This window comes from Convolutriloba macropyga, chromosome 8, assembly GCF_964194025.1.
Source record: "Convolutriloba macropyga chromosome 8, txConMacr16.3, whole genome shotgun sequence".
NCBI lineage: Eukaryota > Metazoa > Xenacoelomorpha > Acoela > Convolutidae > Convolutriloba > Convolutriloba macropyga.
In genome coordinates, this window is record NC_134475.1 from 39,480,205 (window position 1) to 39,622,692 (window position 142,488).

The 142,488-nt window shown below is 36.8% G+C and overlaps 2 protein-coding genes across 3 annotated transcripts; both read left to right on the top strand.

The window, feature by feature from the left end:
• Nucleotides 1-22,669: 22,669 nt before the first annotated feature.
• LOC142344719 (uncharacterized) lies at nt 22,670-24,511 on the top strand. The gene has a single exon (XM_075396594.1). It carries the CDS (start codon nt 22,728-22,730, stop codon nt 23,868-23,870), a length of 1,143 nt encoding a protein of 380 aa, XP_075252709.1. The 5' UTR covers nt 22,670-22,727; the 3' UTR covers nt 23,871-24,511.
• Nucleotides 24,512-44,288: 19,777 nt separating this feature from the next.
• On the top strand, nt 44,289-114,234 carry LOC142344720 (uncharacterized). 2 transcript variants are annotated; one of them, XM_075396595.1, is made up of 6 exons: nt 44,289-45,274; nt 45,936-46,905; nt 47,783-48,139; nt 57,974-61,684; nt 73,834-74,472; nt 111,469-114,234. In XM_075396595.1, the coding sequence occupies exons 2-6, from the start codon at nt 46,714-46,716 to the stop codon at nt 111,502-111,504; spliced, it is 4,935 nt and encodes a 1,644-aa protein (XP_075252710.1). In that variant the 5' UTR covers nt 44,289-45,274; nt 45,936-46,713; the 3' UTR covers nt 111,505-114,234. The 2 variants fall into 2 exon arrangements, with proteins under 2 accessions (XP_075252710.1, XP_075252711.1); XM_075396596.1 differs by lacking the exon at nt 111,469-114,234 and adding an exon at nt 102,050-102,124.
• Nucleotides 114,235-142,488: the final 28,254 nt, after the last annotated feature.

Here is a 142,488-nt window from a genome sequence, read left to right on the forward strand (position 1 = left end):
AGTGGTCGGGATTCCAAGTCAGTGGTCCGTTTGGACTGGTTTTTTGGGAAAAGTTTGTTCCTACAAACGTAATAATTTTTAAAATAGGCGAAAAAACCTAGAATAGGAGGTTGGGTAGAAAAAAACTAGATTATGTGTGCAAACAATCTACAAAATTTTTTAGGAGTCTATTTAGGAGGCAAAATTACGCATCACTGATGCCATCGAAATTGCCAACTAGATCCTAAAAAGCTAACCACTTGCTTACCCACAAGGCTTGTCTCTGATTACATTCTAACTGTGAGTAAAAACAATACATCATCAAAAAACGACGTATTTTGGTCTAGCAGAACAGCTGTAAAATAGGCCTCGAATATTAGAAGATATCATTTCTCTTTTAAAAATCTTACAATTTGTTGCTTTTTTAACTCTGACTAAATTTTGATGTAAAATATCTCATATTTTGTAAAACTTTGAGAAACACAAATTTTTAGGAAGAACAATAATTTCCCGGGCCGAGGTGTCCACCCCTAGTACACCGTTATTAAGCGAGATTAGGGTGTAAAGCCTTTTCCACTCTTAAATAGCAGGGAAAAGAGTGTAAGAGTGTAATTTTAAGAAAATGACACTCCTTTTACACTCTTTACACTCTTTAATCCGCTCTTTTTACACTCTTAAAATTACACTCTTTCGTCCAATTTTTAGAGGGGGAAAGAGTGAAAACTGTAATTTTGAAGCAGTTACACTCTTAGAAATACACCGCAATTTTGAAGAAACTACACTCTTAGAAATACACTACAATTACACTGTTTTGTCCACTTATTTCCTTTTTTTCAACGTCAACGGGTGCATATCTTATCCAGGCTCCGCACAAGGAAAACAAGGAAAAATTTATAGAAAATTGTGAAGAGAAGAGTTAATTTTACTGGACCCAATTATGCCATGGTCCTCCATCAAACTAGAACTGTCTACTGATGCGCGTCGATATGCCCAGATTGCTTTAGGGTGAAATCAAAACAATACTTTTCAGATAAATTTTGCAAAAGAGAAGTCTTATTAAGAGGCAGAGAAGCACATTATAAGTAAACCAATTTGCCAACCTAAACTTAATAAGTAAAACTAATCCCTAACATGTGGTGAGACAAGAAAAACTGTTTCAACAATAATCAAGTCTACCTTAGCTTTGGTTAATTTAGCGTTAAGATTGCACTTACTTTCGCATTTTCTAAACAGTTCAATTCAAAACGAAACTAATAAAAAACTTGTTTCATGATGCTATATTTGTGGGCTTATCAAAGCGTTCGATTTTGTTTCTCAATCGAAGCTCCTCTGAAAACTACATAAACTGAGAATTGTAAGATTTTCGATTCAACCTGTTGTCCTAATAAACTGAGCTAGAAAAAATAGATATTATATTTTTAGTTTAATCAGACAGGAGCAAACTGAATGGTGTCAATAAATTGATATAAATGAATCTTCAGGAAATGATGCTATCAATCATTTATTTTCCCCATTATACCGATGTAATAGGGATTGTTCTCGTACAGAGTTTTCGCCGATAACATTGTTAGCTTCAGAAAACTAATAGAAGTGTCAAAGAAAATGCTTTGAAGTTGGTTTGATTTTCTTTGCTTATGTTTCATGAAGAATCTAACGCCATCTCAACCAGTTATTGCCCCTAGCAATTAGATGTGCTGCAATTATTGGGCCCCGGTTTGTGGTCTAAGAGCAATTCTTCCAACTATAGCTGGTTTATGTCCTAGAATACCTGTAGTTATTTAGCTATTTAATAACTACAATTGTACTAATCTATTTTTTAGGAATCTATATACCGCTGATAGTGCATAAACAAACATCGAAAAATAGTTTATAATGTAGCTTACTTGGCTACAACAAGCAAACATTGGCTTTCTGCTTTAGAGAAATGCGTCTAGACTCAAAAATGCGCAAAACTATCAACACTTGCTATGCAGAAAACCACTTCTGCGTTATCTTCAAGGTTCAAAAGACTTCAAGCATTTTTTTGTAAAGAAATCTAGCTTTAAATTGTTGAGGAAAAGTGATGTAGAGTGGTCTGGTGATGCAGACAGTCAACGACCGGCTAATACTTAACACTAATTAGACTTGGCGCAGGCTTCAGCTGTGGATTTTAGCACACACAAAAAGCATCCAATAGCAATTGGAGGTGAGGACAACAAGACTTGTATCAAACTTTGCCAAATCACACTCAACAACAAGAAGGGCAGGCACAGCAAGTTTCTTATTTAATTCTCCCAAATTTTATTGCAGAATATAATATTGCTAACCTCTCATTTTTCATGAATTTATTAGTTTACTTAGCTAAATATGCTGTGTTCCACCAGCGAAAAATCACAACCAAAAAGTTTTGCGCCCAACTTTATTTGAAGTCATGAAAATAATTTCTCAAAAAACAAGTTGTTGTTGACAGTCATAATCCTTTTTTTTGTACTTTTTCTACTCCCAACTGTTTTGCCTACTCATTCTACATTAAATTAATAAATACTGACGCTGCTGACCTTCACAGTAAACGCAAAGGCATCTAAAAAGCAGGTACTGCGGAGAGATGAGCCTGCACCGCTAGTCAATTGCACAAGTACTGAGAAAACGAAGAACCACAGCGAGCTAAAAGATGCATTAGAGAAGAGCATTGCTGACATCAAGGCAAACGAAAGCATTGTGTGCTGCCACCTTGCACTGATTCTAATGGGACAAGCAATGATGAGAAGAAACACAAGGTGCTGAAGGATGCATGTGAGAAGGAAGTTGCAGACGTCAAATAGAACGAACAGCGTGTGGGGCCATCCTGCACTGACTCTAGATGCAACAAAGATAAGGCTGATGAGACATGACTGGCAGATGACGGCATAGGACAGAAGGAATTAAAATAGTTTGCCAGATCCCAGTCAATGACAAGAGGAGCAATCACAACGAGACAAATTTATAGTTATTATGGAACTACTGTCAAAAATGATGCTGACATTTTCAAAAACTTTTAATAGTATCTAAAGTAAAAAGAAATCATAACCGTTTCCAGGGTAAAAAAAAACCCTACGCAATCAGCTCAATTCTTAATGGGGTGTTAGAGTTTCAATTCAAATTGTAGACTTAAACTTACCAATTTAATCAGAAATAATAAAATTAATTCAAGCACAAAATTTGTGAAAAATGATACATTAAGAAATTGTGCTGAGAATCTATTGTTCGTCAATTTGACGAATCATGATAGCTATTATCAGATTGCGATCATTTGATTTAATTCTTCCCAGCATCGAATTAAAGAAAAGGATACCGTGGAATTGTGAATAAATTCTGAAAAATTTACAAATGTATTCACATTACGATGTCTCTTGTGACTGATTGCTTGCGACTCATTGCAGAAGCTTTGGATAACCCCTCCCGTCCCCACTAAAAATCTTGGTGCTAGGATAAGTCTGTACCTTGACTTGCTTCACTAATAATGTATGTATATATATATATATATATATATATATATATATATATATATATATATATATATATATATATATACATATATATATATATATATATATATATATATATATATATATATGTTTGTATATACAACTGATTTTTAACAATTTTTTCAAACATAAACTCAAATCACCAAATTGATCTGCTAATTAGATCTCTGCTATAATTCTCCAAGTTTCAAATGCAAAATTCTATTTTGTTAATCTCTCCCTTTTCATAAATTTATTAGTTTACTTAGCTAAAAATGCTGTTTGTTCCACCTGCGTAAACTCACAATCAAAAAGTTCTGCGCCCAACTTTTTTAAGTTACAAAAATAATTTCTCAATAAAAATCAAGACGTTGTTAACAGTCAAAATCCTTTTCTTTTTTGTACCTTTTCTAGTCTTAATTGTTTTGCCTGCATATTCTACATTAAATAACAAATAGTGGCGCTGCTGACCTTCACAGTAAACGCAAAGGCATCTAAAAAGCAGGTACTGCGGAAAGATGAGCCTGCACCGCTAGTCAATTGAACAAGTACTGAGAAAACGAAGAACCACAGCGAGCTAAAAGATGCATTAGAGAAGAGCATTGCTGACATCGATGCAAAAGAAAGCATTGTGTGCTGCCATCTTGCACTGATTCTAATGGGACAAGCAATGATGAGAAGAAACACAAAGTGCTGAAGGATGCATGTGAGAAGAGCGCTGCTGACATCAAGGCAAACAATAGCAATGTGTTGTGCCAACTCTGCACAGACTGTAATGGGGCAAACAATGATTAGAAGATTAGCAAGGTGTTTAAGGATGCATGTGAAGAGGAAGTTGCAGACATCAAAGAGAAACGAGACACCGTGTGGTATCATCTTGCACTACCTCTAGAGGCAACAAGGTATTGCTGATGAAACATTACTGGGAGATGACGGCATAGGACAGAAAGATTTTTTCAGACATTGCCAGATCCCAGTCAATGACAATAGGAGACATAACAACGAGACAAAATTTTACGATATTTGAAAAAACGGAAAAGAAAACCAATTCAGTTCACTCCGTTTCTACTGACAAAAATGTAATTGACATTTTCATGAATTCTATAATTGTATCCAAAGTGGAAACAAATCAGAATAGTGTTGATGGGAACAGACACCACGTAATCATTCTAATTTTGAGTGAGCTCTTAGGGTTTTGATTCAAACTATAGTCTTAAACAAGGCTGGAAAAAATAGAAAGAAAACTCAACTTTTCGGTTTACTCAAACAACGACAAATTGATTCAATTCAAAAATTTTTCTTCAACGAAAGGTCAAAAAACTGTGCTTATATTCAGTTGTTGTTCAAGCTGACGTTTCTAAATTGCTATTATTATAGTGAGACTATTTAATGTGAAATCTTCCAGCAATTATTCAAAGGTTATGATACCGTCAGAATTGTGAATAAATTCAAAGAGAATTGAAAAAGAAATGTAAGACCATTTAAAACCCAAAATCAAATCAATAATGAGATCTCTTCTGTAAATCTTTAAACTCTATTGCAATATCTTTTTTCCAATTCTTTTTCTAAAAAAATTATTTGTTGTTTTAGTTAAAAGCGATTATCATTCTACATGCAAAATTCCATTACCGAAAAAAATAATCCATCGGCATTAAGTTTAATCGAAAACCATCTCTCCAATGTGTAACAAACAGTATTTTCTAACGATGTTTGCATGAGTTGATTAAAAATGAACCAGACTTCTTCCATGGGATTCTTCAAGGTCCGTTTCTTTCCAATGCCACAATCGCGAACACGTTGAATTAAATTTGCTGAAAAAAATTCAGATGACGCAGTGTGCACTGTAAGGGAATCTTCAAGATCAATTTGAGTAAACGAAATTAATTCACAAAATTTTTCAACTCACTCTAGAGAGACCCGATAGGAATGATAGACTGGGCTTCCTCTATCTAAACATAAACCTAAATAATGACAGGAAAATTAGCTGTCGTTGGTATCAAAAGTCAATTTATGAGGCAATAATCTTAAATTTCTTATGCTGTGCGCTGTTGCAACATAATAAAAATTGAAAACGAGGGTCTCTGCGTGGGATTTACAATGCAACCATTTATCAAAAATTTTTTTATTTGCTTCCTGACAAATATCAAGAGATCTGAATATAAAACCAGTATACAACTGAGTGGTCATCCAGTTTTGTTAACCGGACTGGAAGAAAAAGACGCATCTCTTCCAATTGAGCCCGCCCTTTGCAGCCTAATTGTAACATTTTTCACTCCCCAACAAAATGCCTCTACAAAAAACAAACTTTTCAACAAAATCATTTCTTGATTATATACCAGGTTTTCTAGACTTCAGATAAATGTCTCACAAAAGTTTCAATTGAATTCATGGACTTGTTTTTCACAAAGGCACACCACAGAAATTCAGCCTTATATTTTTCCGGCATGTGTTTTTGATTTCCAACAAATTTTGTTCTTTGCCTTTCTCCGCATACATTCAACTGTTTGAGTATGGGTCCTATCATCAGGGTCTGCGAAGTGATAGGAGTGATTTTTTGTCTGATGCGAATCAAAATCAATTTCTTTATAAGCAGTCCAGCAATCCCAATACCTAGAAGTTCCAACCTCAATATATTTTTTAGTATATTTCATTAGTGTTGGAGAACTTCAGGTTTTGCCATAACAGAGGAATATCGTTTTATTTTAGCGACATATGCCTCCAAATGCCCACTGTTAAGGCGTTAAGGCAACACACGCCTCTTGTTTAATTTCCAACCAATAAAAATGTTTCTCTCACTTTCTACAGTATACCAGATCCTCAAAACTTTTGCTGTAATTGATTTTGATGAACTTTTTGATTTGTTACCTCATTTCATAGGTTTTTATATTTATATAGAACTACTTAGATTTATATAAAAATCATAGAATTATATAGAATTGTATACAGACCCAAAATTTGCTGACGGTGCCGCTTGACAAAGGCTTCGGTTTCTTTGTGATAAAGGAAAAAAAATCAACGTACAGAAAAGGACTTGAAGATGTGCTAAAACGGGATCAGTTCAAAGAAATCTATGTAGCAGAAGATGAAATTTTGATAAAAACTGAAAAAAATTTGACTCACAACCTGAAACAATTAATGAAGCAGGGGCAAATTAAGGACAGAATTCATCAAGGAGTCAGATCAATTGGTTCACAACCAGTAAGAAATTTTGAAAGGAAAGATACACAAAAAATACGCACCTCTCCGACAAGTTCCTTCAATACCTGGCAGCAATATTGAAAATTTGAACAGATTTCAGGCACCGTTTTTCCAGAAACAACCGGGCGCAAACTTTAAAACCCACACGCAAGATGCTAGAACAACTTTTGAGTTGCTCTCTTTTGAGAAAAACGAGCGGATGCTATCTCTTTACGTAAAAGGTTTGTACACTAACGTGTCGGTTGGAGAGGCTGCACATATTGCAGCAATCAACAGACAGAAGAGCAGGCTGGGGAAAAACGATCAAAAGTCGTGTGGATGATGATATCTGCACAGTTCGTGGTGAAACGTACGAGTACGTAAAAACTGCTAATTGATTTCACAAAAACCGGCAATTTACATTAGAACTAGTGAACATTGAGTTATTTTTTGTGAGCAAAGCAAAAAAAATATCTGTCATTGGAATCCAAAACCAACTGACACAGGAATAACAGTGATTTTTTGCAGCTGTGCATCGCTTCCTCATAGGAAGATTCAAGGACAGTTCACAGGGTCTTTAACGCAACATCTAATTGCTTGGCCGTCGATCAGGCGCTTGAAAAAAAATACATGCTGGTCCAAATATCAACATCCAAATGAATGGTATTCAAAAACATTGAACCAGACCTTAGAAAATTATTAGTTGGCACAAAAATACAACACCGAAAAAGCATAAAAAAAACAAGAATAGATCTCATGATAAACCAAAAATTCGTGCCTCCCCATCCTAAGATAATCTTTCGGTAGAAACCCGAAATGGCACGTGATATATGAAAAAAAAGTAATGGATGCAGATGCAACTATGTTGGTCAGACAAGCCGACATGTTACCACTAGTATATCAGAACATCAAAGGAAGGATTCAAAGGTGGGTCAACCTCTTGTTGAAAGTACTGGCTCCACGAATGACATTAAATGGAAAATTCTGGATCTCTGTGGCACAGTAGAAAAATTAATGACCATCGAAGCTATATACATCAACAAGTTGAAACCGGGATTAAACACACGCGATAAATATAGGGGAGGAAAACTCGCGCTAAAATGTTTGTTCAAATCATAACTCATTTATAACTGGGAAAAGATAAATATAAGCAAAGTTTTTTGTGCATAACAAAAAGAAATTTGTAAAATCCGCACAAGAGGGATATTTAGGGTAAAGGCAAATTCGAAATTACTCTACATGAAAAACAAAAACTTGCCTAATATCGAAAACTTGGTAATAGGAGCGTTTTTAAAGAGATTGATAAATCGTTGTAAATATGAGTTACGTAAATTCAATTTTTAGGATGACGAATGTAAATTTTTTTTCACTTTATCGTTTAACAATTTGTAAAACAGTTTTAACCTGACAATGAACGTAAAATTCGAAAACATTTTTTTTTCAATATTATCAGAACTAATTTTATTTTGACAAATTAGTTTCTTCGACATATATAAATTTGAATAAAAACAAATCTAATTACGTTGCAAATCATTTTATATTTTTGTTCTTCGGTTTGAGTCCATGTGCATATGAACAGCTACATGGAAAACGTTCCGTTTTAGCTAATGAGGTCCATTTTTAATTGAGAAGTCATTTTTATTTTTAGTATTAAAAGAGCATTTATCTGGTTAACAGGGCATTTAGTTCATAATAGTTGACGTTCAAGCCTTAAGCATTCGTTTTCCAGCAGCAGCGACACAGCAACGACCAGAATATTTTTGTTCTCATGAATAATTTAAGTGAATTTTAATTTTGCGTGTGAATCTTGTTTTGTAGTACATCTTGTTTTGCAGTATTAGCTCTATTGTTGTAAAATATTAATAATGGGAATGTTTCATTTTGGATATGTTGATGTTGGCTCTCTGGTGACTGCACACTGCCTCTGGCTCACTGGCTCCATTTGGTTTGCAGATCCTTGCCCACGCCAACTCAACGGGTTGTCTTGCTTCTTCACTTTTGCTATTTTTCAATCATCCTGAAATCCCTTTTCGCATTTTCTTTTCAACTGTTACTTGGTTTGTTTTGATGTGGAGGAGGAGCTAAAAATTCTCACCACAAGAACTACCGTAGACGTGCATGAACTTGGCAATAGTCACATCCGCAATCAAGTACATCTTGGAAGAAAAGACAGGAAGAGCTGTTCATGCATACAGAGGAGCTAATCTGGTAGACATGTACCAAGCTTTGATCTGTTACCACGAACGAAATTTTGACACCGTCGAGGTAATCGCCGACTTTACTTATCATCGCTTTCCCTGTCCTCTTTCACTGTGCATTTGGAATGTTTAATTCAGTTACTTCTATTAGAATGTAATCCTTCAAACTTGATCATACCTAAGACAATCAACACAAGAAGAATCAATTTACTTAACAATGGAACATATAACTTGCAGTTCATAACTATATTTACCCCGGCCCTTTAAAGAATTTCCTAGTCTCCCTTGAGATTAATAATGTTCTCAGATCTCCTGTATTCCGTGAAGTTTCTGTACTTTTTCCTTTTTATAGTAATCACATATTCTCCTATAATCTAATTTTTTGTTCCGTGCACTTCAAATCTCATTCCAATAAACATATCAAAAATTTTCTCCTCAAACTTAAATTTTAGCCCTTTGTAGCCTCCATTCCTCATGTCGACACAATTTCTATGTAGCCAGTGCCAGCAACATCTCAGAGATGGTCGTATATGGTGCAATTCCTGAGGTTATATCCACATTAGTTGTAGTGGTTTGGCTTCCGACCGTGAGTATTAGTATGGTTTCGAATAACGAATCTACACCGCCGTACGCACCGCCGACAAAAAATCAACCCTTGACCCCTCATCTGTTGCTGGCTCTGCAAATTCTGACATCCTCCTATCTATTCAATCCGTTTTTTTCACATTGGATATTTCATCATAAAGTCCCAACAAAGATTTCCAAGAATAAATTTTAAAAAAAATACAACACCAGGCCCCACTGCAAATCACAGTTCTTCATTCTGCACAAGAACAGAGCCGGTTATAAGTTTCTGGATATCTTGAATGAGCTACTTCGGCCCATAGCCGCGAACAAGCAACATGCAGTTTGCCCCTTACGCTGCTTTGACCTTTCCACATCTGATAGTGCCATGCACCAAAAAAGCAGCGACCTTTCTATCCATGAGGCCATTAGCAAACGATTTGAGATGTGGAAACAAGAACAAGTAGATGAGCTGTTTTTTGAAAGCAAAGCACTTCATCTCCGACTACAAAAAGCGTCAAAGAACAACCAGAATTAAGTGCTTCACTTCGACTGCCTCATGCACCTAGGAAAAGTCTTCAACGCTATCCGTCAGCCAGACCCAGATCATAAAAGTGGACTTCCATATCTCGAAGAGTCAATAGTATCATCCACTGTTTTACACATTATCAAATACAAGCAGCCAGCTGCAATTAAAGCCGACCCTGCAGTGAAACTCTATGTCAATAATTCCGACATTTCTTATCATCCTTTCACTCTATGAAAACATAGGCGCAAAAAATTCAAACGAGCAGCATTAAAAACCAATGGCATTCATGGCCTCTCACATTGTCACCGAAAATTTCCCCTCAGTATCTAGTCACTTACAACGCATGTCGTCTCATCGCGCTTGACAGGAACCCCGGTGTCAGACCTAAAGTAACAGGAAAACTTTTGCGGAAAATAATCGGGCAATGTTTTTTTTGGCATGCGTCAAACAAGAACTGGAATTTCTTGGCGGCAATACTCAGCCGCCAAGAATTTGCAGTTCTCAGATCTCCTGTATTCCGTGAAGTTTCTGTACTTTTTCCTTTTTATAGTAATCACATATTCTCCTAAAATCTAATTTTTTGTTCCGTGCACTTCAAATCTCATTCCAATAAACATATCAAAAAATTTCCCCTCAGACTTAAATTTTAGCCCTTTGTAGCCTACATTCCTCATGTCGACACAATCTCTATGTAGCCAGTGCCAGCAACATCTCAGAGATGGTCGTATATGGTGCAATTCCTGAGGTTATATCCACATTAGTTGTAGTGGTTTGGCTTCCGACCGTGAGTATTGGGATGGTTTCGAATGCCGAATCTACACCACCGTACGCACCGCCGATAAAAAAATCAACCCTTGACCCCTCATCTGTTGCTGGCTCTGCAAATTCTGACATGCTCCTATCTATTCAATCCGTTTTTTTTCACATTGGATATTTCATCATAAAGTCCCAACAAAGATTTCCAAGAATAAATTTTAAAAAAAAATACAACACCAGGCCCCACTGCAAATCACAGTTCTTCATTCTGCACAAGAACTGAGCCGGTTATAAGTTTCTGGATATCTTGAATGAGCTACTTCGGCCCATAGCCGCGAACAAGCAACATGCAGTTTGCCCCTTACGCTGCCATGACCTTTCCACATCTGATAGTGCCATGCACCAAAAAAGCAGCGACCTTTCTATCCATGAGGCCATTAGCAAACGATTTGAGATGTGGAAACAAGAACCAGTAGATGAGCTGTTTTTTGAAAGCAAAGCACTTCATCTCCGACCACTAAAAGCGTCAAAGAACAACCAGAATTAGGTGCTTCACTTCGACTGCCTCATGCACATAGGAAAAGTCTTCAGCGCTATCCGTCAGCCAGACCCAGATCATAAAAGTGGACTTCCATCTCTCGAAGAGTCAATAGTATCATCCACTGTTTTACACATACTCAAAAAAAAGCAGCCAGCTGCAATTAAAGCCGACCCTGCAGTGAAACTCTATGTCGATGATTCCGACATTTTTTATCATCCTTTCAATCTATGAAAATATAGGCGCAAAAAATTCAAACAAGCTGCATTAAAAACCAATGGTATTCATGGACTCTCACATTGTCACCAAAAATTTTCCCTCAGTATCTAGTCACTTACAACGCATGTCGTCTAATCGCGCTTGACAGGAACCCCGGTGTCGGACCTAAAGTAACAGGAAAACTTTTGCGGAAAATAATCGGACAATGTTTTCTTAGCATGTGTCAAACAAGAACTGCAAATTCTTGGCGGCAATACTCAGCTCTATTTTTGGCAAAAATGCTGCATAAAGTATACCATCAGAAGTTTGGATCTAGTTTAAATGAACACAAGAACGATGCACTACTACTGATTGATGCTAAAATTGCTTTCAACCAACTGAATAGAAACTTGGCACTTCACAACAGCTCCAAGTAATGCCCTTCACTCACAAACGCTGTGAATAACTCTTACCAGGCAATATTTGACCTGTTTGTCAGGAAAATACAATTTTGTCTCAAGAAGGGAAAACTCAGGGCGATCCCTTTGCTATGGCAATGTACGGCATATCCAGCTTACCCCTAATTAGTTTTGTTCATACCGGCAGCATAGTACAGAAGTGGTATTCGGACGATAGCTCTGCTGCCAGAAAATAAACGGACTTTGGAGTTTTTATCGATTGCTTTGTGTTAGTGGCAGGCCTTATGGATACCTAGTGAACGGTGCCAAATTTCCGTTATTGGTTAAACAGTACAAACTTGAGTTAAAGAGGCGAGAATATTATTTGCCAATACTGATGAAGAATCCTTAAAAGCACGCGTGTTTTATGCTGCCTGGTTGGTGATATTTCATCGTGCTCTAATTTTTCATTTGCTTCCTCGTTAATATGAGTCTATTCGTGAGGAACTCTTAAACAGCTTTCATCATATGCGCAAAAATCACCTCAGAACGTTCACAGCATCATTTTTTCTGCCTAACCAAGGCTTCAAACAGATTCTTGCGTAGCTCAACCACAAAACGCCTGGCTTAACCGATTTCTTGACATTCGTAGAAATAACTCAGATTGAGAAACTTATACTAGCCATAACCTGTCTCGAAACCCCGAACGGAAGCTTTTGGAGCATTTACGCCCTACCTTTGCGCCTGTGTGGGTTGAATATAGCTAACCCGACTGCAAGTACACGCCAAATTTTCGACTCGAATGACCTCTCCAACCCACTAAACAAACTTGACCCTATTCAGGCTGAGCTCGTTCAAAATATTTTTTTATCATCCTTTCAATCTATGAAAAAATAGGCGCAAAAAATTCAAACGAGCTGCATTAAAAACCAATGGTAGACATGGACTCTCACATTGTCACCGAAAATTTCCTCAGTATCTAGTCACTCACAACGCATGTCGTCTAATCGCGCTTGCCAGGAACCCCGGTGTCAGACCTAAAGGAACAGGAAAACTTTTGCGGAAAATAATCGGGCAATGTTTTTTAGCGTGTGTCAAACAAGAACTGCAAATTCTTGGCCGCAAAACTCAGCTGTATGTTTGGCAAAAGTGCTGCATAAAGTATGCCATCACAGTTTGGATCTCGTTTAAGTGAAGACAACAACGATGCACTACTACTGATTGATGCTAAATTTGCTTTCAACCAACTGAATAGAAACTTGGCACTTCAAAACAGCTCCAAGTAATTTCGTTCACTCACAAACGCTGTGAATAACTCTTAACAAGCAACAAATGACCTGTTTGTCAGAAAAATACAATTTTGTCTCAATAAGGGAAAACTCAGGGCGATCCCTTTGCTATGGCAATGTACGGCATATCCAGCTTACCCCTAATTAGGATTGTTCATACCGGCAGCATAGTATAAAAGTGGTATTCAGACGATAGCTCCGGTGCCAGAAAATAAAGGGACTTTGGTTGTTATTATCGATTGCTTTGTTTCAGTGGCAGGCCTTATGGATACCTAGTGAACGGTGCCAAATATCCGTTGGTGGTTAAACAGTACAAACTTGAGTTAAAGTTAAAGAGGCCAGAATAATATTTGTCAATACTGATGAAGAAATCATAAAAAACACACGTGTTTTATGCTCCCTGATTTGTGATATTTCATCGTGCTCTAATTTTGCATTTGCTTCCTCGCGTTAATATCAGTCTATTCGTAAGAAACTCTTGAACAGATTTCGTCAAATGCGCAAAACTCACCTCAAAATGTTCACAGCATCATTTTTACTGCCTAACCAAGGCTTCAAACAGATTCTTGCGTAGCTCAACCACAAAACGCCTGGCTTAACCGATTTCTTGACAGTCGTAGAAATAACTCAGATTGAAAAACTTATACTAGCCATAACCGGTCTCGAAACCCCAAACGGAAGCTTTTGGAGCATTTACGCCCTACCTTTGCGCCTATGTGGGTTGAATATTGCTAACCCGACTGCAAGTACACGCCAAGTTTTCGACTCGAATGACCTCTCCAACCCACTAAACAAACTTGACCCTATCCAGGCTGAGCTCGTCCAAAAAATTTTTTATTATCCTTTCAATCTATGAAAAAATAGGTGCCAAAAATTCAAACGGGCTGCATTAAAAACCAATGGTAGCCTTGGACTCTCACGTTATCACTGAAAACTTCCCCTCAGTATCTAGTCACTTACAACGCATGTCGTCTAATTGCGCTTGACAGGAACCCCGGTGTCAGACCTAAAGGAACAGGAAAACTTTTGCGGAAAATAATCGGGCAAGGTTTTTTAGCGTGTGTCAAACAAGAACAGCAAATTCTTGGCCGCAAAACTCAGCTGTATGTTTGTCAAAAGTGCTGCATAAAGTATGCCATCACAGTTTGGATCTTGTTTAAATGAAGACAACAACGATGCACTACTACTGATTGATGCTAAAATTGCTTTCAACCAACTGAATAGAAACTTGGCACTTCACAACAGCTCCAAGTAATTTCGTTCACTCACAAACGCTGTGAATAACTCTTAACAAGCAACAAATGACCTGTTTGTCAGAAAAATACAATTTTGTCTCAAGAAGGGAAAACTCAGGGCGATCCCTTTGCTATGGCAATGTACGGCATATCCAGTTTACCCCTAATTAGTTTTGTTCATACCGGCAGCATAGTATAAAAGTGGTATTCAGACGATAGCTCCGGTGCCAGAAAATAAAGGGACTTTGGTTGTTATTATCGATTGCTTTGTTTCAGTGGCAGGCCTTATGGATACCTAGTGAACGGTGCCAAATATCCGTTAGTGGTTAAACAGTACAAACCTGAGTTAAAGTTAAAGAGGCCAGAATAATATTTGTCAATACTGATGAAGAAATCATAAAAAACACACGTGTTTTATGCTCCCTGATTTGTGATATTTCATCGTGCTCTAATTTTGCATTTGCTTCCTTGCGTTAATATCAGTCTATTCGTAAGAAACTCTTGAACAGCTTTCATCAAATGCGCAAAACTCACCTCAAAATGTTCACAGCATCATTTTTACTGCCTAACCAAGGCTTCAAACAGGTTCTTGCGTAGCTCAACCACAAAACGCCTGGCTTAACCGATTTCTTGACAGTCGTAGAAATAACTCAGATTGAAAAACTTATACTAGCCATAACCGGTCTCGAAACCCCGAACGGAAGCTTTTGGAGCATTTACGCCCTACCTTTGCGCCTATGTGGGTTGAATATTGCTAACCGACTGCAAGTATACGCCAACTTTTGACTCGAATGACCTCTCCAACCCACTAAACAAACTTGACCCTATCCAGGCCGAGCTCGTCCAAAAAATTTTTTATTATCCCTTCAATCTATGAAAAAATAGGTGCCAAAAATTCAAACGAGCTGCATTAAAAACCAATGGTAGCCTTGGACTCTCACGTTGTCACCAAAAACTTCCCCTCAGTATCTAGTCACTTACAACGCATGTCGTCTAATCGCGCTTGACAGGAACCCCGGTGTCAGACCTAAAGGAACAGGAAAACTTTTGCGGAAAATAATTGGGCAATGTCTTTTAGCGTGTGTCAAACAAGAACTGCAAATTCTTGGCCGCAAAACTCAGCTGTATGTTTGGCAAAAGTTCTGCATAAAGTATGCCATCAGAAGTTTGGATCTCGTTTAAATGAAGACAAGAACGATGCACTACTAGTGATTGATGCTAAAATTGCTTTCAACCAACTGAATAGAAACTTGGCACTTCACAACAGCTCCAAGTAATTTCGTTCACTCACAAACGCTGTGAATAACTCTTAACAAGCAACAAATGACCTGTTTGTCAGAAAAATACAATTTTGTCTCAGGAAGGGAAAACTCAGGGCGATCCCTTTGCTATGGCAATGTACGGCATAGCCAGGTTACCGCTAATTAGTCTTTTTCATGCCGGCAGCATAGTAGAGAAGTGGTATTCAGACGATAGCTCCGCTGCCAGAAAATAAAGGGACTTTGGAGTTTTTATCGATCGCTTTGTGTCACTGGCAGGCTTTATGGATAGAAATAGCGCTAATTAAGGGAGAGAAAACCCAACTAGATACTCTAAAAGAAGCACTGATCAAAACATTTGTCCTCAAATGCTGTCGCTCTTGAGTGGAATAAACTCTGATTTGATTTGAAGATAAAAGCATCTGAAATTTTATTCAGGCGAAAACTCAAAACTTATCTGTTTTGATTTTTTTGCCTTGTTGAGACTTTCAATGGCGCTTAAACCAATGATAATAATGATAATAATAATCAACCGACAAATTACTCCTCGGAACTCTCTTCACAAAATGGCACTTCTAGCTGGCTAATTGCCCTGCCAATCAAAAGTACTCAAAAAATACAATTTTTGCCTGACGGAGATAAATTTTCGAGGTGGACTAGACTCATGATATGCCTGCAAGTTAACGAAAAGGCCAATTTTATGTACAGTTGATAAAGGTTTAACATCACGCATGCCCTCCAATGTGCAAAATGAGGGTACACTTACATTCGTGACTACAAAATCTGAGACACTCTTGCGAGTTCGATGAACAGGGTTTTCTATGATGTCGAAATAGAGCCAAAGCTTCAGTCGCTTCAAACTGAATCTTTTCCTCATAAAACCACAAGGAACGAAAGCGAATGGACTCTGAGAAACTCGAACCTCTTGGATTTTTTTTCGATGTCAACGCTTTCAATGGTCTCGCATCTTCATGTCCGAAAACCACCATAGAAGCCTGCTCATATGACGAACAGATTAAAAAACTAAAATAAGAGACTCTTATTATCGAAGTCGAAAACAGTTCTTTCAATCCTCTAGTTTTTGCCTGCACTGGTGTGCCAAAAAGGTAGCCGAAAGAAACAGCTGACGATACTCAGACGCCATCGACTAAATCCGAATCAAGGTATCTTTGCAATCCTGTGAAGCTGTCTTTTCTTTAAACATGTAAATTACTCAGACTATATTCCTCAGGTTAGAAATCTACATGCTCTAAAATGTTAAATAATTTAATCAGCTTTGTTATTAATATAATAATCTTTAAATTGTGGCTGTTCGTTTTCATAGGTAAAAATAGGATTTTAAGGCTCCTTATTGTCTATTAACGGGTACTTTCTTGTGTTGATCGAGCAAAAACTCGCTTAAAACATTTTTAAAGCAAGTTTTACTGTTAAAATTTAAAATTTCTTTTTGAAGAGAGTAAATTGTTCCATTTTTTATCACTTTTCAAGATTAAGGATTTGTTACTCCACTTCGTTTTTGTTTATTTTTTTTATAATAATTTGATTTTTTCTCTTGTTCTGTCTAACGTTAAGGTGACTAGAAAACATTTTAAAAATTTCGTATGCTTTCAATGTATTCTGTCTGTTTTTAGCTTCATTAGGCTAACTTTTGAGATAAACAATTGGGCTGGTAGGATACGATCCTTAATAAGAAGATCAATGGAGTGGTCAAATTTTTGACGAAGATAACAAACTTTTATTCCCCAGTTAATTTGCCTGTTTCTGCGGTTTATGTTTTTCACTGTAAGAATTTGAATGAATACTCCACTGAAAGAAAGATGAGAGAGTACAAATGATTTGAAAACATCAATTCTTACTTTAAAAGGTGTCTGATTTCTCACAAGATACAAAGAACGAATTGCATTAGCCAATTTGCTTAAAACTGAGTTCAAGTGATTTTCGAAGGTTAGGTTTGAATCAATTTGTACTCCCAGATAACGACATGCATGAGCTGGTTTGATAATTTCGCCTTTCAAAAAAACTCTGGATTCGAATTAGTATGATTTGTAAAGAATAACATCTCTGTTTTATCGGCATTTAAAGTGAGTTTATTCTCTGTCAGGTATTTGTCTGTTTGTTCTAATATTTTCTCAATTTTTTGGGGAATATTTTTATTACGTTTAAATTTGCATATAGTACTGGTGTCATCCGCATATTGAACAACATCATTTTCACCTTCCAGCTTTTCAGAAAAATCGTTGACATATAACAGAAAAATACGAGGTCCTAACACAATTCCTTGTGGAATACCATGATTAATATTTATTTCATCTGATAAGTCCATAGCCAGTTTTACGCATTGTGTTTGATTTTCGAGAAAAAAAATGCGCAGTAAAATTGTTGATTGAGATAGGTTGAAATTTTCAGCTTTCTTGAGAAAGATCACATGTGAAATTGAATTGAAAGCTTTTGCAGGATCTAAGAACACAGCACCTGTGTTGTTGTTATCTTCCATATTTCCTATTATTTTTTCAATAAAACAAAAAACAGCATCAGTAGACGACTTTCGAGATTGGAAACCGAATTGTTTTGTTCAAGAGCGCAAAGATATCCTACTAACCGTTTAAATAAAACCTTTCAAAAACATTTGCGAAAGTTGGTGTTACAGAAATTGGACAATAATTAGATAAAAGAGAAACTCCTTTCTTGAATATTGGTGTGATGTGCGCATCTTTAATGGTCGGAAAAACTTTCTCTTAAATACAATTGTTAAATAAATTCTGAAGATGTGTATATTTTCCGGATTTCAATGCCCAAGCCTTGATGTATCCCGGCCTCGGTGCTTTGTTGTTGTCTAGATTGTCAATAATTTTATACATTTCCCTCAAAGTAAATGGTCTAAAGTTAAACTCTTGAAATTTTCGCTGTATTTTTTTGACGTTCAATGGAACAGTCTGCACTCTGTAGATGCCCATTTCGCTGAAAACTCTGTTAAAAGCGTTACAAATTGATTTTTTGTCTTTCGTTACAAATTAATTTTTGGAGATTTCAATTTATTTAAAAAAATCCTCTGAAAATTGATTTTGTGCTTCTTTTAACTGTCGATTTACAAGGGCGCGATACTTTTTAAATGACAGAATTGATTCAGCACTTTGTGTCAAATTGAAGTCATTGAAATAACGATATTTCGGCAACTAAATGTTGAATTTCTTTTGTCACCAAAAGTTCTTCTGAAGTAGTCTTTTTCATATTGGAAACTAATTTCTTCTCTGTTGGTGCGTTTTTCTCGAGTATTGTCTAAACATTTCTGTTACACTCTGCAAATGTTTCATTGCAGTTTCTTTGTTGAAAAACTGTTCTCCAATCTGCAACAGCCAGATCTCTATTAATTTTTTCATCGACAAAATTTTTTGTATCTCGTGTAAAACAATTATTTTTTTTCTTCTAACAAAAATTTACTCTGAAAAAAAATTACATTATGATCAATATAGAAAGGAGGTAAGCAGACTTTCCAACTAATGATTTGCTCATTAGTTAAAAAACAGTAATCTATCAAACTTCTTTTGCTGTTGCATATGCGTGTAGGAATATCAATGTTAGATAACTGTAATCCTAGTCCCGCCGCAAAATTCTGAAGGCTTTTCTTGCCATTTAAACTCGACAAATCAATGTTATAATCACTAAATAAGAGGATATTTTCTGTAGTTGAGACCGCATTAGAAACCTCTGCACTTAATTCGTCTAAAAAGAAGTCACCCAGTCTTTGATGTGGACAATAGGAGATGTTAATGAGACATTTTTCCGTTAATGAGTTGCCCAGTTCCAGCCACAAATTTTCAAAGAGTTTTGGATCAGCTAACTCAAATGCGTTTAAAACTTATGTTCTTAGGAATCCATACTCCTACACCCCCACCCTTAGCTGCTCTTGTTTGATGCGACCGATTTTTTTGGCAAAAAATTGTGCTCAGCGCTGAGGTTTATATATTCAAGCTTTGTTCTTCGCTCCTCCAAGTTTCAGTTACTATAACAATAGTTTCCGAGTGCAACTGCTGGACCAAGTTTGATATATCTTGATACTTATTTTGTGTGCTGCGAGCGTTGAAGAGTAGAAATTTAATGCCATTTTGAGCGCCAAATGTAGCATCACCCAAAGTGGAAAGTTTTGAAGCATCAAAGGGTCCAGGATTTTTTTCTATGCAACCACAAAGAAGAAAAGAGTTTCTGTTAGGAAAAAGTGAAACACAACGAACAGCCGCAATGAATAGTAAAATCAGCTTTCTCTGGAAATAAATAAGCACATTTTCTAAATAATCATGTTTCTTATTTTCTTGAGTTAAGTAACGTTGCTTAAGGTATACCTGGTCTTTCTCATTTCTCAAAAAAACAGAAAATTAAACCAAACGGTAAAATATCATGTCACAAAAATACTCAACTCAAGCATAGTTCAAATTTGTATGTAATTTCCGAGGTTGAAGTGTTTTCTGTGATGCCGGTAGGTTATGTGTTATATTATAGTGACGTATGTTTCTACAAGATTTTTTATACCGCCATTATTGGGATGCACTCCATCAAAACATATATCATCAATTGATGGCGCATTTGCCTAAACTTCAATTCGTGGCCAAGGATAGGATCCATCAAGCTCCCGGCTTATCGTTTCTAGATGGTCACTGAATTTAGATAATTCCTCGTTGTTTGTTTTCCTTCCATAGCAGCCGTCTTTTACCGGACCAATTTTGCATATAGCAACACAAAGAGGATTGAATTTTTGTATTTATTTGTCGACTGTTTCTTTGAGTTGAGTCGCTGCCTCCTGTCCAGAAACAACTTTTCAATTGAATTATGACCAACATGTACAATTAATGTTTCCGTTTTGGCTCCAGGGGAATAGCAGTCAACTACATTAGAAATGTCTCCTATTAATGAAGATGAATATGAGTTCATTGCAGTGTGCTGAGAAATGTCACGCTGATTTACTTTCCGAAAAGTGCTATCAGATATAACTAATTGCTTGGCAAAACGGGGTACCATTTTTGGTTGATAAATTTTCAGTTGAGGATCAACACGACTGTTGCTTTTTGACGTGTCCTTTCTCTCAAGTAAATTATCAATAACTTTAGATGTTTGTGTTTTAAATTCGATATCTTTTTCCATGCGATCAATAGTTTCTTTTTGATGTCGGACAGTTAGTTTATGCATTTCATAGTTAACAATATCTTTTTCGAGTTTTGTTATTGTTGTTGTTGGGGATTTAGAGTTTTCACTGAGGGGATTTCCGTCCCAGTCGTCGTCTTAGAAAATTGTCCTAGTTTTTCTGCAGATCTGACAGTCACAGCATAGATGCCAGCTAGAGATGTTATTTTCGTCGAATCGCTTGTTTACAAACTTCCACATGAAATTTAAAACTCAATTTTTAAGGCCTTTTTTTGTATTAAATTCAATGTCTTTTTCTATTCGATTTGCTAGTCTGCATGTGCGGAAAAAGAAATCATTTCTAGCCTGTTCAGTTCTGGTTTTTGGGAGCTTGAATAGTTCATTTGTTCTCCCTTTTTCTGAATTTTGTTTCAGCATTGGTAAAAAGCTATCGTCTTCTGTCAATTTCGATAAAAGTAGAATGTCATTTAGTTGCATGAACATTGGTAGTGGTAGTATGTTAAGAGGTCTCAGTTGATTTGGATACGGCATGACTTTTTGTCCAAGGATCCATTCGACTACTTTCTTTTGAAATCTTTCAAGGTGTTGTAGCTCACCTCGAATCGGATTTGTGCATGCAGAGCCATATAAGAGTACTGGCAAAATTAGTGACTTGTAGAGTACGAGCTTGATCTCTTGTCTTACTTGAAGTGCTATGTTTCGTCGAAAAAGGTAGAGTACTTTGTTCGCTTTTTTCAGTCGTTCTTCGATGTGTGTCTTCCACGTCAGGTCATGGGAAACATAGATGCCGAGATCTTTGATGACTTTGGATGACTCTAGTTTAGTGCCCATAAGCTCGTAATTTTGTGTTTGACCTCTTATGCTCAGCTTTGCACATTTGTCCATGGCTAATTTCATTTTGTTTTCGTTTACCCACTGTTCAATACCATTGAAATCGTTTTGAACCTGCCAAAACGTTTTCTTCACTGCAAGAATTTAAGAAAACGTTTTTGTTTCACTAATGTTTACCTCCTTTTTGTTTTACTAATTTTTACTAGACAAAGCTAAATGCAGCTGCTTGATTCAGCTTAGGTCAGTGACCTTCGATATGAATCCAATGTTTACCTTCTGTTTGACGATGCTATGGTCATTTATTTTTGCGGTAAATTTATAAGCTGCTGTGATGTTTCATAGTTGGGGCTCCGTTTTTTATCTTGTTTTGCAACTTTTCCCTTTTTGCAACCCATAAAAAAAATGGCACAAGCTCTCGGGTGTTGCAAGTAATATGGACCCACTATGCTTGCAGGGGTCACAATCCCTTGTTTTTATTGAACTGGCCTGGGATCCTGAATAGCAATTTGTTTTCACAGGTAGGAGGCTTTAATGTATGGTGGATTTCTGAACGTAGGGGGCAAAGTCTTTGAGAAATGTATGTACTCGGATCGTTTCCGTTTATGCCCCCCAAGCTTAGTGGGCGCATATTATTTGCACCCCCTGACTCAAGTGCCAGTTTTTTGTAACGAATTACTATGTAACGGCACGTGCTCTGTAATTGGGGGCGCATAGCGTTCTGGGGGGGGGGGGGCACAAACAGAAAAAATTATGTACTGTTGTATCTACCAACATTTTGTGAAATTTCTTTGCAACCAGCAGGTTTTTGTAAAGAGAGAATCAGTTTGGACTAACAAGCTGAAATTCTTATAGTAGATCTATGATGCGGTTGTCAGTGATTGCAAATCTGAAATTGTAGTTGTTAACAAAAATTTTCCAAAGAATTTAATAGAGAAGCTTTTGCTGAAACCATCTGCACATAGCAAATCGCTTGCGATTGTAACACATGCAGAAACAACGGATCATTGTTTTAATGAAGCCGATAGGGACCAACGATACGAGCTGAAAATTCAGCTCGAGAAATCAATTTTCTGGTCTTCCTGAGATAGCGGATATTTTGCTTCTACGCTACATCTTTGGAGTCAGTCCCGTTATTTCAGAAAAATGGTGTAAATTTGAATAATGAAACGGCGGGCAAGAAAGAATTCCCCTAAGGTGAGTAGACCGGCAAAGCTCCAAAAGAGGGACACGAGCTCCGGCGAGTTAGTAAGTGCTCAATCTTTTCATTCTTGTGATGAGTTTGAATCTCCAAACGGATTTAACCTCGGTATAAAACTTGCCTTTGCCGAGACTGCAATCTTCAGTGACCAAGAGCAAGCGGTAAAAATTCGTGAAGCACTAAGAAATTTTAAACCAATTAAGATTGAAGATGCTAAATTGGGTAAATATGACAGACCTGTCCGTGTTTATGCTGACGGTGTATTTGACGTATTTCATGCTGGTCACGCGCGTGCATTACGTCAAGCAAAGCTTCTATTTCCGCATACATACTTGATTGTCGGAGTATCACCGGATCATGAAGTACATTCGTACAAGGGACAAACAGTTAACACAGAATGGGAAAGATATGAAGCAGTGCGCCATTGTCGATATGTTGATGAAGTAATGAAGGCCTGTCCGTGGTCGATTACAATGGAGTTCCTAGAAGAGATGAAAATTGATTTTGTTGCTCATGATGACTTGCCGTATTCTTGTGGCTCCGGTGGAACCAGTGGGGATATCTACAAATTTGTTAAAGAAGCTGAGCGGTTCGCGGCTACTCAGAGAACAGAAGGAATTTCAACATCAGACCTTATCTCACGTGTTGTTAAAGATTACGATCATTACGTTCGTAGGAACTTGTCGAGAGGATACTCTAGAAAGGATCTTAATGTTGGATTCCTCAAAGAGAAGGAAATAAGGATCAAAGCAAGAATAGAGCGCGCAAATGCCAAAAGCCGTTCATGGGTGTCGTCAGTTGAAACGCGAAGTCAAGAGATGATTCGAAGATGGGAGGACAATGCGAAGGATTTTGTTGGCTCGTTTTTGGACGGATTTAGCTCAGTACAGGCTGCCAAAAACATCTGGAATAAGTCACGAGGAGTATTTGTAGCCGGAATGATCAAATCGCCGGAAAATTCAAGTAGTGAAGATGAAGACGAACAGCCAAGAAGGGTTATGTCACCGGATATATTACCAAGAGGTGCTACTAATGGTCGATCAACCACAATTGTGAGATCACAATCCAATCCCACACCAAGCACGAGGGAGATCAAATATTGTTAATCTTCGTTAATAAATTTATTAGTGGTGATACAAGCTTGCGAGAAGTTTCTAGTAAAGTTATGTACTGGTGTATTGTATTAGTTCAAAAAAGATAACCGGAGCAGGTTGTAATTTTTCATTGAATCGTGATCAGTTTAGCAGTAGTAATAAAATATATTAATGTAGATTTTCCTCCAAATTGTTTTGTTTGTATTCTTCCTCTACCTGTAATATTGTTTAAATATTTTGTTAGTTGCTACTGCCTGAACACTCCATGAGGATATTGTTAGCTTGTATCACTGCTTGTATAAATATATTTTAGGGCTTCCTTGAATGTAATTATTTACACCTTTTATCAGAACGTTGCCTGATTGGGTGAAGAAATTGTACGTATCTGATTCATATCGAACCAAAGTACTGTTGTATAGTCTAGAATGGGACCCTCGTTTACTGTGTGTTGTTAATTACCAGATGTGGTATGTATTATACATATTCATGTTTTTTGTCGTAGCCAAGGTATTTTTGTGTATCATGGTGAGTAGCATCTGCGAGTTGTATTTTAATATTTTAGCATTAGCATTGTGAATTAATTGTCATCAAATTATTTGTGCAGTAACAAAGTTACTTATTTTACTGATGATTTAATAAAAATTGGAATTTTATCGTTGTTCTACCTGATAACTGATCACTTCCTTTGATAAATTTCCCAAACGGCGAACGCTTTAGATGATATGAAGTTTATAGAGTAATTACAGTGAATAAAAGGCTTTTTTTACCTGTGATAACTTTAACAGTTGATGTTGATCGCAGATAAATTCGTGATTAATTAAAGGCTCTCACGCTTAAAACAGTTGTGTTCTGTTGATCCACAAAAATTGAAAAACTATGAGGCGCTGAACACCTTTGAAACATGCAGAAATGTTAAAGTTAATAAAATGAAAAACAAGGAAATTGATGAATATCTAAAATTCAGATAACAATTTTGATTTGACAAAAAAAATTTAATGAATGTTGATATTTTTCTTGAAAGATTGAAATATTGGAGGGAGATGATATGACAATGTTTATCGTGATAATCTAAAAAGTCTGATTAATTTTTGTGTGAGAGATTCAGTATAAATTTAACCAGAAGAAAATGTTCAGCTAAGTAGGGACAATTATTTTGCTCCGCCTGTATATCGAAAAGAAAATTCTGGATGTTCACTGGATTCTTTTGTGAAGATAAACATATATTTGAGCTTCTATTATAAAAAACGTTTTATAAACTTATGATGATTGTTTTTAATCAACCGTTAGGTTTTTAATTTCTGTTGATTGAAGCTATAATCCAATCTAATAATTTTCTAGAATCGAGTCAGAAGAATAAAAGAAAGAATTTATTTCTTTGATTGATGCTACAATGATATAAGTGAAGAACATCAACAAATAACATTAGAATCTTGTATCAAAGGAGACCCTCCTTAGGTGTAAACACCTTTCATTGAGGGAAAGTGCTTCAGAATCTTGGCTCTTCGCTTTATTAGCTAATTTGATTCTGGGCTAGTTGAAATTTGTGTCCACTATTCCTGCTCATGTATAAGGCTCATGCCTAGAAGGTAATTTAATAATTTTGACCGATGGTATCCTGCTGAGTGTCTTAATTTTTGTAGATTTTACATGAGGTACCTCAGACCCAAGCTCACGCTTCTTGTGTTTGCAGACTGCGTATCTTAAACAATAAACAACTCGCAACCAAGATCAGCGAAAAACGCGGAGAGCCGTACGCCGACACTATAAGCTACATCCGAACGAAAATCAGCTTCGCACTTCTGAGGAGCTGCGTTCTCTGCTTGAGGGGATGTCGTGCCCTCAAGCCTCGTGTTCTCAGTGAGACTTCGATTAGCGCCGTCGTGGAGGAGGGAAGGCTGCACTGAGTGTTTGGCTGCTTATCCTTTTTCATTTGCTTATTCCTTGATGTTCCATTTTTATTTTAATCCTTCCATTCTATTTCCCTATGTGTGCTATATATATATATATATATATATATAGGTGCTTTCCTCTCCACTTGTTATTTATTTTTGTGACTGGGCCGTCTTTACACTGTCTGGAGGGGAACAGCTTGGAGTGCAGCATCCGGATACTAAGTGCTACTCATCATGCCCTATTTCTCGACCTACATCCATCGATGCCGGATGGTGTACACGGCCCTTTATTGTTTTTTTTTAAGAATTTTCTTAAACAATAAATAGGGAATTCAGAATACCAGTTTGGCCACGTTTGGTAATTTCTTGTGAACAAAACTGCAATAGTTGAACTTTAAGCCTATTGTAAAAATTTGATGCTCCAATCAGCCTATTTAAATCACCGGTGAGCTAGTTTCCGTTTGAAAAGCATAATTATCATCAATTTTTGGGCATGTTGAAAATAGGTAGTAATTGAGTTTTTGATGTGCAGTCATACGCAGAAGACCATATGAAATAATACGTCTAAAATAAGACTTGTAATACCAAATGAGAAACATTTTTGATGCCATTTGACGCAATCTTATTAAAACGGAGATATGTTTTGATACTGCTGGCAATACATTTTGTACATGATGCACAAAGCTAGCTTAAAATCAATGGCTACAACCAGAAAAATAACAGTGACTGCCTTTCTAATGTTTTATAGTCCAATATTGCATGGTGGTACGGTAACCCTTTTTTTAAAGCTCGCGTTCTTTCGATGTTCAAAGCGCGACCATTTGTTTTCATTGACATTATGAACGGGTTCATTATTCAAATCGAAATTTTCGTTTCTACCGATTGATTGCAAGTAGTTTGTATCATCTGCGAAAAGAGAAAATTCAAAGAGCAACGAAATACATCAAAAATTATTTATTAAAATTGTAAACAACAGTATTCCTATAATTAAAACCTGTGAAACGCCAAGCCCAAAACTGGAAGGAGTCTTATTTATGTTTTTTGAACATACTGCTACCTATTATTTTAATTAGACTTGAACCCTCCATATGCAATCCCCAGAACCCCACAACGATCTAGGGGACTCACTTAATGACTCGAATGAAATCCGAAATACTCGGGATACAGAATTGTTTATATATCAACAAGAGACGACCCGATCATGTACTGCTCCTTCTAAGACTTTGCTAACTGAAAATTATAAAGAAATTGACCGGTAATTGTTAACGTTGGTTTTTCTTTTTGTATAGGGGAAGAACTCGTGAGATCTGAAAAAAAACTAAATTCAGTGATTCATTACAAAGCTCGTAATCATGTTGGAATGGATGATCAATAGGGAGTCTTATTATGTCTTTAAATTTGTCATTAAAGCATGGACAATATCGGGTTCATCTGTATTTGTTTGATATGAACAATCAGTCAAGAGTATTTGTTTCCTGTTTTTGTTGACCACAAAGGTTAAGTTCTTAAATGCCGCAAAAGATTTTTTAAAGTACTCTTAAAATAGTTTTTTTTTCGCTAGCTGATTGCTGTGAATGAAATATTGCGTTTTGTTTCCTACAATGTTTTGTCATGAAGGCTTCTAATTTTCAAAAAAGCTTGTATAGTTCCTGCTTTTTTTATATTGTTCTCAACTTAGTTGGTTTTTCACTTTGTAGAAGCTTGTACACTTTTTGTGCAAGTATGCGCCGTATAAAGATTTGCAGGAAGTTACCGAACTTATTGTCCAGGTTCTGTTCATTATTAAACTCATAAAATTTGTTGATAAAATGTAGATAGTAAACGAGTGCTTCATAATTTTTCCAAAAATGTATAAATTTTACTACTCGTTTGCTTGAGATCTTTGTAATTTTCGATTAAAAAATTGGGGGGGATAATTGGTAATTCACAACTTTTTAACACCAGCTCGTGTTGTTTGATATATACTATTGTGTACAATATGATCAATAAGGGTTGATGTACTGAAGGTTTCTCGAGTAGGTTCTTTCTCTTGGGAGAAAACAAAACTTTATGATGTTCAAATATTCAGATATGTTGAATTATATGATGAATTATTAAGGTTGAATTATAACTAAGAAGATCAAGGTTCATGTCACCAACAACGAAGCACCGACTGTTAGGTTCACTTACTTTTTTTTTAGAAAAATCTCAAACATAACATAAAAATAGTTGCTCTCTGTTTGGAATAATTTATGCAAGCAACAAAAATCTTGAGTCTCCCTTCAGCCATGCTTCACTTGAGCAGATTGCACATAGTTTATCTGAACTTAAAATTTCCGAAACGTCTATAGAGAAAAAAAATTGATAAAAAATGAAATGTTATAAATCAAATTTACTCATGCTTTAGTTCGATCTGCTCTTATTTATGTTGATTCTCGTACTGAGTTGGTCAAATAGTTGTACTGAGCAGGCCTTAAGAGCAAAATTGAAATAAGTGATCTTCTCAAAAACTTGGACTATCACCAGAGCATTAACAACGAGTCACGGGATTTTTATCATGCAAACTACGCAATCCAGGTCTTCATTGCTTAAAAAAATGGCAGCTTAGATAACGGGCACTCTCAGAGAAATAAGAAACAAGTATAAAAACAAGTTTCTATGCAATGAAAGACAGTAAAAGAGAAGTGAATGTAGCATTTGCAACCTTATGTTTCAAATCGAAGTGGCCCTTATGTGTGGGCTGTGCTATTGTGCGGCTACTTAGTTATAAAAAAAAGCTTTGTCAATTGTCGTGTTGAGGAAACTAAAAAACTGAAACGGGAAAGGACGGAGAGATTCGTTTCGCAAGTCGTTTAGCATTTGCCAGTGTTTTAGCCCCGCTTATCTTAATTTTTGGCCTAATTGTGTACCAAATGAAGCCGGGATAGGAAACTTAGTTTAATGAAGAGTCATGCTTTGTAATTTGAAACTTAAGTCAGTCTAAAATATAACAGAATTTTATACCAGTGATGTTAAGTTTTTTGTCATTTCACTAGAATAAAAAAATTGAACTCGTCAAAACGTTTGAATCACAATTTCTTATTAGATAATTTTCATCATTTAACACAAATTCAGCCTTTGAGCTGTAGAAGCAGTCTTCTTCTTGGCATGTTATCAGATGGTCTTACAAACTCGAGGAAAGACTAGTCATTAAACAAGCTAGCAGGACAAGTCCTGAAACACAATCCTAACAATTGAATAAAATAAAGGTCTCGCTCAGACTACAGACTAATTAGAACAGATTTTGTTTCTGAAAGTTAGCTTCCTGAATTGTCATAGATATTTTTGGATGTTTTTGTACTCAAGTACAAAATTTCAAAATTGGCTACTTTTGTCATTGATTTAGTTAAATAAACAGTTTGGCGATTCCTTTGGCTCTATTTATAATTTAGTTTTGGTGACTTTAATCCAAGTTTTTCCCTATTTATATTGTTCGCGATTCTTTGCATCAACAATTGTTGTTTTTTTTTGATAATGGAGGTTTTCCATAATAACTTGCTTTAACATCATTGTTCCGACCCCACTTGTGGGGGAAGGAACTAAATACTCAAATGGGTTTTTTTGTTCAGACAATTTTGGCCCATCGATATATTCTTCGTAGAGAAATGTTAGCGGTATCATCAAAAAGCTGATCCGGCTTAGAATTCGAAATTAAAACGATTTTTTTGAATTTCGTTTTTTTCGAGGAGTTATCGAGGTTTAAATTTTTGTGTGAACACGTGATATTTGGCATGATTTTGTTCACTTTTAGGGGAATTTTCGTTCAAATTGAGATTTTTTCTATAAAAATTGTAATTTTAAATTACATTTCACGCCACAAATTGAATCAATTTTGTGCTACTGATAGACGAAAGGCGATAAAAAAGACTAGTTCTGGTCGCATAGGGAAATTTACTATAAAAAATATCGAATTCTAATTGAGAGCTCCTTTTTTAGACAGCGTTTGATATTTTTGTTTTTTTAAGTCACCTAGAAGCTAGTCATGTTTCATATCGAGAGTTCGTTAATGACAATCCTCATATACAGTCAATTGAAGCCCAATGAACAAAAAATTCAGGGAATCGGTGATGTTTTTGCTTCGAATCTGAGTTTTTAGAATTTTAATTGAAATTTAGATTCTTTTTTAGGTTTTACCAAATTCTTGGAGTTCTATGGCATCAACAAGTTGACTATTAGTATAATAGGGTTCGTAATGAGCATTAAGTGAACCTATCTAGTCCTTTAGATGGATTCTTTAGACTTCAAAATATATTTTCGGAAATTTTCAACATTAACCAATCCTAAAATTTTTTTCGTGAACTGTATGCCAGTCTCAGTAAATACAGGACCCCTTTACTTCCCACTGCAAACAAAAATTAAGCTGTCTAGCATTTTTATCTTCTAACTATTGTTCATTTGACTTCAATGCCACACGATTTCAAAAAAAATCTCAAAGTTTTTGATTTTTTCGTATTATTAGTTCCTTTTGAAATCCTATCACACTATCTTAAATTGATAGCTCCCCTTGGCTTAGATGAGACGTTCAATGAATCATAGATAGAGTTTTCAGGTGAAAAACTTATGGTTTAAATGGCCTCGACACTTTCTTCTTGCACTTTTTCTACTGAATTTTTTTGAACATTAACCAATCGTAAGCTTATTTTCGTGAATTGTAAGTCAGTGTCAGTAATTTCATGAATCTCTTCCGTTCTACTTGAACCAAAATTTATCTAGTCAGTGGTTTTATCTTCTAACTATTTGTTTTCTGATTTCGATGCACGGGTTTTCATAATTTTTTTTTCGTTATTTTGGTTCCTCTTGAAATCTTATAACATTATTTTAATATTGATAGCTCCCATAGGCTTAGAGAAGACGTTCAATGGATCATATAAAATATTTTCAGAGAAAAGCAAAGCTTATGGTTTAAATGGCCCGACACTTCTCGAACTTTTTTTACAGAGTTTTTGGATTTTTCCTGTGTTTGTTGTTGTTTTCATAGTCAGTGACATGTTTTAATATCTTATTGACGATTTATGGATGAGGTCCCACCGAGGCTTAACTTAGCGTATTTAATTGGCTCCGTTGAAGTATATTGAAATTAATGGCGTTGGTGCTACTGCATTTCTCATAAATTTCGTGATTTTAACGTATTTGTTCATATTTGTTAATTTACGAAGTTAAATTGTTAAAAAAGAATAATGCCAATGCTGTTAAGGAATTAATTGAAAATAAAAAAGTTTTTGCTGAAAATTTCATATTTTAATGGCTTTTCGCTGGATACTTGTCTCGCTCAATTTTTTTGAATTTGCTGTTTTCGCCTGTTTTTTTATAATATTTTTGTGTCCGTAAAATGCTGACCGATTTCATATGCTTGAAAGTATGTTTTGAATGAATGATGATACCCGAAGCAGTCAGTTTATAGCGAATAGTCATAAACTTTATGATATCATACATTTTATAAGTTTATTCAAAATTTTCAGTTTGGTTCAACTTATTATTTAATTCTCATCATTGAAAGGTCCCATTCAATTCCTTGGATTGAAAAAATACCATGTTTAAACGTCTTAACTGATGTTTTGTTTGTCGAACTATATGCTTTGCCATAAAAGTTTTGTGAGCAGTCAATATTTGCGTTTCTTTTTCTCTTAACACATTCGAGGAAAAAACAGGTCCCAATGATTTTAAAATGTGGCCCAAATGAAATAGTTTTTTTCAGTATGATTTCATTTGAATTAGTATAAATAAAAACTGAAATAAAATTAGTATTTTTCAGATAATGGCCAATGATTTTAATGGCTTCAATAATTTGTGTTTTCGCAAATTGTTGGTAATTTTTTTAAGTTTTTCTCTTTCTTTAGTCCGTTTTCATTGCTTAGTATACCCGAAGCCAGGTCCCATTGGTTTTATAATGACTTATTACTAAATTTATAAGAATTTTTTTGTTATAAGCTAATGATTTGTAAGACTTTTGAAATTATTTGTTTTAAGAAATGTTGATTGATTTTTGAATTTACCCTCATTTTTTTCTTCTTTTTGTCGACTTGTTACCTAGTCTTATTAAGGAAATTTTCCGTCTGTTGTATAGGTAAGAAAAGGGAGTTTATGTTAAGTTTTTATCTGATTTCATTTTGACATTGATACTATGTGCTTTTAATATTTAAAATTAGATATTGGGTTTTTGCCTTGAAGTTTTTGTTTTTTGCTTATTTTGTTGTTTGTTTTTTTTCTTGTAGTCTTTTTAATGGCAGATCTCTTGAGTCTTGTAATGAGGCATGGCGTTATGTAATTCAATTAGTAGTTTGGGTGTGTAACTAGTTTTTTAAGCTCAAAACATCGATTTTTGTTATCTCTTAATTTGGTTGACAATTAAGTAAAAAATATAGATGAGCTCGGGTCGGAACATCATGTGCAAACGCACATTAACGAGCCTTCTTGTTCAAAGTCTAGCTTCAATATAAATTGTTTGTTTTTGTGGCGTTTCAAAAGACCTGAAAGAATTTGTCAGCTTCATTTAGCCAAATGTATCACCATTTTCTGATGAAGTCGCTATGTTCCTGCTGATTTTCCTGAAAAACCTATTGCAAAAAAAAGATGAAAATGTATGTTTTAAGACTTGGCACCTTCTGTAATCTGAGTACCGGTTGAGTTCCTCTAAACTGTTGCGAAAGGTTCTCGGCAAGTTGTTTAGGCCCAAATCGAAAATTGAAAATGAAAAAAGCGGAAAATTTTGTATTAGCACCGATTCTGGCGCGCTCTCTAAATATATGATCAAATAGAGCCTTTAGTCGCCAAATAGTGTTTAATCGAAAAACGAAGACATCTAATCGAGAGCTTACTTAGGAAATCATGATTGAAAATACTTAGGAAATCATGATTGAAATTATCACATTGTTGAAAAAATGAACCCGGACTTTCGTATTTTTGCCCCAAAAAAAGCGTTTTTGCCAGCAGTATTTGTTCATGGATGTTATTGGATCATAGCTTTTCTATCAGTCTATACATGCTTTTTCGCTAAGTTTAGTTCTAGGGAAGAAATTTGTGTAATCATGTTTGATATATTAGGAAAGTTCACTCGCAATTTGCTGTGACTTTTCGTGCGTTTTAACCAATTTTTCAATTTGACTTTTTTTTCCCTCCAAACATGGAAATTAATAATATAACCGGAAAAGGTTAAAGTTTAAATGCCTTTAGAATAATCAGAATTATATATTGAAATGATCAAAGTTACAAAATCATTAATCTACTAATCATGCGAACCTTGATACTAATGATACTTATAATTACCAATGATTGCGAACAAGTGATGATCCCGACAGTAACCTATCGCGTCGTTATCACAAAATTTGTTGCGTTAATTTGCCTGTGACGTCATCTTGTTAAAAATGAATAATGAATTCAACTTATTAAACTTGTTCAGTGGATGTTGTATGGTTTTGCTGATAAGTTTGTTAGAGGTTTTCATGCAGAGATAAGCTTTTTTAACTGACTTTAATTTCACTAAACTGTTCTCATGTTTTAACAGGGGGCTTGCTTTTTCTGTCGCTGCTAGCGTGGACTGTCTCTAAGCCTTAGAGATGCGAACGGTGATACCTGTTGCTCTTGAGTAGGGGAAATTGTCCGGAGTATCTTGTTTGCTCGTTAAATGTGATGTTTTTGAGTGATACGGTCCAGCAGTTTGTCAGTTCTATCCCGGGTCAACGATCACACAACTTTCTTTGATTTCATACTAGGTCATATATGATTCTTAGTAATCATACTAGGTCATGTATGATTTGTATGAATTCTTGGTAGTCATACAAGGACAATATATGATTTCCTAGAAATCATACAAGGATCATACAAAAAAATTCAAAGACTAAAAACTGTATAATTTTGATTTTCCATTGAAGTTGAAAAAATTTCTTGGATTTCATACAAGGTCATATATGACACATAATACATTGACTGGTGCCACAAATAATGTAGTCAGAGAACTTATTAATTTATTATATGCAATCCACATTTGATTCCTTGTGTGCGCTAAAAGAGTAACTTTGTGGTTTAAACGTATTCAGAAAACGAATTTGGCGTGATATCCATTTTTTTTCTTGATTAATTTTTTTATAAATGAGCATTTATATGTATAAACTGGCTTCAGAGTATGTCAAAAATTTCGTTATTTGTTTGGACTTACTCCTTTATTTTGTGCCCAACTTGCAATTGATATTGTGCGTTAGGGTCTTTTGGCGGATCACAATGTGGTGCTGGGGTATCATATAGGTGATGCCCCACCGAATAAAAACAAAAAGACTTCAATGGTTAAAGATTTTCAAAAAATAGATGTATGATTCTTGGTATTCGTACTAGGATCATATATGTTTTCTTGGTAATCATACAAGGATCATATATGATTTCTTTGGTTTCATAGAAGGATCGTACTAAGAAATCAAGTATGGACAGTATGAAATCATATGATCCTTGAATGAAATCAAAGAAACTTCAACCCGGGATCAGTTCTATAGATATTAAATCGCAAAGGATAATATCTTTGCTAGTCATTTTTTGACACAGGGAGTGTCAGCCATGGTGGGAAGCTATATTTTATAAGATCTATTCAGTCCTTCAGGAGTGCATTTTTTGTTTGGTTAAAAATTTTTTGTTGGAAACTTCGGGGCTCTAAAAATTTTTTGTGAAAACTGCGTGTGTCTAATTTGATCGCTCATACAAGTTTTTGCTCTTAATTTCATTGGTTTTTGCTCTTACTGGTCTCGAAAATTAAAAGTATTTTCCAGTACTGGTCTCGAAAATTAAAAGTAGTTTCCAGTGCTGGTTTTCATTGGTCTCGAAAATTAAAAGGTGCTATGTTTAATTGCTCTTGAACAAAGTTGGAAGCAACTATTGTATACATGTGTGTGCGTTCTTACGCAAAATTTTGCTCTACATTATTTGTTTTTCACCCTGGACTTCTTGTTTTTTGAGTGATCTGAATTGCTTTTTTTCCGAAATTAAATATGAAAATAATGAAATTCAGCACCTTTTTTGGTGTCAGGACAAAATACCTCATGTCCAGATATCCATGTTTTAAATATATGACTCGTTCATTTGGAGAAAATTACCCTTTTAAGTATGATAAAAAAACATGGTTTTATTACCGACTGATTTTTGGTAATCCGATTATTGAACGAAGAGATCAAGTAGAATAAATTTGATGTCATTGCATTGGGTAAAATGTCACGTAACTTTGTCGTAATACGCTATTTCTGGCTCTTTGGCCGTAAATCTCTGATATGTAATATCTCTAATGGTTGACGGTTTTCTAGTTTTAGCAATTGAAGTGCATGAAGTTGAATTTTAAAGTGCAGATGTCTGATCTTGCTCTTCTCGAGTTTTTTCAGGCATTCTTTCTCATAGATAGATTTTCGCTGAGGTACTGAGTTAAGGTTGGGCGGATTTTTTTCCTAAACAGTATACTGTACTTTAAAAGTGGTAAATAGTTCAAAGGATAATTTGTATTGTTTTTCGATTTTTTTCTCAAATGACTAAACTTGACAGGTGTTCTGTTTGTCGCCGAAACATAGGTCCTTTAATTTTATGAATTGAGACCAATTTTTGAAGTCATATCCTTTTATGCAAAATGTTTGGAATTTTTTTGCTCATCCCTGACTTTTTTTGTTGGGCCTCATTGCCTCTATTGAAATCGGTGCAGCAGTCTATAATCAGACCTAATCGTTGCAACAAAAATTTTAATGAAATGAAGAGCATTTAGTTTTGAATTTTGACTTATTTCAAACATCTGTCCTTATTGTTCCGCTACCCACTTAAGGTGGGGGAGGAACTATAAACTCATTTGAGTTTTGTTCGGTCAATTTTCGCCGATCAATATACTCATCGTACCGAAATGTGAGTAGTGTCATAAAAAGTTTGTCAACCATAGAGTTTCAAATGAAAACTTTCGTTGTTTTGTTCACATTTTTCGTAATTTTTGCTTAAATTTGATGAACTTTTATAAAAATGTTATAAATAGTCTCATTGATTTCACTTTTAAAGATTGCAAAGAGTTGGTGAACTGTTTGAACTCTTTTTTGAATTTTTTTTAGCAAAGTGTTTGAAATTCATCATTTTACTTTTTCATGAAAAATGGCATCAAATATGCTTATTTGGCCCACTTTGATCGGTGGTACGGACATGAAAACTGCTGACGCAATTGTCCTTTAATCAGATATGGGCCAATTGTGCCTCCGGTTCTTTAGAAAATTTTCTGGAAATAATATTTTTGCGGTCTTTCGGTAAAGCTAACCTATATTTATTTTTAAAAAGTTGCATAATTTATTTTTGTTTTGAAATTTTTGTTTGCCAAAAACCTATAACAAGATTTTCTTGAAAAAGTGCGAGCAGCGATAGCAAGGCCGAGCAGCGATAGCAAGGCAAGTTTTGGGCTCATCATTGAGTTTCAAAAAGGATGAAAAAGGATTCGGATTGTATTTTGGGTCTGTTTTGAAATTTTTTGAATTTTTTCATTCCAATCACTAGAAAGTCTTTTCTCATTTAAAGGTGCATTTAATAAGGGGCACCATTGCATTCCATTAATGTATACTATTGTTTTTTTATGAGTAAAGCTCTTGATTTTTGTCTCCGGCAAATTGTTTTAGTAAATTTCCGAATTCTTGTTTTTCCAGCATTTGATATGCTTTTGTAGTCTTATGACTGAATATAGTTGATCAAATTTCGAGTTCGGTATTGATGAAGCTATTGAAAAAACATCTTATGCTTCCAGTTGACACATAATGAGTTTTTGGTAATATAACTTAATAAGTATCCAAAATTCATCATTTTTTATAATGAATGTTTGGTCAAATTGACCGTTTTGGTAACATTCGGTGCTTTTTGTTTGAAAAGCGGCAGGAGCAGGATAAGTTTTGGTCTAGTTGTTGAATTTTTCTAGTTCACAAATTCGGAATTTAATGGGGCGCTGTATGTTTTTAATAGATACTTTTGTCTTTGTTTTTTTTTTTGTTTGTTAGAGACCAGAATTATTTCAAAAAAATCTCAATTATCGACAGCTCAATTGTACAGAAAATAGGTAGGCCAATGAACATACATGATTATTTTAGCGATCAGCATTTGGTGTTTTAGCATCAACACCGTTTGCATAAAATTGTTCAAAAGTTTGTTCTGCTGTATTAAGTGTTAATATGTAGCCTTTTGGTTCAGTGTCACTAATGACATGCACAATTGTCTTCTCAAGCAATAACAGGTTAAACTATTTAGAAATTTTCAGTTGAAGACTCACATTGTTATGTCATAGGATTTAAAAAATAATTGTTTTCTTTAGATAAGCCATTTTCAATCTTTTTCTGCAATCTTTATGTGTAGTCGCATTAAAAAGAGAGGCCATATCATTTTTCAGGTGAATTATAATAAAGTCTTATTGTTTTATTAATTAAATAATTGTGTTTTGGCTTTGATATCACGAGTTTTCATAAATTTTCTATATTTGACATTTTCCAACTTTTTAGGTTTTCTTTTGCTGCCTTGTTCCATCATCATAATACTGGCACCTCAGTAACAAGTTGTAATGCACAATAATAGTGTTTAAATAAGCAGCAATTGATTATATCAATTGTTTTCAGTGAATAGATTTTGATCTTATAGGCTTCGACACGGTTTCATTCAAAACTGAATTGACTTCTGATTTTTGCCTGTATTCGTTCTTTTTATAATCGTATGACAATCAGGATAATGACCTGTCTCATTGGTTTTGCTTGGAGGTTTAAATGAATTATTTCAGTTGGTAGCTTATTGCTTTTCATGAGTTTCACCTTTTTGTTAATTCTTTTCTATAAAGGGTGTTTCCTTATCTTTTCTTTTAAAATGCGAGTCATTTGAATTGGTTTATTTTTAATCTGATGGTATTTTGTTTTTTGCTTTTTCAAAAAAATGGGTATACATTGAGTTTTGGACATAAAATGCTTGTTTTCATTTGATTTGGTTGTTTGTCTTATCTCTTACACTCCTTAATGGCAGTTATCATGGGCTCTCTAGTGCGTTATGGTGTTATTGTTATATTGGTTAGAGCTTAACGCGATTTTTTCAATGGATAAACCAATTATTTTTGAACAATGTGATTTTCGAAGTTTTATCTCTCTCTTTTGGTGGACAATTAAGTCAAAAACGTGGTTGAGCGGAGTCGGAACATTGTGAGGACGCACATTACCGAGCTTCCTTTTTTTTAGGCTTTGGGTATCAGAGGAAATTTGATACATCTGTTGCGTTTTCTTTGTTTCACCTGTTAATTATTTCGAAGACTTAAAAGGAAGAATTTTTGGATTAAAACGAGAGCCATTTTGCATTTGCACCTGTTTTTATATTCATTATCATTAAAGAGGCATTACCATCTGAAATTCTCAAAAAAAAGTAAATTCTGTTCCCAATAATTTTCAGTTTGTTTCAACTAGCCTTTAGGTATCAAAACAATTTTTCTTTTATTTTCATTATTAGCTTTCATTAGTAGCCTTCATTATTAGACATCAACATTTAAAATGTTGACCACAAAGGCATCAGTTTTTATGGTTGATAAAAGATATTTGCAATTCTTTTATGGACAGGCGAAATGATGGGGAGCAAAGCTTATTCGTCATCAGAAATTCTTCGTGATTTTGCTCCCTTTTTTCAAAGTTACATGGACCATTTTTTTAATGGTCATATAATAAGCTAGTGGATGAGGCACACGATAACAAATATAAAGTCCCGCTTTTTGTAATTTTCCCGAAATTGCTTCCATATTGGTAGCAGCGCTAGCAGGCCGCATTAGCAAATAATTGAATTTAGTCGGTGCGCTAAAAATTCGAAATCAAATTTTCAAAACTTTTAAAGAGAAAAACTTGCGAAGGCAGCCATCTTGAAGTGGATATTTTTGTCGAGCCGTTGGCTAATGGAGTATAAACAACTTTACTTATTTTTTGAATTTCGTTTTCTTCGAGGAGTTATCGAGGTTTTTAAAGTTTCATGTGAACACAGGATTTTTGGTTCACTTGTAGCGTAATTTTAGTTCGAATTAACATTTTTTCTGTAAAAATTTCAATTCAAAATTCCCTTTCAAGCTACCAAATGCATTAATTTGGTGTTCCCAATAGACGAAAGGCGATTAAAAAGACTAGTTCTGGTCTCATAGGGAAATTGACTATCAAAAAAATCAAATTCTATTTGAGAGCTTTTTTTAAGAAGAACTTTTACATTTTTTATGTCACTAAGAGAATAGTCACCTTTCATATCGAGGTTCCGTTAATGAGAAACCTCATTTACAGTCCAATGATGCCCAATGAAAACAAATTAGCTTTCAAGGAATCGTTCATATTTTTTTGGCTTCGACTCTGAGTTTTTAATGAAATTTTGATTTTCTTTGAGATTTTACTGAATTTGTGAAGTGCTATGCCATAGACATGTTGACTAAGAGTGAGGTGGTCTTTCTAATGAGCTTTAAGTGAACCTATCTAGTGCTTTGAGTGGACAGCTAATGACTGTTAAGACTTTAAAAATAATTTTTCGAAAGTTTTTTTTGAACGTTAGCCGATCTTACTTATTTTTGCGAACTCTAAGTCAGATTCAGTAATGACAGGACCCCCGAATTTTCTACTGCAACCAAAATTAATTGGGTTAGCTGTTTTATCTTCAATTTTTGGTTTTATGACTTCGAAGCGACGAGTTTTCATATATTTTTTTTTTATTTTCGGATATTTTTCATAATTTTCCTTTCGGAATCTTATCACATTATCCTAATTTTGATAGTTCTCATTGGTTCAGAGAAGACGTTAGAATAATCATACTTAAAATTTTCATTGAAAAGCTTGTGGATTAAATGGCTTTGACACTTTCTTCTTGCACTTTGCTAATGAGTTTTTTGGTTTTTGCCTGTAATTGTTATTGTTTTCATAGTCAGAAGACTTATTCTGATGTCTTATTGATGACTGGTCAACGACAAACATCGTTGTCTTCCCATCGAGGCATAGCGTAGCGCATTTATTGACTTCCGTTGAAAGCTATTGAATTTAATGTCGATGCTACACGTTTTCTCAAAGATTTCGTGGTTTTGAAATATTTGTATTTGTTGATTTTGTGAAGTCTTATGATAAAGAGAGGAAGAATTTTTTTGTTAAAAATTAACTGAAAATAAAACATTCGAACGAAAAAAATCATTTTTTATTGGCTTCGACACTTTTGTCTCATTTTTTCAGATTTTACTGTTTTTGCTGTTTTTTATTCTTCTAGTCGTAAAATGCTGAGGTCTCATAAGTTTCTAATTGAGGATTGAATGAATGATATTACTGTTTGCAGTCAGTTCATAGCAAATAGTTTTAAAATTTATAATATTCTTGGTTTCATTTTTTTCGTTTTTTTTTAATTTTTTCGTGTATTTTTTTGTTAACTTGTAGCTTATTCTTATCGTTGAGAGGTCCCATCTAACTCCTTTTAATTTAATAAGTTAACTTTCTATTGATAATATGTCGTAACTGATGTTTTGTTTGTGGACATTATGCGTTTTAATAAGTTTTTTTGAGTGGTCAATATTTGTTTTTTCTCTTTTACCACTTTCGCGTAATGGCAGAGCCCAATTATTTTCAAATGAGGCCCAAGTTAACTTATTTAATCGTTCAGTATAATTTTATTATCAATTAGTATAGAGAACAATTGAAATGCATTAATTTGGTGTTCCCAATAGACGAAAGGCGATTAAAAAGACTAGTTCTGGTCTCATAGGGAAATTGACTATCAAAAAAATCGAATTCTATTTGAGAGCTTTTTTTAAGAAGAACTTTTACATTTTTTATGTCACTAAGAGAATAGTCACCTTTCATATCGAGGTTCCGTTAATGAGAAACCTCATTTACAGTCCAATGATGCCCAATGAAAACAAATTAGCTTTCAAGGAATCGTTCATATTTTTTTGGCTTCAACTCTGAGTTTTTAATGAAATTTTGATTTTCTTTGAGATTTTACTGAATTTGTGAAGTGCTATGCCATAGACATGTTGACTAAGAGTGAGGTGGTCTTTCTAATGAGCTTTAAGTGAACCTATCTAGTGCTTTGAGTGGACAGCTAATGACTGTTAAGACTTTAAAAATAATTTTTCGAAAGTTTTTTTTGAACGTTAGCCGATCTTACTTATTTTTGCGAACTCAAAGTCAGATTCAGTAATGACAGGACCCCCGAATTTTCTACTGCAACCAAAATTAATTGGGTTAGCTGTTTTATCTTCAATTTTTGGTTTTATGACTTCGAAGCGACGAGTTTTCATATTTTTTTTTTATTTTCGGATATTTTTCATAATTTTCCTTTCGGAATCTTATCACATTATCCTAATTTTGATAGTTCTCATTGGTTCAGAGAAGACGTTAGAATAATCATACTTAAAATTTTCATTGAAAAGCTTGTGGATTAAATGGCTTTGACACTTTCTTCTTGCACTTTGCTAATGAGTTTTTTGGTTTTTGCCTGTAATTGTTATTGTTTTCATAGTCAGAAGACTTATTCTGATGTCTTATTGATGACTGGTCAACGACAAACATCATTGTCTTCCCATCGAGGCATAGCGTAGCGCATTTATTGACTTCCGTTGAAAGCTATTGAATTTAATGTCGATGCTACAGGTTTTCTCAAAGATTTCGTGGTTTTGAAATATTTGTATTTGTTGTTTTTGTGAAGTCTTATGATAAAGAGAGGAAGAATCTTTTTGTTAAAAATTAACTGAAAATAAAACATTCGAACGAAAAAAAAATCATTTTTTATTGGCTTCGACACTTTTGTCTCATTTTTTTTTTCAGATTCTACTGTTCTTGCTGTTTTTTATTCTTCTAGTCGTAAAATGCTGAGGTCTCATAAGTTTCTAATTGAGGATTGAATGAATGATATTACTGTTTGCAGTCAGTTCATAGCAAATAGTTTTAAAATTTATAATATTCTTGGTTTCATTTTTTTCGTTTTTTTTTAGTTTTTTCGTGTATTTTACTTGTAGCTTATTCTCATCGTTGAGAGGTCCCATCTAACTCCTTTTAATTTAATAAGTTAACTTTCTATTGATAATATGTCGTAACTGATGTTTTGTTTGTGGACATTATGCGTTTTAATAAGTTTTTTTTGAGTGGTCAATATTTGTTTTTTCTCTTTTACCACTTTCGCGTAATGACAGAGCCCAATTATTTTCAAATGAGGCCCAAGTTAACTTATTTAATCGTTCAGTATAATTTTATCAATTAGTATAGATAACAATTGAAATAAAAAACAATAGTTAGATAATAGCTAATGATTTTAATGGCTTCAATAATTTGTGTTTTCGCTGATTGTTTGTAATTGCTTGAGCTTTTCTGCATCTTTAGTCGGTTTCTATGGCTTAGTCTAACCAAAGACAGGTCCTATCAGTTTCTTGTTGAGTTTTCAATAAATTTACCGGGAAATATTTTGTCAAAAGCTAATGATTTTTAATACTTTGAAATTATTTTGTTTAAAAAATGTTGATAGATTTTTGAATTTCGGCTCATTGTTTTTTCTTTTTACTTGTTACCTATTCTCATTAAGGAAAGGTCCCATCTGCTGTCTAGTTAAGATTTAAAATTTTTGGTGCAGCTAAAGTTTTATCTGATTGCTTGTTGACGTTGTTTACTAGGTGCTTTTACATTTAGATATTGAGTTTTTGCTGTTAAATTTTTAGTGTTGCTTATTTTGTTTTTTTTTCTCGTAGTCTTTTCACTGAAAGATCTTGTAAGCGCTGTAATGTGGCATGGCCTTATGTTATTCAATTAGTAGTTAGGGTGTAAAACAATTTTTTAAAACTCAAACACCTTGTTTTGGTTATCTCTTCATTTGGTTGACAATTAAGTCAAAAATTTAGATCAGCTCGGGTCGAAACTTGATGTGCGAACGCACATTAACGAGCCTCCTTGTTGGTCATATGAGCAAAACGCTTAAGAACCGTCAAAACCCATTGTTATTATCTTAAGTTTTGTAACAAACAACATTGCTCAATACTATCACAGCTTGTCGAAGTAATTTAGTACTATTTTTTTGCCTTTTATAAAGAGTAGATTACTTTTTAGTGGAATGTATTTTTATTAACAGTTAAGAAATAAAAATAGGCAGTGTTCTAATGCATATTTTTGAATTTTGTTAATATCCTTTTTTTCTACAAAAAATTGATAATATCTCCTGCAGGTTTTAAAAAATAATCGTCAAATAATTTTTTTCGGATCATTCTACAAAAATCTATCAGGGGCGTCGTTTGCTCTTTCGGTGTCAAATGTAGGTGTCATTTGTTCAAATAATTGGTTCATAGAATTTTGATTTACTTTTCCCTTGTAATGTAGAAGTTGTCAGCAAAAATATTTAAGTTATCATCAAGTTTTTGTGAGACTATTTGATCAGTCTGTAGAAACACTAATCGACAAAAGTTAGTTTGTGAGCTTTACTTTTGAACAGAATGTGTGGCTGATGTAATTTGTTAGACCTCTTGATGCAAATCGAGTGATAGGATCTTTGACCATAAACTATTTAGCTCACTGAAAAATTTTCCTGTGCATTAAATATCTGATATCACTGGTCTCTAACACCTTAAGGTTTTAACGGTTATTTATACGGCCATTATCAGACAGTCAACTGACTATGTTTCCGGTATTTGAAATATTGTCAACAATAATGTAAGATTTTCTCGTATTCTGTAATAAGAACTATTTCGGGTCAGTTTTTTACGATCTGCTCGGCGTATGTCACTTGCTCTATTTTGTCTCAGGTGTACAATGAATGTTTTGTTAAATTTTAAATGGCAGGAACAAGTTGAATTATGTAGCAGATTAACCAGGGTTAAACAGTTAAAGTTAGTTATCCTAAATAGTTAACCAATAGGTCTCAGATCATTTCTTCTCTTCTCGCACAAACGAAAGTTCTGGTGGCCAGTGTGAACAAACTAATGTGTATTTTAGCCCTGCTCGTAGTTTGTTTTTGCTTAATAAAAGCTGAGGAAGTCTTTGCGCCGGTTCATTGTATCAATAAAGGTGTAATGAAGGCAGTGAAAGATGGAGGTTGACAATTCTTTATTCCCAATAAGAATTGAAGTTTCTGTTCTTTATTTTAGCGTAAGGACTGGAGTCTATCAAATTTTACTTAGTGGAGTTATTAGGGGCACGTCTAGTGACATAATACCAAAATAGGACACGTTTCATACATGTATGCCTGCAAGTTTTCCGAAACCGCAAAGGTTTGCAATTTTGTGTGCAAACAATCGCTCTGTCTGGGAGCTTTCTTGGTCATTGACTCAAACGTGCAGATTTATTGCCTTGATTGGAGGCTAAGTTATAAATATTTATTCAATCAGTTATTTCAAGGGCTTATCTCGTGGTTTCGTCTTAGGGGATGAGCTTTAATATTTTGAATAATTTGTGGACCATGGCCATTGAATGTCGATATATACTAGTTCTTAGCTCTCAATTGTTATAGTTACGCGTAGTTGTCACTTGATTATAATTATAAGATAAGAATGAACAAGTTTGTTAGCAATGGTTATTATTATATTGTATTTATATGTTCATGAACGTTTCAGGACAAAATGATTTCGGAATAGACTGAGGACAGTACGTGTGTTTAGCTTTATCTCACGATCAAGCTCTCTGCTTTAATTTAGTAGATCATGTTCTGCTAGATTTGGTGGTGGTAGTGGTATCAAGAGATTGAAACGCCGAAATTACACGTCATCAATACACCGAATTTTAACTATCACGCAAGAAGCTTCGTGGAACAATCACACGGTGCTTGGCTATTATTCCTTGCTTGATCAGTTGAATTTGCGAGCGATCAATCAGGCTGCGAATTTCTCAGTTAAACCCTGTAATTTGTCGATTGACCTCTCTAAGAAATGCTGTGAAGTCCAACTTCAGTGTTATATTACACGAAAGATCTGGTTCTCTATTGTTCGCCCATCTCAACTCGAGTTTGTTTGATTGGTAGATAGATCTATCGAAGTTGCATGATTAGTTTGTTGGGTTGATTCTGTTGGGTAATTGTGCCGTCATTCATCTATTTTTACTGTAATCGACATCTATTTAGCCTGTATTGGTGGTGCTGTACTGGTCATACCAGAACTTGGGTTCAAATCGTCAAATTGAAGCTCAAGTTGCTATTTTTATAGTTTGTTGTGCTATTATAATCGACTATATTCGATATAAGCTTACTAGGTGTTTGCTCGGTGGTGAGTTTTTATTTGGTCTAAGTGTTTTACTTAGTAATACGATTATTTTACCGGTCTTAGTTTGCGAATTTGAAAAGTTGAACTATTTGGATCTGATTTATTTCCGGATCCGAGTTTGCGCAACTGATCAAAACCGATTCCTGTCATTTACAGACATCTGTGGTCAACATTAAGCACGCGAAGAAATTGCTGACAATTGTTTGTTGTTGATCTGACCAATTGCTCATCGTTGTTGCAATTGGCAAACAAACAAGTAAACAACCAACTTTGGACTTGAACTTTGGGAACCAGAGATCAGTGGTGGATTTTATTGTCTTAAGGTGAGTCACATTTGTATCTTTCATAAATACTACATTTACAACTGCAATTCTATATATTCATTGGTAAATCCTAACAACACTCTCCTATCAACAATTTCTTCATAGGCTATACTTTTGGTACATGTATTTTTTTAAAAACGCTAAAAAAAATACTTGTAACACCGATCTGATCAAAGCTATATAAACTCGGAAATAAATTTTGCTCTCGATTGAATATGCACCTCGTGAGTGATTACGAATATGCTCCGTCTTGAGGTTCTCAAATTATCATATTTCGCTCATAGTTGCGTCAAAGTGGCGCCAATTTTGTGTTCAAAGGCCTCAAGTAATTTTGAAATAGTCTGTGTCTTTTAATGTACTCGAAAAGTTTTATCTTAATTTGATAATTATCTGCTAAGATTTACTTTCAGAATAGCCAAATAAGTGCGCGTCTTAATTCGTTTCTCAAATTAAACGTAATTATGACTAATTGATTGAGTTTACCAAGCTGTTGTTAAGACAAATTATTTAAAATTCATTCTTTACTGGTATCAAATTTAGGCAAGTTTTTAGAATTGGTGAAAATTTATGGGAGTTTTGTTTAATTTGTATTGTAAAATTTTAAACTGTATTAGTTTTCGTAGAAAATCGTACGAAAATTAAATTAGTCTTGTGTTTTTAGATCTAGTACTCCTTTAGCTCGACTAACTACGAATACAGCTGACTGATTTAACCTCTGAACTGAGCTGCTGCTGCTGCTGTCGTTTTATTCAACTACAACACGTCCAGCAACCAACGTGTGTTATCGACTTAGAACTCTACCGATATTACCATATTTGAACAAAAACAAAACAAAAATTCTGACTATTACTGAATTTTACTTTACAATGGACTACAGCACTCAAATTTGTTCATACCAAGTTGATAACTTAATGAACAAAATTTGCTCGGTCTTTCAACCTTTGTTGATAGTCAGCCGAAAGAACCACATCCTCGACATGTGAAAGAGCAGATTTCAACTAAAGGCCTAATCGACCTTATTACTTGCATTTCCCCCGCCTCACCCCTCCCCTTCTTACTTTAAGACCACTCTTTCCTTTCCTACTCTTTGTTACTCTACGCTACTCTGCCCAAAATTGACTGTTTCCACCAAGACTACTGACTTTACCCAAGCGCGCCTTTTTGAGACTATCTGAAGCTTTTTTTGAACCCAATTGAAGCTTTTGTGAGCCCATCTGCCCAATTTCGTTTCACCATTTCATAAAATTAGTTTCCTTTTGATACATTTATAGCAACTGTTCACTTTCTTGTTGGATCTTTCGAAGGAACGCTAATTAACCAATCAATCATCAAAGCGAAACAAGGAAGATTTTAGCTTACTCGGATTATACATACTAAAATTTATAAACATACTTGACTTGAAGAAAGAAAGAACAAAAACAAGGAACAAACAAACCAAGATGACGTCGAAAAGCAGCAGACGCCAGCATGCTTCGTATTACACCCACACTCGCTACTCAATGGCATCTGCGTCAAATGGAGGTGGATCGAGGCACGCGTGTGGTGGAAAATCCACCAGATCCAGAATTCCACCTGGAGTGAGGCCTTGGTTGTCCAAGAGGCTGGAGGAATTGTGGGGCATTGACGGACAGGTTGGTTATCGTTTTAACTTACTCGATCCACCTATTACATGCAGGGCACGTTTGTACAGCAGGTCACGCGATCTCGTTGCGTCCCGTTCTTAGCCGTTCGATTGGTCATTTTCGTAATTTGATTAATACTATTTACTCATTGGGTATATTTATTGTTCCTACCTGTGTTGAGGAACGGAATTCGTTAGCGTGGCCTGTTCTGCGATTTTTTATCCCCTGTTGAATAATCAACAAAAATTGCATGAGTGGTTGAATTCCAATCCGAAGGTTGAAAGACTTACCAGAGAAAAAAATGCTTTTTAGCCAAATGCTTTTGGTTTTAAAACTCCACTATAAAGACAATTCAATATTCCATTAATAGCAGATACCATTTACGTTCAAATCAGGCCCAATGAACATAAATTTTGTTTAGCGCTTGTGAATTGCTCTCGAACGAAGTGTGAGGCAATTATCGTAAACGTCTTGATCTTGACTCTTTTTGCGCAAGTGACGACTTTTTCACGTTTCACTTCTTCATTTTGAGTGGTTTCATTTGCTCTCATTCTGAAATAAAGTTTGTTGCTTATATAAAAAGGATTGTTTGCGGTTAAGTACCTCCATGAAGTAATTTGGCTCCTATCGTTCGAGAGCAACTAGTCCGACGTTAGTTGGGATTTTTAATTTTTTTTGCAAAATTTCTTGTCAGAAGCTTCGGCAAATTTACTAAAATTAATTTGAGGTCTAAAACAGACCCCAAACCGATCAGGTAACGTTAAGAATCACGCATACACTTGGGCGTCCAAACATGTATTTATCAAAGTTTGTTACAATTGGTCAATAAAATTTTGGGAACATTTTGGAATATCATGGGATGAATTTTGAGTTTTTTGAATTGCAGGTGTACTCTCACTACATACTGAGTGTACTTTTGGACGGTGTTGACAACGAGTTCCTCATCGATACATCATCCTCAGATCCGCATCGAGGCCATAGCCAAGGCAAACGACAAGAGGCAACTCGAGCATCAAAGCGGAATCGAAGCAAACCCAAGAACTTGAGATCCACCGCTTCAACAACTAAGAACCAACATCCAGGAGGTCTTCTGGATTCCTCACTGGACTCTGACGACACGGCAACCAGCGATGACAGCTCTTGGGGTGTTGATGAAGGCGAGGGTGACAAATGTGAAATCGCTAAAGCTTTTGAGAAGCGCAAAATGGCAGTTGTGACTTACTTGAATCGACTTGCATACGAGGTAAGAGGCGAAAGATTGATTTTTTCGTGTTATAAATCCAGCATTTGTTGCCCTAAATTTTCCTGCTTTTTAAGAATCTAATACCGAATCATGTGGCTCCGTTTCATCATCCGATGAAAAATATTTTCCATATGAAAAGATTACATATTTCGTTAAGCTTGGAGTCATGTTTCAAATGTCTAGTTTTAAAACGCCTTGAAAAGTTAGCTAGTGCGTTGCTTTTTTCTCAGAAATCAATTTTTTGTTTCATCTACATAAAACAGACTAATAAACTTGGTCGAGCAGAATGAATTACAGAATCAAATGTTGCAATTGGTATGCGATCATCTGACGTCAATAACATTTAAATTATCGGCAAAGATATACCGCATCGATACATACCAGGCTCTATTCTATATGTTATAAGGTGATCTAAGCGTGCACAGTAAAACTCGATTTTGTAATAAGTCCTGGCACAGTTTTGAGCTACATGAATCTAATTTTAGAGCTTGCTTGAGTTTCATAACGTACTTGGTCGGCTTTCTCTGATTACTTTGGTCTTGTTTCTCGAAACGTGAATTAGTAAGGTGTTTACCAAAAGGCTTCAATGAGATTGGAGATGAATTGTTGATGTGCGTTTGAATGATAGAAAATAGTGTTGCATTATCGTGAGCAAGATATCGAACTCTAAGTTAGAATGAAGAGTGAATTGGAATCATGCTTTTCCCGGAGGCTTTTCGAGTTCGCAGAAAAAATAATGATTGGACGACAATTTTTTTAAATAGCCGCACAGCGATAGCTGGGGCTATTATTGGCCTTCTCTTGATTTTTTACAATTCAAAGAATTTGAATTGTATTGGGGCGCTGTCTTTTTTAAGATCTGTTCACACATTTTCATGATCTTTGAAGTCAAATTGGAGTAGTGATTTTGGTCACGCCGAAACATAAAATGGAGCGAAAAAGCGAGTGGTTTTGCGGCGTGAATTTTCGCTCTAATTTTAAAGTAGAGTGAGAAAACGGTGTTTGACAAAAATTCGGTTTCTCGGTAGTGGTTTTTTGTTCACATGCGGCAATTTCACTCTGATTTTCTGTTTTTTCGGTTTTTTGGATCGGATTTTTTTCTAAATGGTTTTTTCAATCCATTCACAGCTCATTCTAGGCCTGGTTTTTTGTTTGAATTAAATTTTCGTTTCTCGCTAGTGGTTTTTTTGTTCACATGCGGCATTTTCACATTGTTTTTTTGTTTTGTTTTTCTTATTTTTTGATCTGATTTTTTAAAAATGGTTTTCTCAATTCACTCATAGTCCATTCTAGGTCTAGTGTTTCTGTTTAGTCAATGAAAATTCTTTGAATTGTACGTCAGGACTTGTCCTGCTATGTTTTTTTTAAGATCTGTTCACACATTTTCATGATTTTTGAAGTCAAATTGGAGTAGTGATTTTGTTCACGCCGAAACAGGAAATGGAGCGAAAAAGCGAGTGGCTTTGCGGCGTGAATTTTTTTCGCTCTTATTTTAAAGTAAAGTGCGAAAATGGTGTTTGACAAAAATTCGGTTTCTCGGTAGTGGTTTTTTGTTCACATGCGGCAATTTCACTCTGATTTTCTGTTTTTTTCGGTTTTTTGGATCGGATTTTTTTCTAAATGGTTTTTTCAATCCATTCACAGCTCATTCTAGGCCTGGTTTTTTGTTTGAATTAAATTTTCGTTTCTCGCTAGTGGTTTTTTTGTTCACATGCGGCATTTTCACATTGTTTTTTTTGTTTTTTTTTCTTATTTTTTGATCTGATTTTTTAAAAATGGTTTTCTCAATTCACTCATAGTCCATTCTAGGTCTAGTGTTTCTGTTTAGTCAATGGAAATTCTTTGAATTGTACGTCAGGACTTGTCCTGCTATGTTTTTTTTAAGATCTGTTCACACATTTTCATGATTTTTGAAGTCAAATTGGGAGTAGTGATTTTGTTCACGCCGAAACAGGAAATGGAGCGAAAAAGCGAGTGGCTTTGCGGCGTGAATTTTTTTCGCTCTTATTTTAAAGTAAAGTGCGAAAATGGTGTTTGACAAAAATTCGGTTTCTCGGTAGTGGTTTTTTTGTTCACATGCGGCAATTTCACTCTGATTTTCTGTTTTTCGGTTTTTTGGATCGGATTTTTTTCTAAATGGTTTTTTCAATCAATTCACAGCTCATTCTAGACGTGGTTTTTTTGTTTGAATTAAATTTTCGTTTCTCGCTAGTGGTTTTTTTGTTCACATGCGGCATTTTCACATTGTTTTTTTTGTTTTTTTTCTTATTTTTTGATCTGATTTTTTTAAAAACGGTTTTCTCAATTCACTCATAGTCCATTCTAGGTCTAGTGTTTCTGTTTAGTCAATGAAAATTCTTTGATTTGTACGTCAGGACTTGTCCTGCTATGTTTTTTTTTTAAGATCTGTTCACACATTTTCATGATCTTTGAAGTCAAATTGGAGTAGTGATTTTGGTCACGCCGAAACAGAAAATGGAGCGAAAAAGCGAGTGGTTTTGCGGCGTGAATTTTCGCTCTAATTTTAAAGTAGAGTGAGAAAACGGTGTTTGAACAAAAATTCGGTTTCTCGGTAGTGGTTTTTTTGTTCACATCCGACAATTTCACTCTGATTTTTTCTGTTTTTTCGATTTTTTGGATCGGATTTTTTTCTAAATGGTTTTCCCAACCCATTCAGAGCTCATTCTAGGCCTAGTTTTTTGTTTGAATTAATTTTTCATTTCTTGCTAGTGGTTCTTTTGTTCACATGCGGCATTTTGAAATTGTTTTTTTTTATTTTCTTATTTTTTGATCTGATTTTTTTAAAATGGTTTTCTCAATTCACTCATAGTTCATTTTAGGTCTAGTTTTTCTGTTTAGTCAATGAAAATTCTTCGAATTGTACGTCAGGAGTTGTCCTGCTATGTTTTTTTTCGTCGTCATGATTTTTGTTACGACCATATGACGTCACAGCCACTTTTTGTTCATTCGTTCATGCAATTTCAACTGAATTTTGAGCGTGGCGTCATTTTTCATTCTTAGATGAGCGAGTTTTTTGCTCATTCGCGTGATTAAATTTTTGTGACACTTGACTTACCTCACTCTCAAAAATGACTTCCTGACTTTGAAATTGACTTTTTTTTCATTAATTCAAAGAGATAAGGTCAAATAGTTGTGTGTCACTCTAAATGAAAGTTATTTGAGATCAGCTAATAGAGGCAGCAATAACTTATACAGATTTTTATTCAAAATATAACAGATCAGCCTTCAATGAAAAGACGAATTTTTTTGGTCTGTCTTTTTCACTGTCTTTTTTAGACTGCCGATCTACGAATCTATTGCGGCTATTTTCTGGCAATCTGCCAGCTATGTCAAATATGGGGAAGGATTTTTATGGCAGGCTAGTTTTCCGTTGAAGCACCTTTTAACCGTTAATATTTACTGGAGAAGGACTTAAGTGGCTTCATCCAATAATTTTTGAGTAAAAATTGTTGTTAAATCAAGTCTGTTTTTCTAGCTAGAAAAGACTTTATTGGCTTTAGAAAAGGCTTTTTAATGGGATTGTACTATCAAAAAAACTGAAAAGTTAATTTCATTGTGTGAAAAACGCGTGGGCAAGACCACCTAAATTCTAATTGCTTTCAAACAACATTTGTTGCAATTACTTGGTTCTTGGTGGTCTTTTTGGACGTTTAGTTAAAGTTTGGTGAAATTCTAAGGCTCCGGGAGATTATTGCGAGGCCGAGATCTAGTTTTGATAAATTTATCAATTGATCTCGAACGAAGTTTGAAACAATTTTTGCTTGATCGTTTTCTAGAGCATTCTTTCGCTCGCGTGAGTTTTTTTTGAAGCTGCTACCTTGATTCGTGTCTGTTAAGTACTAAAAGTGTAAGCAAAACAGTCGAAATTGGTTTCATTCTATACTTTTAATCTTAGAAGTGGTCTAAACAAAACTCGAAGGACATCTGACCAGACTCCCCGCCATGAAACGGGCAACTTAATCGAACTCAATTTAATCGGGCAATTCCTCGGACTTTAGTGGGTTCGTTTAGTGGCTCAAGTCACAGTGCGCAGTAAGTTCGATGAATCTTGAAATTAAGCTTGACATTTTTTTCAGAGCTTTTCCTATTTTTTCTCAGTGCGCCTGGTAAGGCTAGCTCCTAAAATAAAACTTTGCAAAAGTTGGGCCCAAACTTTGACGAATGGGTATGCTGTAGATCAATTTGGGCATACGCTCAATTTAGTAGTCAATTGTCAACAAGTAAGAAAATTCCCTATGATATTGCAGCCCGCATTGATGAGCTAGTGTCTGCCACAAACAGCGAAGAAATGGCCGAAAGTAACACCTCTCAAAACACAGCAAATTTTGACCTGAACGCCCTCCCAGACCTTGAAATGATTTGCAAGAAAAAAATACCTACACTCCGCTTTATCCCTGTCAAGTTCCGGCTAAGATGGTCTGAATTGTTAACACCTATCATTAAGTGCTGTGTTTCTCAACCAAATTCCCCAGAAAATTGGAAGAGACTCTTTGCAATTATCAAGTGCGTTCTGCGCTCTAGCAACAGAGGGGGGAAGAAACACATACAGCAGCAGGAACGGCTCATGTTAACTAGATTTGAGCGTTGGAAGAATGGCGACTTTGCTGGGCTATGGTTCGAAGCAGCCTCAATGAAACAAGCCAAGAAAATAAATCATGACTCAATGGAAACGCTTGCAGCACGTTTAAAATCTCTCTGCCTTCAAGGCCAATTTGGACGTGCAGCAAAAATCTTGTCTTCAGATGGAGTGGCCCCTGATAATAAAGAAACGCTAAAAGAGTTGCTGAACTTGCATCCAGCAGAAGTGTCACCGAGGGAAACTGATGATTACAATAGTTATGCTTATCAGTTTGACGAAGCGTCTGTGTTTAAACAATTGCAATCTCTCTCAAACTTCACAGCAGCACGTCCATCCAAAATGTACTCTGAGCACCTTCTACATGCCGTAACGTGCGCAGTCCCCGATCAGTCCAAAAAATCAATTACAAGCATTACAAAATTGGTGAATTTGGCTAGCAGAGGGCAGCTCGCCAGTTTTGTTGCACCAACTTTTTGCTCTGCTTCGCTTACACCGCTGAAAAAGACAAAAGGAGGTGTACGGCCAATCGCTGTGGGAGAAGTTTTTCGACGTCTCATAGCCAAACGTATTGCGCAAGAGGCCAGTTCTGAGGCTGTTGAACTTTTTTCATCCAGACAACTTGGTGTGGCAGTTAAATGCGGTGCTGAAAGCATTATACATGCAACAAAACAAACCTTTCAAAGTTATTGAACAACGAAAAAGCGACTTCAAAAATGCTTTCAATTCCATTACTAGAAGCAGTGTGTTAGATGCAGCGCGAAAATTCATTCCCTCTTTAGCCCCTTTTGCTTCTTTTTACTATTCTCAGCATAGCAAAATCTTTTTTAATGCAACTCATATTCAAAGTGAATCAGGAGTCCAACGAGGAGAACTGCTGGGGCCCCTACTATTTTCTTTAGGACTTTGGCCTATTATCAAAGAACTCGACGGCAGAATTCTTGGTACCTTGATGATGGAATTATAGCAGGTACGGAAGAGGAGCTATGTGAACCATTAGAAATTTTAGCAACTCATGGCAACAAGTGTGGCCTTGAACTCAGAAGAGACAAGTGCGAGTTTTGGTCCACCTCGTGCTTTATTGCTGTTGATAGCAGGATAAAGAAACAGCCAATCAGGAATCGAAATCTTGGGCGCAGCAATCGGAACACCCACTTTTGTTAAGTCTTGTTTAGAAAAACGGGTTAAAAAACTCGAAGGTGTTAGACAATCTAGGCTATATAGATGACCCTCAGTGCGCTCATGGAATTTTGCGTAGCTGTCTGGGTTCACCTAAATTGGTGTATTCGTTGAGATGCAACACACCGTCCACTGAGAGTAACATAATACTTGAAAAAATTTGACCATCTCCAACGAACAACTTTTGAAAATATATTGGGTTCTGTAATCAGCAATAATTCATTGGAGCAAGCATGCCTGCCAATAAGCAAAACAGGAGCTGGGGTTCGACGTTCTGAACCAATTCAAAGCAGCTTATGTTGGTTCCTTATGCCAGTCAGCAAACATAGTAGAACAAATTACTGGTGTGAACCCAACTCACGAAATTAGTTTCAGACCTAGTGGAGGAGTTTAGCGCTTTGGGAATTCATTTGACGCAACAGAAAATTCAAGAACAATTTGACAATACGGCTCTAAGCAACCTTCTTGAAGGTCAAACCTCCACCAGAGAAAAAGCTAGAATGTTATCTCTTTCCCTACCTCAATCAGGAGCTTGGTTGACGGCAGCACCTATCCCTGCTCTTGGCCTACACCTTCAACCTAACGAGTTCCGAGCTGCTCTGAAATACCGTTTAGGAGTTCCACTCTATGATTCGGATAGGAGATGTCCATATTGTAAGTCAGCTATTTTGGACATATTTGGAGATCATGCCGTTTCATGTCACGGACGTGGCGATATTATCTCTCGTCATGACAGAGTACGAGAGACAATAATGACAGCTTGTTCGTCGGCCAATCTTTCCCCTGTATGTGAGCAAAAATATCTTCTACCGGAAGACAATTCAAGACCAGGCGACGTGTATTTGCCCAGTTTTATAGCAGGACAACCCGCTGCCTTAGACGTCACCATTACGTCCCCATTGCAAGCCAGTCTTATCTCAGATGCGGCGAGGACATGTGGTTTTGCTCTAACCCTAGCAGAAGACAGAAAGATTGGGCATTATTGCCAGAAGTGCAGCGATGTGGGCATCCACTTCATACCTTTGGCGTTAGAGACTTTTGGCGGACTATCCGAAACAACAAGGAAAACATTGAACAGAATAGCTCTTTTATCTGATAACAGAGATTTCCAGCCCTCAGGCCTATCAGTAGCCTTCAGTCGCCTCGCTCAAGCGGTATCAATAAGTGCCATGCGTGGCTCAGCTACAATGCTGATTGCAAGAGTTCGCGATTATGAGCCAGAATTGATGGGGACTGTCGCATTCAATTGTGCCGCTATGCCCAATCAGAGGGTCAAAAAAATCAGGTTCAAAAACTCACTAACCGCAAGTGATATCGGACTCACTTCACGAGAGGGGAGCCCTTCTGTGTTTAAATGTTACCCAATGAGTGGGGACTTCAGATAATTTTGCCAGTTTTTGTCCTCATACATCAGCAGAGAAACTTCGAAATCACCGAAGGAAACGAATTTTCTCAAAGACATGTAATTGAAAGTACAGCTGCATTCACAATTTGTTAGATCCTTCAATCACGAGTTTTTATTCTTACCTGACCAAAGTGGGGAGAATATAAACGAAAATTTCACGCGTGCAAATTTGAAATGGACAGTTGAATTTATTATTGAACTGCTGATCTGTTAAATTAATCACCATAGTTATGATAACCAAGTTAATTATAATTTAAGTTTCTCATTAAAAAAATCACAAACAAGTATTGAGTTACTCCGCAAACCCTTATTAATTGCTCGAACGATTTATTGTAAACGCCTGTTTTTTTGCAAAATTATGGCGTGACCGCTTTTGCCCTTTTGTTCTTTCTTCTCTCGAGCGACTTTTTCACTTCTCACTCAAGTGACTTTTCAAAATTCATATAAAGAAAAATGGTTTAAAATTGTTTTTGAGGAATTTCAAAATTTTGATGATTTTAGAAATGTGACCTGTAAACAAGATTGTTTTCAAAATTGGCGGCAAACTTCATTCCAATTATCTCAAAATGAGTTTTAACGTGTTCTTAATTAAAGATCTTTCGTAAGGCGAAAAGCAATATGCTCAAAATCCATATGCTCAAAGAGCACATTGATTTTGTCCAGACAATTTTGAATTCAAGCAAAGATGTTGCTGTTGCAAACAAAAACTTTTTTTGCTCTCAAACGAAGTGTCTGAGTCTTTTTTGAATGCAAAATATTTGCTTGACAGTTTTTGCGCTTTTGTTCTAGAACATTGTCTGACTTCTTTGAGTGGCTGTTTCACACTTCAGTTCTTCATTTTTGAGAGATCTTAGTTTCTCGTTCTGATATAAAATTCGTTCGTAAAAGTGATTTTTTGCAAAATCAAAGCCATTGTTCCTGAGTTGTTATGATGTCAGGCTGACCTGCAATCCTAGACGTCCGCTGTTCAAACCCCCGTGGAGTTCAATTTTTTGCACTCATAAAACATTTCTAAGCTACACCCCTCTGTGCCCGTCTGTCGTTAAATTGTCCCCGTCTGTTGTTTGAGTGCAATTCATGTGACGTCAGTCGGTTTATATTCCAAAAACATTGTGATTATTTTGACATTTTTTTAAATAGATTTTTTGTCTCTCTTATGCGGTGAAGTATTTATACAGGTTTCTGTTAGTTTGCTAATGTATGAAGGTTTTTGAAGATGTAATCAAATGTAAATACGTTACAATCAGCTACCTCGCAATTTATTCTCGATTCTGAACACTTCCAAAGAAATCTTTTAACAAGACTTGCTGTGTTGTACAGCAATAGCGTAAGTAGCGGTTAAAATAACAGGTATAGTGCAGAAAAAATTCTGCCATAAACTAAAATGTTTTAAAAAAATTTGAATTATTGTAAGGTCCAACTCGATATCAAAATTTAATCCTCCAAGATGACAGTCAAAAGGTCTATCTGTGCAATTTTTTCGCAGCCTCAGAAACTCCGAATCATACTTATCAAGGTTTTGAATTAAGCTGAGACAGAATTTCGAACGTGAATTTCGGAGGTTCCCAGTTTCGTTGAGTAGTTATTCACCTATAATGAGAGAAATAAATTTAAGATAAATGAAATAGTGCTTAGAGCGTGCAATATCATATTGCCTTGTTGTTATAGTGCACTGCAGAAATGTGTACTAGACACATTCCATCGTTATTAGTTTTCCGCCGGGTATGCATGGGTATGTGTATTTATGCACAAGTATGAGTTATGGCGGTGATTTGAGAGGTCAGAGAAGGGATATATTTAAGTGGAACGAATTAGACACTGTCAAGATTAAGCCCAGCTCTATAGCATACACCAACTTGTTGTTGAGAAAAAAATCCAGTTCAGAGAGAACATTTAAGAATAAAACAGACAGGACCGACTAAAGGTGAGTATTGCAAATTTGCTGCCACCCACTTTTCCAGTTTAAATAGCCTGGAACCTAATTGTTTTTTTCCGGTAGTATGGGACCAGCTATAAATCTACACCCGGATCTTTTCCATTTGTGCCCCCCCCCCCCCCATCCCAGTACGTTATGCACCCCCAGTTTCAGAGCACGTGCCATTACATATTAAATCATTGTTAAAATATGGCACGTGCGTCTGGGGGGGGGGGGGGGGGGGTGATCCCTACACATATCCATACTTCTACGGAAAAAATTCCCGCTCCCTCATAATGGCGTGTTTTAATTGTAATGACATGTGCAGCCTTTATTACTATGTACAAAGCATGCAATGCGAAACACTCATTAATTTGAGCACAGTATAATAAAAACACCGTTTGTTGTTAATCTTTTTAAATACCCATCCCGTTCCTCTCCTCCGCAGCACGCACAACCCGTGAGACCCTTTATAGCTGACAAGTAATATAAAGTGTCATTATGTGCTAATGTAGACAGTGGTCATCTATGCAATACTATGGTCTATAACGGAGACAAAAGAAAAAGATTCATATTTTCCTTAGTGATTAGATATTTTCCTTATTGTGCTTTTGGTTGAACTACTTAAGTTAGCTGGTTGTCCTTGCCTTGATAAATAAAATATATTCAAGAATATGTTATGTGCTTTGAACTTTGTATTGCAATCAGGCTATATGAATTGAACTAGTGTGATTTTAGGACAACGAAGTAAACTCACTAGTTGAAGAACTGATTGAGAGGCTGGGCTTTGGACCAGAGAGGCAGGAACAAGCGAAGAAAGAGGTTAAAGTGGAACATAGGAAGCGGAACGCCAACTCAAACAAATCCTCCAAGCTTGAACATGCAGAACAGAAACGTTTCTTTGGACCTCCAATTGCGGTGAATCGTTGCGCATCTCTTAACGACTGCGTTCATCTCAAACACGAAGAAAAGGCGCGGCAGGCGGGTTGGGTTGCCTTTAAAATGGGAAGAAACCGGATTAAAAAGTCGGCAGACTCTGGAAACAAACGGGATCAAATTCGGAAATCGAGAGGTCGCATTGCATCACTGGACGAATGCCAATCTGTTTTTCTACCAAAGTTGATACTCAAGGGTGAGCGAACAAGTAGTTCGATAGGACCTAAATCGGAGGATTTTGTCGAAAAAGAAGCGCGAATGCAGAGCAAAGGTCCGCGAGAATCGTCTAGAAAACGACTGAGCTCAGAAGATAGCAGTAGTTGCGATTTTCATTCGGAAAATCAAGAAGCAAACTTTGGACTCCCTCTTAAGCGTGGAATGAGGAACGCCTCATCTTTCCTGATAGATTTTTCGTCAGACTGTGAAGACGGAGAAGAGTTCTTTGATTTCAGCATTTCCTTTTTGGACTCTTATGATGATCTTGACGAGACATACAACGAAGCGTTCCCGTCATTGATTGAAACGCATACTGGTCAACACTTTTTTGCGTTGACCACCTGCCAGAATGCAGTTAGCATGGGTGGATGTGATCGATCGGATTCGAACAAGGAGAAAGGGACATTTGAAGTGACGGTGGGAGCTTCTAGAGTGGCGCTGCCTCCGAACCCTGTGTCCAAAGGTCAACCTGTCTGGAGTTCGAAAGTCAAAGCACCTATAGGCCGACCGATGAACAGAAAGTACGCGGACGCTGAGATTAGCAATTCGATCATTGAAGGTGCGAATGTTCTGCTGACTATTGATGAAGTTGTGAAGCGATCGCAGCTGAGTGAGAGTGAAAATAGCGGAGAAGCAAAGATTGAATCTGCAGGATGTCCCTACAATTCCTACCACTCGTTACTCGCTGATCGGGAGCTAGACAGCATTCTCAACATGATTGGCCTGACTCCGGAAAAGGTGCCAGGAATGCGAGATACTGGCGGGAGATCTACTGAGAGTCAGTTCAACTTCGACGTGTCTGAGTCCTTGAGAACCTTCTCAAAATGCACCAAAGATTTGTTTCAAAGTAAAAATCCGGAAACTTTTGAGGGAAATGAATCTGAATGTGATCTGAAGAAAGGATTGCTTTCTCCTGAATTGTCCAAGATTTGGGACCGTGACGAAGCGGAACGAAAAAATAATACTGAAGGATTGGAAGCTAGCTCCAGTTTGAACTCTTTGACCGAATCAGATGACCAGCTGTTGCAAAGTCGCAAAATGTCATCTGGAACTATTAACCCCGACCCGGTTTGGATGCCAACTGAAGCTGATCTGGGAACGTCGCTCAATTCCGTGACCAGGGATCCTAGAGCAAATCAGAACTCTCTGCTAGCAAACGTGGAAATTTCTGTTACTGTGCCTACTCACGAGGCGTGTTTCGACCTTCTCGCAGGGTTCCCGGGTATTTTGCTCAGTCCAGGTATTGACGATGAGTCTTCGGCTGCTGCGTCGCAAGATGACGAGAAGTGTGAATGTAAGAATAAAATCAGCTCCTCCTTTTGTAACTGTTCAGACCCAGACGTCAAATTTCCAGATGTTTACTTTTCGACCTACAATCCGCAACTATTTGATTTACTGGACCTGTACATGTTAGGCGAAAATATTGGATTTACAACAAACGGATCAACTGATTTGTTTACCCTGGGAAATTTCTATCGAAAGCGGGATATTTACTTCGACGATTATTTTGCAGAAAATATTCCTTCTGCAGTCGAACAAAGGCCCATGTCAGGAAGCGATAGTTCCCTGCCTCCGCTATTGACCGAGCACTTCCTTATGGAGATTATGAAGTTCAATGAGCAATGTAGTCCATCAACTCCGGTTGGTTCAGAATTTGACACGGGAAGTCTATTTGATGATAGGTCCTCAGAAGTCACAACTTTGCAACAGCGTGCCAATAGTTTGATCATGCGACATCAACGAATGTACCAACAAACTGCAACGGTTCCCGATACAGTGGACGCTGCGATGCAAACGGACGCCGAACAGAATGAAGAAGAGCATCGAATATCGCCTCAAGTTGTTACCGAAGACGAGCCATCTTTGACCAATGAACTCGTGGAACCTATAGACCCAATATCTGAAAGCGGATTGGTTGAAATTGGAACTCAATTGTTCGCCAGTTTGATTGATCAGGAGGACGAGGTTTCGGCTATTGATGCTCCTGGAGCTGAGGACTCGAGCGCGTTTCAATTTGAACCCAAATTGACACCTTGGTCGGTTGCAAGCTCCTCTTTTGTTACGGAATCTCAAGACGCTTTAACAGCAGCCACTACAACGACAGCCAGCACAGTGAGTGAAGCTACAACGGCTAATGCGGCCAAAGAGTCCTCTTCAAAAGAGTTTGAAACCTTCAAATGTCCTGCGGGTTGCGATCCAAATGCGGAGCCTTCAGCTCACCACCACATACACGGAGAAGATCTGCTCATTTCGCCCAAAACTCATTTTCGCCCCATCAGCGTCCAAAGCGCAGAGGACGAAGACTTGAACGAAGCTGCCTACGATGAGCAATTGACCATTGAACAAACGTTGGATGGGCTTGCTCCCCAAGGCAGCAGCTTCCTTGATATCAACACTGAGATAAAGGATTCCCGTCTGTTTACAAGCTGGTGCAAAGGAATCGCACAGCTAGGAGCCGAAGCTGTTAAACAGCCGGCAGAAATTGTTGACGAGGAGAAGGATCAAAGTAAACCAAGTGGGAGAAATAGTGAAGCGTTGAGGAGTATCTGGGATCGGTCTGTCATGCCTGCAGACGAATCAACTAAAGAGCAAGGAAAAAAATTGGTTGTGAATGAGAATGGGGAAGTTGTACCGTCACTTTGGTGCCCAAATGTGGACAAAAATGCCTCGACCTCAAACTGGGTGTCGTCATCAACTAATCATTTTGAACGTAAATCGACGTCTCTAACAACAGAGTTCGAGTCTGGAACTGTTCCCCAGTTGCAAGAGCCCGTTGATGTAAACAATCCGTACTTGGGTATGAATTTGAACAATCCGCCGTTCGACATTGATCCTGTTGAGGAATTAGAGTTTGTGTTCGACCATGAAATGAACACGCAGAACCCAGCATTTTCAGCAATTTTAAGCCAACAAACGCCTGTTTATCCGACTGAGTTCCCTGTAGGTTTCATCCCGATGGAAACCTTGTCAGACGTGGACTGTAAATGCGTCGCCGATCTTCCGGGAGAACTGGGAATCGATCCAAATTGTCAGCTGCACGGCGCTGGGGCTGCGATTTACATTACGACGGGCGATAACCACTCACTCTCAAGTGGAGGTGATTGGAGTATTGGGTCGAGCAGTAGTTTCAGAGCGCTTCCTGCGACAACAGCGTTCAACCCCAATCTCATTGTGGGCTATCAGGGAACATTCGGAAGTTTTGGCGGTGGTAATGCTGTTGGAGGCGGTAGTGCTGGGAAGCAAAAGAAATCGCATCAGAAAGGAGCTAACGTGATAGCGGCTAACATTTTGCAGCTGGTTAGCCAATTTAAGTGAACTCTATCCCCCAAGTCTAATCTTTTCTGTTTTCTAATTCGTGGTGATATTGCTCTTCTTATCTTTTCATAACTGCTGTCACTGATCTGATGTATGCTTATGAATTGTTCTATCTTCCTCTGACTTATATCTACTTCTGCTGATTTTCTGATCATTCATAACTGTGATTTGTTATCATTTCTTGTACCATATCTCATTTCTGATTGGTGTTTGTCAATTTTTCTAACTGGTGTGACGCTTTCATTTTTCCTTAGATTCAGCTAAAATATACTGGCTTTGGCTTTCTGGACTGAGCATTTTATGCTTATTAACACATGATTTTTCTTTTCAAAATCAAAGTTTTTTCTATAAGTGACCTGTAGTTCATTTGCGCTGTTCTTGAGATCTGGACTATAATTGGGAATAATAGCTCTTGTTTTTAATTAAAACAAGCTTTTGGGAAACATCTGTACCAATTAATTGAACAGAACTGTCAAAAAGGTAATTTTAGAAAGACAAAAATTTCTAGCATCTATGGTTAAATATGATTTTCTAATTTTTTAGGCCTGAACAGCTTTTGATTTGATTGCTATTGCTAATAATAGAATTCCCTTGCGAATTTTGAAACAAGGAGAGGGCAGCTAGTTCCCACCTTCCACGTAAACATAAAATAAAAGAAGTCATCGACCGCCTTCATCACCTCTCGGGCAAATGAAAACAAAATATGCATCTGTTAAAAAATCACTCACAAAGATATCAATAAGTGGCAACGTAAACAGACAGCAAGAAGAGCTCGCAAACTAAAAATGGAAGAAAAAATTTTCAAATCAGTGCTGTCGAAGCCATTAGAATGAAAAGCTTGGCTTTGATAATGCCGAGGAACTGAAACAGCGATACATTAGAAAATTTAAAGGGTAACAAAAACAGCAAGTTATGCGGACTGGTGTAGAAAGCTTTTATTTTTAAGGAAAACTGTGTGCTTCGTTCATAATCAATTGCTCTCGAACGATCCAACCATTGTAAACGTGTTGGTCTTTATGCTCGACCGTTTTTAATTGCTCTCAAACGAAGTTTGTAGCAATTATATTAGTCCTGTCGGTCTTTTTGATGCGATTTTTCGCTTGACCGAATTTTTGTCTGACCAATTTGACTTTTCGTCCTCTAAAACGGCATAAACAGGTAGCGCCAGCGGGCATTAAGTACTCTTAGAGCCTTTCAGCTCTCTAGTCTCCAAGTATGCGATCCACAGAAACTGTTTTGGAGACTTATACTCATGGTGTGAAGGGCGGTTCTTAGCGGTTGAAGACCCCCCCCCCCCCCACCTCACTGCCCCCCTCCACCTCTGTTGCCTCTTCTTGCACCCAGAAAAGTTTCTAAGCTACACCCCTAAACTAAATTGCCAGCCGCCTCTCGTTCAAGAGCTTTTCATCTGAGGTTAGCCTTTTTTGAATATTGAAACCAGTTAATCGGAGCAATGCAGAATTTGCAGAAAACGCCGTACGTTGCTTACAGTATGAATAGACACACTATGAAAACGGCAAGAAATTTTGGCAAAATGTGCAAAAATTATTGGCAGCAATTGTACTGAAATATGTTGTCATAGTAAAAACCAAAAGTTACTTATTTGTGCTTTCAAGAAATTGAAACTAAACATCATTAGAAAAGAAATATCTTTGGTAGAGTTAATAACTCACTTGAATTTTTTTGTAAAGAAGAATTTGCATAGTTATGATCTGCAATCCTCTAACAACAATTGTTATTAATCGTTTGATTAAACTTCCTAGTTTTCATTTCATAGCATTAATTAGCCTATTAAAACAAAGCGGAAAAAAAGCAGAGAATGAATAGTTCGCAAAAACTTGAAAATATCAAGATCTGTCAAAACCATTGTTCTATAGCAGTGGTTTGAAACCGATGACCATTAAGAACTACGTTGCACTATGTTAATTCAATCGCCGCGGGTTTAAATATCCTAGTTTAAAAAATGTATCTCGATTCTTAATATGTATGAGAATGTTTTGCCACAAAATAGAGTTCTAATAAAGACTTAATTTAATTTAATTCTTAGAAAGAAAAACATCTAAATTGTTATGAAGAACGTATCTTTTTAAAGTATCATTATAATGAAATATCAGTTAAAATATCCTAACAAAAGCATTAATATCTTCCTTCTGCAGAAAGATTCTACGATACAGGCGATGAATTAGAATACTCTCTTTCGTCAATCAATTATTTGGGATGACGGAAAAAGATCGCTGGGATAGGACTCACAAGATAAGGTCAAAATTATGCTTAATCTGAATATAAAGAACTGATCTAAAGAAATATAAAGGGTTGTAATAGCCATTAATAAAAAATGTTTACATCCTTTGAACTTCGGGCAATGTAATTCTCGTCAAGGTTCAAACACAGTACAGGGTTTCTGTCTCGAGATAATTGAAGGATTTCAATTGGGACATAATTTTAACTTCTTAAATCCTTAAGTCTATCTATTCACGTAACAGCATATCCAAATAACAGAAGTGATATTAAAACAGAATAATTTTCAGAGTAAAGTTTTTTTTTGCATTGACGTCTTCCAACGTCAAAACAATAGCTCTAAGTCTTAACTAAAGTAAAGTAATATCACACAGATTAGGCAAAAGACTTCTTTTTGCGAATAGGTTTCTTTTGTACAAGTTTTTTGTGCGCTGAGAAAATAGTTGGCAATAACTCGCCAAAATTTGGAGGAATATAAAAGGCACAGATAGTTTTAGTCCATGTTAAAGTGATGCTTTTATAATTGCTTTTCTTGAAGAAGTTTTGGTTACATAATTAAAATAAAACCACATTTACGGATCGTACAATTCCTGAGACAGATAAAAATTTAAAAAAAAAAATAAAAATTGTTTTTCAAAGAAATTAAGCTCAAGTGCACCTTAAAAATTGCAATCCCCAGCATCTTTCATCTAGCTTTCTGATGTTTTTGCAGAGAAAATGGATAAACAGGGAGTCTTTTAAACTTCTAGTTATGTTTGCCGGTTCTATCTCCTTAAGTTTTATGCAAAAAAACCTAGATACAAATTTTTTGATCTGCAGAGGCCTTTCATTAATACCATTACTTTCTTCGGCGATATGGTGGATGAGTTAAAAAAATATATCTGACGAAAAATCTGTTTTTAGCATTAAACTTTCCATATTTCAAATCTAAAGGAAAAGTCTTGCCGATGCCCTTTAAATATCTGGGTTTTTAATTGCTCTTGAACGTAGTTCATAGCAATTATTGTAAACGTGTGTGTCTTTTTATGCAAAGTTTTCGCTTGACAATTTTGACTTTTCGAGTGACTTTTACGCCCTTGACTTTTTGCATTTCGCGTGATCTAAATTCTCTCTAAATAACAATTTCAAGCAGCTGAACTCAATTGGCAGCAATTTAATACTAAGAGTCAAATGAAAAGTGCGCCGAAACTGGTGTTATTTTTTACTTTAAATCTTAATAGTGGTATATATTAACCTCTAATGTGGTTATTTGAAGCCCACTATAGAACTTCTTAGCCTCATTTAGGCTCCCCCTCCCCCCGGCTGAAGCAGGCTGCAATTGATTAGAGCTCCCACTAGTCGTTCAAGAGAAATTCTTCCGACGTTTAGTCGGTTATGTTTGTATATTTGTGTTCTACTCTTTACGAAATTGTTGATCCAGCGTTTTACTTTGGTTTGATGATTTGCAACTAAAACATTTGAGGAAAGTTGAGTAATGTTAGAGAAGAGAACTGGGACCTAAATTGGCTGGGTTAAAAATTCTCTGATTTATTCCTCGAGATTAAATTTCGACTGGCTTAATTTTCACTTTAAGCAAAAATCTTCAAAAAATCTTTCTTTCATGAGCTTTCTTTCGTTGAGTATAGTTTTGATTCCTGACTTAACAAAGATTGCTGATCTTGGTACCATAGAGTCAATCGGCTCAATTAGGCTCATCTGAAAATCAAATTAGCAGGCTTTTGTTCCTGTCATAAATAATTTTGTCAATGGAATTTGGTCTTTTAAATTATTCAATCAAGTAAAACTGTTAACTTTTCAAACAATTATTAAAGGTCGTTTGAATTAGGTCTGACAAATAAAGAAACAATTACCGAGGCTAAAAGAGATTGAGCTCGTTTTTTGATATGGAATGCCACAAAAACCAAAACTATCGTGCAAAATAAGTTATAAATGTTAGCCCATTTATCTTTAAAGACCGCGAAACGAAATGGGCCGAAGCGCGTATTGGGGGACGTCATGGTGTTCATCATCAAATTCTTTCGCAGTTTGTTAATGAATTGCTCTCGAACAAAGATTGAAGCAATTGTAAACGTGTGTGTGCTCTTATCCAAAATTTTTGATTGAGAGAATTTTTCATGATTTAATTCTAGATTTTTTAAGTGCTTTGAATTGCATGTTTTCTGAAATGAAATACATTTTCCCAAAATAAAACCGATTGTGAGTGATGCACGTAAACAGCCCATGTAGCATAGAGGTTAATGTCTCCGACTCCCATCAGAGAGCTTGCGATATTTGTACCATAAAATTTCTCTAGCATATACTCCCTTCTGAATTGTTTGAGAGCATTTCGTCCGACGTTTTTTGGTTTATGTTATTCATAGATCGGAGAACCGAATTTTATGATGTCGTAGGGTAGGGGATAAGACAAAAAAACCCGAGTCCCGAACTTTTACCCGCTTTTGAAATTTCCGTCTAACTCGCTCACTTGTCAATTTTTGCAAATATTTCTGCAACTGTCCGTGGACCATTTTTTCTCAATGGAAACTTAATTTATTTTTTGAAGCGGGCTTTAAAGAGGTTTTTTAGAGGGAACAGTTATGGGTTCGCCGTAATCGTTTGGAAAAAAATGCATTAAACCAAGTTTATCCACGTTCTGTCCCCCATAGAATGCTTAGATTGCGTTTTTTTCTGTCTTCACTGATTTTTCATCTGACCCTCTTTTTTTCCTCGAAAGTCGGATAAACATGTAAGTGATGGGTTGCTGAGCAGCTCTCTTAGAGCTTGACGCCTTACTAATCTCTAAGTATTAGAGAATCTAAGTATTACTTACTAATTCTAAGTACTTAGATACCCCCAACACTACACCATCCACACTCCTTCAACTTTCGATTTAGATCCCCTCTCCTCCAGCAACAGGGCTTTTTAAAAACAACGATCCCAAAGCCATGATAAGAATTTTTCTGATCGGACCATAGACTTGTGGAATAGAAGCAAAATGTTGGAACTAATGTCTCCTCACTTCTCCCGCATTTTAGCCAGTCAAAACTTTTATTGGCCCCTTTTTTATACAAAAATCTAAAAGCACTGGTCTGTGGGCAGTTTTCTTTCAGGTTTATAATGCCTAAAAAATAATTAGTCGCCTAAATTAGCTGAGCTGTTTTAAGATAAATACCCAATGCTCAATATCTTTACCAAATATCATACTTAAATATTGTGCAAGACAGTTACATCTCTTACAGCCAAAGCAACTGTTACGTCTGTGAAAAAATTGAAAATTTCCAAGAAAACATGTCATTTAAAAAGACGAGATATTAGATTTTTCAGATTTAAGAGCAATTTTTTAATCGCGTCTTATTATATTATCTGATGATTTTAACAAATTGATTTTTAGCTGTTCTCGAGGTAGAAGATTGAAAAGAATACAGTTTTTGAATTTTACATCAATAGTTTGTTATTTCAAAGCAAGTAATGTACTTTATCATGCGGAATACATAATTGTAGGATTTATAATGCTCACTTACAAATATCGATTTTGACCACGTTGGAGTTGAAAAGAGTTTGTATTAAATTTATTATATTTCAATTTCGGGAAGTATCCTTAATTGTTCCGACCCACTTTAGTGGGAGAGGAACTATATGCTGATTTTTTTTTTCGTCAGTCTATTTTTGTCAATTGGTATGCTCAATCGTTCCGTTGCTTTTTTTTACGTTTTTCGTAATTTGAGCTTGAATTTTTGGTCTTTCTTAAAAAACATGATAAAAATGTTGTCGATCGTCTTATTGGTTTTACGTTATAGATAAAAGGGAGGTGCCGAGTTGTTATAACTTTTTTGCGTTATATTTTGGCTAAATTTCCCGATATATCAAAGTTGCAGCATTGTTTTGATGTCAAGATTTTCGTTTGTCAAAATGTCTTACTCAACTATTTGGAAGAAATTTAATCACTTTTTGGAAGAACTTTTTAATCAAAGATTGATTCGCTATCTATGGAGGTATTAGTGAAACTGTAGTATTTCAGTTTAAACCTAATTGTTTTTTCGTTAATACAACTCAATAATTGTCAAAAATTCATTTGTTTTTATGCAGACTTTTTTGCCAATTTTGCTATTTCATTATCATTTGGAACAATTTTATGTTCTAACAGATTAGCAACAATAGCAAGAAAAAATAATTGTTTTTTTAGTTTTGCCGACTTTTTTCATGTTTCTGTCACCTTGACGCGTATTCTGAGATGTTGCTTCCTCTTTCAAGTAAATTAAAATTTAGTTTTCTTTGCTGTTTAATCTTTTGTGTGTGTGATGGTTTTTGGCGTTGATTTTACTTTTTGGCGTTGATTTTACTTGAGCGTTGATTTGACTTTTTTTTAAAATTTTTGGATAATTTCCTTTTGAGGTTCTTTTATACTGACATTTCATATTATCACATTAAGGAGACTGACTGACATACTGCACTGTATCCTTGTAACCAAGTCTCCAAAAGTATTGACTTAAACTCGCATGTTATATATACTTAGCTTCGTAAATATTGGTACTCTATTTGGAGGTGTTCACTTAAAGCCTGTTCAGTGACAGGCCATGTTTAATCTTTTCAGTTGCATAAAAGCACTATCGTAGACGATACAAAGCCAACAATAAGTTGGTTTGCGGACAAAAGACAATTTAGATTCGACCTGTTGCTCCCTCCGGATTTAGTATTGATCCCTCCGGATCGAGAGCCAAACAACCCTCGTCTTAGTACATTTCTACATTCTCGCCATCTAGAGATTAACTCAACTAACGGCGAAATAGATAGAACAACAAGAGCTTAAGCCTCCACCCGGAGTCGAATCTAATCCCTCCTGCCATGACGCAGTCAGCTGCTAAATCGCCCTTAGGTGTAACGGTGTTTTGGAAAAGCTGAGTGAAACCCCCGACTGAATGGCCCGATTGGTACGGGACGTTAAAGATGGCGATCATGGCACTTGACAATCTTGAGGTAGATGAACTGTTGATACTCAAAGCGATAGCCGAACTATTCTATCCCGCACTCACCACCTATGAAGACGCGTTCGAAGGAGACGGACGACGAAGAACGCCAAAGCAATGAGCGTAGAATGAGAGCAAAGTAATGAGCGTAGAAAGGCGGACTGGGAGAATTATTGAAAACAGATAGAACGCAAGGAACCTATGATAGATCGAATCGCGTGGGACGAAGCCGACTTGAAGGTGAAAAGCTTGATTTATCTCTCCCTTGTATTAGAAGGATGCGTACGTTTCATCAAAGAAACTCCAATATTGTAGCTCCACGCACGAATTGTTGCCTGTGTTGCAATTTACTTTTACGAGGCCCCGAAAGGCAACGTTTGACAGATTTCAATTATTCAAGGCCATGCAGACGTCAAACGAATCCTTAGAATCATTCTATAGCCGGCTTTCATAGGTGAAAACGCCCAAAAAGGTTTTCAATTACGTCATCAACAGAGAGAGAGAGAGAGAGGGCAGGAGAACCAACTGGAGATAGAGTAAACTCTAACTCCGACTGGAACCAGATATCATAAGTCAGACAAAATTAACCCTGTCCTTGTAACTCGCCAACAAAAGAGCACGTTTTGTAAATGTGGCAAGCCATTTAATTGCACTCACTTGCTCAACTGCCCAACTACGACCTCAGTCTGCAATACTTGCAAACTAACAGGATTTTTAACGTCCCTCTGAAAGGCAAAAATGCCCGAACGTCGTCAATGACAGCAAAGAACACAAGACATCAGTACTCCAACCGGACAGAACAAGCAAAAGAGAAGAGTACGACATGTTACATTCTCAGAGCAGAACCAAGAGTCCGAACAAGAAGGAACATTCGACCCAGAGGCTGCGCTTTGTACATTGTTGATTATATCAAGTTTTGGTCTTTTTGGTCAAGAGTCTAGGAAATTAAAATTGATTGGAAAAATAAGAAAGTTTCTTTTGTACTTTAATTACCTCACGTAGATAGGTTTTGTCTTTTGATGATTTTATCAATTTTGAGTAAACAAGAAAGTAAATTTTGAAGTACACAAAGCATAAGTTGAAGACAGTTACATTATTGTCAAAGATAATTTTCTCCCTTTTTTAAAATGACTTTCCATATGCAATCAATTCGGCTATTCGTAGTCGTATAGAACATTTTATTAATTGGCTGACCTAATTTTGGCCAGTATTTTGCATCAATTGAGAACAGCTTTTTCTATTTAAATTTTAACCTCTGGTATTATTTGAAGTGAAAAAATGTAAAGGACTGCTATACAAAATCTTGGCTGCTGATTAAAATAAAACCATTCGAAGATCAAAATCAATTTAAGTCTGGTGTCTGAAGGTTGAAAATATGTTCTTTTTATTAGCCGCGTCAGCAATTTCAGGCGGCTGTTATAGCGTTCCTAATTTTTTACAATTCAAAGAATTTGAATTGTATTGGGGCGCTTTGTTTTTTTAAGATGTGTTCACACATTTGTCAATTACTTTGATCTTTCAAAACGGGATGAACAGGTAAGGCCCAACGGGCATTAAGTTTCATTAGAGGCCCAAAGTGGACGTTAGTAATCCGTCAAGTGCTTAGAGTGTTGCAGCTGCTGGGATGGCCTCAATCAAGGTTAAAAGGTCATTTTTAGGAGTATTTGTGCTTAAAATGGTGCAATTTTTCATGGTTTTATATTTTTTTTACGTTTTTCGCTTGATTAGTCTTAGGTTGAAGTTTTTAGAAGTTGATGAAGGCCTTTTGCGACACAAAAGTACTTGTTATGACCATTTTAAGAGCTATATGTTTTGGTACTACAAACACACAAAATGATACTAGTTTGTGCAATTTTTTTCAAGTTTTTTTGAAAATGTCAATTTTTGCGTTTTCCCTGCTTTAGGGGCCAGGGAATCTCCTATAAGGTTTGATAATAGGGCACTGTGTAGTTTCTAGTAACAATGGAGTGGTTTTCAACCTTTTAATGCCTCGAATTTGTGCATTTTTTTGATAAATGTTTTTGTAATTTTTTGATATTTGTCTATTCTCAAGTGCCAGGAAAACTATTCCACTATCTGAAAAACTTACTGTATAGTTGTTAGTTTCAATGGATTTGTTTTCAACAATTTAACTTTTCGAATTTTGAAAATTTTCTGATAAAACTTGCAAGTTTTTTAAGGTTTTTTTCAAAAGATTTGTCTTTTATTCAGTTTTTCCAGATAACCTCATAGAGTAGCCAGATAACCTCATACAGGGTTTGATAGTATGTTATTGAATAGTTGCTATGGGGTAATTGGACGGTTTTCAATATTTTAATAGAACGAATTTCTGTTTCTTGATATTTGAAATTTTTTATGAAAATTATTGCCTATCGATCTTTGAACCAATTAATTTTTTAAGGCTTGGATTTGGTTTACTAGATAAGACTCTAGAGACACTAGAATCATTTCTTAAGAAATGATTCTTAAGATTGTAATATCACCATTTTCTTCAACATTTCGTTAAAATTTCAATTGATATCATTTTTAATTTTTGATTTTCGAGTTAATCGATCTTCAAGGGCCAATGAATTTTTTCAGGCCTTGCTGATATAATACTGCACCAATTTCAGAAACAAAATTTGGTTTTGAACATATTTTTGAAATAGGTATATTTAAAGGGATCAAATTTTGCCTCAGAGGTAAAAGCTTCAAAGTTTTATCAATTATTATATATTTCTTTAGTTTGATTGTATATTTCTCAATTTTTTTAGATGATTTTGTTTGTGTTTTGGCTGGCATCGTTGAATTGCTGTGCTGGTCAGGTAGAGTAATTCTAAGTTTCTCATTCATTTCTTTGAATTGTATTTCAGGACTTGTCCTGCTATGTTTTTTTACTTCGTCTAACAGATTTTTGTTTTGTCGTACCCTGACTTCTTGGAATTTACTTTTTCAATAACTTCAGTGAATTGTACTTCTTTGCAGTTAAAGTTTGTGTTCGTGACGTCATTCCTGCTTTTAGGTCAATTGCGTGACTTACCTAACTAAAAAATGACTTCTGAACTCCTTTATGGAACTTTTATGAGCATTTACTGATTAAAGGTCAATAGTGTGCATCTCAGTAGTGTCAAACTTATATGCCCTAATTCCTGAGAAATAGAGTCTTGAGTTTTAATATCGAATAATAATGTTAATAAGGCTCCATTGGGGCTTTTTCCTTGTAGAGCAAATTTGTCACAAAAATAAAATGACAGTCCGAATCGCCCAAAAAGTCTAGTGGTCAATTAAAAAGCTGGCGGTCGATCTGTCAATCTTATTTATTTAGTTGTTTCAATTCATTGTAGGCCACAAGCGTCTATCGCGGCTGTTTTCCGGCAATCTGCCGGGTATGTTTCAAGTCGTTGCCTTAATCTGCTGTCCTATTTTTCAATGTCTTTTTACAGAAAAATTCAGTTTCGTTTCATCATAATGCTTAAAACGTTGAAGGGTCAGATTGAGGAAAAGTTAATTTGCTAGGCAAACTTGTACGGCAAAATATACAAGAAGATTTTGATTTTCTACTTCAAAAAATTATTTTATTTGAGGTTCTTTTTTAATTGAAGCGAAAATATACTTGTGTTATCTTCATTTTTCAATATTTTTTGTATGCTGAACTTGCTGGTCAACCGGAAACAATAGATTGCTTAGATTTTGAAGTCGCTTGGAGCATCAAGAACAATAAACGGAATATGAAAAAGAAATATAACTATTTTTTCTCACCACATTGTTTTCTGTTGTTTTCATCCCAAATTTCCCATATTTTTTCAATTCAACTGATCATCAATCAAATAAGTTGTCAAATGCGATAATGGATTAGGTTTTTAGGTTTCCGCAGATTTTCACAAAAACAAGTTTTTTTATTTCAGAAAATAAAAGCTTTTTTCCTATACCCTTGCCGTCGATTTAAATAGTCGATGATATAGAAGCCCTAATTTGCACACTAATTAATTTTACGAGAGGCCAAATAAACTTCCAGAGAGATAAACAAAATTTTTTCAATTTGGTATGGTTGTTTCATTTTTCTCTAGTTTTCTTGTACAGTGTCAGTTGTTAATTTGTATATGGCTTCTGGAAATGTAATTAGAGAAACCAATTATAAAGCAATAAATGGTTAATAGAGTTCATTTAAGATTTCAAAGAAAAAGGAAATTCAAAAGTTTTCTTTTTCGCTTTTGTTTTCATCTGTTTAGTTTTTCATTACCCAAAGATTTTCTCTAAAGATGTTCTCTAAAGATTTTTTGTTTTGGTGAAATCGAAAATCGATTGAGTTACAAAAAAATCAAAAGCCTAAAATGGGTGCATAGGAGGAAAAAGAGCTCACGAATTTTTTATTTTGTCTTTTAAGAAAATGTTCTCTCTGTTTTGTTTTCAAACAAGGTTGTTAACAATCGAATATATTTATAGTTATATATTTTAATGACAATTTTTCTAGCGATTAAATTAATACAATTTAATAATTTTCCTCGACCCCAACGCTCAAAAGTCTTCCTTTTTTCCTGTTCCTGTTTTCCTTCCAATTTTTTGAAACAGAGCCCCTTTCCCAACCTGCAATAATTTTTTTTATAAAAATCAAAACAAGCGTCTAAGGGCTATAAAATTATGTTTCTCTGTATTTCTTGCCTGAACAAAAAGTAAAATTTTAGCCGAAGAAAAAAGCCGGTCTCGCATATATATTCCCCCATTTTGATAAAATGTTGGAACACAAACTGCTGAGCTCGTAGTATGTTCCCGGCATCAATGTGAGCTACAACAATGAAAGATGTAAGGCTTCATCTAATGAATTTTGAAGCACGGTTGTATTGGAAGTTAGTGATTGTTTCACGAAATAATTTGTGTTTTTAGTATTCAACTAAATTAACCCTGTATCCTGTGTAACTACAAGGAATTCAAAAATATATACTTGTAAAAACTGAAGTGTACTGGATGTTTTAGAATCAAAGCATCGTATCCCAGCGGCAGAAAAAGCGGAGTCGCAGTTCCAAAAGCGAAAAGGACACCAAGAGCGCCAGTAAACCTTGCAGCTACTTTTTGGAGGGTGGGTGTCACCGATCGGACTGCAAGTTCTCGCACGACTTGGCAAACATACCATGCCGCTTCTTCGCGGAAGGTGGATGTTTCAAGAGTATTTTCTGCCCCTTCAAGCACGCAATCCCAACCGAAGCTGTCGGAAGTCAAGCTGAGGTGTCGAATGTGGGTTCCAAGACGTCCACCGAAAGTAGTGAAGATTTGCAAATTGCTGGAGAAAAGTCATGTGGGTCTTCGGAGTCGATAAGTGCTGAAATGTCCAGCGCCAGGGAGAACTCAGAGAGCGATTATTGCTGGCAACCAGTTTTGGCCAGCAAGGGGGCTCCTGAAGTTCAGTGGCCTGAGATGCCTTTGGTTGCAGAAACAGCCGCGAAACCGAAAGGTTCGAAACGTCGAAGATGTAAAACGAGGAGTAAGAAGAATCCTCCGAACTTGAAAGATAATATGGAATTTCCAATTCTGCCGAATGATGTGGCCGAGACTAAGGAGGATGAAATTGAAGATGCAGCAGCCCATTTGAGACTCAGCTCCATCTATCCGACAGAGGTAATATAAAGATAACTTAATAATCATAGGCATCGCACAATTAAGGCAACAGGGTTACTGATGTCCTTTCAACTAATTATAATGTATGATACATGAGGCACCACATGACGAGGCAACACTGCCTTTTGGTGTTCTCTCCCCTAGTCGAGAAAAAAAGTTTATCTTGTAAGATCTTACAAGATTCTGGCAGAATCTTACAAGACGATGCATCGTCTTACAAGAATTTCTTCCAAAATCTTACAAGATCTTACAAGATAAACTTTTTTCTTACAAGAATCTTACAAGATACACTTTTTCTTACAAGAATCTTACAAGATACACTTTTTCTTACAAGAATCTTACAAGATACACTTTTTCTTACAAGAATCTTACAAGATACACTTTTTCTTTCAAGAATCTTACAAGATACACTTTTTTACTTTAAAAATTCTTTTTCTGCCTCCAGCACCTATTCTTAAGACCTATACTCAAAGAAAAAAATCTAAAACATTGCAAGATATGAATGTACACATATTTTGGCATCGACAAAAGCAGAAAAGTAAAAACATAAGAAAAATATTAATCTAAGGCATCAGAAATGGGTCTTTCGATCTTCGTTTTTTAAAGACTTTTCCTGGTTTTTCATTTCTGTTTTCTTGGTTTTCTGTTTTCTTGGCTTTCTGTTTTCTTGGTTTTCTGTTTTCTTGGCTTTCTGTTTTCTTCATTGCTTCCTTGGTTGATTTCCGTCTTGAAGTTAACTTTTCTAAAACATATACAATATTTAAAAACCCAACACAAGAACACAGAAAAACGCAAAAAACGGGCACGATGTGCCCAAAAGAGGAACACAGAAAAACGCAAAAAAACGGGCACGATGTGCCCAAAAGAGGAACACAGAAAAACGCAAAAAAACGGGCACGATGTGCCCAAAAGAGGAACACAGAAAAACGCAAAAAAACGGGCACGATGTGCCCAAAAGAGGAACACAGAAAAACGCAAAAAAACGGGCACGATCTGCCCAAAAGAGGAACACAGAAGAACGCAAAAAAACGGGCACGATGTGCCCAAAACAAGAAAACCAAAAAACGCAAAAAACGGACTCGATGTGCCCAAAAAAACGATGCAGAGAAAAACGCAAAAAACGGACATGATGGGCCCAAAAAAACGATGCAGAGAAAAACGCAAAAAACGGGCACGATGGGCCCAAAACAAGAAAACCAAAAAACGCAAAAAAACGGACTCGATGTGCCCAAAAAAACGATGCAGAGAAAAACGCAAAAAACGGACATGGGCCCAAAAAAACGATGCAGAGAAAAACGCAAAAAACGGACATGGGCCCAAAAAAACGATGCACAGAAAAACGCAAAAAACGGACATGATGGGCCCAAAACAAGAACACAGAAAAACACAAAAAAACGGACCTTATGTGCCCAAAACAAGAACTCAGAAAAACGCAAAAAAACTGGCAAAATGTGCCCTAAACAGGAACACAGAAAAACGCAAAAAAAAACGAGCACGATGTGCCCAAAACAAGAAAACCAAAAAACGCAAAAAACGGACTCGATGTGCCCAAAAAAACGATGCAGAGAAAAACGCAAAAAACGGACATGGGCCCAAAAAAACGATGCACAGAAAAACGCAAAAAACGGACATGATGGGCCCAAAACAAGAACAAAGAAAAACACAAAAAACGGACCTTATGTGCCCAAAACAGGAACAAAGAAAAACGCAAAAAACGGGCACGATGTGCCCAAAACAGGAACACAGAAAAACGCAAAAAACGGGCACGATCTGCCCACAACAGGAACACAGAAAAACGCAAAAAAAACGGAACGAAAAAAAAACAAACCACAACCGGAAAAATAGACGAAAAAAACCAAGGAAAGGAAAACCAAACAAGAAAAAAAAAACAAGAAAGAAAAAAGCAAAACCAAAAGAAAAACCAAACCAAACAACGAAAAAAAATCACAAAAAACAAGAAAAAAAAATCAAAAACAACGAAAAAAGCACAAACCAAAAAAAAAAAACAAAAAAAAACACGCACGGAAAAGCCTTAAACCAGAGCCTGTGCCAAACACCTAGGGGGAAGGAAAAAATGGGCGCAAAAACGGCACAGGCTAAAAGAGCCCTCCCACCTTAAGCCTAAGCACACAAGGGCAAAAGCAACGCCAAGCAAAGCAACACCTAGGGCCTGCGCCAAAAATCTTAGAAGGGAGGGGCACAGCGCAAAAAAGCGCTCAAAATCCTAATCCTAAGAGGCGCAGGCAAAACAAAAGCAAAGCAAAGAGCCTAAGAGAAAGAAAGCGCAAAAAGTGCGCAAAAAGGCACCAACCAAACCGGGTTGAAGAAGCCGACAGACCCCCCAGCCAGCCACTGCTGAGCCTCTCCAGATCCACCTCGGGTGTCCTCTCTTCGTCCTCGGGGTGTCGTTTCCAGATCCAGCTCTGTTGTCCTCTCCTCGTCCTCGGGGTGTCGTCCTGTCATGAAGAAAAACCCGAAAACCAGCAAAAACCACCCAAAAACCAAAAAGCACCCACCTAAAACCAGAACCCACCTACCAAAAACCAAAACCTACCGAAAAACCCACCCACCTAAAACAAAAACCACCCACCTAAAAACCAAAACCTACCCACCTAAAAACCAGCCACCCAAAAGACAAAACCCAACCACTAAAAACCCACACCCACCAAAAACCCACCCACCTAAAACAAAAACCACCCTCCTAAAACCCAAAACCCAGCCACCTAAAACCCACCCAAAAACCAAATATCAACACACCTAAAACCAAAACCCACCTACCAAAAACCAAAACCTACCCACCTAAAACCCAGCCACCCAAAAGACAAAACCCAACCACTAAAAACCCACACCCACCAAAAACCCACCCCCCCAAAACACAAAAACCATCCACCTAAAACCCACCCAAAAACCAAAACACACCCACCTAAAACCAGAACCCACCTACCAAAAATCAAAACCTACCAAAAACCCACCCATCTAAAACAAAAACCACCCACCTAAAACCCAAAACCCAGCCACCTAAAACCCACCCAAAAACCAAATATCCACACACCTAAAACCAAAACCCACCTACCAAAAACCAAAACCTACCCACCTAAAACCCAGCCACCCAAAAGAAAACCCAACCACCAAAAACCCACACCCACCAAAAACCCACCCACCTAAAACACAAAAACCATCCACCTAAAACCCACCCAAAAACCAAAACACACCCACCTAAAACCAGAACCCACCTACCGAAAACCAAAACCTACCCACCTAAAAACCAGCCACCCAAAAGACAAAACCCAGCCACCAAAAACCCACACCCACCAAAAACCCAACCACCTACAACGCAAAAACCAACAACCTAAAACCCAAAAACCACTCACCAAAAACCTACCCACCTAAAACCCAAAAGCCCAGCCACCTAAAACCCACCCCAAAAACCCACACACCTAAAACCAGAATCCACCTACCAAAACCTAACCAAAAACCCACCCACCAAAAACACAGAAACCACCCACCTAAAACCTACCCAAAAACCAAAACACCCACCTAGAACCGGAACCCACCTACCAAAACCTACCCAACTAAAACCAGCCACCCAAAAGACAAAACCCAACCACCAAAAACCCACCCACCTACAACACAAAAACCAACAAACTAAAACCCAAAAACCACTCACCAAAAATCTAGCCACCTAAAATCCAAAGCCCAGCCACCTACAACCCACCCAGAAACCAAAAATCAGAACCTAAAACCGGAACCCACCTACCAAAAACCAAAACCTGCCCAACTAAAACCCAGCCACCCAAAAGACAAAACCGAACCACCAAAAACCCACACCCACCAAAAACCAACCCACCTAAAACACAAAAACCATCCACCTAAAACCCACCCAAAAACTAAAACACACCCACCTAAAACCAGAACCCACCTACCAAAAACCAAAATCTACCCACCTAAAAACCAGACACCCAAAAGACAAAACCCAGCCACCAAAAACCCACACCCACCAAAAAGACACCCACCTACAACACAAAAACCAACAACCTGCAACCCAAAACCCACTCCCCAAAAACCTACCCACCTTAAACCCAAAAGCCCAGCCACCTAAAACCTACCCAAAAACCAAAAATCCACACACCTAACACCAGAACCCACCTACCAAAAACCAAAACCTACCCACCAAAAACCCACCCACCTAAAACACAAAAACCACCCACCTAAAACCCAGCCAAAAACCAAAACACACCCACCGAAAACCAGATGCCACCTACGAAAAACCAAAACCTACCCACCAAAAACCCACCCACCTAAAACACAAAAACCACCCACCTAAAACCCGCCCAAAAACCAAAACACACCCACCGAAAACCAGAACCCACCTACCAAAAACCAAAACCTACCCACCAAAAACCCTTCCACCTAAAACACAAACCACCCACCTAAAACCCACCCAAAAACAAAAACCTACCCACCTAAAAACCAGCCACCCAAAAGACAAAAACCCAGCAACCAAAAACCCACACCCACCAAAAACTCACCCACCTACAACACAAAAACCAACAACCTACAACCCAAAAACCACTCACCAAAAACCTACCCACCAAAAACCCACCCACCTAAAACACAAAAACCACCCACCTAAAACCCACCAAAACCAAAACACACCCACCGAAAACCAGAACCCACCTACCAAAAACCAAAACCTACCCACCAAAAACCCACCCACCTAAAACACAAAAACCACCCACCTAAAACCCACCCAAAAACCAAAACCTACCCACCTAAAAACGAGCCACCCAAAAGACAAAACCCAGCCACCAAAAACCCATCCACCTACAACACAAAAACCAACAACCTACAACCCAAAAACCACTCACCAAAAACCTACCCACCAAAAACCCACCCACCTAAAACACAAAAACCACCCACATAAAACCCACCCAAAAACCAAAACACCCACCGAAAACTAGAACCCACCTACCAAAAACCAAAACCTACCCACCAAAAACCCACCCACCTAAAACACAAAAACCACGCACCTAAAACCCACCCAAAAACCAAAACCTACCCACCTAAAAACCAGCCACCCAAAAGACAAAACCCAGCAACCAAAAACCCACACCCACCAAAAACCCACCCACCTACAACACAAAAACCAACAACCTACAACCCAAAAAGCACTCACCAAAAACCTACCCACCAAAAACCCACCCACCTAAAACACAAAAACCACCCACCTAAAACCCACCCAAAAACCAAAACCTACCCACCTAAAAACGAGCCACCCAAAAGACAAAACCCAGCCACCAAAAACCCATCCACCTACAACACAAAAACCAACAACCTACAACCCAAAAACCACTCAACAAACACCTAACCACCAAAAACCCACCCACCTAAAACACAAAAACCACCCACCTAAAACCCACCCAAAAACCAAACACACCCACCGAAAACCGGAACCCACCTACCAAAAACCAAACCTGCCCAACTAAAACCCAGCCACCCAAAAGACAAAACCCAACCACCAAAAACCCACACCCACCAAAAACCAACCCACCTAAAACACAAAAACCATCCACCTAAAACCCAGCCACCTAAAACCCACCCAAAAACTAAAACACACCCACCTAAAACCAGAACCCACCTACCAAAAACCAAAATCTACCCACCTAAAAACCAGACACCCAAAAGACAAAACCCAGCCACCAAAAACCCACACCCACCAAAAAGACACCCACCTACAACACAAAAACCAACAACCTGCAACCCAAAACCCACTCCCCAAAAACCTACCCACCTTAAACCCAAAAACCCAGCCACCTAAAACCTACCCAAAAATCCACACACCTAACACCAGAACCCACCTACCAAAAACCAAAACCTACCCACCAAAAACCCACCCACCTAAAACACAAAAACCACCCACCTAAAACCCACCCAAAAACCAAAACCTACCCACCTAAAAACGAGCCACCCAAAAGACAAAACCCAGCCACCAAAAACCCATCCACCTACAACACAAAAACCAACAACCTACAACCCAAAAACCACTCAACAAACACCTAACCACCAAAAACCCACCCACCTAAAACACAAAAACCACCCACCTAAAACCCACCCAAAAACCAAACACACCCACCGAAAACCGGAACCCACCTACCAAAAACCAAAACCTGCCCAACTAAAACCCAGACACCCAAAAGACAAAACCCAGCCACCAAAAACCCACACCCACCAAAAAGACACCCACCTACAACACAAAAACCAACAACCTGCAACCCAAAACCCACTCCCCAAAAACCTACCCACCTTAAACCCAAAAACCCAGCCACCTAAAACCTACCCAAAAACCAAAAATCCACACACCTAACACCAGAACCCACCTACCAAAAACCAAAACCTACCCACCAAAAACCCACCCACCTAAAACACAAAAACCACCCACCTAAAACCCAGCCAAAAACCAAAACACACCCACCGAAAACCAGATGCCACCTACGAAAAACCAAAACCTACCCACCAAAAACCCACCCACCTAAAACACAAAAACCACCCACCTAAAACCCGCCCAAAAACCAAAACACACCCACCGAAAACCAGAACCCACCTACCAAAAACCAAAACCTACCCACCAAAAACCCTTCCACCTAAAACACAAACCACCCACCTAAAACCCACCCAAAAACAAAAACCTACCCACCTAAAAACCAGCCACCCAAAAGACAAAAACCCAGCAACCAAAAACCCACACCCACCAAAAACTCACCCACCTACAACACAAAAACCAACAACCTACAACCCAAAAACCACTCACCAAAAACCTACCCACCAAAAACCCACCCACCTAAAACACAAAAACCACCCACCTAAAACCCACCCAAAAACCAAAACACACCCACCGAAAACCAGAACCCACCTACCAAAAACCAAAACCTACCCACCAAAAACCCACCCACCTAAAACACAAAAACCACCCACCTAAAACCCACCCAAAAACCAAAACCTACCCACCTAAAAACGAGCCACCCAAAAGACAAAACCCAGCCACCAAAAACCCATCCACCTACAACACAAAAACCAACAACCTACAACCCAAAAACCACTCACCAAAAACCTACCCACCAAAAACCCACCCACCTAAAACACAAAAACCACCCACATAAAACCCACCCAAAAACCAAAACACACCCACCGAAAACCAGAACCCACCTACCAAAAACCAAAACCTACCCACCAAAAACCCACCCACCTAAAACACAAAAACCACCCACCTAAAACCCACCCAAAAACCAAAACCTACCCACCTAAAAACCAGCCACCCAAAAGACAAAACCCAGCAACCAAAAACCCACACCCACCAAAAACCCACCCACCTACAACACAAAAACCAACAACCTACAACCCAAAAAGCACTCACCAAAAACCTACCCACCAAAAACCCACCCACCTAAAACACAAAAACCACCCACCTAAAACCCACCCAAAAACCAAAACCTACCCACCTAAAAACGAGCCACCCAAAAGACAAAACCCAGCCACCAAAAACCCATCCACCTACAACACAAAAACCAACAACCTACAACCCAAAAACCACTCAACAAACACCTAACCACCAAAAACCCACCCACCTAAAACACAAAAACCACCCACCTAAAACCCACCCAAAAACCAAACACACCCACCGAAAACCAGAACCCACCTACCAAAAACCAAAACCTACCCACCAAAAACCCACCCACCTAAAACACAAAAACAAACAACCTACAACCCAAAAACCACTCACCAAAAACCTACCCACCAAAAACCCACCCACCTAAAACACAAAAACCACCCACCTAAAACCCACCCGAAAACCAAACACACCCACCTAAAACCCACCCAAAAACCAAAACCTACCCACCAAAAACACAAAAACCACCCACCTAAAAACCAAAACCTACCCACCTAAAAACGAGCCACCCGAAAGACAAAACCCAGCCACCAAAAACCCATCCACCTACAACACAAAAACCAACAACCTACAACCCAAAAACCACTCACCAAAAACCTACCCACCAAAAACCCACCCACCTAAAACACAAAAACCACCCACATAAAACCCACCCAAAAACCAAAACACACCCACCGAACACCAGAACCCACCTACCAAAAACCAAAACCTACCCACCAAAAACCCACCCACCTAAAACACAAAAACCACCCACCTAAAACCCACCCAAAAACCAAAACCTACCCACCTAAAAACCAGCCACCCAAAAGACAAAACCCAGCAACCAAAAACCCACACCCACCAAAAACCCACCCACCTACAACACAAAAACCAACAACCTACAACCCAAAAAGCACTCACCAAAAACCTACCCACCAAAAACCCACCCACCTAAAACACAAAAACCACCCACCTAAAACGCACCCAAAAACCAAAACGCACCCACCGAAAACTAGAACCCACCTACCAAAAACCAAAACCTACCCACCAAAAACCCACCCACCTAAAACACAAAAACCACCCACCTAAAACCCACCCAAAAACAACACAAAAACCAACAACCTACAACCCAAAAAACACTCACCAAAAACCTACCCACCTAAAAGCCAAAGCCCAGCCACCTAAAACCCACCCAAAAACCAAAAATCCACAAAGCTAAAACCGGAACCCACCTACCAAAAACCAAAACCGACCCATATAAAAACCAAGCCTCCCAAAATACAAAGCCCAACCATCAAAAACCCACCCACACCCACCTACAACACAAAAACCAACAACCTAAAACCCAAGAACCACTCACCCAAAATCTACCAACCTAAAATCCAAAGCCCAGACACCTAAAACCCACCAATAAAACCAAAAATCCACACACCTAAAACCAGAACCCACCTACCAAAAACCAAAATCTATCCACCAAAAAATCACCCACCTAAAACAAAGAAAACACCCACCTAAAACCCACCCAAAAACCAAAACACACCCACCGAAAACCAGAACCCACCTACCAAAAACCAAAACCTACCCACCTAAAAACCAGCCACCCAAAAGACGAAACCCAACCACCAAAAAACCACATTCACCAAAAACCCACCCACCTACAACACAAAAAAACCAACAACCTACAACCCAAAAACCACTCACCAAAAACCTACCCACCTAAAATCCAAAGCCCCGCCACCTAAAACCCACCAATGAAACCAAAAATCCACAGACATAAAAACAGAACCCACCTAACAAAAACCAAAACCTACCCACCAAAAACCCACCCCACCCCCCCCCTCCCCGAAAACACAAAAACAACCCACCTAAAACCCACCCAAAAACCAGCCACCCAAAAGACGAAACCCAACCACCAAAAAACCACATTCACCAAAAACCCACCCACCTACAACACAAAAAAACCAACAACCTACAACCCAAAAACCACTCACCAAAAACCTACCCACCTAAAATCCAAAGCCCCGCCACCTAAAACCCACCAATGAAACCAAAAATCCACAGACATAAAAACAGAACCCACCTACCAAAAACCAAAACCTACCCAACAAAAACCCACCCACCTAAAACACAAAAACCACCCACCTAAAACCAAAACCTACCCACCTAAAACCAAGCCACCCAAAAGACAAAACCCAACCACCAAAAACCCGCCCACCTAAAACACAAAAACCACCCACCTGTCCAAAACCCACCCAAAAACCAAAACACACCCACCTAAAACCAAAACCCATCTACCAAAAACCAAAACCTACCCACCAAAAACCCACCAAAAAACCTACCCACCAAAAACCCACCAAAACGCGCGCGCACATACCACACACACACACGCACATAAAACCCACCCACCTAAAACACAACAACCAACCAACTAAGACCCAAAACCCACCTAACAAAAACCAAAACCTACCCCCCTAAAACCCAACCAAAAACCAAAGGCAAAACCCAAACACCTAAAACGCACACATACAAACACACACGCACACCACACACACGCACCTAAAACCTAAACACCTACCTAAAACCCAAAAACCCAAACACCTAAAACCCAGCCACCTAAAACACAAAAAAAACCAACTAAAACCCAAAACCCACCTAATAAAAATCAAAACCTACCCACCTAAAATCAATAACCAAGCCACCTAAAACCTACCAAAAAAATCCAAAACCAGCCAAAAACCAAACACCACCCACACCACATACACCTAACACTCACACACACAAACGCGCACACACACACATACACACGCACACACAGAGAACACACGCACACACATACACACACGCCCACACCACGCGCACACACACATACATACACACACAAACACACACACACACGCACACACAACAGACACACACGCACACACAAACACACACGCACACACACACCTACATACACACAAACACACACAAACATACACACGCACACACACATACACACAAACCACCACACACGCACACACAGACACACAAACAAATACACACACATACACACACAAACACAAACCACACAAACATGCACACACTTACACACACACACCACACACGCACACAGACAAAAAAACAAATACACACATGTTATTTTTTTCACACTGGCCCTTTCAGCGCAGAATGACTTTTTATCATATCATTTTCTTTATGATTAAAATGGCCCTTTCAGCTCAATGCATTTTTTTATTCAAATACTTTGTCTTTTTGATTAAATTTGTCTCACAAAACCTCGGAATTTTTCTAACAGTTTTAGAAATTTACCAGGATTTCTCTTTGTTTTTTTCTTGTAAACTGAAAACGGCAGTTTTGACACAACGTTAACAGCTTTAACTATTTTCGAAATTAAAAGCAAGAAAAATTTTTTTTTATTTTCTGGAAATTTTCATATTCTTGACTGTTCTAATTGGACTATTTTCAAGTGTTATTATTTGAGACAGGCGCCAGTTTTTTGTTCTTTTTCGAAAACAAAACAATCTGCGCCAATTTTTCAAAACAAAAAAAAACAGAACAGTTGAATTAGGGGCAAACACTTGAAAAAGTTTCAAATGACCGAAATTTTGCAACTTTTAGCAAACAAAGAAATTTTAACACAACGAAGCAATTAATCAAAGTGTAAAATATGCGCAAAAATGAAAAGCGCCAGTTTTAACAAATCTTGTCGTATTAGTTAATGAAACCAACAATCAGTATATCAAGTTTTTGATTGATTTCAAGCATTAGTTCTTCCCAAATCTAAGATCCAGAATGCGAAGAAACAAAGCCAACACAAGTTTTTTGCCATAGAAGTTCAGATGCGCCAAGTCTTGAGAATTAGGTTTCTTGAAATGGGAGGCATGTATATATCGAGGCCCCACATATAAATTTCCAAGAAAGTTTTGCATTAGATCATTTGTCTCCTTAACCAAATCGTATTTCACATCAGGTCGCGCCATCAAGCCAATTACTCGAACATCAACGTTTTTGATTTGCAGAACCTTTGCAAACCCACAAATGCGCGCTGCTGTTTTCAGTGGACTATCGGGTTTTATCCAATGTTTCATTGGATGTTGTGAAATGTCGTTGTTTCCGATCATTATGATGCACAAGTTAAACTTAGCACAGAACTGCACATCGTCATCGTCCAGATGTCCTGCACGAAATCCAGGCCTACATCTCAGGGAAACGTTGCGTTTGTTAAGCATTTCATCCCTGTCAATGTCTTTTGAGAGACGAACCAGATTGCTGTCTCCCACTATCACAACACTTGGGCTGAAGCAATTACATGAGTCGATATATCAAGGCAAATGCAAACTGGCCCTTTCAGCGCAGTCTGCAACTATCTTACATGACATTTATAATTTTAAACCAAACCGAAAAACGACGAGCACAATAAAACTTCTTAATCTTAATATTTTGCTTTGAGTACAATTTTTCAAAAAGATTACGCAAACGGAGAAAAATCCAAGATGAGAACAATATAGCTTTGCTTTGAAAAAAAACCGCCAGAAATTTATTTACTAAAAACAAATTCGCTATTTTTAATAACAATTAATTATGTTCGAAACCTTCGCTCATTACACTAATAAAAATTTCATTTTCTTGAATTAGCACAACAGTTTTAAACTCTATTTTGTCAGTTGAAATCACTTCGAGCGAGTCAAAAGCAGAAAGTTCAAAGAAAAAACCGAATCCGTTCGTGACACCAGCAGGATATATTTCTCGGACATTTTTTGCTGCTTTTCCAACTGCAAATGAACGATCGGATTTTGAAAAATAAGTTTCGACACGAAAAAATCTCATATCGCTGAGTTGAAAAACGCATTCGCCAAGATTGTTTCCGATTCGAGTGTACGAGAGAGACGAAAAGCATTTACCGACAGAATTCACAAACCGAGCAAAAAAAAAGTCCACAGACATATCATCACAGAAAGTTTTAGCGCTGTCACTTACAACTGTGAACCCTCGCAAACATTTTTCAGATGTAGCGTGCTGTCTATCATAAGACGCCTGATGTTTTATGAACTGTTCAACAATCGCTTCCGGTTCTTTTATAGTGCCCTGCACTGCACTTAGAAGACAATGATTAGCGGACTCGAAACAAAAAGCTGAAAAACACCAAAGGGGTCCATTTCTTTTTACTTGTTCACTGAGATGCCTCATAGTATGGAAATTGAACGATTGAGAGTCTTCACCGTAAAGGTCAACAAAATTTTCAAAAAACTGTTGAATCAGAACATCGGCTTCATCAATATCATATTGCTTAATTTTAGCGTTAGATATTAGTCTGATAGCTAAGCACAGGGTCATAAAGCTCTTAAAATAAACTTTTTCGATTGGCAAAAAATAAAAAACTAGAGGAGCGACATGAAAAAAGAACAATTTGAAATCAAAAGCCTTCCAAAATTTGATGTCTGAGAGCGATTTGGTTCGATGTTGAATGTCAAATGGCACTTTAACAAAAGTCATATATGTCTCTGCTTTTTTAAGAATTTGATTGGTTGCTAATGAAACAATTAACTTTGATAAAGTTTTACCTGTACCAAGAAAAACCTGGTGCATGGGATCTATGGGACAATTCCAAGGTAAGCTTATTACTTTGTTCAGCGGGGATTGCGACTTTATCCCACTTTTTATTTCGCCACTTTGATCAGCCAGAATACCACAAGCTTTGAAATCCTGGCTTTCTCGCAAGACAAACGTTTTTTTAACCGAAAAAAGCATACGATGATTTTGAGAAAAACCTCTGATGTAGCAATGTGGACACGACGAGTAGCCATTAAACTGGTTCATACAGAGTATACATGCGGTTGCCGGCATGTCTGCGACGACAGAACGAACAGAAAATTTTACGACGCCTAGGTCATCAATTTTTAGGTTTGCACAGAATAACGACTCAAGCTCAAAAACGCAACGCGGCAAAAGTTTTGAAAAATCAGGTTTAGCCTTTCCATGCCATAGAGCCAGCAAACAGAGATTGGAAAATGCACCACGAAGTTTTGGAGGAAGATTGAAAATCTGAACCCAAACAGGCCACACAGCAATTTTTGAAGCCTTAAAAACAGGGGCGCCATCAAAGTTCAAAACAAGTTGAATTTCCGGTTTTTGAAAACAGTCCCACGCCGTTTTCCATGAATAGTCAACAGTCCACGAGCTTAAAACATATTTAGCATTCTTTAGAAGTATTTTTTCTATTTGGCTCCTGATGTCCACAAAACAAAGCTTAGAGTTCGCGAGTTCAATAGTACAAATATTGGGCAGAAAAGGAACCGAGAGTTTAGCGAATAAATTGTTAGGAGCCGGTAAAGTTCTTGCAAAAAGTTTAAGCAAATCTTGCCGCGCAATTTTTGAAAACTTATTTCTATCAGCCATGTTATTAAACTCAAGCATGAAGCTCTCTGTTGAGGCCTGAGCACCCTCATAAAGTGGAGTGTCATCTACACCTTGAAAAAGGTCAAGGTTTCCTTCCTCTAAACAAAACCGGTTACCATGATCGACCTCATCTTCTATTAAATCCAATCTTCTGGGGGTTGAGGCTGCAGCAGGTCTCTGAAAACAAATCTCTGACTCCACAAAACTGAGTTCAGAGTGACTATCAGGAGGGGGAAATTCTACATTTGTGCTTTGGGGTGTTCTTATTTGAATAGGACTAGGGACATCAAATGATCCAAAAATTGAATCATATGACAGATAAACTTCCTCATTGTCACAAGATTGGGCTGTTTCATAGAGGAGACGCCTAGGGGGGAGCTTATCAATCGAAATTCTCTTGGTGGGTATATTGGTTAGTTTCAAATTAGGGGCTTCATTCACGGGGGTTGAGGCAAAGTCTGTTCTATGTTTTCGCTTTTTTCGGGGAGGTTCTGGATCGTCCGGCCAGGGATTACCATGTTCGTTTTTGAAAGGGCACAAGCAATTTTCATTAAAATTCCCGAAAAAGTCTCCCGAGTAAAAGACGGTGAGTTCTTCTCCTATTTTTATGTCTTTCTTCGCTACGCAGCACACAATTTTCCCAATTTGTTTATACTCAACATTTGCGTTACAAGATGCGTTTATGAACGAAATAGGTCCAAGCATTATCCATTGAATACCTTTAAGTTTACTGTAGATAACAGACATGTCATTGAAACCCTCAACTACCTCATTTTCCTTAATTTCGGCCAGAAAACCAATAACACCTTTAACAATACTACCTTTCAGAATTTCGGCTTTGGCAAACAATCCAAGTTGTTGATATGAATCACTAGGTAAATAACTTACAGTCTTGTAGATAACCGACAACATGCTTTTACCATACTCGCCGTCGAGAAAACCGTACACAGTATTCATATCAACACTGTCTAACACATCCTCCTGTATGTCTATTTTATGAGAGCGCAGGTTTTCACTGTCCACCCAGGCTGTGGTTAGCTGAGCATCAAGTTTCGCTAACTCCTTCCAGCTCACGACACTTTTCGTGAAAGTCTTGGAGGATATTGTGTAGAAATTCAGTAGCGTAAGTGACATACTGCTCTTAAAAGGAGATTAATTTTGTCACAAAGAAGAAGCAACTGAAACATCGAATAAGGGTTTTGAAAAATGTCCCACTTGGCGAAAAAACATTCAGAGACCTTTGATTTTTCTTAAAGTACATAAGTATAAGTCGAACACAGCTACGAATTGCAGGCAAACACTTACTTCTAGCTTTCGCAAAATTAACCTGATATATTCTTCACGTCCCTTTCAGAGCGTGTATTGTTTTCATTTTCAACTGATATCAATATTATCAAAGGAATTAAAACACACAACTACAAAAATACAGAAAGAGGAGACGCTAAATCACGCAGCAAAATGAACCATAGGAAAGAACATCAATTGTAAGTCAGGACTTATAGCGAGCGGTAAGTTCAGTTTCATCTCAAACCAAATCACGTCCCTTTCAGAGCGTGAAAATGGCGCTACATTTTCTACTAATTTAGGGCGGCGTGTTAGAAGTACAAGGCTCTTGAGATCTACGAGCAGCGTATATAGCTTCATTACGCTCTCTCCAACCAAGGGCGTTTGCTGCGTCTTTGACCCGGCGTAGAGCATACAAACTGTCACCACAAAACCGATTTACTGCCTCTAAAACAACAACTTTTTCAATGAGTCCTACTCCAACTGTTTCCTATTAGTTCTCACATAGACACCAGAAAGATAGCTACCTCTGAAAAACTTTTCATCTTCCTCTGAGGCCATTTCTCGACCTTCAATTGTTGACCTTTGTGCGAACCAACAAGTTTTAATACGTTGCTCTCTAGTAAGTAATCGTCTCTTCTCCCTGCAAATGCCAGCAGATTTTTGTTCTTATAAATAAGTGTTTGATTGGCTTCTTTACGTCTTCGTTCGGCTTCTTTAGTGTTCTTAAACACGAAAAAATATATAATTCTAAAATCTGAAACCGTTTTCATAAAATCGAAAACTAACAATTTTACGGAGACTCCTTGCAATTTTCAACATTTGGTTACAAGCGAGGACTTCAGTCTTATTGCTTCTCCTTAAGGCCTCCTCTACACCCCTCAACGCCGACAGACAGTCAGCATAACTGCAGCCCTTCTCCGGCTGAAAAAATAACGCTATTAAAAAAGGAATTGAAGAGAAAACAAATGTTTTTGAACACTCGAAACGCTTTAGAATCAATCTCACGTGCTCTTGGAGAGCATTGTAACTTAAGAACAGCCCCTTATGTTGATGTTCATACTTGTTGAGAAATCAGGATAAGGTAAATTTCTTAGTGCATTAGCAAAAAAAATTACAAACAAAACTTATCAATTAACCTGGTCAGTGTCACCTGACACCATGCTTTGCTGGTGGCCTACTATGCCCAGAGCTGAGATATCGTTGCCATCACAAGGAGGAATTTGATTAGAATCATCCATACTTAAGCTCCAAATTGATATCAACTGATTGTTCAAACAAAACTCTGAAAATAATATTAGTTCAAAAAATGCCAGTTTGCTTTTTAATTGAGAACTCTAAAGATGCTATGGAAGCATTAGTTGAGAAAAAACCTAGCGAGAACCAAAACTGTGTTTCTCTCAGAGCGTGTACTATTAACAAGATAAACCAAACTGCACTGGCAAAAGATGAAAAACTAAAACAATACATGAAACACAAAGCAACGGAACAAATAGTCAAAGAATCGAGTTCAGCTGAACAAAACTATTCAAGCTGTAAACTCAAAATTAGGTTAATTTGTGAAATTAGGGCCGATATTTCATTTCAAGTATGGTAAGAGCCAATTTTTGAATCTATTATCTTTATTTTGATCAAAGGTCAGTTGCGTTCAAGGTCCGAATAGTACAAAAAAATTTCAGTCTAATTGAATTTTTTGTCCCTTACAGAGCAAAAAATTCTTTTACACTGCGCAAAATGAATCAGATTTGAAGAAACCGCCTCATTTAGGCAATGGGTTCTTGAGATACAGGAGGAGTATTCTCTTTCTGCTCTGAGCGTCTCTTCCTTTTGACCAAATCAATTCCCTGCTGATTTACATGTTTTAAGATTGATCTATAACTTTCCTCATTGAAGTCGTTTTTCATAATTTTTTCCATCACTACGCGCAACAGCTCCGTTCGTTCGTCATCGGCGGGTTCACGCTCACCCACAAGCATTTTTTTTGGTTCCACGCAAAACTTTATCCGTTCTTCTTCCGACCACAACCAGTTAGCGATGTTCATCGCCCTTTCACGATAAGTAGCACCCCCGAGCGAAAACAGGTTTCTACTATTCCACACTATTCGTTCCTCAGTCACCTCATTATCTTCAATTTCAGCCTCCACAACTTCATTACCTTGATTCGGCGTTGAGTTCTGATGCAACCTGTTTATCTCGTCCATGGCTTTTTTTGTAAAATTCATGAACATGTTCAAAGCTCGGTTACTGGCCTCAAGGCGGAGAGCCAACTGCGTCATTAGGTGCCGAAACTCCTCTCTTGGAAACTCCTTCAAAAAAATTAATAAAGTCCAGAGTGAAAACTAATATTTTCCCAACTGTTATTGTTTCAGAGCGCTTTGCAAAATCATTTGTTCTATTAGCAAAATCAATTATAAGGTTTCCTATATTGCAAAAAGTAAACCCAAAACAATAAGGACATCCCCTTTCAGCTCTGCACTGTGATTGAAGTCCTAAGCACCAACAGCAATATACCTAATGACTTTCACCATATCAAAAACCGAAAAAAAATTGCTAAGTGTCCCTTACAGAGCACTTAGCGTATTTTATACGATCAATAACATTATACCTCAAACATATCGGGCATCCAAATTTGCGGCTCTTGATTTTGAGCGCCACTAGGACCAGGATTCTCAGCCGTATTCAGAATCTGGCGAACAGTTTCTCCATCAACTTCCGGAAGATCAGGTATATTATCGTTATCTTGGTTGCCCTCAACCGGAAGTTCAACATCCTTGCGTGACTTCGGACCTTTTTTCTTGGGGTCAACCTGTACGGATACTTGGGACCCTACAGTCTCATCGTTTTTAACATGCTGCTCTAACAACTCGAGACAATTTATCTTGCTTGCATCATGGCCGCCCATTCGCAAATTATATGCTTGCTTCATGATTCGGGTCAAATATTTTTCCTGTCCCTGAACTCTATAGACTCCAAGTTGAGGGTCATCATACCCGACACCACATTTTATGGTAAGTTCATCGCCAACTGTGAGAGACAATTTTTCCGAATTGCTCATGCCCTCCGGCCATCTTTTGCAATCGGCTTCAATTAACGAAAACGTGCGATCAATCGCAAAAAAAAAAATGAAGCGCCAGTCTTTTGGCAAAGATATGTCTTCTGTGGATGCACTTGCAGCAGCAACTTTTTCGAGAACACGACTTGATCTTTTCTTTGCGGGTTGACTCATTTCAAAACAAAAACTCTGAAAATGACAACTTTGCATGAAATATCAAAGAATGTAGAGACGCTATTTTAACTATCTCTACTTGACAATTGAATAAATTCTGGAACCCTCTCAAATGATTAGACTTCGATACTAATTATCATTTTTGATTGGAATTGACATACTCTTGAGGGGGCGATGTGGGATCTTTTCCGTTTGTGCCCCCCCCCCCCCCCAGCTTACTGGGTGCATATTATTTGCAACCCCCAGACGTGCAATATTTTTACATGATGATTTACTATGTAGTGACACGTGCTCTGTCACTGGGGGGAGCATAACGTACTGGGGGGGGCACAAACGGAAAAGATCCGCGATGTGAAACAGAATACATCGCAAATCGAATTGCAGGGTGCAGATGGTAAATCGTCACCTGCCCCCGCCCCGTGGGTACCATGTGCTCGATCCTAAACTTTTTGGCGAAATTTGAACGCAACTTGATCGGACCTATTGGGATAGTTAACAGACATAATAATATACATCATATCAAAATTTGGGCCAAATACAACAGCTAGGTAAAAAGTTATTAACGATCGAGCACATGGCATACCTCACTTTTTCGGGGTACACGACCTGAAATCTTTAATATCTACCAAACTACTGTACCAATCGCAACGGGACCTAGCTTGTTAGAACCGTCATGAAACCAGCTTCAAAACCATATATATAACATCACTTTTCCATCAGCTGATCGTGAAATAAAGCCCGATGAGCGGTAGGTACATCGACCTACGGACCCACCGCATACCATGTCCTCAATGATGAATTTTTCAGCGAAATTAAAACGCAACGTGATCGGACCTATTGGGATAGTTAATAGACATAATAATATACATCATATCAAAATTTGGGCCAAATACAACAGCTATGTAAAAAGTTATTAACGATCGAGCACATGGCATACCTCACTTTTTCGGGGTACACGACCTGAAATCTTTAATATCTACCAAACTACTGAACCAATCGCAACGGGACCTAGCTTGTTAGAACCGTCATGAAACCAGCTTTAAAACCATATATATAACATCACTTTTCCATCAGCTGATCGCGAAATAAAGCTCAGTGAGGAGTGGGTACATCGACCTATGGCCCGACCGTATACCATGTCCTCAATGATGAATTTTTCAGCGAAATTAAAACGCAACGTGATCGGACCTATTGGGATAGTTAATAGACATAATGATATACATCATATCAAAATTTGGGCCAAATACAACAGCTATGTAAAAAGTTATTAACGATCGAGCACATGGCATACCTCACTTTTTCGGGGTACACGACCTGAAATCTTTAATATCTACCAAACTACTGTACCAATCGCAACGGGACCTAGCTTGTTAGAACCGTCATGAAACCAGCTTTAAAACCATATATATAACATCAGTTTTCCATCAGCTGATCGCGAAATAAAGCTCAGTGAGGAGTGGGTACATCGACCTAGATTAAGACCCGGAACCATGTGCTCGATGCTGAATTTAATGATAATAATACCTAACAATACTCACTGTGCTGCCATTAGATGTAGTCAGCAAAGCGAACAACTCTTTGTGTTTATCTAGTGTGCCTCTTAACACTTCGTGTATAACCAATTAATCTGAAATGAACGGTACAATGATTATAATGAACGGTACAATGATTATAATCTGAAATAAGGAACGGATGCGCGATTCCAGCTTCGATGCTGAAGTTTCGATGCTGACAGATTCGATGCTGACAGCAGATTCGATGCTAACAGATTCGATGCTGACAGATTCGATGCTGACAGATTCGCTGCCGTGTTTCCGCGTACCGACACGTGCCCCAGACTAAAAGGGACCGGAATTCGAATTTTTCAAGGTATAGGTCACAAAAACACTAATATCTCCTCAACGAGAGCATTGTTTGAAAAAATAAAAACTGTTCTGAACTCAGGAGATAATAGGCTTTACAACTATATAACATTTGTCCAGTGAATCTGAAATTTTAATTTTACGATTTTGAGCACTGAGAGGTCGAATTCCTCGAAATTTGGTATCCCCAAAAAAACGCTAAATTAAGCCATAATGATGCATTTTTTTCGAAAAAACTTTGCAATAGTCTTAACGAGCGTAAAATAAGCTTTAAAATGAGCTATAGTAATCTTGGTAACAAAGGCTAGATAAAAAGTTATTCAACTGCTAAACTTTAAAAAAACGTTTTTTTACCATATTTTGGGCAAAAGTACGACCCGCTCAAAGCAAAATTTTGTTAATAAATTGCATGAAAAGCATATTAGTATATTACATTTTCAGAATCCGCATAAAATGAGCTAAATAATTTGCTGTAGTAATACGGGGTATTCGCTGTCTGTAAAAAAGTATTAAGCAATGAGTTGCAAATTGAGGTCAATTTTTAGATATTTTAGGCAAATATTGGCAAAAAAAAAGCTTTTATCTCACTTTAAACTACTTTTTCATAATATTGTTGGCAAGCTGGTAAAATGAGCGTTGTTTTGCGCTATTGAAAGTACGTTTTGATTTCTTAAATAAAAAGTTATAAGGTAAGGAGTTTCTCTTCCTATCTAATTTTTTGCTCACAATTTTTAAGTTCCGAACAATTTCCTTCCTTTTGTAACGGTTTCCGTAAAAACTGATCACAGTAGTAGATTTTCGTGCTAAATTAGTGCTGAAACAATATAACTTTAAATCATCAGTTGACTTATAAGGCAGAACTAGATAAAAGAACAAGAAAAATCTAGGATAAAATTTTGTAAAATTTTCCAGGTTTCTTACAATAAATTAATTATGAGGCCTTTATATTGATGCCAATGATACAAAACTGCACTGCCGGTAGAACCTTCAAACGTTGGAAAACAAATTGGTGCATAATATTACTGTTATATCCTCAAAAACAGACAGTTTCTAAAGTTTTTCAGTGTTTCTATAAAACACTTTAAAAATTACCTGAAAAACCACATGTTCAACTGAACAAACACAACCGTAAATTATCTTCATGTGACACCGTAGGCAATTTTAGGTACACCTTGATTGAATAAAAGGAATAAACACGCATCATGAGGGCAAATACACGTCGAAGTTTAATGGAATTTAAGAAAACTATTGGACAAAATTAAAGGTTGACAGCAAAAAACAAAATTTATTTCTTTTTGTACTAAATGCAATACATATTTGTAACCCTTGTAATTATGAGATGAGTTGATTGAAGTAAATATGCCGAAATATTTGTTATCTTAAACAAACTAACGCAAAAAAAACAACTTATACGCTTCTACGCCCATCGGTCCAATAAGTGTTTTTCCTGATAATCTGCCTTCTTTGTTGTTTCGAGCAGTTTTTTTTCAAGCAAGGTTTTCTTTCGGCTAAATCTTGCCCTCTATTGCATAGTCTTTTTGACTGCAACAACTGTGAAAAGAAAGCTGAGAAAAGACAAGGTTCGTTGTCTCTTAAAAAAAAAACAAAAAATTTCACTCAAACTTTTCAAAAGTTAATTTTTTTCTGACAAATTGCGAGTTATCTCGCAAAATTATATACACTGACTTATAAAAACTATCAACGCCAGATTTTTTGAAGCATGGTCAGATGATATTTGTTATCTTAAACAAACTAACACAAAAAAATAACAACTTCTACGCCTCTACGTCCATCGGGCCAATAATAGTTTTTTCTGATAACCTGCCTTCTCTGTTGTTTCGCACACATTTATTTTCAAGCAAAGCTTTTTTGGCTACATCTTGCCCTCTATTGCATGTTGAGTTCTGTGAAAAGAAAGCTGAGAAAAGACAAGGTTCGTTGTCATTTAAAAAAAAAACAAAAAATTTCTCTCAAACTTTTCAAAAACTAATTTTTTCTGACAAATTGCGAGTTATCTTGCAAAATTATACACACTGAATTATAAAAACTATCAACGCCAGATTTTTTGAAGCATGGTCAGATGATATTTGTTATCTTAAACAAACTAACACAAAAGAAATAACAATTTCTAGGCTTCTACGCCCATCGGGCCAATAAGTGTTTTTTTTCTGATAATCTGCCTTCTTTGTTGTTTCGAACAGTTTTATTTTCAAGCAAAGCTTTTCTTTGGCTTTATCTTGCCCTCTATTGCATGTTGTGTTGTAAAAAAAGAAAGCTGAGAAAAGACAAGGTTCGTTGTCATTTAAAGAAAAAGCAAAAAATTTCACTCAATTTTTTCAAAAACTAATGTTTTTCTGACAAATTGCGAGTTATCTCGCAAAATTGTACGCACTGACTTATAAAAATTATCAACGCCACATTTTTTGAAGCATGGTTGGATGATATTTATTATCTTAAACAAACTAACACAAAAAATTAACAACTTCTACGCTTCTACGCCCATCGGGCCAATAATAGTTTTTTCTGATAATCTGCCTTCTTGGTTGTTTCGAACAATATTATTTTCAAGCAAAGCCTTTCTTTGGCTACATTTTGCCCTCTATTGCATGTTGAGTTCTGTGAAAAGAAAGCTGAGAAAAGACAAGGTTCGTTGTTATTTAAAAAAAAAACAAAAAATTTCAATCAAACTTTTCAAAAACTAATTTTTTCTGACAAATTGCGAGTTATCTCGCGAAATTATACACACTGAATTGTAAAACTATCAACGCCAGATTTTTTTGAAGCATGGTCAGTTAATATTTGTTATCTTAAACAAACTAACACAAGAGAAATAACAACTTCTACGCTTCTAAGCCTATCGGGCCAGTAATATTTTTTTTTCTGAAAATCTGCCTTCTTTGTTGTTTCGAACAGTTTTATTTTCAAGCAAAAGTTTTGTTTGGCTACATCTGGCCCTCTATTGCAAGTTCTGTTTGACTGCAACAACTCTGAAAAGAAAGCTGAGAAAAGACAAGGTTCGTTGTCTTTTAAAAATAAAAGCAAAAAATTTCACTCAAACTTTTCAAAAACTAAATTTTTTCTGATAAATTGCGAGTTATCTCGCAAAATTATACACTGTGACTTATAAAAACTATGAACGTCAGATTTTTTGAAGCATGGTCAGATGATATTTGTTATCTTATACAAATTAACACAAAAGAAATAACAACTTCTACGCTTCTACGCCCATCGGGCCAGTAATAGTTTTTTTTCTGATAATCTGCCTTCTTTGTTGTTTCAAACAGTTTTATTTTCAAGCAGAACTTTCTTTCGAACACATCTTGCCCTCTATTGCATGTTCTGTTTGAATGCAACAACCTTGAAAATAAGGCTGAGGAAAGACAAGGTTCGTTGTCATTTAAAAATAAAATCAAAAAATTTCACTCAAACTTTTCAAAAACTAAATTTTTTCTGACAAAATTGCGAGTTTTCTTGCAAAATTATACACTGTGACTTATAAAAACTATAAACGTCAGATTTTTTGAAGCATGGTCAGATGATATTTGTTATCTTATACAAATTAACACAAAAGAAATAACAACTTCTACGCTTCTACGCCTATCGGGCCAGTAATAGTTTTTTTTCTGATAATCTGACTTCTTTGTTGTTTCAAACAGTTTTATTTTCAAGCAGAACTTTCTTTCGAACACATCTTGCCCTCTATTGCATGTTCTGTTTGAATGCAACAACCTTGAAAATAAGGCTGAGGAAAGACAAGGTTCGTTGTCATTTAAAAATAAAATCAAAAAATTTCACTCAAACTTTTCAAAAACTAAATTTTTTCTGACAAAATTGCGAGTTTTCTCGCAAAATTATACACTGTGACTTATAAAAACTATAAACGTCAGATTTTTTGAAGCATGGTCAGATGATATTTGTTATCTTATACAAACTAACACAAAAGAAATAACAACTTCTACGCTTCTACGCCCATCGGGCCAGTAATAGTTTTTTTTCCTGATAATCTGCCTTCTTTGTTGTTTCGAACAGTCTCATTTTCAAGCAGAACTTTCTTTCAAACACATATTGCCCTCTATTGCATTTTCTGTTTGAATGCAACAACAACCTTGAAAAGAAAGCTGAGGAAAGACAGGATTCCTTGTCATTTTAAAAAAAGACTGAAACTTTTACTGAAACTTTTCAAAAACTATTTTTTTTCTGACAAATCTCGAGTTACCACGCTAAATTATACACATCAACTAAAAAATATCACCGCCGGATTTTTTGAAGCATGGTCGGATGATATATGCTATCAAAAAATCTAACAGAAAAAAAAACAAAATTTTAACTTCTACGACTATAGTGGCCTCTAAGTATTTTTTTGATAACCTGCCTTCTTTGCTGTTTCGGACAATTTTGCTTCAAGTAAAACCTTTTTTCGGTTATATCTAGCCCTCCATTGATCGCAAAAACGTTAAAAAGAACTAAGGAAATTCCCGCAAAAAAGTTATAAGGAAAGCCATCGTGTTGTACCTTTGAAAAAGTCATACGTTACACTTGCTTTGCAAGTCTATTCACTCAGTTTATAGCAATTGTGCTTTTGGTTGGATAGTTGTTTCATATTCCAGCTTTTTTAAACTGGTTTATGTATTTGCAAGAATCTTACAAGATAAACTTTTTCTTGCAAGAATCTTACAAGATAAACTTTTTCTTGCAAGATCTTGTAAGATAAACTTTTTTTGCAAGAATCTTGTAAGATCTTACAAGATAAACTTTTGGCCTCGACTAGGGTCGGTTCAGTAAGTGTGTATACAAAAAGTGTAAAAAATATACACATTTTTTTGTTTCTGTTCCGAAAACAATTTATTATTATTATTATACTGTGAAACACGTACTTGGAGCGATTCACACTCGTGTTGATTTAGCCGGTATTAGTCTCTGCAGGTCAGCTACTTTCTACAAAATTTCCAACCTAGAATTAGAGCTCAATAAGTTGTCTATTGAAAGCTGAAAGAAATCTTGGCAATGTCCCATCCCTGGGGCTCTATACATTTATTCCGACAAAGACAATTAGCTAACTGTTAGCATTTTAGGACTTTATCGGATGATTTCAGAGGTTTGAAGTTTACGTATTACTGCTAGTAACACTCTCATGCTTTTGAAAGCTTCCCGAAGTAGCAATTTGCAAATGCTGTGATTTTCCCAAAAGATATGCCCAAAATCGTCCCTTTTTCTAGAAAATTATTAACCATTTGCTGCCATGTGCTCCAGAAGTTCTTACAGCTTGGCAATTGTTCGATTATTTGTTTTCTAGTTCAGCCCTATTTACAAAAACCTATTTTAAAAAATTATTTGCCATTTTTAAAAATAATGGACGACTGTGATCAATCTAACTGACGACTGTGATCAATCCCGTTTTTCTATGATTGTCCGACATTTTTTGAAACTTGGAGAAATTTGTGCCTGTATGGTTTTTGTGGATGATTTTGGAATTTTTTTGAGAGCATCCCAAAATCTCATACTACCAACTTATGTGGTATCTTTTTAATTGCTCTCGTTATGTCCGTCTTGTGGCTTTTCATATGCGATTTTTCGCTTGACCGATTTTGCACATTTGACTTTTTCTCCTCAAAAACGGGATAACAGTTTAAGCCCAGAGGGCATTAAGTGGCTGAGCAGCTTTTTTAGAGCCCTACGCCCTACTAGTCTGTACGTATGCGTTTCGCCGAAACTGTTTTGAGGAGACATTTTCATTTCGTGAATAGTAGTTAATATTCTTAGAAGTTCGATCCCCTCCCACACTCGCCGTCTACGCTTCTCCACCTGGTGTTTTGGACCCACTCTTGTTCAGCCTTCCCGACCCCTCCCCCCCCCCCCCGCCTCACCACTGCGCTCATCCCCCTAAGGCTAACTCCCTACGCGCCAACTGACTGCTACCAAAGATAACCTCTCGCTGATCGATCGTTTGAGAGCGAATTGACCGAGATTAATGGATATTATGTTCGAAGCTCCTGACCCTAGAATTTCACTGAGCGATTTTCCTAGAATTTCACTGTTTGAAGCAAAGCGAAATATCTAGATTCTTTTTATTTTAATTGCTGTCAAAATTTTATGTTATCGAGTTTTGTATATGGTTTTTCTAAGTGCTTTTCTGAATTATTTTATTTTAGAGACTTCATTTTAGAAACAGGATTTAGTATAGTTGTGTAATCTAGCGTAAACTGTACAAAATTAGACTTATGCTGGACACTTAGATAAAAAGGCTTGTCTAGTTTTATCTGTTGCAATCCCGAACTACCAATTGGGGTCAATGGTGGCTTTTTTTGTTATTATGTCGGTTATGTTTTCTTTGGAAAAGGTGGGATTCTCATGACGGCGCCATTTACTAACTCAAAAAATTTTTTCAATTTTTAGGAGCAGCCGTCATCTTGGAAGGTTATTACTGCGCTTTTATTTTTTTTCTTTGCCGACAAAAGTTTTTGTTCCAACTATTTTGTTTCAAGTTCGCAGCTATATTAGTAGTCTTGTAATCTTTTATACGTAATTTTTGCTTGACCCATTTTTGTTTGGTCTTTTTACATTTTCATTCTCAAATTGGATGAACGGGTAACCGGCCGGAGGTCATTAAGAAGCTTAGTAGCTCTCTTTAACCCTTACGCTTGACTAGTCTCTAAGTATGCAGTTACCGAAACTATTTTGAGACAAGTTCATTGTGTTAAAGGTGATTCCTAATCTGAAGAACCCCCCCCCCCACAAACCCCCTGGACAATCCTCCTCCACCTCACTTGAACCCCCCTGTCGTCAGATCTTTAGTAGCCTTTCAATAATATCATCAGCTAGAGTGTAAATTCATGAGTCAACTAACTTTTGAGAGAAAGATATATTATTGCATATAATTTTGTAATGTGTTACACAAGTATTTTGGATTGTTTTGTAGCTGTTTCGTAATCAAATTGACGCTTTTCGTTGCACTGTGAATACATAATGTGTTGATTTGCGAGTTTTTTTTATTCATTGATTGTTTTTATGGGGGGATTTTAAAATCCCCCCAACAAAGGAGAAAGGCAGTTCTCCGCAAGGAGCCAATAATAAAAGAGCGGCAAAATTTGTTTGTTTTAAATGCCCTACCTCAACGCTTTCCCCCACACACACACAAGCACACACACTCAAACTTCATTTTCATAAACACCGTGAAACAAATTTTTTTAAATAGTAATCTGAGGACATTGTGCTATGCACAGTTCATGCAAGCCTTCTTATTTGTGTAGAGAGTGAAGTTGTGAAGCTGGTATAGTTTTTCATTTCACCTCAATTTCTGTGACTTTAGTTAGTGTTTGAATTTGACATTTTTATAGTTTGCTTTGGATAATTTATAATTAAGGAGCAACTGAATTTACCGGATTTTAGGGATTTGTCAATTTAAACGATGTGGAATTGATGTAGAAAAATGACTGCTACCGAGCTCAGTTTTGAAGATTTCATATGACCAACATAGATTGAAATGGAACCACTCAAGTTGTACATACTCTTCGTCAACCAATTCGTCAATCAATCAATTGTGCACCATCAGTACTTGACAGCAGAAAAAACATTGTTTTACAAAATAACGAATCCGTCAGCTAGTTTTTACCAACATTTCACTGTGAAGATTTGTTAATTACGCAATTTGGTGAATACGGTTAAATTCAGTACACAAAATCAAAAAGCCCGATCATTAAGTTGTTGTTCATTAGGTTATCAATACCCATTAGCACTTTTGCTTTTGGTATCTGTTATAAGCTTAAAAGACCTCCGTTTAGAAGCGGGATTTAGTATAGTTGTGTAATCTAGCTTAAACTTTACAAAATTAGACTTCTGCTGGACAATTAGATAAAAAGGCTTGTCTAGTTTTATCTGTTGCAATCCCGAACTACCAATTGGGGTCAATGGTGGCTATTTTTTGTTATTATATCGGTTATGTTTTCTTTATAAAAGGTGAGATTCTCATGACGGCGCCCTTTACTTACTCAAAAATTTTTTTCAGTTTTCAGGAGCAGCCGTCATCTTGTAAGGTTTTTACTGCGCTCCTTTTTTTGGCGACAAAAGTTTTTGAATCAACCTTGATTGACAACTTTTCAAAAGCTCTCAAACGAAGTTTGCAGCTATTATAGTAGTCTTGTGGTCTTTACGTAATTTTTGCTTGACCCATTTTTTGTCTGGTCTTTTATCTTTTCATTCTCAAATTGGATGAACGGGTAACCGACCGGAGGTCATTAAGTGGCTTAGTAGCTCTCTTTAACACTTAAGCCTGACTAGTCTCTAAGTATGCAGTTAACGAAACTATTTTGAGACAAGTTTATTGTGTGAAAGGTGGTTCCTAATCTGAAGAAAACCCCACAAGCGCGCCCGTCAATCCTCCACCTCACTTGAACTCCCCTGTCATCAGATCTTTAGTAGTTTTTCAATGATATCGTCAGCAAAAGTGTGAATTCATGAATCAACTAACTTTTGAAAGATATATTATTGCATATAATTTTTTAATGTGTTAGACAAGTATTTTGGATTGTTTTGTAGCTGTTTTGTAATCAATTTGACGCTTTTCGATGCACTGTGAATACAGAGTGTGTTGATTTGCGAGATTGAATTTTTTTAATTGAGTATTTTTTGGGGGGATTTTAAAATCCCCCAACAAAGGAGAAAGGCATTTCTCCGCAAGGAGCCAATAATGAAAGAGGGGCAAAATTTGTCTGTTTGAAATGCGTGCCTCGACGCTCGCACACATGCAAAAACAGAAGCGCACGCACACACACTTAAATTTCGTAAACACCGTTAAATAAGTTTTTTACGAATAAAAACACTGCTGCATTCACCCAAGATAAAAATTTAATAAGATGTTTTTTAATAGTAATCTGAGGACATTGTGCTATGCACAGTTCATGCAAGCCTTCTTATTTGTGTAGAGAGTGAAGTTGTGAAGCTGGTATAGTTTTTCATTTCACCTCAATTTCTGTGACTTTAGTTAGTGTTTGAATTTGATAATTTTATAGTTTTGGATAATTTATAATTAAGGAGCAACTGAATTTACCGGATTTTAGGGATTTGTCAATTTAAACGATGTGGAATTGATGTAGAAAAATGACTGCTACCGAGCTCAGTTTTGAAGATTTCATATGACCAACATAGATTGAAATGGAACCACTCAAGTTGTACATACTCTTCGTCAACCAATTCGTCAATCAATCAATCAATTGTGCACCATCAGTACTTGACAGCAGAAAAACATTGCTTTACAAAGTAACGAATCCGTCAGCCAGTTTTTACCAACTTTTCACTGTAATGAATTGTTAATTACGCAATTTGGTGAATACGGTTAAGGTCAGTACACAAAATCAAAAAGCCCGATCATTAAGTTGTTGTTCATTAGGTTATCAATGCCCATTAGCACTTTTGCTTTTGGTATCTGTTATAAGCTTAAAAGACCTCCGTTTAGAAGCGGGATTTAGTATAGTTGTGTAATCTAGCTTAAACTTTACAAAATTAGACTTCTGCTGGACACTTAGATAAAAATGCTTGTCTAGTTTTATCTGTTGCAATCCCGAACTACCAATTGGGGTCAATGGTGGCTATTTTTTGTTATTATATCGGTTATGTTTTCTTTATAAAAGGTGGGATTCTCATGACGGCGCCCTTTACTTACTCAAAAATATTTTTCAGTTTTCAGGAGCAGCCGTCATCTTGGAAGGTTATTACTGCGCTCCTATTTTTTTCTTTGCCGAAAAAAGTTTTTGTATCAACCTTGATTGACAACTTTTCAAAAGCTCTCAAACGAAGTTTGCAGCTATTATAGTAGTCTTGTGGTCTTTACGTAATTTTTGCTTGACCCATTTTTTGTCTGGTCTTTTATCTTTTCATTCTCAAATTGGATGAACGGGTAACCCACCGGAGGTCATTAAGTGGCTTAGTGGCTCTCTTTAACCCTTAAGCCTGACTAGTCACTAAGTGTGCATTTAACGAAACTATTTTGAGACAAGTTTATTGTGTGAAAGGTGGTTCCTAATCTGAAGAAAACCCCACAAGCCCGCCCGTCAATCCTCCACCTCACTTGAACCCTCTTCATCAGATCTTTAGTAGTTTTTCAATGATATCGTCAGCTAGAGTGTGAATTCTTGAATCAACTAACTTTTGAACTATATATTATTGCATATAACTTTTTAGTGTGTTAGACAAGTTTTTTGGATTGTTTTGTAGCTGTTTTGTAATCAATTTGACGCTTTTCGATGCACTGTGAATACAGAGTGTGTTGATTTGCGAGATTGAATTTTTTTAATTGATTATTTTTTGGGGGGATTTTAAAATCCCCGAACAAAGGAGAAAGGCAGTTCTCCGCAAGGAGCCAATAATGAAAGAGCGGCAAAATTTGTCTGTTTGAAATGCGTGCCTCGACGCTCGCACACATGCAAAAACAGTTGGTTTAAAATTTAAAAAATTAGACTTCTGCTGGACACTTAGATAAAAAGGCTTGTCTAGTTTTATCTGTTGCAATCCCGAACTACCAATTGGGGTCAATGGTGGCTATTTTTTGTTATTATGCCGGTTACGTTTTCTTTAGAAAAGTTGGGGTTCTCATGACAGCCGCGTTTACTAGTTCAGAAAAATTTCAACTTTCAGCAGACGTCATCTTGGCAGGCTATTTTTGCGCTCCTTTTATTTTCTTCGTCGACAAAAGTTTTTGTTTCAACCTTGATCTACAACTTTTTGATAGCTCTCAAACGAAGCTCGCAGCAATTTAAGTAGTCTTGTCTATTATTCGCAATTTCTGCTTGACCGATTTTTTGTCCGGTTTTCTCATCTTTTTGCCCGCAATCTGGAACTACGGGTAACCGACCAGAGGTAATTAAATGGCTGAACAGCTCTCTTTAACCATTACGTCTGACTAGTCTAAGTATGCAGTTACCGAAACTTTTCGAGACATAATATTTCTGTGAAAGGTGGTTTCTAATCTGAGGAAGAACCCTCAACCCCGCCCGTCAATCATCCTCCACCTCACTTGAACCCCCTGTCGTCAGATCTTTAGTAGCCTTTCAATGATATCTTCAGCTAGAGTGTGAATTCGTGAGTCAACTAACTTTTGAGAGAAAGATATATTATTGCATATAGTTTTTTAATGTTACACAAGTATTTTGGATTGTTTTGTAGCTGTTTCGTAATCAAATTGACGGTTTTTGATGCACTGTGAATACAGAGTGTGTTGATTTGCCAGATTTAATTTTCATTGAATGTTTTTTGGGGGGATTTTAAAATCCCCTCAACAAAGGAGAAAGGCAATTCTCCGCAAGGAGCCAATAAAAGAGCGACAAAATTTGTTATGTTTGAATGCCATACCTCGACGCTTGCCCCCCCCCACCCCACCGCACACATACACAAACACATGAGCACACACATACACACACACACACTCAAATTTCATGAACACCGTGAAAACATGCATTTTCTCAAAACATGAGATGTTTTTTTAATAATAATCTGAGAACATTTTGCTATGCACAGTATCATGAGAGCCTTCTTGTTTGTCTAGAGTGTTTAAGCTGGCATAGTTTTTCGTTTCACCTCATTTTTCGTTAGAGAAGGTGGTATTCTCATGACGGCCCAATTTACTAGTTCAGAAAATTTTCAGTTTTCAGAAGCAGCCGTCATCTTGGCAGGTTATTACTGCGCTCCTATTTAATTCTCCGCCGACAAAACTTCTTATATCAACCTTGATTGACAACTTTTCAATAGCATTCAAACGAAGTTTGCAGCATTTATAGTAGTCTTGTGGTCTATTAAACGCAATTTTTGCTTGACCGATTTTTTGTCTGGTGTTCATCTTTTGGTCATCAAACTGGATGAACGGGTAACCTGAGCGAGTGACTGAGCAGCTCTCTTTAGCCCTTATGCCTGACTAGTCTAAGTATGCAGTTACCGAAATTTTTCTGAGACAATTTCATTGTGTGAACGGTGGTTCCTAATCTGAAGAAGAACCCCCAACCCCGCCCGTCAACCCTCCTCTACCTCATTTGAGCCCCCCCACATGTCGTCCAGCCCTTCCAACCCACCCCCCCTTGCCATCTTACCCCCATTTCCCGAGGCTCGAACCCCCCCTCCCACATCGCTTAACCACCAGCCCCATCCTAATGATAGCATTCCTTCCAGGCCCCAGCTGGCTGCTACCGAATCCAACAACTCGCCAGTTGTTTAAGCAATTCGCCCGGCGTTAGTCATGTTATGATTTAATATTTCGACCGAATTTTTTTTACTCTAGGCTAGTTTTGCTTGTCTCATTGTGCTCAGAAACGAAGTCAGTATTGAAAAACAAAATCAACATTGGAAACGGGATAACCATATAAACCATATGGTTTTTGAACCTTTTTCTAATCAGTACTTGCCGGTTTTAATGTTATTTGTTTTGATGATCGTCTCTGTATCCTCTCGTTAAGAAACAGGAGTGTCTAAATACAATATCCAATCAAATTAGCTCGCACGTTAGTAGTTGTAGCAAAAGGAATTATTTTCTAAATGTTTGTCTACATCCCAAATGGGGATCAATGGCGGCTGTTCTCTGGTAATTATTTGTGTATGTTTATTAGCCGTCGTCAGCATCTCAAGGGGTATTATTTAGGTGCTCTCCTTTTTTAACTTAGCTTTCGTAAGTCACGGTTCTAAGGTTTGACTCCTGACTAACCTCACTCACTGTTTCAACTGAATGGATTTTAAGTTCTTTCATGCATTGCACTTTGAATTGCGCAATACGGTCAATGTCAAAATAGTAAAATCGAAAGAAACGGGATAAACGATAAAGCCCGCTCATTAACTCATAGTGTATTAGGTTATCGAAGTTCATTGAAGCGATTGCTAGCTGATTTTATAATTAAACTTAATAGCGTTTGCTTTAGAAGCTGAATTAAGTAGTTTTAGGATCTGACTGAAACTGCTCACCAAATAAGAACGCTTTCTTGAAACTTCAATCCCGATGTTCGTCAAGCTTATCAACGGCAGCTGTTTCCCGGCAATTTGCCGGCTAGGTTTTTGATTTCATTTGAAAATTCTGAGGCTAAAAGTAAGGTAGACAATAATTTTTCATTTCTTCTCCTTCAGATCTTTAGTGTCCCTTCAATGCTATCTGCAGCTAGAGTGTGAATTCATGAATCAACCAACTTTTGAGAGAAAGACCATACTACATTTGCTAACTCTAACAGCACGTGCTCTGGATTTATCGACAACTTTCTGAATAGACTATCTTTTAAAACAAATTTTGTACATTCTGCATCTCTAAGACCCATCTTAACCCCTTCCTTATTTTGTCTTTGAAATTACATTTTTGGGTGGATGTGTGAAGGGAGATTATCTACACTATCGAGTTGAGGCCGAGGAAGGTCGTCAAAACCGGTTGAATCCAAACTTTACAGCCCACCCTCAGCCCCCCCCCCCCCCTCCTCCTTGCCGCCTTTCAGGTCATCGAAACATACGATTCTTGGAGCGGTTTGTTTGTTGAATCGTTATCGCGTTTTGACCCTGAAATACAACCTAAGAGCTAAAGATCTGGTCCAGTTTGAAGCAAATCACGATATAATCAACAATTCATCCCCCCTACTCAATTTTCTTAGAATATCATTGAAAAAGTGCCAGTTTCTATGTCTCCCGTCAAAAGTTACTCACAGGAACAAACCACTAGCAGTTCATTAAAAAACGTTATGTCAGACACCTCAACTGGTTTAACACAGCAGATAAGTGAACTGACAATAAACGACGACATATCTCGTTTCCTGATTCCAGTTGGAACTATCCTTTTTTATCCCGACAGAAAAGATAACCTATATAAAGTCTCCGTCTTGGAGCACGACTTGGTCAGGTCCAAGGTGAGGTACTTGCAGTGGGGTCGAAACTACGATGAATGGGTGTGCTCGAAATCAATTTGGGCGTATTCACAATTCACTCAACAGTGAAAAAGATACCGAAAGATCTTTCGGACCGCATAGACGAGTTGGTTCACTCTGCAACACTGGGAAGTGGCTCATCAGGCCCCAGTGACAATCCAAGTGATTAACCAGATTTGAAAACTATTTGTAGTAAAAATATTCCAACGATCCGCTATATCCCCGTGAAGTTTCGTATGCCATGGTCCGGGGTTATTACGTCAATCATAGAAGATTGCATCTCGAATCCTGAATGTATTGATAACTGGAAGAAGTTTTTCGCAGTTAGCAAATGTGTTTTGCGTGCTTCAAACGGAGGGGGTAAAAAACATAAGCAGCAGCAGAAAAACTCAATGATAAATAGATTTGAGCGCTGGAGATCGGGTGAGTATACTGCCCTTTGGTACGAAGCGGCTTCAATGAAGCAAGCAAAAAATAAAAGCAACAGCACAATGGAAGCGCTTGCCTCCCGAGCGAAAACACTTTGTCTTCAGGGACAGTTTGGTCATGCGGTAAAGATTTTATCATTGGACGGAATAGCACCCGACAACAGAAAAACCCTCATTGAACTCAAAAAACTGCATACAGAGGAAAACGAAATTCTTGAGCCGATGGAAGACTATAGCTGCGAAGCTTATCAATTCGATGAAAGAAGGGTCCTTTTGCAGCTCCAGTCTTTTTCAAATTTCACAGCAGCTGGGCCGTCCAATATGTACCCAGAGCATCTTCTCCACGCAATCAATTGTTCAATTTCTGATCAATCCAAGCGAGCAATGAATTCCTAACCAAACTAGTGAACTTGGCCAGCAGGGGCCAGCTCCCAACCTTCGTGGCTCAAGCTTTTTGTAGTGCTACATTAACAGCATTGAATAAAAAAACCGGAATTAGACCTATTGCTGTGGGTGAAGTTAATCGGCGCCTTGTTCACAAGTGCATTGCAAAAGAACCAGCCATCGAGGCGGTTGAGTTGCTTGGTGCAAAGCAGTTGGGAGTTGCTGTCAGGGGAGGTGTCGAGAGCATAGTGAATGCCACAAAAATAACCTTTGAAAGAATGAAGATAGTAAAAAATGTTGGCATACTCCAAATTGATTTAGAAACGCATTTAATTCAGTGAAGCGCAGTCATCTCCTCGGCTCAACAGAAGTTTTGATGCCTAGTATAATATAAGTTATAATTATAATATAATATAACAATATAAGTGTAATATAGTATAATATAATAATATAAGTTAATCCACTTGGTCCACTTTTGTTTTCATTGGCCATCTGGCCTCTTTTTGACAAAATCGAAAGGAAATTACCGAATCTCTCGCAGCAATGCTGGTTTCTCGATGACGGAATTATTTCAGGAAGCGAGATCGAACTTTGTAAGGCGTTAGAAAGTCTCTCAGAATCAGGAGAATAATTTGGTTTAGAACTCAGGAAGGATAAGTGCGAGTTATGGTCAATCGAACGCATGACGAAAGTTGACAGTTTGATCAAGAGAAACTGTGTAGATGGAGTTAATATTTAGGAGCTGCTATAGGATCTGATGCTTCTGTTTCCTCTTGTTTACTCAAACGCGTTAAAAAATTAGAGGAACTTCTAGACAATATAGCATATGTAGACGATCCTCAATGTGCTCTTGTTATTTTGCGTATTTGCCTTGGTGCTCCCAAAATGGTTTAATCTTTGCGATGCAATTCTCCTTCGGACGAATCAAATAAAATGCTTCGAAAATTTGATTCGGTTCAGCGTGCAACCTTTGACAGTATTCTTGGAGTTTTGTTGTCAGACACCTCTTGGGACCAAGCATGCCTTAGGGTTTTGAGAGACAGTTTGTGAGAACCTCACACAAATTGCTTCGCTGGCTGATAACAGAAGTTTGCAGCCAGCGGGGTTGTCGGTAACCTTCAGTAGGTTATCTCAATCAGTCTGTGTTACAGCAGTTCGGGGGTCTTCAATCATGCTCCTTGCAAGCGACGCGAGATTATTGAGACTTATGAGGGAGCAACTCTTTGAATCTTTGTTGCAGAAGTTAAGAGGCGAGTCGGCCTTGAATAGTGTGTAATTCATGAGCTGGGATAATCTATACTGATAAGTTTTTGACTCACCCAATGAGTGGGGAGCTCAAAATTTAATGATTTATCATACTAGCTGTAACTCAGTGGCGGGTGAAATGTGATTGCCCAGAACAGGAAGTTTTACCTCAAACAATTTTTTCCTCGAAGAAACGAGTGTGATTGCATGGGTGGTTGCATGGGTTGAACTGATATCAATAATCGTTTATGAACCAAGATTTTCTAATTAGATAGAATTTTTTTTTCTAAATTATGGCATACAGTTTTTTTGTGTTAGACAAGTATTTTGGATTGTTTTGTAGCTGTTTCGTAATCAAATTGACGCTTTTCGATGCACTATGAATACAGAGTGTGTTGAATTGCGAGGTTTAACTTTGTTCAGTGAATGTTTTTTTTGGGGAGGGGATTTTAAAATCCCCCTCCAAACCAAAGGAGAAAGGCAGTTCTCCGCAAGGAGCCAATGATAAAAGGGCGGCAAAATTCGTTTGTTTCGAATGCCGTACCTCGACGCCCCCCCCCCCCCCCCCCCCCCCCTCACACACACATACACACACACATAACTTAAATTTCATGAACACCGTGAAACAAATTTTTTACGAATAAAAACACTGCTGCTTTCTCCCATAACATAAATTTAATGATGTTTTTTAATAGTAATCTGAGAACATAGTGCTATGCACAGTATTAGCAAGCCTTCTTGTTTGTGTATAGAGTTGAAGCTGGCATAATTTTTGGTTTCACCTCAATTTCTGTTACTTTAGTTGGTGTTTTAATCTGATAATTTTTCATAGTTTCTTTTGGATAATTAAGGACCAACTAAATTTACTGTATTTTAGGGATTTGTCAACTTCAACGATGTGGCAGTGATGTAGAAAGTGACTACTACCGAGCTCAGTTTTGAAGATTTCAATTGACCAACTTGGATGGAAATAGAACTACTCAAATTGTACATAGTCTTCGTCAACCAATTCATTAATCAATCAATCAATTGTGCACCATCAGTATTTGACAGCAAAAAAACATTGCTCTACAAAATAACAACAAATCCGTCAGCTGACTTTTACCAACATCTCATTGTGAAGAATTGTATTATAATCAACAAATGAATTCCCAAATGTCCAATTTGAATTTTACACTTTTTGAAGTGTGGTAATTTTCAGATCTGTGTCCAAGAACAGAACAAGAGACTAAGCTATGCTCATGTTAACCCGACCAAAATCAGTTTGATGACTAACTAGCATTGTCGATCACGATAGTACTAAAATGAAGTACTCAGGAAACGATATAGTTTTTAATCAGTTACGTTTGTTTTAATATTAATTCGTTAGAAGTTTCCTGAGTATTTTGAAATTAGTTGTTACCAGTTCAGATATATTGATTTGTTTTATCCACGTTATTCCAAAAAGCGAGAAAACTATCTAGATTTTTAGCGTGCACTTGTTAAAAAAAATACTCACTTGCCATTCTGTCAAAATTTTCACGTCACGTCTGTAGTATTCATTAACATATATTTCATGTGCATGCTGTGTTGAGGACAACCCCAGCATTATCTGAGGAACACCCTCGCCATCCTACCTCACTAACTTTACTCTACTGGTGATCGTGTTTAAAATTTAACTTCACACCCTTACCCTTCGAACCCAAAAATCGTACTTAGTTCGTTACTCCTCTACTCAATTTAGTGATGTCTGCAATGATAAAACTTTTTTCGAGAAGAATGATTATACGCAATGCGACGCGAAATAATGTTTCATTGTACTAAAATTTGCGGTTGTATTTTTACCGTCTTACCCCTTCACCTGGTGTATTGCCTTATCAAACCCACTACCCTCGCCCCTCGACTCCTAACTTTCTCCAAAACACCCCCTCATTGCAACACTTTCTCCCAAAAACATGCAGCTGTTTACTAATCTTTCTGAAGAATGTGAACTAACCACTTTAAGTTTTAAATGTAATAGTGTAATTTGAAAAAAAATACCAAAAATTTGTTCAAAATGTCAAAAAAATAATTAATTGAACCATCCTTTGAGTGCGTAGATATAAATTAGAGTTACTGTGCTAGTGTAAAAGATTGATCTTATTAAGTGTTAGTGTTGGTGTTAGTGGTAGTTATTGCTACTACTCAATTGCTAACAACTACAGTGTGTTGTACAGATGAAAAATCGAATTAAAGAGAAGTCAAGTCATATCTTAAGAGTTTTTGTGATAAATTGTTTAATTTTTTTTATATATATAACCAACTAATTAGTTCAGTGTTTGTGCTGTTTGTGACGATGCGGTTTAATTTGTTCTTAATTTGGTTGAATTGATTGTTAATGAGTTTACAGCTAGAAGAGTTAATATTTTTTAACAAACAGAAAAAATTACTGTTGCTGATTTTTGTCCCATATTTCAATTTCTAGCTGATTCTCATTCCTATCTAAGGTGAGAATTTGAGCATTGTTTGATGAGTAATGACGTCTTTTTCCCTTCATTATTTGGAAACGGTGTTGTGACGAATATTTTTAATTTCTAATTTGGCAGAGCGAGAAAATACAAAATTCTCAGTGACCTCTTCAAACTGTTTTACTTATCCTAATCCGATGCTCACACTTGTTGCTGGGATTGGAGCTTGTTCACTTTCTTTGGAGCTAATTCAATCCAGTTCTTCAAATTTGTTCAAACGGGTTCTCATAATCGTGTCCTTACCATCCACCAATAACCACAAATACTACTACTAGTTACTATGATGACTTATAATACTCAAAATTAATGTCAGTGTGTGTGCTAACGTAACAACAAATAGAAACAATAACAGCAGCAACGTTATAGCTATCAACCGAAGTAAATAATTATTAATAAACAACCACAAAACTAATTGTTTTAACCATCCAATCAAAATTGAATACTACAAGTACTACTACTACCTGGGTTTTAATTGTTTTAATTGATCAAAATTATCCATTTCAGTGTTGAAAAGTGGTGCAGTTTTGGCGATGCTAATATTTTATCAGCTCAAACCTAACTCTTCTTCACTTTTTGCCTTTATTGGATTGATTGCAAAAAAAAAAAATCTGCTGCTGCTTTTCGTGGCTTTCAAACAAACCAAAAGGTGCTACATTTTGAAGCAGTTGATAACTGCAGAATTGCTAGCCTCGCTCATAATCTCTCCACTAGTTCTTTCACCAAATAAGAGTTATTTGAAATTGATGTTCCCTTACCATGAACTGAATTTTAGTTCAGAAAAATTGACTGGACGAAATAATTATTTTTGCATTGATATTTTTGTTTATTAAATTAACTTTATCAATTTTAAGAGATTTAACAGAATCTTTAATTGGAAGCCTTATTTAGCGGTAAAAGATAAGAATTCGTTTTAACAATGTCCAATTCAATTGAGGCTAACATTTCTCGTGTGTTTAACCTTGAAAATTGTGTTTTCTGCCGATGTTAGTGTAAGTGCCGGATGATTTCTGATTGGTGGAGTTTGTAAGCTGTTTGAGTGTGCAGGTGTTACTACTATTGTATGGTGCAACCAGAGAAAGCCCAATCAAGTTGCTTTCCATTGTTGCAGACCATACCAAGAATTGTGATTTCCTTCGAAATACAATTTTCATTTCAAACTGTTTTTTTATCAGTAACTCTCTTATGGCGGCTGGTTACGTGCAAGAGAGCCGACGTTATAAAGAGTCGACTTTAGAAAGCACCGAAACCTAACTTGAATTAAAAAGAGCCGAAAGCAAAAAGTTGCCTTTAATTACCCTAAATTGTTAGTTGATGACCAAGAGAATTACTTTATTGGGTTAATTGGTCTCATGTTCGGTTGTGATAGTTTCATATCAAGTCCCATTAGCCACTGAGGAATGACAATGGCCCGCGATAATTTCAGGATATTTATTAATAGGCGCACAGCGATAGCTGGGGCTATTGTTGGCCGTCTCTTGGTTTTTTACAATTCAAACAATTTGAATTGTACTGCGGCACTGTCTTTTAAGATCTGTTCACACATTTTCATGATTTTTGAAGTCAAATTGGAGTAGTGATTTTGGTCACGCCGAAACAGGAAGTGGAGCGAAAAAACTATTGGTTTTGCGGTGTGAAATTTTTTCACTCTAATTTTAAAGTAGAGTGAGAAAACGGTGTTTGAACAAAAATTCGTTTTCTCGCTAGTGGTTTTTTGTTCACATGCGGCAATTTTACTTTGATGTCTACCGATTTTTTGGATCAGATTTTTATTAAAATGATTTTCCCAGTCCTTTCATAGTTCATTCTAGGCCTAGTTTTTTTGTTGAACCAAATTTCCATTTCTCGCTTGTGATTTTTTATTCACATGCGGCATTTTGACATTTTCTGTTTTTTCCCTATTTTTTGAGCTGTTTTTTTAGAAAAGGTTTTCCCAATTCAATCATAGTCCGTTCTAGGTCTAGTTTTTTGTTTAGTCAATGAAAATTCTTTGAATTGTAGACCAGGACTTGTCCTGCTGTTTTTATTTAGTCAAGATTTTTGTTACGACCATATGACGTCACAATCACTTCAAATCTGCTTTTTGTTCAGTCGTTCATGCAATTTCAGCTGAATTGCGTGTGTGACGTCATTTTTCACTCTTAGTGGAGCGAGTTTTTTGTTCATTCGCGTAATTAAATTTTTGGTGACACGTGACTTACCTCACTCTTAAAAATGACTTCCTCACTCTGAAATCGACTTTTCTTTTCTTTAACTAAAAGAGATAAGGTCAAATGAGTGTATGTCACTCTAATTGAAGGTTATTTAAGAGCAGCTAATAGAGGCAGCTATAAGTTATACAGATTCATAATCAAAATATAACATCTCAGCATTAATGAAAAGTTTCTTCTTTCGTCTTTCTCTCACTATCTTTTTAAGATTGCAGATCTGCAAAGCTATTACGGCTATTTTCTGGCAATCTGCCAGCTATGTTTTATTAATTCGCGTTCAGTTTCTTTACCATAAAACATTAAAATTTCTTTTCAAATACTCGGTTATGATTGGTTGAGAATTTGGTAGTTTTTTCGGCTCTTTCAATCCGCTCTTTTAACTTCGGCTGTATTACTAGTCACCTTGGCGGCTGCTCCGCATAATAATAGATGTTTAGCTTCTTCGCATAAAAGTTGCCCAACATTTTAAATAACCGCATTTAGTTTCTACCACACGAGTCTAGAAAGTTACTTCGTCGCGCTCAGCATTCTACTTAATGACATTATACCCCGTCCTCCAGCTAAACTAAAGCAAAATTGACCCGTCGCTTGTCATTTGAGAGCAATTCAACCTATCGTACTTGGTTATATTTATATTGTAGATCGGTACAGATCTGAATGTGCTCTGGCACAATGTTAAAATCCATCATTAACATAGCTTTCATAAAATGTTCATAACATGATCGAAAACGAGAAGTTTCACCTGGAAGCTCATCCTTTGATAGGTTCTGGAAATTTATCAGCGTATGCTCGAGCTACATGAGCAGCTTAATCGATAAAAATCGGATAAGCTTTTTGCTGACAGCTCAGTTGTCACCAGAATTCAAACAAAGTTTGAACCAATAGTTGAAAATGTTTGCTTATTGCCTATTGGGCGCATATTATATGCAATCTCAGACGCACGTGCCATATTTCAACATTATAATTTACTAGTAATGATGCGTGCTGCCTAAAAGGGAAGGGGCACAAACGGAGATGATACGTCTTTTATAATGCATATTTTGCTTGTCCGGTTGCGCTTTTCTAGAAAACAGATCTATTCGGGGAATAGATCCGAAAGATGAAGGTGTAGACAGTAACGCCTGTATAGCGTAGAGGTTAAGGTTTCCGAGCACCACACGGGATGCGAACACCTCAAATGTCCGATTATTGTACTTTACGCTATATCCCGCTCTGAATTAAATTGCCCCGCTTGTCGTTTGAGAGCTATTTGCAAAAGCACTAATAATTGCAGCGAAATTTGCTGCAATTATTAGAATATTGAGTTTTCATATTTGTTAGAACTGCTAAGTCTCAATAATTTGTGATTAATTGCTCTCAAACAAAATTTGTAGCAAATATATTACTCCTGTTGGTCTTTTTTAATGCGATTTTTCGCTTGGCCGATTTTTCGTCTGACCTATTTGACTTTTCGTCCTTAGAAACGGGATAAACAGTTAGCGCCCAGCTGGCTTTAAGTTTCATTAGAGGTCCTTAGCAGCGTATACTAGTCCTTCAAGTGCTTAATGTGATGAAGCTACCGGGAAGGCCGTAGTTTAAGGTTAAACGTTCCTTTTTAGGTGTTTTTGAGCCCAAAATGTTTGCAATTTTCCGTGTTTTTTTGTCATTTTTCAAAATTTTTGTTGGACCATCCTAATTTGAGGCTGGTTGAAGTTGATAACGGTCTTTTGCAAGACATAGGTAATTTTTATGACCATTTTAAGATTGATATGTTTTGGTAATCCAAACAAAAACACGCTAATTTTAACTAATTTTCAAAATTTTTTTCAGCCTTTTTGAAAATGTTTGTCATCTTTTTAGGTTCAGACCTAAGTGACAAGGAACCTCCTCTAGGGTTTGATAATAGAATACTGCATAGTTTCTAGTGGTATTGGAATGGTTTTCAACATGATAACACTAATTTTACCTTTTTTTACAAACTTGCAAATTTTTTTCAATTTTCCTGACATTTATTGTCACTATTCAATCTTTTCCAGACTTAGGGGCGTGGGGGCCAGAAAAACTCCTTAAAAGTTTGATAATAAGTTACTAAAAAATTTTTCTGGCAATGAAAATTTTCTGGCAGTTTTCAATTTTTTGATATCACAAGTTTAAGCATTTTCCTTTCTAAAACTTGCATTTGAAAATTTTTTGGAATTTTTTGTCAGTTTTTAGGTTTCTCCGGGCTCAAGAGCGAAGGAACCGTCTCTAGGGTTTGATAATAGATTATGCACAATTTCTAGTTTAATCGAATTTCAACATTTTAACATTAAAATTTTTAGCTTTTTTGACAAATCTTGCAACTTTTTACATTTATTTTGACATTTGTCATTAATCAGGATTATCAACCTCAGGGGTCAGAAAACCTCCTTAAGGGTTTGATAATAAGTTACTGAAAAAGTTGTTTTTGGTCGTGGATTATTTTTCAACTTCTTAATATCACAAATTTTAGCACTTTTTAAAGGTTTTTGATATAGGGATATTGGATAGTCTCGCGAGACAATAAATGGTTCTGAAGACTCTAATATCACTAATTTCAGCAAGGTTTTATTAAAATTTGCAACTGTATTAAAAATTTTTAAATATATTTGTTCTTTTATGAGTTAACGATCATTTTTCGCCAACAAAACTTTGCACTCCAGAGACAAAAAATGGTTGAACGCTTTTCACTGCGAAATACGGGAACATTTGAATTTTGCACTTATTTTCTATCTGGTTCAATTATTAACAAGGCTAGATAACTAGAAGTTGCAGATTCGAATCTCATGGAAAATTTTCCTCGCGCTCTCTCTTGTTTGGTTTTCTTTCCTTCTCTTTCTCGTTCACATTTTATTTCTCGCACATTATCTCTTTCTCTCTCTCTCTCTCTCTCTCTCTCTTTCCCAAACACTTTCGTTGATGCCGCACACCAGCTGCTGTCTTCGCATCAGCTGCGTGATATCATCTATTACCTTCACTTCAAGCCCCTTCAATTGAGCTAAAGCTAGCCTCGCTACTGTAGCTAGCTGCTGATGAAGCTAACCGCTCGCCGGTCGTTTGAGAACGATTCGCCCGACGTTAGTCATTTATGTTTAATTGCTCTCAACCGAAGTTTGTAGCAATTATATTAGTTCTTTCGGTCTTCTTTTTTAGGCGATTTTGACTTTTCGTCCTCAAAACGGGATAAACAGGTAGCGCCCAGCAATTTTGTCTATTTTTAGGTTTCTCCAGCCTCAAGAGCCGAGGAACCTCCTCTACTGATCGACAATAGGCTACTGTTTATTTTCTAAATGTAATGAAATGTTTTTTAAGATTTCAACACGATGAATTTCAGCATTTTTTCCAAAAAAACTTGAAAAGTATAAAGGACTTTTTAAAAAAAACGGAGAAAAAATGAAGCTATCAATCGTTGTTGCTACTAACTGTTCATAGATTTTGGAATTTTTTCTTGGTATGTTTTTACAAAATCAAAATTATGAAGGCAGTAGATAAAAGAATGGACCATGGTATAGACAAGAAAACGCAATGTTTTTCCGTAGTTAGCAAAATCATAAAAATTCCGTTTTGTTTTGTTAGCGAACAATATTCCCTGAAAAAAAGGTATTACTTTGACTTCTGATATATCAAGTTTTTAAACAAACAAGGTCCTGAAAACGAGTATATTAGGGTTTTTTGATAAGAAGTATTTCACTTTGTCTTTATACTGTTTAATCGAAAAATACAACAATCATTGGGCTGTAGGATTTTAAAGTAACTATCGACCTAAAAAGAAAAGATTACTTATGGGTTTAAAAATAGATAATTAAAGGAAAAACTCCGGAGAAGCTTTGATTCTCCAGGATTCCTTTCCGACCAATTATTTTTGAAATTTGCCTGTAATTATCCATGATGAGTAATTGTAAACGCAAATTTATTCTTCATTTTAAATTGGAAAAATATTTTTGTTGGTTCACTTAGAATGAAGGAACACTCAGAAAAAACAAAAACGATGATTTAAAGGAACTTTTAAAGACATTTTACATTGTAGTTACGTTCAATTGGAAGAACTCTCATTGCACTTCGGAATAATGCAATGAGATGTACGTTCCATTGAAGGATTGTATTTTAAATAATATTGCTTACACTGTTCTTGAATGGTCGATAGAAGTCAGCAGAGTATGAAGAAAGGGTTCATGTCGTTTTATTGTTCATTGGAAGTCGTAACAAACATTTCGTTAAAAAGCTTAGCTGAATTAGTTCGTAATTGCGATTTTAACAAATTCTCTTGTTTGGCAATTTTTGTAGAGCGTTGCTTGATAAGTTACTAAGGAGTACAACCAAAATCTTATCAAGGGAACACCAGAGCAGGGCTATAGCTTAGATGTTGACCTTTAAGGAAATAGTAAAAACAAAAACATTGTTGAGAGAGAGTTGAACCCACTACGGAAAGCTACCGAGACAACCCTGCCGGCTGCAAACTTGTTATCAGCCAGATCAGAGATTCGTTTGAGGGTCTTACGAACTTTCTCTGAAAATCCTCCAAACGTTTCGAAAGCCAGAGGAATGAATTAAATTCCGACTTCACTACTTTTCTGGGCGTACTGTTCGTACTCTGTGTCCTCAGCAGCTGAGAGTGCGAAACCACACTTCTCCGAAGCATTTGTAATGAAGCTTGTATTCAAGGGAGAAGTGACGGTAACGTCTAAAGCTGCTGGTTGACCGGCATTCCATACAGGTAAGAAAATATCGCCTGGTCTGGTGTTATTGTCGGGTAGTAAACTTTTCTGTTCACAGATGGTAGACAAAAGAGCTCTCCAGCAAGCTGATACATTTTTGTCTCGTATACGATCATGACGAGAGATCATATCATGACGAGAGATAAATCGGGTTAAACGTTGACAATCCAGTGTAAAACATGGAAGTGAATATCATTGTGTTCCAAAAGCTGCGTGATGTTCAACACTGCACGAAGTTTTAAATGGAAAGCTAGTAACAATTTTTATGCAGCCTATCATTTTAAAGCGAAAATATGTTTGTCGTAAGAACATTACATATGACACGTAGATGAAAATATTTCTGTGCACAAGTCTTGTATCAACAACAGAAGATTATAGGCTGCTTCTAGGATAAAAACCAGTGTTAGAATAAATTGTTGACCTGATGAGTTGTTTGGGTTGAATGAACGCTCAAGGTTATGAGCATGCAGTCTGAGCATAGAGCAAAATGACGGTAACTGACAAAAAAAACCTAGGACTCCCTTTTTCCTTTTTCATCATAAGATAAACAACTTGCGATAGCTTTACACGGAGCTATTCCCCCCTTCTCTTGGTTTTTCAATTTCAAAAATTTTGAATTGCAGTAATGCATCTTATGAGGCTGTCATATACTATTTTGAAATTGCATTACAAAAGATACCCAAATAATGATTTTTTGCGCAGGAGCAATGGGATGTGAGTGACAAAAAATTAGGCGGCTTCTAGGGGTAGAGAGCTAAGTTTTGGCATAAATGAAGGCCTGCTATCTTTTTGAGTCAAGTGAATGAACGTGGGTTGCCAGCCAAAAATGGCGGTAAGTTACAAACAAACCATAGGTATTCTAGTTTCCTCAAAGGAATAGTTGTCTCTTGTAAATGAAACATGTAATGATCAGACATTGAGCTTATGAGCCCAAGCCTAAATATAATGAAATAACAAATAACTAATCAAATTTTTTTTTTTTTGCAGATACGTAATTTACAATTAGAAAATCTTGGTTCATAAACGATCAATGTTATCAGTTCGACTCATTCAATCACCAATGCAATCACACTAGTTTCCTTCTTGGAAAAATTGTTTGAGGTAAAACTTCCTGTTCTGGGCAATCACATTTCACCCGCCACTGCTGTACGACTAGTATGAAAATTCACTAAATTTTGGCTCCCCGCTCATTGGGTGAGTCAAAAAACTTATCACTAAAGATTGTCCCCGCTCATGGATGACACACTATTCAAAGCTGACTCGCCTTCTAACTTCTGCAAAAGGGATTCAAAGATCTGCTCCCGTTTCATATGTGTCTATAATCTCGCATCCCTCGCAAGGAGCATGATTGCAGACCCCCGAATTGCTGTAACAGAGACTGATTGAGATAACCTACTGAAGGCTAACGACAACCCCGCCGGCTGCAAATTTCTGTTATCAGCCAGAGTAGCGATTCGTTTGAGGGTCTTACGAACTGTCTCTGAAAATCCTCCAAACGTTTCGAAAGCCAGAGGAATGAATTGAATTCCGACTTCACTACAATTCTGGGCGTACTGTTCGTACTTCCTGTCCTCAGCAGCTGACAGTGCGAAACCACTCTTCTCCGACGCATTTAAAATGAGGCTTGACTGCAAGGGAGAAGTGACGGTAACGTCTAAAGCTGCTGGTTGACCGGCACTCCATACAGGTAAGAAGATATCGCCCGGTCTGGAGTTATTGTCGGGTTACCAAAAACTATTTTTCTTTTGATTCCTACTACAATGAAAAGGTAATTAAGAAATGTTTTTTCACGTTTTCTGGGTAGGTTTCTGATAAAATTTTAAGAGCAATAGTTTGTGAGGTGCAGTTAGGTTGCTGGTGAAGGCATTCTAGTGAATACCACAATCAAGCAGCATCTTTACAAAAAAATTCTGAAAGTTCAAATGACTTTTAAGAAAAACATAGAAATGAAGCTATCAATCGTTCCTGCTGCCAACTGTTCATAGACTTTGAATATATTTCTTGGCATATACTTTTTCAAAATCAAAATTATTACGGCAGTAGATAAAAGAATGGACCATAGTATAGACAACACAATGCATTGTTTTTCCCTAGTTAGCAATATCATCACAAAAATTTGTTTTGTTAGCGAACAAGGTTCCCTGAAAAAAGTAATTACTTTGACTTCAGATAAATCAACTTTTAAACAAACAAGGCATTGAAAACGAGTGATTTAGAGCATTTTTGATAAGACGTATTTCACTTTGTCTTTTCCACTGTTTTAAACAAAAAAAATAACAATCAGTTGGTTGCAGGTTTCTAAAGCCATTATCGAACTAAAAAGAAAAGATTACGTACGGGCTAAGAAATGAATTATTAAAGGAAGATCTCAGGAGAAGCTTTGATTCTCCATGATGGCTTTCCTACTAATTATTTTTGAAATTTGCCTGTAATTATCCATGACCGTAAATTGTAAACGTAAATATTTTCTGTTCATTTTAAATTTGAAAAAAAAATACAGTAACCCAGAAAAAAATTCGCAAAATTGCCACTGTAGAAACAAAACAGTTAACAATATGATTTCGTTCTTCTGCGCACAATGAAGCTTTGGTCTCTTTTATGTTGCTTCACATAGATTGATCGAAGCCTCAAAAAAATCAAAGGTGTTTTTCAGGAATTTATTTAGACGTTTTGCATTATAGTTGCGTTCAATTGACAGAAGCTCTCATTTCACTTCGGTATAATGCAATGAGATGTACGTTCCATCGAAGGATTGCATTTTAAGTAATAAAGTTTACACTGTTCATGAAAATTTGATGGAAGTCAGCATCGTATGAAGAAAGTGTTCATGTCGTTTTATTGTTCATTTGAAGTCGTAACAAACATTTCGTAAAAAACTTAGCTGAATATGTCCGGAATTGCGATGTTAAAAAATTCTCTTGATTGGTAATTTTTGTACATCGTTGCTTGATAAGTTACTAAGGAGTACAACCAAAATCTTATCAAGAGAACACCAGAACAGGGCTATAGCTTAGATGTTGACCTCTAAAGAAATTGTAAAAGCAAAAACATTGTTGAGAGAGAGAGAGAGAGTTGAACCCACTTAAAAACCAGAACATCGGAAAACCGCGACAAGATCAAGCAGCTTAATTGAGAGTTACTTGGAATACGTTTCTGGTGAAGTGTTTTTCTGGTGATAGAGTAGTGTTTCTGGTTTGCATGAATCTTAATTTTGTTAGAAAGCTAAACTTGTAAAAAAAATCTTATAAAGTAAACATTTTGCTAAATTTTGGTTTCTTGTAATTTTGTGCCGCTTTTACTTGCTCATTTAATGTTTTTTTATTACTCAAATCAATTCCAAATAATTCATGGTGGTGATAAAGAGTAGGGTCTCTGATTTGGAAGATTGTTAATTTTGTTCGAAAGATAAAATTGTGAACAATCTTATAAAGTACAACTTTTGTGAATTTAATTTCTTTTGGTAACCTGTGCCGTTTTGTTTGCTCATTTTATGTTTTTTGACTGCTCAAATCAATTCAATATTTCAACTTGAGTTTCCAACAGCAAAAACAGCAATGTGTGGACAACAGAGCGCACTTACAGAAGTCTGAGAGCCATCAGACCACCTTTTAATTTCATAGGGTTCCGAGATTTAGTCCAAACCCCGCTAGTCTACATAAGCAAAGTAGCAAACTCTACAGTGGTGCCTCTGGGCGGGCTCTTCATGAAGTGGTTTGAAGGCTTTGGTGATTGCAGTTGAACGTTGGATTATGCAGTAGGAGCGACGAAGAGGAGTATTTGACTTGTGCGACAATGAGGGAAGAAAAAAGAAAAAGAGGACGTAATCATTTTGCAACTTTGCTGAGAGAGTAGAGAGAGACAGTGCGTATGTGAGTATATGCGAAGCAGTTTGCAAGTTGATTTGGAGCTCTTCTACTGGTATTGTTTTCATTTATCTTTTCTCTAGTATAAAAGATTGTTGAGGAAAGACTTAACCAGGTGCAAAAATTATGTGAGGCTGAGTTGGATAAAAATTTGAAGTTCTGTTTTAGCTCTGTGAGTGAGAGAAAGTAGTTGGAGTACATTAGTGGAAATCAAAGTTTTATAAGGAAAAGTAGTGAGAAGCTATGCTTAAAGTTAAGTGGAGAGGAAAACCGATTGAGAGCACTTTAGAATAGAACTGTCATCTTCCGTAATTGGGTTTCTGGAGGGCAATAGGTCAGTTCTGAGCGCTTACAATAAAAAGTTGGTCAGCTGGTACTTGGCAAGTGACAATTTTGATTGTAAGGCAATGGTGTAGAGAGAAAACATGAGAGAGAGGTAGAAAGCAGATTTCAAAGGTCTTGCTTTTTGTTCAATGTGGAGGAGCACTAATTTTAGAGTCCGACTCTGAGGAGTGAGCATTTTGAAGTTTGCGATCGAGGTAATTGATTGTCTAACAGCAGCAAGCAGATACTGTTCACTGGCAAAGTGTCAGTGAAGTTCAAAGGCTGGTAGTTTTTGAAAGATGAAAAAGAGTAACGTAAAGAACGGGTTAGAGATGGAGAGATTTTTTAGGTGTAGAAGGCAGTTAGTAGCGTTAGTGAATTTATAAGCGAAGACCAACAAGAAAGGAAGTTGGTGGCAGATAATGTTTGGAAGTAAGCATTGGATTTCTTTCATTTTGATGGGAATTTTGCGTCAGAGAGATTCTCGATTCGGCAGGACTGGAAAATGTACTACTTTGAAGTTGTGGATATGCTTCAAATGAGCGAAGGGGGCGATGCGTTGCTTATTGAGAGGTTACGTGACTTGCCACTGATTTTTGGAATTTAGAATCGGGAAGGGCAGCAACGACCAAAGAAGAGACTTTTCAACAAACTGTTATCTTCTGTAGGTAAAACGGACTGTTATAGAGTGCAAAATAGTAGGAGACACCTTTGTGGGCTGGTAGAACTAATCGATAGATAGAAAGATGAAGCGATCGCGACAATAGCGAATGTGTATATTTAAATTCAGATGCAAGTCTTCAGACCAGTGAAGTTGGATCGGAAATAGTTAAAGCAAATTGTCGTAGTCAAGATTTTGAGACGCAGATCTTAAAGCAAATTGAACCAAAAAACTGCTCTTTATGGCACTATCCCATTGTAATGCGCTAACCAATTTGGAATAAGAATTGAAAAGATAGTTTTGCTCAAAATTGAAAAATAAACAAATGCATAAGGAAAAAAGAAAACAGAAAATTTCTTCTGCATCCTTCACCAATATATTTTCAATCCTTCACCAAAATGTTTTGCATCGTTCATCAAAATGTTTTGATCATTCAACAATTTATTTTGCATCGTTCTCCAATATATTTTGATCAAAATTGTCTAATCTTTCACCAACATATTTTGCATGGCTCACCAATAAATTTTGCATCGTTCACCGATTTATTTTGCATCGTTCACAAAAATATATTGCATCGTTCACCAATGTATATTGCATCTTTCAGTGATATATTTTGCATCTTTGATCATTAAATTTTTGCAGCATTCACCAATATGTTTTACCTCAATCAACAACAAATATTGCGCCTCCCGGGCCGAGGTGTCAACGCTAAAAAACGCAAAATTATGTAAGATTGGCGTTGAATGCGTAGAATTTAAGTAAGATCTACGCTTGAGCGTAGATCTTACATAAATTCAACGCATTCAACGCTAATCTTACATAATTTTGCGTTGAATTTTGGCGTAGATCTTACATATTTAGCGTTGAATTTCAGCGTAGATCTTACATATTTAGCGTTGAATTTAGGGTAGATCTTACATAAACTCAACGCATTCAACGCTAATCTTACATAATTTTGCGTTGAATTTTGGAGTACATCTTACATATTTAGCGTTGAATTTTAGCGTAGATCTTACATATTTAGCGTTGAATTTAGCGTAGATCTTACATAAATTCAACGCATTCAACGCTAATCTTACATAATTTTGCGTTGAATTTTGGCGTAGATCTTACATATTTAGCGTTGAATTTAGCGTAGATCTTACATAAATTCAACGCATTCAACGCTAATCTTACATAATTTTGAGTTTAATTTTGGCGTAGATCTTTCATTTTTAGCGTTGAATTTTAGCGTAGATCTTACATATTTAGCGTTGGCGTATGAGGTGTAGGGGGTGTTGTTGGGGGGAAGGGGGAGGGCGGAAGAGGATTGGTTTAATTTTTAGGTGGCTAGAGATCATAAAAGTCGGTTGTTCATTGCAAAAAATTGAGACCATTTTACGATTTCAAATTTTTCAAGTTTTTTTTCAAAAAGTTAATTTTTTAGCTGTTTCAACCCTATACTGCACAGTTGAGAAAAATCTTCTTTAGTGCTCTTTTATAGTTTTTTTTTCGAAAAATTAATTTTTTTCACTGTTTCGACCCCTATACTTCACAATTGAGAAAAATGAAGTCAGCAAAAAATAACCATTTGCTCTCTTGCGGTGCAAAAACCATTTAAGAACATTTTAGAAATTCAAATTTTTTTCAAAACATAAAAAAATTTTTAAATTTTTTGCAGTACTTCTCACATGATAAATGCGTTGAATACGTTGAAATTATGTAAGATCTCGGCTAAATTCAACGAAAAATATGTAAGATCTAGGCTAAATTCAACGAAATATATGCAAGTTCTACGCCAAATTCAATGCAAAATATGTAATGTCTACGCTAAAATCAACGCGGAATATGTAAGATCTACGCTAAATTCAACGCAAAATATGTAAGATCTACGCTTTATAACGATTGCGGCTCTTAAGGAAACCAAGGTACGGTGGCGCAATGGTAGAAGAGGCGAAAAGTAAACAGGAGGTCAGTGGTTCGAGTCCCATACAAGAGTTCTACGCGTTGATTTTTTGTAAGATCAACGCTAAATTCAACGCAAAAATATGTAAGATCTACGCTAAATTCAACGCTAAATATGTAAGATCTACACTAAATTCAACGCTAAATATGTAAGATCAGCGGCAACTAGCGTTGACAAGTTGGAAAATTCACAGCCATTTCTTACATAATTTTGCGCTGAATGCGTTGAATTTTTGTCTTTAAATTCAACGCATTCAATGCAAACTTATGTAAGAGAATTGCGGTGAATTTTCCGACTTGTCAACGCTAGTTGCCGTTGATCTTACATAATTTTGGCCAAATTCCTCGGCCCGGGCTTTAACCAATATACTTTTCGTCTTTCACCAATATATATATATATATATATATATATATATATATGTATATATATCTGTATATATATATATATATATATATATATATATATATATATATACATATATATATATATATATATATATATATATATATATATTGCATCGGCAATCCCCTTCACCAATATATGTTGCATTGGCTTTCAAAAAAGTAAGGAAAATTTCAAAACCTATTGTTCCACATTCTAAAAGGGGACCACATAAGTTATGAGGGTTCCGAAGAGATGCAGTTGGCTCTATCTCTATTGAAAAATTTCTCCATAAAGAAAATTAAGTTCTTTTGCATGGTGTTCTGCGCTTCGTTAGAGCGGATCAATCTACATCTAGAACTGGACAACAAGTAAAGGCAATTTGTAAGCAGGATATTATGGAGTTTATTGCAGCGCCTTTATACAATCATAGAGCGATTGTATTAGCAGAACGGCTAATTTAAATGAATAAAAGACGTCTGGCATGTATAAAAGAGGCAGCTAAATCTAAAATAATTTTAAAGAGTTAATGAATTCTGTTGTATGCCAAATACGTACATGTTGACCGAGAACTATCCAAATGTAATTATTTAAACACGTTTTTGGGACGAAAAGGTAATACGCAAATAAATGACCTAAGCAATGTTTCTGAGGAGAAAAAATTGACTTACAAACCAATTATTTGAAAAAATTAGACTTGGAACCAATCTTTAGAATCAACCCATTGAGGACAAAAACAGGACAACAAGGATGACAGTGAACTGAGCAGGAACAGAGTACTGGCAACTCAAAAAGCGAACAGAAGGAAACAAGAGGAACCACAGGTTGAACCACGATTCCTAGATCGTGATGAAATTCACAACTTGTCATTCGAGTAACCCGAACAGAAACGTGGTTAGCCCTAAAGTTTGTCAAAGAGAAACTGGAAAGGAAAAATCAGAGAGAAAAGCTGATGGACTTTATGGCATTCCAGCTCCGGGATGACTACTGATTAAAACTGATGCGTATACCACCGTAATCGAAAAACCAGGAAAAATGAACATAACTAAGAAAAACTCTGACCTTGAAAATTATTTTTTTAATCTTCAAAAATGTAATTTTAAAGTTATAACCATAACAAAAACGTTTGGTTAAATATTTACATTTTTAAAATCGCCTCGTAAATATATGAATAGTTTGGTCTTTATACTTCAGTAGAAAAAATTCCTAAAGCCTCGTACTTGTCTATCTATTGAAACACGTTCATGCAGTTTGACCATTTCGCTGCTTAGCTTTTCCTTAAATTTATTTTTAGTTTTTTTTCGGATTTCAATTGGTAAGTTATTCCACTCCCTAGAAAAATTTCTGATCAGCGACCTGACACTTCATTTGGATTGGCACTTATTCTTTGGAAAAAAACAGTTCTGGAAATTTTGGTCAAATCGTACTTTCCAAAAATCCTGAATGAGGAGTTTTTCGTTTCTCGACTGCTTTCTTTATATTGTGAGAGGAGGTCAAAAAATTTAAGAAGACAAACTTTTTTAATGAAAGATCTCGTGCACTGTCAATCTTTTTGCGCAAATGGCAAACCTTTATTCCCCAGTTTGTTTGTCTTTTAACTCTCTGAAATGACATAACCGACAACGATTGGAAAAAATTGCACTGAAATTGAGATGGGACAAAACAAGTGATTTAAAAAGAAGGGCAGCGAAACCCACTGGAAATACAGCGGAGGAAAAGAATCAAAAGAATGCGAGAGATGCGCACAAAAAAGTAGAAGGTGGCACAACCATTAAGGCATTCGAACATTAAAATGGCCCTCCAAGTTGGACTACGCACAAAACCGGCCAAAAATGACTTACCTGCACCACAAGGAAAACAATTGAAGAACAACTAAAGAACCACCTGAGCAAATAACAACAAAACCAACAACACCAAAACGCAAGCAACTGGTGGTGCCAAAACGAAAAAAAAAACTGTTCTTCAGCCGATATAACGAGTCAACAGCAACTTGTGCTACCAAGTTTCTAGCCAGTTCGTCTTCAGCACTTTCCGACAGAAAAAAAGACAAACTGTTGAAGAAAAGCTGCGGCGGCGCAACGCTCAAGCATTAGCGGCGCAAAATTTGACACCACCGGAAACTCAGTTTGAAGATGGCCAATGCTCTCCTACACAACAGTTCCCCTTTCAAGTATTTAATCCCAATTTTTTAAGATATAGCGATGGTGGTACTAGAGGCTGAAAGAAAGTGTGATTCTGACGGTTGTTAAAACTTTTGAAACTTATAACTTATACTTATTACTTAAATTAGTAGCTATGATAACCAGCAAATATGTTCAGAAATTTCCCGGTATATCACCTACATTTTATCAGCAATAGTGTTAAGAATTGAAAAACTTATCAGCGCAGTGTAAATTTTGCAAGAGTTAAATACAATGCTAAATAAGTTAAAAATAAATTAAAAATAAATTAGTAGCTATGATAACCAGCAAATATGTTCAGAAATTTCCCGATATATCGATAAATCAATCATTTTGTATTTTTACTGCCTTCAACTCAATTCGTAATTCAAAAATAAAAGCATTGGAAGTGAAGCAAACTGTAAGAACTGTTGTCGTACAGATTAGCAATCTGTAGATTGAGTTGATTCGCGGTGCCGAATTATTCAAACTTAGTGTTCCAATTTGTTGGCTTATTCGCGGAGCGAATCGACACTTAATTTTGATGCTTGCTGAAATTATATTCTGAATACATAATTACAGAATTATCGTAGATTTGGCGGAGCGAAAGTTGGTTCTCTTTTTGAATGGATATTTCGCTTACCGAAATAAGTTTAATTTGTATCTTATCTGAAATAAGACTTTGGCGGAGCGGAATCTAGTTTAAGAGAGAGACAACTAAATTGAATTCAGAAAATGAGCAGAATGATTCCAAAATAAGATTAACTAAAACTGATCAACAATTTGTTCACAATACTACATTTACAATTGCGGCAACTTAAAATCACGAGACAACATGAACAGACAAAAGATATCATGCACAGGATGTGAACAATATTAAAAGTGTGAAAACATAAGATTTGATCTTCAGAACAAGAACTAAATGATGAATGAAAAAATGGTAAATGAAAATGAACTAAATTGATTTAACTTAAAATGAACCTGATTAGCTGCACCAAATCAATAGCCTCCAGACTAATATGTACTATTGTACCACATTTCCCCATTGACCAAAATAAATAGCAAAGTTATTATCAGAAATTTAATAATCAGATGTACTGGTTAAATAATTAATACTATATTGTTTTGAATCAGATTTGTTTTAAATATCAACCGTTTTGGTTAAATGTTTTAGTCGCTATCACTTTCATAATATCTTTCGGCCTCGCCGACCGTCATCGATGATTCTGGTCCTTCATAATTGGGCGAGACGTAGAATTTTGTAGGGTACGATAGTGTTGGTGAACATGGGCCGACTGTAAAGTCAGTTTGTTTCTTTGAATGAGTTTCATCAAAGTCATCTTTGATGAGTTTGGGCAGCGGCTGTCTTTATGGCGGAGATTATCGATTTGTTTTGGATTTGTTGTTGCTTGATGATTTGTCTTCTTTTGTTTCTCGCCAGGACTGAATGTTGTAGGGGGGAAAAGTTTGTACTGATTTGTGACGGATTCATCTGATTCGGTAACCGAGGGTGTTGAACGTTTTCGTTTTAAAGGAATTAATGCTGCAGAGGCTTTTGTAGCGGCTTTACGTTTTGGTCTGCTAGGTGGCTCCGCTATAACAATTGAAGTAGATGGCATCTCCACTGGCACCGCGAAATCACTTATTTCGGTGGGTTATTTTGGCGGTGCTGTTGATAATGATCTGTTTGGTTTAGTGGGCATTCGTACCCGAAGAGCGCGTGTGACATTAGAATGTTTTGAAGAAACCGTACTGACATCATCGGCTAATTTTCTATGCTTCATGCGTTTTCCTCCCTCTAGCTTCTTCCTTGATTCTTTCGCGTGATGGCTGATCAGTTCCTCGGTTATTTTTCCCGTTGGTATCTTTGGTCGTCGATTTGCGTAGACCTGTAGTTCGGTTTGACGTTCGGCTTTTGTGCCAAATTTCGCTGAGTCTGAATTTCTGATAGTTACGTCTCTTTTTCCTGGTTCTTTAATGACTGAGATGAATGTATTCGTTTTTACTACCGAAGATCCAGGCGCTAACACGTCGTATAAGCCATCGAGACTTTTCTTTGATCGTTTTGTGCGCGGTCTCTTTTTCGCAAGTTTTACTTCTAATGAAGCTTCTGTTCGTGGTACTGATTGTCCTACGTCTGGTTGGGGAATCACTCTTGATTCCTTGTTCGGGTCCATGTTTTTTCTTTTTGTCGCATCTTTGCTCAGTCTGTCTTTGTTCATCTCAATTTCTGTGTCGCTGCGTCCTTCATTGTTCCAATTTTCATCAGCAATGAGTTCCTCCCATCGGACAGTCTCCAAATCTACATATTTATTTAAAATATTTTTGTAGGTTAGACTTTTTGGATCCGGTTTAGTCGTTATATTACTTAACGGAGTATTCGCCTTTCTACCAAAACGTGCCTCAAATGGTGATATATCAATAGTCTTTTGACGACATATTCGGAGCTGATAAATTGAATTTATTGATGCTTTCACATTGAATTGATTTCGCGCCGCCGTTTTAATGCAAGCTAATCGATTCTTGATTGTTTGAATTAGCCTTTCAACTAAGCCAATTACTCTGTGATCGTGTATTGGAGCTTCAATTAACTGTATGTTATTTTGACTACACAATGTTTTAACTTGTTGTCCCGTTTGGCATTGAGCTTGATCCAATCTAATTGTACGGGGTATACCGTTCAGCAAAACATATTCTTGAATTAATTTCAAAATATTATCTGCATTAGCTCTATCAAATACTTCTGCTGTTGGAAATTTTGAAGATCGATCTATACATGCAAGAAAGTAAATCTCTTGATTTTTATCATTATAAATTGGTCCTCCAAAATCAATCCAAAATGCCGATTTATTAGCAGGCATAATAGATTTTAAATTTTTACCAATCTCGACACAGGGCTTGCATTTTGCAGTTTTTGTAGCTATGTCCCCGTGCATATATGGCCACCACGCGTGAGTTGCAATATCGGTCATCTCCCATGTTCCAGGATGAGTTGCATAGATGGCGTTCACGTATGCGTCTTTGATAGCATGGGGAAGGGCTATCTTGTCGTCGATGCAGACACATCCATTCTTAACATGTAGGTCTTTCCAGAAGGAATGTATATAGGGTGATATCTGCTTGCATCGGTCCTCATTTTCGGTCAGGATGCAATCTCGTATCTCCTTCAGAATCGCATCCTTGGTTGTAAGGCTAGCCATCAGGGAACTGGAAAAGATCTTTGAGAGAGCGAAATTGAAGGAGTCCAAATAGAGATCATCTACTGAAGGCGAAATGACTGTTGTCGTATCAATGGTAGGTGTGATTGGCTTTGCGGGCACTGCTTGGGCTGATGCCGGTCCCGCTTCGTCTGCAAATCGTACTCTGGAGGGCGTCGATTGTTTGACTTGCATCAGAGTTTCATCGTCGGAATTTGATTGAGACATCATGTAGACTTTATTGAATTTGTTTTGCGATTCGTTGGAAATTGTTTAATTCATGTAGCGACTGTTTGGTAGAACGATTCAAGGCAAAAAGCGAGTGAAGAATGTTAGCTGTCTCGATTTGGATATTGGAATCTAAGTTATTTGGTGTTAATTGAGTTATCATTATTCGTAATTGTAGAATATTCTGGATTTCGCGGTGCGAATTCACTGCATAATTTGTTAGACGAATTTGGATTATTTGAGGCTCGTTCAGTAAACGGATTTCGCGCTGCGAAATCGACGTAATTTTCTGCAATTAATAAGAAGCGTTTCGCACCGCGTTTAATTACATCCAATTTTGCTACTATAAATTGCTCGTCATATGCAGATATATTAACGGCTTTTTGTTGCGGGTCGCGAGAGATATAATCCACTAATCCCATTTTTCTGCCAGGGAAATGATCAATTGAAAAATCAAATGGTAGTAATCGATCTACCCAACGTGTCAATCTACTAATATAAGATTTGTTAGATCTGTTCTTTCTCATGATTGAGAGAAGAGCCCTATGATCAGTTATTACAGTAGAGGGTTTGCCGTATATATAATATTTAAAGTGTTCCACGGACCAGACAACACCCAAAAATTCGAGCTCAATTATGCTATATCTGTCCTCAACAGAATTCAAGAATCGTGACGCAAATGCTACTGTATGCCAACCATTAGGTGTTCGTTGTTCTAATCCACATCCCAAACCCTTACGTGAAGCATCGCATTTAATTCGTGTTTCTAATTCCGGGTTAAAATGTTTGTTTTCGGTAGTTTCCGCAATTTCTTCTTTAATCAATGAGAACTGTTTTTCATGCTCGTCTGTCCAGAGAAATTTTGAGTTTTTTTTAAGCAGAGGTCGGAGGGGGTAGCATAGTTGTGACAAATTTGGAATGAATTTTCCTAAATGGTGTACTGAACCCATAAACGATCGAAATTTTTTAAGATTGGTAGGTGCTGATAATTTTCCGATTGCATCCGTTTTATTTGATAATGGAGTTACACCTGATTGTGTAATATGTCCAAGCCATTCGATTTTTTCTTTTGCGAAGTGACATTTTGCAAGATTTATTCGGAGATTTTCTTGATCTAGTTTTATTAGACATTTCCGTACCAAATCGAGATGTTTTTCTATTCCACCTCTGCTCACTATCAATATATCGTCCAAGAAACAGAAAGTATTATCTAGACCTGCAAGGGTGCAACCAATAGCTTTTTGCAATTCAGCTGGCATATCCGTAAGACCGTAAAATCCAGTTTTAAAACGATATGTGCCAGTCATATCTCCGCTAACGATACTAAAGTTACAATGGCGGGCCGTATCACTGTGTAACTTAAATTGACTATAAGCGTACTGCAAATCCAGAGTTGTAAAATAAGCAGTCTCTTGTGGCGCCGTTGACAGTGTTTGTGATATCGTTTGAATTAGCGAGTCTATGTTTGGCATTTGATACTTATTTTTTTGAATGGCTTTGTTTAGAGTTTTGGAATCTAGTGCTAGTTTGATTGAATGATCTTTTTTCACTGTAATGACTATTGGAGAGATAAAAAATTTATCAGAACAATTGGTCAGTTTTTCTATATGTCCTTCGTTTAGCAATTTCTCAAGTTCAATTTTCACTTTCGGTTGAAGATGTATTGGCACTTTTCTTCCTTTTTGATGTGTCACTCGATAAATTTTGTGAAATTTTGAGTTAACCGTGTGATGTTTAGATTTTCCAATTCGTGAGATCAAATTTGGGAATTCTTTTGCTGACGACCTTTTTATCGCACAAGTTTGATCTATGTTATTGACTTCTACATTCGGGCAAGGTTTTTGCGATATTATTATGCCTAATTGATCAAACAGGTCTCGTCCAAGACTTGGTCGGAAACCATCAGCTATGACCGTAATTTTTGCTTTCTGAACTTTCCAATCGTTGCATGGAACTGGAGTTTTCAAAGTGCCTAGAGTTTTGACAATGTCATTTGAAAAAGACTTTAATTCTAATGGTTTTTTCTCTGACCATTGTGATTGCGGACAGTTATAAATTATTTCTTTAGCGAGCGACTTATTAATAATAGTGCAACCGCTGCCGGAATCGAGAAGCAAATCACAATCTGTATTTCCGATCGTTATCATCATATTTTTCAGTGCTGCTTGCGGTGAATTAATATTTTCTACTGTCGCAACGTAATTGTCGTCTGAAGAATCATAATCCGAATTAATTTGCTCGTTATAATTTATATAATTAACGTTTTGACTTTCCTGACTTGAACTTTGATCCGAATTTTCAGCAGTTTCTATATTATTAACACGATTATTTTGTGTATTTCGTGCAGTGTTAAGTTTTCTTCGACATACCTTTGCGAAGTGATTGAGCAAACCACAGTGATTACATTTCTTACCCATAGCAGGGCAAACCTGGCGATGCGTTGGTGTCCAAGACTGACCACAACCACGACATTGACCAACTGATGCACGGTTCAGTACTGTTCTGCCTGATCGATTACCACGCAGACTCGCGCCGCGAATTCGATTGAATCATTGTATTGCGTTTACTGTACTGCCAGTTGAACTGTTATTGGATGATATTCTCTGCTGGTTCTGGTGGCCCATTTCCATATTGACTGCAATACTGAATGCTCTTTCTGGGTCAACTGTATCGCGGAGAAGTTCCCGTTGAATATCATCATCCAACATGTTTGTGATGAAGATGTCCCTGATGATTACCTCCTCACGATTTTCACAATCACAATTTTCAGCCAACTCTTTCAAGATGCAGTAGAATTGTTCTACTGTTTCACCCTTTTTCTGCTTTCGAGAAAAGAACACATATCGATCGATTGTGATATTTCTTGGACGGATAAAGGCTATCACCATCATCTCCCAAAGTTTGAGGGTAGACAGGTCATAGATATTATCATGGGGAAATTTTTGTGTTAGCAAACGTCTTCCCTCTGTACCAATGCTTAGGTATAGAAGAGACACATTTTTGATCGCAAAGATTCCATGGCCGTTCCCCGCATATACTCCCGCTTCTGTTAACTTTTGACATTTTAACTCCCATTGCAACTTCAATTGACTGTTTCGTATCAGACGGTCTCTCTCCGTTTCCATTGTGGCATCTTCAATTGCCGTTTCGTACTTTGGTTCCGCTGGTAGTCGAACCGTCGTAGGTTTCGGTTGTAACAGCGTGTCCAATGTGATATTCTCAAGTGCGAGGATCGCAAGTTTGACCTGGATCCGCCATTTTTCCCATCTGATTGGTGGGTCCGACGTTGGACGTTCCCAAAATGGTTCTGTCGACATTGGTGTTTTTCGAAATTCTCGAGCTGACTGCGCCATGTCGTACAGATTAGCAATCTGTAGATTGAGTTGATTCGCGGTGCCGAATTATTCAAACTTAGTGTTCCAATTTGTTGGCTTATTCGCGGAGCGAATCGACACTTAATTTTGATGCTTGCTGAAATTATATTCTGAATACAGAATTACAGAAATATCGTAGATTTGGCGGAGCGAAAGTTCGTTCTCTTTTTGAATGGATATTTCGCTTACCGAAATAAGTTTAATTTGTATCTTATCTGAATTAAGACTTTCGCGGAGCGGTATCTAGTTTAAGAGAGAGACAACCAAATTGAATTCAGAAAATGAGCAGAATGATTCCAAAATAAGATTAACTAAAACTGATCAACAATTTGTTCACAATACTACATTTCCAATTGCGGCAACTTAAAATCACGAGACAACATGAACAGACAAAAGATATCATACACAGGATGTAAACAAAATTAAAAGTGTGAAGACATAAGATTTGATCTTCAGAACAAGAACTAAATGATGAATGAAATAATGGTAAATGAAAATGAACTAAATTGATTTAACTTAAAATGAACTTGATTAGCTGCACCAAATCAATAGCCCCCAGACTAATATGTACTATTGTACCACAACTGTGATGGAATTCAGTAAGCTACTTAAATTGGAATGATTTGCCCCTCAAATCAAGTGTGTAAAGTAAACCAGGCTTTTGCCGAGCGAAACTATTTTTGTGATCGCGTTGCCCATAAGCATTACTCAAATTCATTCAGTACTCGCACCGCTAAAGCACCAATTACGCGACACCATATAATCGTAAATGACAGTGGTGATAGCTGTGGAAATAAATTTTTCACGTCTCGTCATGGCACTCGAAATTCAGTGATATAAATGCTATGATTTTCTGTTCATTTTTTTTCACCGCAAAGTCTTACACCTTTAAGTGGCCAATGATTTTATTTTAGAGAAAAAGTTTTCAACACATTTTCTAAATTCTCAATCTCTTGTTTTATCACACTTTTGCTTCCAATCCGTCACTCGCTATCTACTATCTCTTGATTTGTCTCTTCAACAATTAATTGATCTCTTCAACAATCAAGTATAGTTTCTGCAAAAACTAATAGAAAATTTTCTTTCATCACATTTCATGCAATTATAATTTAATTTAATAATAGCTTCCTATAAATTCCCCGCAACTTCAATTTTTAAAAGAAAAATAAATTGATCCATGGTTTCAATTATAGATTGAAGTATCGTAACTCGGTGATTGACTAAAAAAATTATCATTATTGATCGCAGATCACCTACATGTTATCAGCAATGGTGTTAAGAATTAAAATTTTATCATCGCAATGTAAATTTTGCAAGAGTTAAATACAATGCTAAATAAGTTTAAAATGATATAGAGCAGTGTATTCTGCCTTGACCTCTGAATGTTTGGGGCTTGTTCCTGACAATCTTTTCCAGCAGTGCCATTGTCGAACTAAAGTCGGTTTGTTATTTGAACATCTGGCTCGCCTGATTCGCGTCTTCGCCGTCTTAAACAAGTAATTGCGTAAAATAATTGCGCTTCATCTCCATGGGCACCATATACATAACTGAAACTTTTTCAAACAAAAAATGAAATAATATCGTTTTTTAGAGATATTTGTGAGTGTTTTCAGCAAACTTGATTAATTAGATATAATTTTTTTTCTTTGATTCTCCTAATTTGAGAGAAGAAGCTTAATCAACTGTCAGTTTTGTTAATCTAAGTCTCAGAAGGTTTATTTTGGTTTGAAAATAATTTATTTTTTTAAATGTATTCGATGTTGTAGTTTTGTTTGGATGAAGAGTCTTTGTAAATTGACAATTTTGGTCTCCTATTTTCTGAACGTCAAGAAAACTTTTGATAATTCAAAGTTTGTTTTTTTGTTTGAAATTAAAAACTTTTTGTTGAATCGAAAAAATTAGCCCGCTCAACTGCATCAATAGTCAATAATAAATTGAAGTTGTAAAAGTTAATTTTTGATCTTGTATGCAGAAACCTAAAAGTCTATTCAAAATTAAGAAAAGAACTCAACTATCAAACCTGAACTATCAAACCAAATTAATCAATCTCTTCATTTTTTCTGAATTTTGGAAGCACAAAAACTAAATTAAGTGTTTTGCCAGCCAGAGCCATGCTTAATGTTTAAACAATCGAAGCAGTCCGAAAAAGAACCACCAGAACGGAATACATAGTTTTAGATTTTCAGAGAGTTTTAAGTATGAGATCTTTTAATTACTACAATTACCAACTGATATTAACCACAGCAGAATTATTCCAAAACAATCATAACTACCAAAACATTCTTCGTGTCATCAGTACTGATACGTAAGTATTCTAAAAGGTTTCAAAAAAATTGTTTTCCAACTCTTGTACCGTTGTTGTCTCACAGGAAAACTGAGCGAAAAATTTAGCCAGAATACAAATTTAACGATAATTTCAATCGGAATATATAGTGCAACAAAATATCAATTAATATGTCTTTAATAAGATTTATTCCAAAAAAATGTATCTTTACATGTAGGTAAATGGTATTCATACTTAAAGTATTCAAAGAACTGGCGAGTATTATTATCAATTAAGATTTTTAATGCCAAATGAAAGTCCAAATTTGTTCTCAAAATCTTGAGCAAATTGTGCGGTTCCTCATTCGAAGTTTCAAAGCTTTGCGTATCGCTACGAGGATGAATTTTGAAGATTTAGAATACTGACAAATGCTTATCCAAAATGCTTACGCGCTTGATGCGGCAGATGAAAGAAAATATTGCCTCCACGAAAATAACTGCGCAAAAATGGAAATCACATTTGTTCCCCTTGCAATTGAAGTCCTTGGCGGAATATCGGCAAACTTCAAAAAAATACTCAAGCGGTTGGCTGTGTTAAGTGACAACCGCTCTTTCCAAGCGCAGGGGTTGTCTGTAGCATTCTGTAAACTGATGCAATCGTTGTCAATCACCGCTATTCGGGGATCAGCGGCAATGTTGTTGGCACGGGCTCCCTAGTTGACTATTTTGCTTTTTGGGTGCTCGACCGATCGGAGGGGAGATGGTTGATCCATTACTGTTGCAATCATTGTCGATAGATATGATCAAGGGGTCTGCCTCGCTCTTTTTGGCCAGATTTCTTAATAAATTCAGAATAAGAAGAGTCCAGATTCGTTCTTTTATGATGAGCCACCAAAACGCTTGCATCAAAAGGGAACCTTATTAATGTGCAATTCTACTATTCTTATTCTTACCTGACCATAGTTGGGAGAATAAATACAAACATTTTAGTTGTGGAAAAATAAAAAAAATGCTGATGAAATGTGATTCATAAACTGTTGATCTGTTGTTTTAACAACCACCGTTATGTTAACCAAGTTATTTGTCAATTAAAGTCTTATCCAAAAGGTTTGTAGTTACCTGTTAATTGCTTTAATGCCTTTAAATTGTACTTAATTCTGATTTCCCTTAAAACATAAGTACTACCAGGCATTATTCTTATTTCCCTCAATTGACAATAAATGATCAATGGAAGCACAGTACAAAGGAGTTGTAAAAATCGCAGTATGGAATCTGCTTGCTAATACGGAAAAATCTATTCGACTCTTAAATGTGCAAATTCGGCCCTGGTAACGACACTTAATAACAGAGGAAAAAGTATTTACATGAAAAAATAATAATAAAAATAATAACTATAATAATACTAATAATAATAATAATAATAATAATAATAATAATAATAATAATAATAATAATAATAATAGTTATAATAATAATAATAATAATAATAATAATAATAATAATAATAATAATAATAATAATAATAATAATAATAATAATAATAATAATAAAAATAATAATAATAATAATAATAATAATAATAATAATAATAATAGTAATAATAATAACAATAATAATTGTGATACCGGTGTAGCCGCATCATCTAAAACTTACTACGCAACAAAGACTTAAAAGTATTTAGTATCGTATTTATAAACACTAATGATATATAATTAAATGCATTGTACATACTGTTGTCTCCGAAAGGAGTTTATGTTAGTTGCTCATTTTCACGCCTGCGATTTGGCGGGTATTATAACGTGGTTTCAAGTTAACACATCTGCTAAGTGCAGACGATAAACAACTGTCATAACGAACAGTCGATTCGTGGCCGAATAAAGTGTTAAAGATAATTCTTTTCACAAAGTGATTCATAGATTCAAATTCATCATTGATCAATACAATCTATCATAGATATTCCTCAAAGCTTATTAAAAAGCAATCATTCCTTAATCCACATTATAAACTCCATTCCAACTGGAGCTATCACGATCTTTAATAATCCAAGAACCAGACTTACAGTCTCTCCATTCGGAGTTAGAAATCATTGCAACAGATACAAGAGTTGACCAAACAACATCCGATAGTCCAACAGAGATAATCTTCCAAAAGGAATCCACTCGGGATAACATGGCGCAGTCAGCAATCAAAACTCCGCTCGGAGTCCCTGTATTCTGGGAGACAGGAGCAAATCCCACGACAGAATGGACCACGTGGTTCGGTACACTGAAAATGGCCATAATGGCAAGAGACAATCTTCAAGTTGATAAACTGTTAAAGCTAAAACCGACAAGAGCAGAACTATTCTATCCAACACTTCCCACATATGAAGATGCACTGGAAGGAGAAACCGAGGATGAAGAAAGACAGAGAGAACAACGAAATGAACGCAGAAAGGTAGACTGGGAGAATGAATGTAATCAAATCGAGCAAAAAGGACCGATGATAGACAGAATTCCGGGGGACGAGGCAGACCAAAAGGTCAAAAGTCTAATCTATCTTTCCCTAGGGGCAGAAGGGACGAGAACGTACCATCAGAGAAACCCACACACGAGAATAGAACGCTGTACAACCAACGAGTTGGTACACGAATTGGCTATAACATTCACAAGGCCTCGCAACACAACATTCGACCGATTCCAGTGTTTCAAAGCCATGCAAAGATCAGATGAATCCCTCGAAACCTTCTATAGCCAACTCCGCGAATTAGGAGCACACTGCAATTTCGAGAAACTCGAAGAAGATCTCGTTAAAGATATATTTATATCAAACATGAGAAGCCCCAACATCCAAATGGAGCTACTCTCAGAAGTAAGAACACCACAACAGGCACTAAACTATGCAATAAATAGAGAAAGAGGCCAGGCTAATCAACAAGAAATTTTAAAGGCAAATACAAGTTGGAACAAGTTTCCTACGTTCGCCAAAACAAGATAAGACCACAAATGGCCTACACTCAACAAACAAGACCACAAACATCATATGGTCAACAAAAATCATCAGCATGCTGGAAATGTGGAAACACATTTTCAATGGCCCACCTTCAAATATGCCCCGCAAAGCAAATGCAATGCAAAATTTGCAAAAAATTAGGGCACTACACTTCATTGTGTACGGCCAAAATGCCAGAAAGACGACCACCACGTGGACCAACGAACAACACAAGTCCACAATTTAAGCAACAACAAACGAGAAGAGTAAAACACATCAAGCAAGGATTGGAAGAAAGCGACCACACGGAGGAAAGCGTAGACGCAGAGGCGGCCCTGTACATAAAAAGAACTCCATGAAGATTAGGCGAATATCATCATAATACAACCAATGGAATTCGTACAAAAGAAAAATGATGAAATCAACAAAGACCCATACGGAGAATTTTGGGTAGAAACAACTACATCCCAAAACAAAGTACAGTGGCTAGCAGATACAGGCTCACCACGGTCATTCATGAACATCGACATAGCAACAAAACTCCAAAAGGAGATCCCGACAGCAAAAATATCAGAATATACAGAAAACACAGTCTACAAAAGTTTTACAAACAACAATTTAGAAATAAAAGGAATACTCTCACTTTATCTAAATTCAGGATCATGGACAGCTAAAGACTGCAAAGTGTTAATAGTGGAGAATAGAACGAACAACATAATGGGGAGAGATATTCTCACCAAACTGGGGATTACACTCAGCGCACACAAAAAACCTGACAAGCGAACTCTCAAACACGATGTATTGTCCCAAGAAGAGATGTGGAGACTAGATGGGAAGTCTGAGGATGAACTCGACATACAGTATAAACAAGACGAAAACCCCACCCACGCCCCACAGCAAATAGACTCGGACGATTCCGAAAACTTACCACTAAGCAGAAGCTCCCCAAACGAAGCCAAAAAGCAAAAAGCTGCGAACCAACCACTAGGAACGAAAAGAACACGCGAAGCAATCAACAGTACCATGGACTCAGCGGAACCATCAAGTTCAACCGCCAACATCAACGAAGTACCCGGAGCAACAAAAAAAGAAACAAAGCATTCACTAACACACCTGGACCTTCAGAAA

Bases quoted from the DNA above. Each gene is read 5' to 3' on its own strand.
- LOC142344719 (XM_075396594.1), top strand. From the start codon at position 22,728: ATGAAACGGCGGGCAAGAAAGAATTCCCCTAAGGTGAGTAGACCGGCA.
- LOC142344720 (XM_075396595.1), top strand. From the start codon at position 46,714: ATGACGTCGAAAAGCAGCAGACGCCAGCATGCTTCGTATTACACCCAC. The intron at 46,906-47,782 runs GTTGGTTATCGT...TTTGAATTGCAG, and splicing joins TGTGGGGCATTGACGGACAG to GTGTACTCTCACTACATACT. The intron at 74,473-111,468 runs GTAATATAAAGA...ACTGTATTTTAG, and splicing joins GCTCCATCTATCCGACAGAG to GGATTTGTCAACTTCAACGA.